The 135,334-nt window shown below is 51.5% G+C and overlaps 16 protein-coding genes and 1 long non-coding RNA gene across 19 annotated transcripts in view; 8 read left to right on the forward strand and 9 right to left on the reverse strand.

Moving 5' to 3' along the window:
- Nucleotides 1–4,399: 4,399 nt before the first annotated feature.
- On the reverse strand, nucleotides 4,400–6,164 carry LOC108864534 (protein starmaker-like). The gene is made up of 2 exons (XM_018640399.1): nucleotides 5,861–6,164; nucleotides 4,400–5,676 (listed from the first exon to the last, which is right to left on the reverse strand). Exons 1-2 carry the CDS (start codon nucleotides 6,162–6,164, stop codon nucleotides 4,400–4,402), a joined length of 1,581 nt encoding a protein of 526 aa, XP_018495915.1.
- A 16,166-nt stretch (nucleotides 6,165–22,330) lies between these two features.
- LOC100900888 (uncharacterized) lies at nucleotides 22,331–23,811 on the forward strand. Its single transcript, XM_003745661.2, has 4 exons — nucleotides 22,331–22,465; nucleotides 22,581–22,787; nucleotides 22,906–23,004; nucleotides 23,162–23,811. The coding sequence occupies exons 1-4, from the start codon at nucleotides 22,331–22,333 to the stop codon at nucleotides 23,246–23,248; spliced, it is 528 nt and encodes a 175-aa protein (XP_003745709.1). The 3' UTR covers nucleotides 23,249–23,811.
- A 3,874-nt stretch (nucleotides 23,812–27,685) lies between these two features.
- On the reverse strand, nucleotides 27,686–30,674 carry LOC100901034 (solute carrier family 25 member 35). Its single transcript, XM_003745662.2, has 5 exons — nucleotides 30,382–30,674; nucleotides 29,798–30,012; nucleotides 29,005–29,229; nucleotides 28,721–28,859; nucleotides 27,686–28,567 (listed from the first exon to the last, which is right to left on the reverse strand). Exons 1-5 carry the CDS (start codon nucleotides 30,539–30,541, stop codon nucleotides 28,323–28,325), a joined length of 984 nt encoding a protein of 327 aa, XP_003745710.1. The 5' UTR covers nucleotides 30,542–30,674; the 3' UTR covers nucleotides 27,686–28,322.
- Nucleotides 30,675–32,537: 1,863 nt separating this feature from the next.
- On the forward strand, nucleotides 32,538–35,031 carry LOC100905784 (2-acylglycerol O-acyltransferase 2). Its single transcript, XM_003745531.1, has 4 exons — nucleotides 32,538–32,644; nucleotides 33,697–33,926; nucleotides 34,026–34,476; nucleotides 34,556–35,031. The coding sequence occupies exons 1-4, from the start codon at nucleotides 32,631–32,633 to the stop codon at nucleotides 34,905–34,907; spliced, it is 1,047 nt and encodes a 348-aa protein (XP_003745579.1). The 5' UTR covers nucleotides 32,538–32,630; the 3' UTR covers nucleotides 34,908–35,031.
- A 2,941-nt stretch (nucleotides 35,032–37,972) lies between these two features.
- Nucleotides 37,973–39,620, reverse strand: LOC100901173 (serine hydrolase-like protein). Its single transcript, XM_018640401.1, has 6 exons — nucleotides 39,523–39,620; nucleotides 39,072–39,213; nucleotides 38,848–38,968; nucleotides 38,518–38,710; nucleotides 38,263–38,401; nucleotides 37,973–38,150 (listed from the first exon to the last, which is right to left on the reverse strand). The coding sequence occupies exons 2-6, from the start codon at nucleotides 39,140–39,142 to the stop codon at nucleotides 37,973–37,975; spliced, it is 702 nt and encodes a 233-aa protein (XP_018495917.1). The 5' UTR covers nucleotides 39,143–39,213; nucleotides 39,523–39,620.
- Nucleotides 39,621–41,897: 2,277 nt separating this feature from the next.
- On the forward strand, nucleotides 41,898–42,650 carry LOC100905932 (uncharacterized). The gene is made up of 2 exons (XR_145570.1): nucleotides 41,898–42,148; nucleotides 42,453–42,650. It is a non-coding gene; the product is annotated as an uncharacterized LOC100905932 (long non-coding RNA).
- A 1,166-nt stretch (nucleotides 42,651–43,816) lies between these two features.
- Nucleotides 43,817–64,245, forward strand: LOC100906079 (uncharacterized). 2 transcript variants are annotated; one of them, XR_001951210.1, is made up of 4 exons: nucleotides 43,817–44,088; nucleotides 58,889–58,996; nucleotides 60,171–60,364; nucleotides 60,901–61,008. XR_001951210.1 is itself a non-coding variant. In XM_003745532.2 (3 exons), exons 1-3 carry the CDS (start codon nucleotides 43,979–43,981, stop codon nucleotides 63,070–63,072), a joined length of 519 nt encoding a protein of 172 aa, XP_003745580.1. In that variant the 5' UTR covers nucleotides 43,817–43,978; the 3' UTR covers nucleotides 63,073–64,245. The 2 variants fall into 2 exon arrangements, 1 of the variants encoding a protein (XP_003745580.1); XM_003745532.2 differs by lacking the exons at nucleotides 60,171–60,364; nucleotides 60,901–61,008 and adding an exon at nucleotides 62,772–64,245.
- A 6,495-nt stretch (nucleotides 64,246–70,740) lies between these two features.
- On the reverse strand, nucleotides 70,741–80,631 carry LOC100901315 (phosphatidate phosphatase LPIN2). The gene is made up of 15 exons (XM_029112110.1): nucleotides 80,141–80,631; nucleotides 77,761–78,002; nucleotides 76,648–76,812; nucleotides 76,316–76,444; nucleotides 76,037–76,175; nucleotides 75,816–75,943; nucleotides 74,701–74,902; nucleotides 74,380–74,589; nucleotides 74,130–74,270; nucleotides 73,916–74,034; nucleotides 72,462–72,553; nucleotides 72,276–72,357; nucleotides 71,955–72,161; nucleotides 71,528–71,772; nucleotides 70,741–71,404 (listed from the first exon to the last, which is right to left on the reverse strand). The coding sequence occupies exons 2-15, from the start codon at nucleotides 77,977–77,979 to the stop codon at nucleotides 70,960–70,962; spliced, it is 2,523 nt and encodes an 840-aa protein (XP_028967943.1). The 5' UTR covers nucleotides 77,980–78,002; nucleotides 80,141–80,631; the 3' UTR covers nucleotides 70,741–70,959.
- Nucleotides 80,632–84,501: 3,870 nt separating this feature from the next.
- LOC100906369 (ER membrane protein complex subunit 6) lies at nucleotides 84,502–85,666 on the reverse strand. The gene is made up of 2 exons (XM_003745534.3): nucleotides 85,144–85,666; nucleotides 84,502–85,038 (listed from the first exon to the last, which is right to left on the reverse strand). Exons 1-2 carry the CDS (start codon nucleotides 85,270–85,272, stop codon nucleotides 84,814–84,816), a joined length of 354 nt encoding a protein of 117 aa, XP_003745582.1. The 5' UTR covers nucleotides 85,273–85,666; the 3' UTR covers nucleotides 84,502–84,813.
- A 779-nt stretch (nucleotides 85,667–86,445) lies between these two features.
- Tapdelta (Translocon-associated protein delta) lies at nucleotides 86,446–87,727 on the forward strand. Its single transcript, XM_003745533.1, has 3 exons — nucleotides 86,446–86,507; nucleotides 86,899–87,161; nucleotides 87,255–87,727. Exons 1-3 carry the CDS (start codon nucleotides 86,505–86,507, stop codon nucleotides 87,499–87,501), a joined length of 513 nt encoding a protein of 170 aa, XP_003745581.1. The 5' UTR covers nucleotides 86,446–86,504; the 3' UTR covers nucleotides 87,502–87,727.
- Nucleotides 87,728–89,411: 1,684 nt separating this feature from the next.
- LOC100901458 (cell adhesion molecule-related/down-regulated by oncogenes-like) lies at nucleotides 89,412–92,090 on the reverse strand. The gene is made up of 2 exons (XM_003745665.1): nucleotides 91,887–92,090; nucleotides 89,412–91,658 (listed from the first exon to the last, which is right to left on the reverse strand). The coding sequence occupies exons 1-2, from the start codon at nucleotides 92,088–92,090 to the stop codon at nucleotides 89,412–89,414; spliced, it is 2,451 nt and encodes an 816-aa protein (XP_003745713.1).
- Nucleotides 92,091–99,022: 6,932 nt separating this feature from the next.
- Mapmodulin (acidic leucine-rich nuclear phosphoprotein 32 mapmodulin) lies at nucleotides 99,023–106,864 on the forward strand. 2 transcript variants are annotated; one of them, XM_003745535.2, is made up of 6 exons: nucleotides 99,023–99,483; nucleotides 99,667–99,781; nucleotides 99,948–100,108; nucleotides 100,307–100,445; nucleotides 103,294–103,424; nucleotides 105,505–106,864. In XM_003745535.2, exons 1-6 carry the CDS (start codon nucleotides 99,436–99,438, stop codon nucleotides 105,640–105,642), a joined length of 732 nt encoding a protein of 243 aa, XP_003745583.1. In that variant the 5' UTR covers nucleotides 99,023–99,435; the 3' UTR covers nucleotides 105,643–106,864. The 2 variants fall into 2 exon arrangements, with proteins under 2 accessions (XP_003745583.1, XP_018495943.1); XM_018640427.1 differs by having other exon boundaries at nucleotides 103,294–103,400.
- A 1,269-nt stretch (nucleotides 106,865–108,133) lies between these two features.
- On the reverse strand, nucleotides 108,134–112,361 carry LOC100906660 (protein Jade-3). Its single transcript, XM_029112111.1, has 11 exons — nucleotides 112,245–112,361; nucleotides 112,004–112,120; nucleotides 111,812–111,903; nucleotides 111,456–111,563; nucleotides 111,282–111,369; nucleotides 111,064–111,174; nucleotides 110,039–110,953; nucleotides 109,599–109,951; nucleotides 108,738–109,452; nucleotides 108,470–108,627; nucleotides 108,134–108,364 (listed from the first exon to the last, which is right to left on the reverse strand). Exons 1-11 carry the CDS (start codon nucleotides 112,359–112,361, stop codon nucleotides 108,328–108,330), a joined length of 2,811 nt encoding a protein of 936 aa, XP_028967944.1. The 3' UTR covers nucleotides 108,134–108,327.
- A 9,648-nt stretch (nucleotides 112,362–122,009) lies between these two features.
- ergic53 (lectin, mannose binding protein ergic53) lies at nucleotides 122,010–125,176 on the forward strand. Its single transcript, XM_003745538.2, has 3 exons — nucleotides 122,010–123,285; nucleotides 123,660–123,748; nucleotides 123,881–125,176. Exons 1-3 carry the CDS (start codon nucleotides 122,136–122,138, stop codon nucleotides 124,148–124,150), a joined length of 1,509 nt encoding a protein of 502 aa, XP_003745586.1. The 5' UTR covers nucleotides 122,010–122,135; the 3' UTR covers nucleotides 124,151–125,176.
- A 1,826-nt stretch (nucleotides 125,177–127,002) lies between these two features.
- On the reverse strand, nucleotides 127,003–129,666 carry LOC100907036 (proteasome activator complex subunit 3). The gene is made up of 8 exons (XM_003745539.2): nucleotides 129,248–129,666; nucleotides 128,724–128,810; nucleotides 128,529–128,612; nucleotides 128,336–128,392; nucleotides 128,144–128,230; nucleotides 127,970–128,056; nucleotides 127,741–127,842; nucleotides 127,003–127,633 (listed from the first exon to the last, which is right to left on the reverse strand). Exons 1-8 carry the CDS (start codon nucleotides 129,311–129,313, stop codon nucleotides 127,445–127,447), a joined length of 759 nt encoding a protein of 252 aa, XP_003745587.1. The 5' UTR covers nucleotides 129,314–129,666; the 3' UTR covers nucleotides 127,003–127,444.
- Nucleotides 129,667–130,590: 924 nt separating this feature from the next.
- Nucleotides 130,591–132,080, forward strand: LOC100901739 (glycogen synthase kinase-3 beta-like). Its single transcript, XM_029112112.1, has 6 exons — nucleotides 130,591–130,713; nucleotides 130,793–130,945; nucleotides 131,033–131,223; nucleotides 131,329–131,505; nucleotides 131,664–131,772; nucleotides 131,901–132,080. Exons 1-6 carry the CDS (start codon nucleotides 130,591–130,593, stop codon nucleotides 132,078–132,080), a joined length of 933 nt encoding a protein of 310 aa, XP_028967945.1.
- Nucleotides 132,081–133,264: 1,184 nt separating this feature from the next.
- Nucleotides 133,265–135,334, reverse strand: part of LOC100907181 (choline-phosphate cytidylyltransferase B) — a 5,835-nt gene continuing 3,765 nt past the window's right edge. The window contains exons 6-7 of the mRNA XM_003745540.1: nucleotides 135,272–135,334; nucleotides 133,265–133,926 (exon numbers count right to left, since the gene is read on the reverse strand). The exon at nucleotides 135,272–135,334 is cut by the window's right edge and continues 105 nt beyond it. Of these exons, the coding sequence (XP_003745588.1) occupies nucleotides 133,657–133,926; nucleotides 135,272–135,334 (333 nt within the window). The 3' untranslated portion in view covers nucleotides 133,265–133,656. The remainder of the gene's footprint in view (nucleotides 133,927–135,271) is intronic.

Here is a 135,334-nt window from a genome sequence, read left to right on the forward strand (position 1 = left end):
CAAACCTTCGATCGTGGCGTTCTCGTTGCGCTGAGCGACTCATTTGCAATCCCCCGGAAAGCATTCGCGGTCGTCCCGAAATACCTCATCATTGGGAACGCACTCGGAGCATCTCTTTTCGAGAGACATATGGCGGTGTTGATGATTCCGTACGAAGCTCTCATCCACCCGAATCCAGACACCTAAAACCTTCCACGAAAATCGGACGCGACCCCCGACGACTTCGCTCCGCTCGCTCGTCCATCTTCGGTGTCACACTGATTTGCTGTTTGATACGACTTGATTGATTAGAGAAAGCACAAACATTCCAGGGAGTTGGGATGAACGAATAGAGGAAAGTCTTGCAAGTACCCAGTGAGAGCAATGCCTCCCGCAAAAATCACAGTTGCTCCGCTGCATCGTATTCTAGAGTCTACGATTCGGGGGATGCACCACTCGATCCCACGATCCGGTTTAATGATGTTCCGGTGTCTCCGTTGCGTAATACATACAGAGCAAGCACGAGAGTGGTCTGATAGCCTGTCGGAATACGGTGCTACGGCCCGTGCTGGTTCAGATCCCGATCATTACTATCAATTGATGGGGTGATTCAGAGGAGCAACCGACGGGAGCTCCCAGAACGGGCAGTCCTGAAACTGACGGAGTCCGAGACATCGCCAGACCCGCCTCGAATAGCGTTCCGGCTAACCGCTTCCGCGACAGGTCTTTGTTCTGTCTTGATACACAGAATATTCCGATTTTCTCCTTCGTCCTCACACTTGACTGCAAAGAGCTGTATCTTCAGGAGAGCTATTCCATTCAATATTAGAACGGTTATTCCTCTACCTGGGGAGAACTGGTGATAATTATCTCAGGCACCGGGAAAGGCACCAGCGACTCAGTCGGTTACGACTCCAGAATCCAGAGACATCATCCAGCTCCTCACAGTTGTAGAGTTAACAGTGAATCTCGAGACTTTCGTCCAGTCAATCTGAAAAAACTTGGCCTCTGGAACGAATGGTTGGGACACCCCACGGATTTCGGGGATGGAGCCAGAAAGTTTTTTCGTAGGTGACACCGGGACTTCCCATTTCGCTAGTGGGACATCCCTCCGCATCTCCGATATTTTAGGGGAAATCGAGGAGAACGTTTCTCGAAGAAGTCCCGTGAGCGAAATACTTGGCAAGAATGTCTCCCACTGAAAACTCTCCGGCCTCATTCTCGAAATCCTCAAGGTTCCAAGTCATTCGCGTGGATCGGTTCTCGAGGACAAGTTATCGCCCTAAGCGAAAGGGATCGTAGTTCGAGCCGAATATCTCCAATAAACGTGTCTAAGACACCTCGTCGGCTCGCAAGATGTCCCCGCCAATGAATGTCCGCTTTCTGTTTTCCTGTCAAGCATTAGCAACATCTTTGGCTCGGATCTCCGGAAGAAAAAGGCAGGAAGTCGAACAAAAATCGCGCGATGCTCAGATACGTTGATGTTCTGATTTGCTTTCTGGTGGACTCAAGATTCGACCTGCGGGCTGTTGACGAGCGGTGAGATTCGGCTCGCACCCATTCCCTCCGCTATGGCGTTAGTAATATGGCGATTTGTTGATGTATTCGTGAATCTCCAATAATTGCAGGGTGCGGCGATTCTTCGAGCGAAATTGCGGCACTCCGAACCAACCTCCACCCGGCGCGTGACAGACTTGAGGTCGTATGCCGGGATTCAAAGCGGAATCGCTAATTTCAACGGGGTTTTCGGACTAGCCTCAGTTCCCGTGCCTCCGGAAAACTCCTCGATGCAGTATCTCCTGCTGATCTTGCTAATCATGGAGCGGAGTGATTATTGCTCGCTCGTCACCGATATTCCAAAACTACTGGCGCAACTCAGGCTCCTGTACGAGACCGCACATCCGTCTAGCCGTATAATCGACGAGGGTCACTCGACCGAAACGCTAATCTTTGGAGGTGGAGGACGCGGCTCTAGAAAATATCACATTCTACGATATGACCTCGATCGAGGGAGCCGGCCACCTCGGCGTGAGACTGTAAGCGTGCGTCTTCGGAGCTGCGTTTTAGAGTCACGGTGCACCGATAAGGCTCAGTTCGTTCCCTCTGGGTTCGTACCCCTGACTCCCTCATCCCCCCTTTCAGGTACCGTTGGTTGGAGTTGATTCAAGCCCCTTGTCCGAAAGAGCGACCAAACGACCTATTGTCAGGGCTTTTTCGGTAACCACAACTCGATAGGAATGCACTATGAGCAGCTGCAAGGGATCTTGGATGTTCTGGAAATTATTCTGTTGTCAACGAATCGGGGAATTTATTATTATTATTGGACCGCGCCTCAGCGAGGAGGCTCCATGAAGTTTGTAGAAGACTCGGCTCAAGAGGGGGCTGAACCCTCCATGATGAAATGTATGCCCTCCATGAAGCCTCTGGCGTGCATGAAATTATCGGAACAGTAGTACGGAAGGAGGAGCAGCTTGTGGATTTTGGCGTTCAAGTCTTTAATGCCCGGCACACAAGGTACGAAAACGTACAGTGTGATGTACCTGGAAATTACAAGACAATTCATGAGCGCTTCTGGGAACTGTCCAGAGACAAAGAGCTTCCGGATATGCTCCTCGCCGTTTTGTGAGATAGAGCACGTTTACAAAGATCGGAGCCATGTTGGGTCATTCGTCATTGGTCCCATAGAAATCGTTGTCTCTTCCTGCGAGTAATTCATTAGGGTGCACAATGCCTCTGCGCCTCTCGAGACGACCCTTTGTTGATTCGCGGAATCGTCGTAGATTCAATCGAACGATTTCATTCAGACAGCCTAGTCACCCACTTGGTGAAACGTTGCGTGGACGAGTCTGAACGCTCTGTCTTCCGCATAAAAATATTGAGGATGACAGATGGAACGAGCGCTCTTTCGGAACTCTTTCGTAAGTTCTCTGTGGTCTGGGAAGAGCCGTATTGACTCGAAAATGAGTCGTTCCCGCAAGAACTAGTTCGGATCAACTCCACGTCAGTCACATGCTCGAGACCAGATTCCGCTATCGTGATCGAGTTCCGAATTATCGATTCAATGTAGTCTCCGGCGGATCTATTGAGGCGGAGCGAGCGCGAGAGATTTCGCCGAGGGAGTGAGCTAGCGATAAGGTCGGAATCGGAATTGGAATTCCGAAACGGGTGAGAGCTCCCGTCGGCCTCCGAACTCCTCGGAGATCTTGAAAACTTGAGTGTCTTTAAGCGGGTACTCACACAACGGCTGCGCCACCGGCTACCCAAGTTGCCATGAACACGAGGAGCACTGCCCACATGGCCATCCACAGAGCGTTTAGGGACCCTTTCGCGCCCATTTTCGACTCTGTGAGAGCGAACTGTCACCTCCGGGATTCGCTTTCGATTTTCGCTGACGCCAAACGCGCTCAACAAACGGTCGTCAAGTCTCTCGCGGGCGCAGAGTCTCTCAGTGACGAATGGCTTCGCGGTTACTGTAAGCGAGAAGATCGTATCGATAGGCGGGAGACACCTCCGGAGTGCGCTCAGAATTGACTCCTAGCAAACGCCAAACTGTTATTCGGTCTCGTAACGATAGCATCCGTGCGAGCTTGCCGCCCTCTAAGGAAAATGTTTGGAGAAAGGGTCCTCGTACTTATTTACAATGGCTCGCTGCTGGCACCACAAATAGAAGAAAAGCGCTCGAATCGTTGTCTTCGGACGAATACCGACTCTCCCCGGTCGTCGCTGGAAACAGACTTAAGAGATCGCAGCCGCTGCGCCGTTGATCAGCCCGGTCCGACAGCGAGCTGATTCTAGAAGAAGAGCGACGATGACTATGGATTCCCTGAGGCGCGAAAATGCGAAATTGAGTGCTCCACCCAGCTGCGTATTTCAGGAAGAACCTGGGGGAGTCTCGAAGAATTTTTTGATATTTCCCTGGAGTTTCCAGCTGTCCACCGATTCTTGTGGAGACTATTCCCTCAATCGAGACGATACAGATGACTCATTCCAGGGTTTACGTTCGTCGCTATCGAGAATTTTTTCCCTCTACTCAAGGACATTCCATGACAATTTTCGAGAATCGGTGGAGAGGAGCAAAATTATGTCCGCATCAGCATGGGCTCTCCAGCGTTTGACCGAACCGCCCGACGGCGCCAAAAATCGAATTATCCCACCTGTCAAGGATTGCAATCTCGATAACTGGACTAGAGAACATATTGCTCTTCCCGGTGAAATTTTGAGTCGGCATACCGTGAGTGATACGACTGGCGGGCGTACCCGTCTGGTTTTAGAACTCTCGAAACTGCCCGTTTATACAGACTGCCCCTAGACTAAAATATTCGCGCGGTTTGACGCACGACCCGAGTCAACGGATAAGGCCCCTTGAGATCGAGCACGCTTTTCTAATCTCCTTAAACTTTTATTGGGGAAAATCTATTACTCAGGGTGCACTAAGAGGCGCTTTATCCACAGCTGCATGTGCCCGTCCGTGCGGGAAATCTCGTTTCTGGCGGGAGTGGATGGAACTTTTTCGAGGGGCATTGACTCGACGTTGCTGGCGATTGAGAACTTGACGCTTCTGGCGAGCTACTTTTGCATGCTCCAAATGTGCGGGCTCGAGACGTTTCTCACGGCCGAATCCGTGGCGATCTTGGCGAGAATTCACTTGAGCCTTGTTGCGGATTTGTGGATACTTAGGTTGAGTTACCGTCTCTGCATTGCGCTGCTTCCGCAAGAGTGGATAAGGCAGGTGACCAGACATCGAGGCAGATCGTCTCTTGGCGCTCGATCGCTTTACCCTGCGACCATTGACTGACGCGACAAGGCCTTCTCCATCGTCGTCAGCGTGGAAGCTTGCTTCGCCGAAGTCGCCTACACGAGGATCTGTTGCATCGTAGTTTCCGTCTTGCTCTGCGTCGAAGTCCGATTGGTCCTCAGACTCGAAGTCTTCAATAAATGCGGTTTCGGACTCGGCATCGTTCCCGTCGTCGTAATCGGCGTCCTCGCTGTCGAAGTCCGCGTCGTCATGAGGTCCGTCGTGATCTCCGTATTCCACTTCGGAATCGTATTCTGCGCGTTCGCCGTCGTAGGTTCCGTCTTCCGCCTCGACGGCATTCCTTCCGTCATCGTATCCGCTCTGATCGTCGTCGTATCCGCTGTCTTCGTCATCGTAGTATTCATGCTCTGCATCGTAATCTTCGGGCTCGTCGTCGTATCCGTCAGCCCCCTCATCGTACTCATCTCGTTGCTCATCGTACTCACCCTGCTCGTCTTCGTACTCGCCGTGCCCTCCATCGTATTCACCACGCTCATCGCCAATCGCTGCGCCGTCGAAGTCGGCGTCATTCTCGCGATCATGATCATAGTTGGCGTGTTCCGCATGGTGATCGTGGCTGGCGTGTCGATCATGATCTTCGAACCCGGCGTGATCGTCGCTGCGGTATTCATAGTTTGCTTGTTCCTCGACGCTGTGACCCGCATGTTTCAAGTCGTTGAGTGCATAATGCGCGAAATCGGCATGTCGCTCGTGATGATCGTAATTATCTTGATCGGAGGTATCGTAATCCGATCGATCATTGGAATCCTCGGCGTAACCCGATCGTTCCTCCTTGGACTTGTGCTTATGGGTTCGTCGTGCTTTCTTGCCGTTCCTTACCCCCCCGGCTCGGCTCCCGGCTCCGATCTCCGCATCGGTATCTCCTGCACGACCCACTGCGCCTGGAAGTTCAGAAGCGAGACGTATGTCGAGACAGTCTGTTTGAGTCTTGCTGGCATCGATCGTCGACAAATAGATAGGAAGTACTAGGTAGCTCCTACATGAAAGCGTAATAACAGCGCTACAGCGTCGTATGAGGTGATCTTCCGAATGAATAATCGCAGTAGACTACTGTCGGAGACTCACCTTCAGTGTCGCCTCTGTCCTTGAACTTGGCCTCGAACATGCCGGATTTCGATGCTTCCACATCTTTGGCAGCTTGGGGACGAAGTCTAGTGTCCCGAGGGTGTCTCACGACGAGTGAAGATTGTTCCTGTTCGGAGTTCACAGGATCCCCCAGAGGAGATCCCACTTTATGGGTCTCGGCCGGGCTGCTCGAAAAATGCCCCTTCGACTTCGATGATTCCAGGTCGTTGTTCACAGACAACGCTGGCGTAACGGCGATTGCCAACAACAGCAGGAGACAGTATTTTTGTCCTATGGTCGTCATGACCGTCCGACCGTGCTCTACACCGTCCACTTGCCCGAGCGAGCACTCCTTCGGAACTGGATGTCTCGGTCTCTGAACAATGAAGTGCAAAAATAATTGACACTCTGCTTCCGTATGAGAAGGGATAGCTTCTCTCAGATTATTTGCTTGGGGCTTCCCGCAGAGAGGAGGATGGATACATTTCCAGTACGGATTTGGGTCCAGACACTTCCTGTGAAGAGAAAGAATCGTATTCCTGCAGGATTGCGGAGAGAGAGGACGCCTGAATAATCGCGCTCCCCCTCACACGTTGTCGGTGGCGTTGCGTTGACGAAGTCTGGCGGCTGCGCTTCGCTAATGCAGGACGAAAACGATATGCGCGAAGCGGATCGTGACAGCGACATTAGGGCAAGCTTGCGTCCCGGAAGGAAGGTAAAACCCGACGGGGCAAACTCTGGTATAGACGACCCTGGTGGTGACTCTGCTTTCTCCTCCTTCGAGGGGAACTGCGTGGAGTCAGTCGAGTCGAATCTGGGTCGCCAGGATGTCTACTTGGCAGCGACGTCCTGCATGTCCTGATGGGGGGAAACCTCGGCGACTCCCGATTCAGCGACCATTCTAGGAGGAAGAGTCCCGCCGGTTTGCTTGGGATTTCAAGACGATTATTCCCCGATCTTCACCCGATGGGAGATTCGTGATCTGTGAATGAATACGAGATTTCGGAAATTCCGTCTTTCATTTATTGGAATAAATAAGGTGTCAACCTGATAATCAATCATAATCTCGCTTGCTTCGAACGGGTCGGGACCTTCGGACCTCCAATCGAGCGGTCTCTTTTCTGAAGAAGGCTAACCCGTTGTGTGAGTACTCGAAGCCCAGAACTCGGTCTGCGTAGACCTCAACGTAAGTCTACCTAAAGGCATCTGGGACCGCGAACAGCCTTGTCCCTTCCCTAACATGATGATCTTGGTTTGTCTAGATTTCCAAGGGCGCAGGCTCGAACTTACATTCCTCAATTTCTAAAGCTGACGATTACATCTTAGAGAATGTTCGGAAAACGCTCTCAAGGTTAACGGAGGCTGATTCCGAATACCCCAAGCGCCCTTCGATAAATCATTCAATCTTGCGATTTCGAGTATCTCGTTGGAAATACAGTGACATTCGTTTTATTAGATTCTTTATATCGTCATCGACCACACCGATAATCACTGTACTCAATAATCATCATCATTTCCACCATTCTCTAATGCTATAGATTTCAATATCTGACACTTGATTTGGTTTTTGGTTTGTCTACGTATGTGCGATAATATCATAAAGAGAGGGAATAATTCGATAGGTATCCTGCCATTTAGCAAACGGGTTGCCTCTCATTGGATTACGGCGAAAGATCCGATTCGTGCACGAAGTTTCGTTTCTCGTTCGTAGGTTTCCGTGTTCGCAAGCACTCAGCAGGTTGCCAGCGAATGCACGTTCAAGTCGTCGGTCGAGCAAGCGACGAGTGAGCCGTTGGCTCGCCCAGTCGGTCGCCTGCTCGGAAGTTGTTGATGCGGAGTCTCGGATGGATTTATGGATGGATGGATGGATGAATTAATGAATGATACCATGAAAGAACACATCTGGTCAAACATCGATGTTGAAACAACATATCCTGACGGAGGTGTCATCGTCGTCCTCCGGGTCAACTGGACCTCGCATATCATGGAAGGATAGAGATTCGCGGCGCTTCACAGGAGCAGTAAGCTCATCACTGGACAATTATTGGACCATTCTCTCCGATAGTATTTCCGACGAGCGTACGCAGAGGTATTCGCATGCGCGAGCGCGTCAACAGAGAAAGGTCATTGATTTGGGATGTTCGGTTGTTCTCGATATTTCAGGCGACATCTTGGCTGGTCCGGTCTACCCCAGAGACGTCCCTCCTCTGACGGCAGCGTTGAAAGCTGTCGCGTTCGGAGGGTGTCCAGGGTAGCCGAGTTTTCAGTGGCGAATTATTAGGGGCGAACTACGACATATATATTCATATATACGCTTCGATATATAGATATATAAATATTCATCCATTCGTAATGATAAGTGTGTGCGAGGTTCCTATGGCACACACATTTACACCCAATTTGTTCTCTTCTCATCGGTTTCTCCTTCCTATTCGTCTCTTCCGTTTCTAGAACGAGGGACGCTGTGCACAGAAAATACCACGTAGATCACGGAGGGTTTTCTAAAAACACATTCACTCAGACGTTCTTGGGCTTCGCTTCTCTTGCTTTCTCAGTCTCACGAAGTTCACTTTGGATGCAGTTTTTCTACCGGAAAATCTGGATCGTAGAGGTTTACGAGGACGAGGAGAAGGGTAGGCATGGGATGAGGCTGGCTTTAATGGTTCTGATCAAACAGTTTCTGTTTCCAATCAGACAGGCAATAAGTCTCTTCAGTCGGTTTGGCTTCACGGCTGCGATGCACTCTGAGTTTGTAGAGCTGGGGCATTCGTGGCAAACGTCGCAAATCCATCGTCTCACGCTGACATCGAACTAGCCTGGGTTGGCGTCCACCCGTTGAGAATTCACGGAGATGTTCGCACCCACGTAGACCTACAATCATGATGACGGAAATGCGCGTTCGGAAATCCTCGAAAATCCCCCGTGTCCTCGACGAATCGTCGATGAGACGTTAGTCGCGAAGGTGCAGATCTTGGAGTATTTAATGTAGATCTGAGATCACCGGTCAGTTTCTCAGGGTTCAACCATTGGTCTGGTGGCATTCCACCGTTGTAATTTCTCATTTTCGGCAGGCATATTCGTCTCAGTAACTTTCTTCCGTTAGAACAGTCACACCAGCTTTATGGCACGTCTTATGAGTCGTATCAGAAATCTTCTGGGGTCTATCAACAATACAGCCGTTCGTCATTCAATGAAATGTCGTATCAGCCCGGACTCTTGTATAATATTGCATATCTCACATGGTCCTGATTTCCCTGGTTCGCAAGGGGGCTGACACGGCCGCGGAGATCTGTCTTCACTCGGTCGCCTCAAGCGTTTCGGGCTGTTCTTCGTCGTTCGCGACGGAAGAATCACAGCGAACGAATGATGGCACTTGGATTCGAACCTCGAGACGAGGTGTTAAGGTACGAGTTCATTCCTACTATTCCTCAACGAGAGGACATTATCCGCCAAGAAGCAAGCTTTAGCTTATTTCAAGAGGCTGTTTGTTTGATGGGATTGAAGGAGAGCCTGACGCGCTACCGCTTGAATAAGGTTGTTCTCCTGGACGCTGGTGTTCTGACTGCTGCTTTGGCCGCCGTTCCCCTGCGGTGTTCCGGGTGGCGGAGATTGATTCTTGTCCCTCCGAGGAGTCGCGGGATTGGGACTGCACTGATCCTGGCCCTGGGGTTGTCCGGGACCCTGTGGACTGGGGTTCCCGGGAGAGCCCCCCGAGGCCTCTGGGACTCGACCGCCCTGTTGTAGATGTTGACTGGCCTAGAACCGGAAGTTTCGATGTTAAAAAAAACGCTCGTTTGGAAACTGGAGGCGAAAAATGCGAAATATATCAATCAGTGAGCAATCACGTGCGTCTCTCCCCCTCTCTCCCTTTCAGCGTATGAAAGGAAGGAGAGCGCGCGTGGTGTTTACCTGATGGGCCTGTTGAGTGACTTGCTGCAGAGCGGCTGCATTCAAGAATGTTGGAAGCTGAGATCGAAATATGGGGTTCATGATGATTTGTTGGAGGTCCTGATCCATAGTTGCCGGTGTTCCCGTAGAAATAGCCGGGAAAGGCGGTGGCGCTGCAAGAGGGTTGGTGGTCACCGGAGCCGCTTGTTGCGGAGCCGTGGGCGCTGTTGACACTGACTGCATATGGCCCTGCATGTGTTGTAGGGAGCTGTGCGCTAGATGTTGGTGGTGATTCAGCGGGTTGTTGTTGTTGTTGTTGCTGCTGTTGTTGTTGTTGCTGCCCATTAGCTGTTGGCCCGTTTGTGCCTGTGTTGCTGACGGCTGACCCGCTTGCGTTCCCGCCATGCCCGCTCCCTGAAGCGCCACCGCCCCCGATGCCGCTGACCCCGACTGGCGTCCCCTCGACGAAGGGGGGTCTGCAATCAGAGCAAAGTTAGATTGTAAATCAATCGGGAACAGTGCCCGATAGAAGAGCGGGGACTCTTCGAGATAGGCATATGATCTGAGTTCCGATAGAAAATATATGTAACGAGTGCTAAGTTTCGACAACCCGAGACAAAACATGTCACTCCGAATTTTCTCGGAAAACTCTTTCAGAGTCAAGTATTGAACTCTCTCTCTCTTGGTACTCTCTCTCTCGCTCGTATCCTACTCTCGCACACGATCTGGGGTATACAATGCGGTGATGCAGATCAGAAAAGTCGGGAGGGACGGAAAACGAAAAATTGTCTGCCCAAGTTCCGATTGCTGTGAATCGGTCTGAGCGAGGTCTCCCTGGAACTGGCCTGCAGGAAGAACCCTCTGGACAACTTAGGGAGAACTGATCCTCGGAACCAAAATGAGCCTCGGCTCCTCTTTCGAATCAAGACCTAGACACTCATACGAGTTTGACCCGATGTGTCTTATTGGTACAGCACGTCCTTCCTACGGAAATGTTTCTATTCGCTATGATCTATGAACACATTCACACACGCTTGCATTCGTCCGTCTTCAAGTTCATCTGTGAGCGATTCACGAAAACTCTGTTGTGTCTCTGGTTCTATTGTCGATTTCTCTCTCTACCGTATCGGAACGAAGCGTACAGGAAGCTGTGAGCTCCTGAAGCCTGGAGTAGAGCAGCGGCGGCCGCGGCAGCGTAGGTGCATTTATGTTTCTGAAGCCACTTGAGGGCCGAGAACGCCTGGCCGCACTTGAGGCAGCTGTACTGTAGGTTGCGTTCGGCAGCGACTCCGGCGTCGCCCGTTAGAAACGCATTAGAGCTGCTTTGATGCGTTGGCTGCGGATGGGAAGGCTTTCGGGGCTTGCGGGTGGTTTCCCGTTGAGCGGGCTGTGCTACTCCCGCCAACGCCGAGCCCGCACCCATGTGCACCGTCAGCATATGATCAGCCAATTTCTCTTTTTTGTGGAAACCCATCCCGCAGTTGGGATCCGCGTAACAGACGAACGGCTTCTCCCCTAGAACAGACAGATAGACACAGAGGTGGATATCGAACGAATCCAAGAGCTCTCTTTTCTTCTCTCGAAACTCTCTCCCTTCCGATCATCCTAAACATTCGTTTCCAACGTCACACAGCAGCAGAGGCAGCAGATCCCATCGACACCGTCATGGTCTCCATCACGATACTCCGTAGCAGTATCAACAGCGGCGGTGGATGTCACGGGCAGGGATGGGGTACGGGGATGCTGATGGGTTCCTTCCTTTCACGCAAACACTCACGCAGACATTGTATCATTATACTACTAAGACTCGTTGCTCTACGACAAGACACGGGACCAGATGAAATCGGGAAGGTGTGTCATAGAAGCTGAAGTCGGAGTGGATAAAAAAATAAATGAACCAATCTATGTATGATAAGGAGCGCACTTAGAAGCTGCCAGCAAGCAAGCACAAATCTACTAGAAACAAAAATGATACCCTACTTCTCACTCATCACAACGCCGTTCGATAGCTGCTGGTCGTCTCGGCGAATGATACGAGACTGCGAGCGAATCGATCGAGGATTTCACGAGAGGAAGGGATCAGGCGTAGACGAGCAAGTGCACGGCCGCATTTCCGAAATCTCATCAAAGACGTCGATCAGAATAATGTAGGCCGCCATCAATCGATGAACTTCTGAGATGGATATTTTCTCAGGATTCATGGGAGAACCATCTCCTTTAGATTCCAGGAGAGGATTCCTCCCTCGAGGTGATCGCGAGAGCCCGCGATGCGCGCCACGGCTTCACCCAAGGATAATTACCCATGAGATCAAGCATGGAATATCTTTGGAATCGAAGCACGTAAAGTACGTAGTGTTCCAGAGGATCCCTCCTTGCGGATATGCTTGGGGTCCCGTATGGTGAGGGACTGTTATCGACGAGAGATAAACAATAGGACTAAAGCGACGGCTTCCGTCTCCGCTGAGCGATGTGTCTCGCCAGTCGATGGTCTCGATGGTCGATCATACAAGGCGATCGATTCGAACTCAGTCGATCATATACGGGTTTAGGTAGAGAAGCTTTTTGTCTCAAGCGACGCGACCGGCGAAACCAAATGAGCCGCGCGGGTGATGCAATCCGACCTCAAACATGTTCTCGGACATACACCGGGTAGATCTCATCAGTCTCATCAGCATAATAGAGGTAGATCATTTGCTCTGGCGGACTTCCTATTGATTGATGCTCCGAGGAGTTTTTCACCGTGTTAGGATTTTAAAGTTCAGGAATAAGAGTTGTATAGTAGGGAACCGCCAAGGGTAAAAATGCTCTCCGGAAGACACTTCGAGACGCTCAAAAATCTCCGGTACGCAACGTGGAACGTGAGCGAGCGAGCCTAATATGAACGAGAGCGGGATAGCTCTGATGCTCGAGACTCACGAAAGATATTTCTCATTCGAGATGGAGGAACGGTGGATGAGGAATCAAAAGTCTTGCTACGATCGCCCTCTACTTCGATCCCAGCTACAGTCAAAGCGTGTTACTAACATTCACGGTTCACGTCATTCCGCTCGAGGGGACCAGGAGGGCTCAACATAGGTTTCGGATAGACACCAGAGAGCAGCTCGAAGAGAGAAAGTCGCGAAAGAAGTCACTACGTGAAGACTGATCGATTTGAGGATTGATGGATTCAGAAGGACATGTTTTCGTTCGAGGTTCGTTTCGAGTTTCTGCTGGAATGGTCGACGTACCAGTGTGCGTGCGCATGTGGCCGTTGAGCTTATCCTTTCGGTAGAAGCCCTTCTGGCAGACCGGGCAGATGAACGGTGTTTCGCCTGTGTGGATCATATGATGTCTAGCGAGATGTGCTCTCTCGGTGAATCCGCGACCGCAGATCTCGCAGTGGCAAGTCACAGGGTTGATGGTCGCTCGCCGTCCGCCTCGACCTGCCCCCCGTTTGCCTGCTGACCACTGTTGCCACCATTGTTGCCCGGTTGTTGAACCGACTGGTTCATCAGTGCAAGCGCCATGCCCACTTGTTCGCCGTTCGACGCCTTCGGTGCCTCGCCCGGAGGCCAGCCTGGAGCGGGGCAGAGAAGGGACACACGTTACTTGCGGGGAACCTACACTATTTCGGACTGTTTATGAAAACGTCTGACGTTCGCTGGTCGGCGGGATGAATCTCAAGCTGGGATAGCTGGCTGACGACTGACTGACCGCACGCGCATCTGACCACGCGCTTCCGACGTGCAGAACAAGCTAATTTTGCCGCACAAGGCATACCATCTCCCTCAAGTGACCTCATCGAAGCAGGGGCTCTAATCATTGGACTCGAAGCATCGCACGATGTTGAATCGAATCCGAACGGTGGGAGCGCCGCCGGGCTTCCTCCGCGTAATTCTACCGAGGAGTCGTAAATTCATTTCGATGAGCATCGAAAATCTCCGCCCCTCCCTCACTTGACCCATCCCCGTAATCGAGAGGTTCGAGGGGATTCCAGCTAAGCGGCGTAGGGCTGAGCGAGGCCGACATCGGCTTCCAGGAAAAGCTGGTCAAGATGGGGAAACACTCGCAGCAGAATCAGGCAACCCATGGAACTCGCGAACGAAGCTCAGAGAACACGCTACAGGCATCAGGAGTCAAGGAGCCGTGGTCTTCGATGGGGAAGGAACAACGTCCAGGGTGGAAAAGAGCTAAAAAAAGACCTCGGTCGCCCGTTCGTAAGCTCCGAGCTCAAAAAAGCGCTATTGGGAATGGGATAGCTACAGAGCGCCGGCATCCGATCCGCGTCAACAGTTCTCTAATGGAGCCTCTGATTCATGAACACATAAGCACCTCCGAGGAAATCCCAGAAGAGCACGAAGGCCAGTCACGAATGGCGAGCAGACCCGGAGCTTGTGTGGCAATGCGGGATCGAGGCGAATCGGGGGGACAAGTCGTCCTTCAACTAAGGATAGGCGAGCGACCGAGCCCGGTGACTAGTTTCTCCGCGTACACTTCATCGGTCCTATTCCCTACCGACAATTCGACGGCCGGAGGACTCGAAGTCACAACAGAGCGAGTTCCAGATGCTTGCTCGAAACCGCGTCATAATTGAAGAAGAGAAAAACGGGATACTCTAACGGCAGCAGAGAGACGCTTTTCTACGAAGTTTCTCTGAGCTTCCCGGGGAAGGCACTCTCGATCCTCAAAACATATCGCTCTCGACATTTGCTCGCGCTTGATCGGAAGTCAGTTCACCAGCTCGACAAATACGAAATCTTGAAGCGGTTTCCGGCAACGTTCCCCCCGGCTCGAAACTAGGGGCTCGGCTCCTTGTGATTCGAGACAGATATCTGGGTCCTACGGAGCAGGGGCCAGCTCCGACATCGACACCCCTCTTGGGTGGATCATCCCGAGCGGCAGCCTCTCGAGATGATTCGCCCGGGATTGAGAGCAGGAGCAGCTGACCGGGGCCGGAGGAAAATTCTCAAGTAGCCAGAAAATACGGACAGGCCATCGCAAGAATCGTGCAGTGCATGAGAGCATGGGGGAATAGAGCCAGGTCTCTCATCAGTCGGGGATAGAAAGTCTTGCTGGATATCATGCGAGGAAATCAATTATCGGGAGAACCAAGAGAATAAAAATCAGCGACAGTGGATATTTCTCTCCAGTGAACTGCATCCAGAATACGCATTCGGGAATCCGACTCCTAGGAGGAGGTTCTCCCGTGGGAATTCAAGCCAGTCCGCAGGACGGAGGACAGGGGAGCAGCCAGCAGGCGGACCATGAACGACCGTCATCCGTTTACGCAAACAGTTTCCATATATCGATCGATTTCATCGCACGGATAATGAGCTCAATTTCATTCACCTTTCGATCGCTTGGACTCACCAGTATGTGTGCGCCTGTGTCTAGTGAGTTTATCCTTCCTGTAGAAGCCTCTGCCGCAGAATTCGCAGGAGAAAGGCCGTTCTCCCGTGTGAATCATCGTATGTCGAGTGAGGTGGTTCTTCTGTGAGAATCCTCGCCCACAGACATCACAATGAAATGGCCGATCTCCACTATGCGTTCGCATATGATCCAGAAGTTTACAGCGATAGCTGAAACCTGCAGGGGGATAACACACGTCAAAGACCATGCTTCGTTCCTGGGAAATTATGAAGCTGGTGTTCCTTTTTGAAAATTCGATCCGGTTCCTCCAACATACCCGATCCGCAGATGCTGCACGAGCAATTCTTATCAGTTTGATGTGCTGAACGCATGTGGGCTTTCATACGGTCCTGAGTCGCGAACAACTTTCCGCACACATCGCACGGAATGTTACGTCCTTCAACCTGTCCAGAAATCTGCAGCACCTGAGTATCGCCATATTTCTCGGGAGGTCCAACCAGCCAAGAGCCGTGACGAATTGCCGCGGCGCGGCAGAAGACAATCAGAGATTCTCCGAAGTCGAAAGAGGGAACTCAGGGAGTAACTTACCTGCCCCGGCTTCTGAGTGTGCGTGGTAAGGTGAGCCTGGAGCTCGATCGCTGACGCGAAAGGAATCCTGCATGATGGACATGGCCACGACTTTTCGCCGTTGTTGCCCGCGTTTTGCGTAGCTGTGAACGAGAATGGAAGTCGATCTACTTAATTCGACTGCTTGCTCATTGGACGCTCCTCCCCGACTGTTGATTTCCCTCGAGCTCTCGTCCTCGGATAGAGGTCGCGCGGGCGATCCCGATCCGATAGGCGAGAGCTAGCGTAGCGAAATCAACGGCCGTCTTGTATCAGCAAACTAATATGACTCTCACCCAATGCTACGGCTAGATTGTGTTCACTGCTTCCATTATTCGAGTTTGCGTTAGAGTTGTTCTGGTTCGCGTAATTAAGTAGTTGAAGGCCCGCTACTGGAGGCGGTTGGCCACCGTGGGCCGCAGCAGCTGCCTGACCCAACGAGACGAGCTGTTGAGCCGCAGCCACCTGTAATGCGGGGTTAGTTAATTCCCGATATTCCGACCCTCCCATCCGCGATTCCCGCGTCTCGAGTGCTCTCAGGTCAGAATTCGCTCGGAATTCTTTGAGTTTCCGTATCGAGCCGATAGTCACCTGGTAGAGATGCTGAGGATCCATGATGACAGAGGACGATGATGTGGGTGTTGAAAACGTTCCTAGATTCGACGAGACGTTCACGGAGGTTCCTTGGGGGAGACCCAAGCACGAATTCGACAGGGTCTGGATGTTTGGGACGTGTGCCACGCTTGACGAAGCGTTAATCGGATGAATACTGAGGCCGGCCGAAGACGGTATGTTCAGGCCTGGTATTATATTCAAACCTACGTTTGAGAACGATACTTCTTGATCTTCCGGATTCGAGTAGCCAACTTCCTGAATGGGAGCGTACGCGTCAAGGATGGCTAGCGGAAGATGGGGTCCGCAGTCGTTTCTGACTGAGCTAGCTCCCGTAATCATACGTATTACAATCTGTCAGGATCTGTGGACGCCTGGCCCCGACTGCATGCGAGTCGGAGGAAGGGGAACCTTCCACCCCCCTCGCCTGACCTTCGGGCTCTCACCTGTTTCAAGGAATAAACCTTCAAATCCTGCGGTCCATTGACATTAATGCCGATTGCTTGCTTGAATTGCGAGGTCTGCTGAGATTGCAGGTATTGCGAAGCGAGGCTCGTCTCTCGAATCACCGAAGTCTGGAAACAAATTGGAACGGTCACCACATGGAACCAATGTACACATGCATCCCCAGATGCCGGGGATGGAAAGGATATTCAGAAAGCTCCACACGGCTCGGGCTCACCTTTCCGAAAGAAGGCAGCCTTTGCTGATGCTGTTCGTTGTAGAGTTGTTGTTCATGAAGCAAAACGCTTTGCTGTTCGGGATGAGTCGGATGGATATCGGAGGTAATCTCTTCAGCATCGGAGTCATTTGGCTCTAAATTCGAGTCTACCGAATAAACGGATGCTGAAAAAAGCCCAGAGCCGGCCAAAGGTCTCGAGTTCTCTTTGCCTGCGTCTGCACTAAGATCCTGGCCGACTCCGTTGCCGTTTCGTATCAGCTGCAGCAGCTGCTGAGAGGATAATCTAGGCGTCAGCTGCCCTTGATTTCGTGGGGTCAATGATACGGGACTGTCAGTCAAGTCTGAGGGCGCTCTCGAAGCGCCGTTGTTTTGACCTGCGTGGCGAAACGAAGGCATGCTTTAACGATGGCTAAAAGGGTTGAGGGGTGAGATATGGATGCATTGACATGAATGGGTAAAGAACGGGAACAGAACTCGATCGGAACTTCCGTGCAGAACAGAAAATAAAACTGATGGGTAAACACGCGGGGCAGACCATGGATTCCACCGAGGTCGACTCGAGAAGGATCATTCATAGAATGAACTCGCGAACTTCTTCCGCTCGAACGCAAAAGTGATTCAAGGCCAACGGAGGAGAACATCAGTTAGTTCCGGAAATTTCTCCGGAATGCATACGCTGGAGATCAAGCTCTATGCATGAAAACGATCGGAACTCAAAAAATGCCGACAAGCTCTCCAAAAGAATTCATCTCAGGAATGATGGATTGACTTACGACTTCAAGGAGCTATGATTCTTAGATCGCTGCATGAACGGAATTTGAATGAAGTTAGTGATGTCATCGATTACGAACTCTTTTCAGCCTCTTCTCCCTGAATTTCTTAGACGATTGCTCGCAGCCCTCTACGATCGAGATCATGATGGGGAACTTCGACTTCACAGTGCTAATAAATCGTTCCCGACATTGTTTCGGGAGTTCAACAGCTATCAAAGGTTTCCCACCGCACTCATTCCAGGGCCCCCGAAATCTCACACCGGTGTCGGCTATTCAAGAAATTGTAAGTGTTCAAGTTCATGTGTTCGGCCAGGTCGATCCAGCACCTCCGCCGGAAATTCGACGTCCGAATAGACGATCCGCGCTGTATCTCGACCGATGTCCTCAAGGGCGGCTCTCTTCCAATAAGAGTCCGATTGTTTACCATGGCGAGAGCCTCGTACGAGGCATTCTCTCGAGCTCAGGATAGAGTGAGTCACGCTCTCCTGAGTTCGTCATTCCCCAGTGGCAGCAGCAGCCGCCGCAGCGGAGGCTGATGGCGGTGGAGGCAACGGCAGCGGCGGCGCAAGAGCATCGCTATGCCGCCATCAGGTATACGAGCGCTCATCGAATTGAGATGAATCTTTAGGCTCAGAACAAGCTGTCCCAAGGTTTTTGAGTGCATTCATCATTCGCAAATTGAGCTCGGGACGATTGAGTGGAAACCTTGAGAATTCAGGACGACCATCATCTTGAGAGCTCTGCAGAGAAGCCAGAAGAGCAGATTTTCTGAGCGCGGGCTGTGGCGCCGCCGCTTCGTTCCGAATCGGAGCGTACGGATTCTTCTTCTCTGGCTTAAGAGAAGACACTCCACCCAGACGAGAACCACCTGAGTCTGCCTGAGACCACGAGAAAGAGACCGCGTTTCGGACGAAGCGAAAAGAGAACATTCACGGTTCCCTACAGCAGAATTCCGCGGCTCGATACCGAACATGACTGAATCTATGAATTCATCTTATGATGAAAATGACATCATGCAGATGATCGGCTCTCATCTGCAGCATGGTCATAAGCTCATAGGCCCGGGATCGCGGAGGCTCCATATGAGCCGCTTGCGGTCATATCAGAGACTCTGGCAGAAAAATATCGGTGAGCAGAAAAAGATCACAACAGAGAAGTTTTCGAACGCGGAGCGGACGCCTGGCCGACTTTGGTGGCTAGTCACGTTGCTCGTTCCACAATTTTCACCGATTTTCGGCGAAAATTCACGGTCTCGGGAAAGTGTTAGGCTTAGGGGGTCAACCCCTGCCCAGGCTACGCTTCGAGGTAGGGGACTCCCCTGCTTGCCCAAGTATGGCTCCCCGGAATGTTCCTCGGTGCTAGAAGTGCGCTAAACAGGGGGTTTTCGACTAGATAAACACTCACTTGAGGCAATCGTCGACGTTAAAACGTTGTTCGACGTGCAGACCATTGCTTCTTGCGTCGAGACCATCGTGGCCCTCGTCCTCAGCCGAGCCACGCTCCAAGAGTCCACCGATCCCCCGGCCAAGCCCGAACCACCCCTGGCTTGCGATGGCGGAAGGACTGGAGGCGAGGGCGACTTATCCGGTGAGCGGCGAGCCATCGCCGACTTGAGCGATTGTCACGGGCTCATCTCAAAGATGAAGTTTCCGCAATTCCGGAGGCTGTTCTCGACCGAAATTCCACGCGGATCGAACGGTCGATCCCGGAGCGCTCCACTGTGGGAGGCTGACCGCGGCAGAACGTGACCGTGATATTTGTTTTCGAATTCTTAGGAGCGCGCGAACGAGTAACACGCCGCGTGGCGAGTTGTTCTAGCATGGGGTTCCGAGGGGTTTAGGGGGAAGCGAAGGGGTCGCCAATTAAGTGGAGGACGAGGGTGGGTTGAGGGGTGAGGGGAACGCCAACCAGCAGCCAGCCGAGGGGAAGGGGTGCCGCAGCCCAGCAGGCAACTCTGACCGGAGACGATCCCCTCCTCGGGTAGCGCCAGCAGCGGCGACGGCAGCGGGAGCATAGGCAGCGGCGGCTTTAGAGAAACACTGCTGCTATTGAAATACTGCTGGTGCCACACACCCGGAGCGGGCGGGGGACGGGATGAGTAAGCCCTGAGCCACTCATCCCCTCCACCCTCCCTCTTACCGGGGACGGGCAGGAGAACCCCGATAAACCCTAAAAATCCCCCTGTGCCAGCCAAAGCAATCCGCCGATGGAACCCCCGTCTGTCGGGGATTGGTAAGCAGGCGGGCAGTGTAAGGCATACTAGCCGGGCTAGGGTTTTACAGCAAGGGGGAGCGAGGGCGGCCGGCTGGTTCCATCAGTCGTTTCCTCCCTCCCTCGCTCCCTACTGCCTGTCGGGTTTCCTCTACCCCGGGCCGACGACTCGGGAGAAACGAAGGGCACGAGAAGACACAGCGAAACGCCGAGGGGAGGAATTTTTCTCCAAGTCCCCGCTCACTTCCCTAGAGTGGATCCAATACACGCATCGAGGGGAGTCGCCCGATGTATGAGGGAGTCTCAGGGGAGGGGCGCCGACAACATGAATTACTACGGCTGAAAAGCGTCGGATCTGCCTCGGCTCAGCAGCGGGGTTTACGCCATAGGGCAGGTTGGAGCTTCGGGTGCTTGAAGCTCCGGTGCTGCAAGCCACGGGGGTAACCCCGTGAACTGAGGAGTGGCTCGGGTGAAAAGGGGTCCGATAGGCTTCTGTGAGATCGCCCGGGGTTCTTTCAAGTTTGAGGGGTGTGGCAGGATAGCGAAAGGAACGACCGGGGGCGCTAGGGGCGCTTAAATTGGGGAGGTAGGGGTGGGGGTTCTCGATGATTCGGTGAAAGGATACAATTCTCTGACCGGAATGCATTTTGATGGCGTAGGGGCTCCCGACAGAACCCCGAAATTTCGCTGGGTCTTGCTCGAGGAAGAAGCTCGCATCCAGTTGCTGACCAACTTTCTCTTCTCTGATTCATTGGAGTAGCGCTCAGCTATTTCTCCTCAGATTCACGAAAATTTCCCTCCAGAGGTGAAGGGAGAAAGGGCGCGGCGACGGTCGCATGAGCTACAAGAAATGACGCACGGCTCCGCTCGGCGCTATACGACAGACTCGCGCCGTTTGACGAGGTAGGTTAAGATGTTGTTTCCAAAAATTACTAGAGAAGGCAGACTTCGTCTCCGGATCAACTTCTCAATCTTCGGAGAGAGAAGAGAATGGGAAGTCGAATAGCAGGAGGAAGACTTTCCATCGACTCGACAGCTCTCAGAGGGTGCTCGGATACTTGAGAGCGGATTGAATGATACAGGAAAAGGGTCGGCCGGCGAGCAGTCGATTGATCGATGCTTCAAAGGTCAGCTCCTCAAAAGCCCGGATAGCCCTGATCCGACGATCCGTGGGGCTAGTTCTGGAAATTCTTCACAAGAAGGATCGAGAATCACGACTGAGAGCCGGAGAGCCCGCCTGAAAGGACTCCTTGACGAACCCCCGCTCGGATTGTTTCCCCGTGGAGGATTCGGTCCTCACATCGCCTGAGCTCAGATTCGTCCTCGCTGATCTTCCAGATTCGCGAAATCCACAGGACGATTTTCTCACTGATAGTTCTCGCCATCCCGTTCTCACCCGAGTCAAAATCAGTCACTACAACGGAAGGGGAAGGGGACCTAGAAAAGGAATTATACCGGAAATAGCCCGGGATGGGCGTTGTAAGGAATTTTAGCTGAGCAGCAGCACTGGGTTCGTGTTGAGAGCAGTATTCCCGAGCGTAAAGCATTGCATCGACTTGGCTCCGTCGTGAGAGAGTTCTCTGAACGGGTCTGCGCCTAATTAGGAACGAGCGAGAATCATATCGCAAAATCCTTCGCGTTGTCGTCCGAATGTAATTTCCGAACATCCAGCGCTGGTACCCAATCGGTCTGGATTAGTTGCTAATTGTTGCCCATCGGGGCCGCGCCTTGCTCAGGGACTGCACTGTAAGGGCTCCGTCATTCGCGAGGTCCACCGTTTTATGAGAATTCTCATGCCGCCGACTGGAACCCAGGAAGGATACCTGCAGGCCCTTAAATGGAAAAGGTCGGAATCATGCGAAGGAAGGAATGAATGTATGGTGCCAGCCACGTGAAACCGACGATCCTCTCTCAACACTGCCTTCCCTCTCCCGAGCCGATGTTGTCGAGAGCAGAAGCTCTCACATGAGCGAGCAGAGAGCTGACTACTGACTATTTGTGTTCGAAAACAGCTGTTGGTGAACTTCTCTCTTACTCTGTCGGAACAAACGAGTATCTCTAAGATGACTTGTGCGGAAAGACCCCTTCGCTGCCGAGCTTGCCTGATCAGAGAGTTCGCCGGATGAGACATTTCGCACGTAAGCCGGCGTCCGGATTTCCACGCCCCGAAAGCAGAGCTCTGAACCGAATTTCCTGTCATGAGTCATTCTTCCCCGAAGAGAGGAATTCTCATTAGTTCGTCGAAACAAGATCTCATCCAGTGAAATTCTGGAGGTCGGCTTCGAAAATCGCAGTCTGGTGTATTGGCACTTCGTTCCGTTACAGTTCCTGATCGAAAAGCCGCTGATGATGGCGTCGCCGTCAAACTCGAACGGTATTAGGTTCGTCCCCGAGAACCAAGCGAAAGAGCCCCAATCTTTCAAGTTCAGATTCTCCTACGACTACATCCAATCGAAATGGGGTATATATACGATTGTACAAATGGTGAGTCCTCTTCTTACTTACAGAGGTTCGAACTCTCGTGCAGAATCGACAATCGAGTCGTAATGGGTAGACGTAGACAGCTGGCATTCATCCGTTCATTACTACCTTCTTACAGTTGAGCAGCTTCATCACTTTTGTGGTGGCGGCATCCTCCAGAACGCACAAATACGAAGTAACGGATCTCGTGATTTACGTGGCACCGAAGGCTACCTTTCTTTTTGCTCTCATGAACTCTTTCTGCTTCTTCTACGTGGACTTCCTCATGATTCTCGCAGCGACACTCTCGGAATTCGACGCTTCGTCCGTGCAGCAATCGTCATTTGTGAGTGTCTCGATTATCCACCGGATCTCTAAACCCCTGCGAGAGAATCGCCTGCTTCTGTTCCGACTCGTGAATACCTGTTGAATTATCGTTCTTCAATATATAATATCGTTCACAGTACATGCTCGCGACGTTCTCGACTGCCGTCTTCAATATGAGTGCTTCGATCGCCATATTCACTACTTACCCGGAGACTGTTCTCAATTTGGTCATAGCGGTAAGCCTTTTTGAGGAATTTTCGAATCGTTTACCATACTGGTTGCTGGTCGTGATGGAGCCTTGGTTCGGGTGATGGAAAAAGGATAATCATCTCAATCCAGACTGCCTATGTTTCCGATGGAGGGGTAATAATTCCGGGTCTCCCGATATTCCAGAGTGCGGCACTCACAACTGGCTTGATTTACGCAATCCGGTGTCTAATGATCTCGCTGAAGCTCATCCGCCTCCATCGGATCGGCTGATCTCGCTCCGCGCAGGGACATGGAGCATCTGAAAACATATGAGTCTCTCGGATGATTCGGGAACACGAGATTCCTTCTTGATGAATTCCGAAGATTGCGCATGATCATGCATTGAAGCGAGCGATCCGCCGAAAAACGATGCGATTCTGGAATCGGAGACAGTTTTCGTAGAAGAATACCCTCTCGACATCTCACGCCCCGTCCTGTCGCGAACAGAATCAGCTCCTCTCAATTGAGGCAGAAAATGTGAACTGCCGAAAAGCAAGACGAGTGGTATCCAAAAACCGCCATCCTTCGAAGAATCCTCCGCACGTTCTTCCGCCGACCCGGGTTTCTCCAACAGAATGGACCAGGGGAGACCTTCGAAGCATGAGTGGATGTCTGAGCCCCATCTGACTGATGAGGTACAAGGATGTTGTATTCGATTCGGCGCCTTGGCTCACGGAAGACCGTCGGGATTCACGTCGGAGCGATCACGGTATCAACCCATTGATCGGGGCGGTGATCGAGCAATCGCGTAGAGATTCCTGCCTTGAGCTAGACCGAAATAGAATGAACACTTTTTTGTGAATTGAGAATCTTGGGGTGATTTCTCGCTCAGAGAACCTGCTCGGCGCTTTTTCTGTCGTGCATCCCTTTGCCACCTCACACAGACACCTTCGTGGTCTCTGGCTGGTGAGAGTAGAGTTGCATTAGGAGCAGCACACACAGACTGGACATAGAGTTAGCAACAAACGGAAGAGCTTCCTCTCCACCGACATTCTAGAGGGAGATCTCATCGAGCCTACGCGAAGATAGATGGACGATCATTATTCTGCATCTCGCTTACGCTCCATCGCCGTCGAAAGAGACCAACCCTTAATCAGGGGAGCGAAATTCTGACCGAAGCCCAGAAGACGCATTTGCTGACCGGCCGAGGTGATATCCCTCCGCACCTCAGGCATCCTCGTTTCCTCCCCTCCGATTCCGAGTTCCCATCATCAGTCTTTGAGGCCTCTCTCGGTCCAGTGAGAAGTGAGTCTCATGGAATTCTCGTGTTCGATATGGAAGCTCGGTATGAGCTCTCCCGGAATGGCACTGGATGGCTATCTGCCTACTGCGAAGCCTCGCGGTGACACGAATCAATTTCCTCGAGCTAAGGAATCACCAAGCTTCTCATAACTTTCCCCGCTCAATCCAATCGACGATCTGACGATGAACAGAAGCGAATAATCGATGACCGAGTCATTTTCAGCGCAGCGATAACGAATGCGTGATGCCCGACACGAGCGCTGAAGCGGTCTCCAATCAGCGGTCGTTATGACGAACGCGTCTGAAAACTTCACGAAATTGATCTTGGCTTTCACGGTGAGCTCGGTCTCCGTGGCCGAGCGAACTATGCCCCAAGCGGGTCTGGAGACTGAAGCTGGAACTTTCACCAAATGTAATCCCGGTACTCGGACGGATCTGATGGATCCGGAGCGAATTTCGCATCTCAACTTCAACAGCGCCACCACAGTTTGTCAATCGAGAAAATGTCTCGGTAGCGATATCCTCAACTGTAAAGTTGACGGATGGACGGATGCTGGGAAGCCGCACGTGGCGTGTTACACCGATTTCCTTCCTCGGGGCTACAAGTTCCTCTATACCCAAGTGTACTGCAGGTACGAGCAGGGATGTGTCGTGACAAATTCGTGCAGAGTCGAGTACAAACTGGTGGAATCTTCTGGCAAAAAAATCACGATGATGATGATTTCATTCCGGGAGGGACGGGTGCTTTCGGTGGTATAATGTGGTGGCTGCTCATATGCATATGTTTGTCGAGCTTTCTCGCGAACAAAGGTTTTCCGAACGCGACGATTGGTCCCAGTCATGGATTCACCTACCACCCATACGCAGGATACGGCTATAGCGGCCAGGGCTTCGGTGGCCAAGGTGGCTTCGGACGTGGTTTCGGCGGTATTGGGAGGGGGATCGGTGGTTACGGAGGCGGAGGCCCCGTCCATCTGTGAGAACCCTGGAGATCGATTCGGACTAACAATCAATTTACGCTAAATAATTCTCAATCTCGTCAATACTCGTGATTCATCCCAGGAACGTGCTTGTTCCCGCCCCGATTGCAGAAGCCCGCTGAACAGCAGCATATCGCCCGGCCATACCATATTATGCCGAAAGAGACGAGCATCTTGTCGATGCATCACGTGAGACGTTCGGTCTTCAAGAACTGCAGCAGTAGAAGGAAAGCCTCAGTACTGGCCGATCCCCCGGATGAGCTCTGAGACCCGTCCCCCCCCGTCGAGCGGGACGTCTTGCGCATTGAACGCCTTCACGGAACAAATGAGCCCTCCGAAGAAACGCGACATCCCGGCGCTACCACACCGTTGATTTGAGCTTTATTTCCTACCACAAAATACGTCATTCCGGCGTTCGACTCCAGTCGCTCGTGGACGTTCCGCGTCCGTAAAAGTAGACTACAAAGCGAATGAGTTGAAAAAAATTATACGTAGAAACACAAGACATATAGCGGAGCTCTCGGCCTCTCATCGGTCTCTCAGAGCCAGATTCCACATCCTGTCGATCACGCGAGCCATGTTCCCGGGGCTCATTCGTCCGAAGTGTTTTAGGAAGATCTCCTCTATCTCCCCATCTTCCGAGGTATCTCCGACGGCACGTTCCGAGAGTACACCTAGATAAAGCGTTGGAATCTCCAGGGTCGATGACATAAATGAAGGGCATCGAAGAACCATAATTCAATTGAGTCGGATCACTGATGTCTGTCACCGGCATTTGGGCCTGAATACTCACGATTTCGACGATCCTTCGCCTCGCGTTTTGTTCGACTGGTTTCCTCATGAGTCGGTCTCCCCTCAGACAATCCGAAAACCTGATGAATGACACTACCATGAGAATGCGATGACCGGCCGCCAGCCGGGAGAATCGATCTCAGTCTTGAACGACGCATCCAACAAAATGCACGATACTGATCAGCAGACCCATCTGTCTTGGATCGTGCAGGATACCGACCGGACTGACCTCGAAGCGCAAACGACTTCCGAATTCAGTGAAGATGTGAGCACTGCTGGGGTCGATTTGTTCCGAGTCATCTTTCGCAGCGTCCAATCTCAGACCAGGGAAGAGTCGAGAGGTTTTACCTCCTGTCTGTTCCTCGGCGATATCCCCCGTGTGTTCATCCGATTGGCACAAAGACTTAGGAAAAATCGCAAACAAAGCACTGACAGTGAACCAGATCACCAGGCTCCTCTGGAATTCGACGAGGGTGGCTCAGAATCGATCGAAACTTCCATTCGTTTCTCCTGATTCTGCCTATGGAAGAAGAATGCGGGAAGAAGGACCTACTTGACTACGTGCGGGGAACATTTCGATTGCTAGGATCCAGCTCATCCAATTTCGCGATCGTCCAAACCTCGGATAACTCCGACCCCGGTTCTTCGAGCCCCAAAAGTAATCATGGAACGCCGAAGAAGGAGGGAAAATATCATATGGGACGTGGAGTTTCCTAAACGTGGAAGGAACGAAAATATGCCGCCTCGCTTGTGGTGGTACTGGAGGGCTCCGCGGGAGCAGGAAAGTCACCCATCTTCCATTCACGAAGCCAGAACAGCTCCACTCTCGCTTCATAAAGTCTCAAGTCATAAGTTCTGCCATATCGATTCCAGAAGCGATTTTGTCAATGGCTACGGCCCAGATATCGTCGGCATGGCGAAACTGATCTCAGATCCCCTCCGATTTCCTCCGATGCTCAGCCCTCCGGGAAACGAGCGGCAAGATTCAGTTTGTCTTCAGAGCAATTAGCTTCCCTATTAAAGATGAAGGGAATGGGGAGTCGAGTGTATTCGCTCTTCCGATTTCAGCTCAAGACAGGAGGCTGGCTCTGAAATTCTGTCCAATATTCCAGAACGAAACGAGTCCCGATCTCATGGGCGATTTCCATATAGTATCTACCCGGCTTTCCGAATTGAGCTTCCGAGGGAGTCCCGCGTTCAGCGGGCTGGACAGGGTCTTCCCGAGCTTGAGCCCAGGGGAGGGAGCTCATCGTACTTTGTTTCGAAAAGTTAGAGTTCACGGGAGGCCGTGAGGTTACGCTCGCGAGGAACGCCGGAGAGACTCGCTCAGCTCCTTGGTGGCTTTCGACTCATCCTCCGGTGCGAGGATGCCGCGATGCAGCATGTTTTCAGCTGCATCAGTCTAATGGTTCCCTGCTCCTGCGGATCAAGGCGGAGAAGAATCTCGAACGGACGCTAAATCGAGTGCATATTCTCAAGGTGAGTGAAAGCGAGGAGAAACTATTCAGGTATCTTTTTTTATTGATAAGAAGACTCCGCCATCATCCAGGCATTTCATCGACGGGCTCATGCTGATAAGTAGTGTTCGCAGCAAAGGGTCGCTTTCTTTGGGTGCGCCGTCCTCCCGAAAAAGACAATGCCTGGGATTCCGATAAGGATAGGAGCAAGCCCGGAATATCCGTACGACCGACGGTCAACAGAAACAGTTTGAGAACAATCTAGGTCATCTTGCTGACCCCACATGAGTCTATGAGGAGGGTTGGAAGTTGCAGTTGAGCAATGATGCCTCATGTGGGCAGCACTCTTCCTGATAAATCGAGTGAATTGAACGACGAGAGAACGCCTCTCCGGGCACCTTTGGTGGGCGGAAGGTTCTCAATTCTCGAGTCACCGGCTGATTCGAGAACATTGATTGAAGCATTATTATAATGTACATATACATATAGGTTTGCCGATGAATGAACTGATGGAGCTGACGGAGAAAGTCAGACAGTTTTCAGACGAGTCATCGTCATCGAGGGTCGGCCATCCATGGCAGCCAAAAAACACTTCCCCACAAGTGGTATGCTCTATACAATGAGCTCTTCTGAGCAGATCACAGTCACACAAGAGTTTTTCCTATGAAAACCACTAGAAGCTACCGCTCTCGTTTTCGAACGTAGAGGAGGAACTGAACCTTCGTTCGGCTTTTAAAAAACCTTTGGCTACAAAACGCTATCTACCTAAGACACTGTGCGTGGTCGTGAGCTCGACGTTCGGAAGATAAGAGATTATCACTGCCGTTGCTCCTGTCAAGCGGTCAGTTCCGCAGATTGTCCGGGCAGGGCGATGATTTTCGTTGCCGAGGTCGGAGGAGCACCTCGCTCGCTTAAGCGCTCCTCGTTGATGTCCTTCAGCGCCTGCCAGAGCATCAGCGTTATGACAGTGTGGGGTGCGCAGCGTGAGATCGCGGCTGAAACCCCTTTGTAGAAACCGAGCAGTCCTTCCGAGCGGAAGATTTTCCCGAAACAGTCCAGGACTCCATCGTAGTACATCCCTGCAAGCGAACCGGATACGCTTCACACAGGATCTCGACGAGGGAGACTCAAGCTCTTATCTCTCTGGAATATCTCTGTGATCGGATAGCGAATTCCGCGCTGCATTAGTTGGCGCTCACGGAATTGACACGGAGCTCTAAATAGTGTCCTACCTTTTTTCGTACTCCGATCGATGCCTTGGTTATAGAGACGAGTGCATACTACGTCGAAAGGGGTCATGATGACGCAGAGCATGCTCCCGCTGACGAGCGAGGCCAAGAATGTCGCCATCATCGAGTACTCTTGAAGCGCCTGGAAGCGAAACACGAAATGATTCTCTGGCGAGCGATCTGATCTGCGTACGCCCAGGTTCCCGGAAATCATAGAATTGAGGTCTGCGTGACTTTCTCGCGGCAAGCGAACGAATGCGAGCCGGGCGGGCATCAACAGGTCATACCGGAAAGCGTTCTAGAAGTAGGCTGCGAGCTTTGCTGAAGGTGCTGAGCTGTACCGAGCTTCCGGCGCTCACTCTCAGCGTGGCAGCGCTGGCGCCCCGCCAGAGACCTCGGAGACCGCCGTTACTCCAAGCTGTTGCCACAGCGTCAGACATGGACACGTGACGATGTTGGAAGCCGACTGCTATGGCTTGGATCCGTGTCGAAGATTGCAATTGAGTCTTGATCTGAAATCATTTTTCTCATGAAACGATAGGATCGAACATCCGTCTGGGCTCATGGTCGAGCTCCGTCTTTTGTCCAGAGCAGCAACAACTCAGCGGAGTTGTTTACGCTTATCGGCGAACGGCTATCTACTGCTGCCGCTATCGTGGCGATTGTCGGTCTCGACGTGATCTAAGGAATCTAAGCGATAAGATCGCGAGATAATCTCGACGCGTTGACGAGGCGGATTTGGATCGCACGGGAGCGGGATTCAGCCGGCAACACAGCTGTCACACCGCGGTCAACTCGACCGGTGTCCCCGATCGAGACCGGAGGAGTTCTACTCTCTGATGTCCAGATGAGAGGATATCGACTCGCTCAGGGGGAGTTGCCGACGGAGGATTAGCCCCCATCGAGACTGGGCCGATATGGCCGATCGAATGGATTGACCGATTAAGCGGGTCCGAATAACATGGACAGTATATGACCGGGACCATTGAAACGGGTTGACCGAATATTTGGATGGCCGATTGAGCCGGCTCCACTGTATGAGGAGTCATCTACGGGCTGATTCCATCCGGATATACTAACCATGTACAGTGGACTCGCTAAGAATGCGCCAACGCTCCCTGCAGCAGCTCCGGCCAGAACGCTCCGCGGAAAATTCACCGAGCCGTCTTCATTCTTCGTCAGGTGTGAGTTCTCCATGAGTTGGAACGCCCCGAGTCGGAAGCCATTCTGACAGAACTGATAGCACATGGCGGGTGCCAGCCCGCTTTGAATTGCACGTACACCATCTCTGCTTCCTGGAAGGGTACATGCTCTAAGTTTTCTCGATCCAGAGGAACAGAAAATCCGATTCATGGCGGAGCGTCTAGACACCTAGACAGGGACAGATTCATGTACCAGCACTTTGGGGCTGAAGTTTGAACCGACAAGAGCTTTCTGTCGCTCGCGCTTTTCCCATCGACACCGTATCTAGGAACCTCAATGAAGTCGCAGCAGTTCGGAGCCGATCCGGAGATTCGCGGCACACAATGTCTCTTTCTTTGGAACCGGGGGTGGCAGTCCGGGGGTCAAGAATTCGGGGAGCACATCCAATTTTGCCTGACGAGATATCGAGTACTGCCATGGTCCGCGAAGCCGCTCTCCGAATCCTGGGCTTTCGAACTCACCGATCGTAAAGAGCGCATGGAAAACATTACGGTAGTGCACCGGATAACATCCTCGGGCTTGAAGTTCTCCTTGAAGCTGTATACGAGTTTTGGCCACTTCGAGCGGATTCGTAACCAGAACTGCTCCGCAGGACGACAGCCCACCGATCAAGAACTCCATCGATTCCAAGTCAGGAGATTCCGGAACACCGAAATTTCGAATTTCTTTGTGGCGCCCACACGGCGGAGCAACTCTCTGCAACTATGCAGATGCCCTCTTGTCCGCTTGATTCTCACATATATGTAGTAGAACCCTCGATGGGTAGGTTGGTCCTTGCCAGCGTTCGATTCACCGGTCGCGCTTTCCCTTCCTCTTGGCGAGGAAAAGCCCGCCAAAGTTCGAAGCACCATGCGAGAGCTGGAGTACATTCCCGTTGAATTCCTGCTTCCCCTCTCACTATGCAGCTCTCGCCGTCAGAGAACCTTTCTCTAGATCACTCAGGTCGAATGAAGACTCGATTTTTCTTATGCTCCATCATCTGGGCGCCGTCATAAAGTCCGAGAGGACATGGAATGTCTCCGATACGGTGGGCTCCGCTTCACGATCGATGTTCTTGATTTCAGTCCCCGGGCGAGATGATCCCCGTCGTACAACGGCGACAGGTCTCGCGGTCGAAATCGGGGAGCCGATGGAACCGCAGATGAAGAATCACGAGCTCAGCACGCTAAACCCTTCCGCCGCCAGACGCCGTTCCATTGCGGGCTCCTCGCGGAAAAAACTGGCTGCGGCCAACAGCTACGCACCAGACCCGACAGCCGAAGCAGAGTCACGGTCGCTGGGAACAGATACACTCCGCACTGTTCGCATCAACCATCGCCAGCGAGCATAAAGCATAAAGTGTCTGGATTAGGGGTGGAGGAAGCAACATCGCTCTCGTCGTATTTCCGATAACTCATTCGGCAACGAGATCATTCATTCAGCAAAATGTTTGATTCCCCGATTCAGATCATCGAGGGATCCGAGAGGCAAAAGCGGACGCGGACTGCAGTATTGCAGTCCTTGATGGCCCTTACGCTCCCATCAGTGAACCAGTGTTCTCAAGCTGGATCCGCGTTCGCGTCCTGGTGTCCGACGAAGATTTTCCCGCGGCGGGAGGGGATCCCGAGCGAGAGTGCTCGAGTTCGGAAACGAGCTCAGGAGTTCGGATTTCTCGGCTAGGCCTTTTATTCGGCTCACCTCATGCCGATGGACCCCGCTGCGTGAGCGTTTGAGGTCATCTTCCGCGGCGTCAAAAGCGCGTCATACCGTCTCACGCCGACGTTCAAGGCACTTGTTACATTGAAACGAGTTGCTGCTCGGGGACAGGTGCTTGATTACGGCGGTAAGGAGGAAAATAATCATGTGTCTCTGAAATCATCGGTCGTCGTAGGCAAACGACGTTGGTTCTGAAAGCCCCTATGTCCGATTCTGAGAGCTCAGCTTGAGTACTTCTGTTTGACAATCGAACTGCAGGACTCGTGCTGATCGCACCAGGTCCTCTCCGTCCCTCTTTCAAGATACTGTCGTGCGAAGCTCTATTTCTGAGCTGATCAATTATTATTGTATTATTGGATCGAGAGACGAGCAAAACTCCCCACCCCGTTCAGATCCCCGTTGGATCCCGTCAGACGCGTCCGCAGAGGGGCTATAGCCCCCTTCCAGATTGAGAGTTTGTATTACTAAGGTATAGGAGCGGGTCGCCACGTTGGAAATCAGCCCTATGCGAGGACCCGATCTAGCCCCTCCCCCCCCCCCACGAAGAAACCTGTGGACGCCACTGGATCCCGTGGATCCTCGCATTCCCGGCGAGTTTCTCAGTCGGCCTCGGTCGGACAAATTTCCTGAGTCTCTTCGGTGGCGAAACTCATGTTTTTTTTGTGGCGATCATCGTCCCCTACATGAAATCCGCAACGGCACAACATTCTCCTCGAATGAGTTTCGAATGCTCAAGTTGCGGATGATGGTTCTATCCCTAGCATTAGGAAAAATCTCAGCTCGCCCTTAGGCAGCTTTGAAAACTCGATCATGTAATAGGAAACATGTGATAACGGCTCGATTCACGGAGTCCGAGCGGTCATCCACCGATCTCTCGATTTTTGAGTTAGGAAAGAAACAGGTGTGCGTTCGCGTCAGTCGCGAGCGGCAATTCGAACAAGTCTCTCACGCCGTGTGTCGGCAGTCTCGGCCGCCTTCTGGTTCCTCGAAAGCCGGTGAAGTCGAAAGAATCGCCATGGATAAATCCTTGTGAGTTTATTTAATTTTTTCCTAACCGGCTGCCGCGCTCTAGTCCACGAATGACCCCGGATGCCTCGTTCCGGGAAACCAGTCCCGGGACAGGAACGTTTTCTCGAATCATGCTTGCCCGGGGAACTAGTTCTCGGTTGTATTTGGGCATTGCCGGTAACGAATGCTCTTGCGTGATCGGTGACCCACTGGAAAAAGTCCTCTCAATCTCCCCCAAGCGTCGCCATTGGGATCCCAAGTGATCGCGTTGGATTTTCGACCGAGTGACACCTGGACCACGGACGACAAAATCACACGCTAACTAGGCGCTGTCGATTAAAGTCGGAAGGCTTGCCTCGCCCCACCGGATCATCATCATTCAGGACCGATGAAGAAAATTTATTCGGTGCGCAGGAAATGCGACAGAATCCGGCGGAAGAACAGACCAGGAAAGCGTCGGCACTCGAGACCAATGGCAAAAAATGATCCTGTGTATTTCCTTACCCCGAGCGGTCTCAGCAGGGCCATGAGAGGGGACACCTCTGGGATGAGAAGGCGTTTGCCGTTCACTTTATCATCCCGATTCCGGTAGAGATTGTCTTTCGCTCGAGAGGTCTCCACTCATTCAGCGGCTCCGATGTGTTTTACCTATTTTGAGCACGAGCCATTGTCCCGGATTTTTGCGTTTGAGCAAGCTGCTTTGAGCACAATGTGCTTTCGCGCTCGTCCGGAGTCCCCTCTAAATTTTCTTGAGAACCTTGCGTGAATAGTCCCCAGAAGAGTATTCGGAATCGTTATCGATCAGTGAGAGGTTGAAGCTACTGATTCTACTTATTCCGGTTCCGCGAAAAGTTTCCTGTGGTAAGTTGATCACTGATCCGATTCCTCGGGAATTTCGCACCCACCTCGCGTAAAACATGGTTAGGTTAGGTAGGCATCGAAATTTCCCCGCCGGGACCGGCGTTTTCGAGAAGGCCGGGGGCCGCACTCGAGAAAACACTAAAAACTCGTCGCGCTTTAAGAGACAGCTCGTGAGCGTCGGAAGAATGCGAATGAGCTCGACGTTCTTTCAGCGTGGACATGGTTTCGTCACTGGGGATTGAATTGGCCCCTCTGAAGCTGCCATTGGAACGAAGACTGCAGACCTTGGCCGCAATCTACTTCTCGTTTTCGTTCTTCGGCTTCGGCCTTCTGTCGATCTCACTATGCGTGTACATCTTGTTCTACGCGAGCGTCGTGCCTCGAGTACTACTGTTCGTATACCTGGTGTGGTACATATGGGACATGAACTCCTGCATAAGAGGTGAGTTCTTCATTGATTTCGAAACACAGGATGTCGGGGACCGTACGACCGATACGAGCTCTTGTCCCATTTATTCTCATCGAATTGTCCGTTCATCAGGCGGTCGCCGAAGTAATTGGGTAAGGTCGTGGACGATCTGGCGTTGGTTCCGAGATTTCTTCCCCATCCATCTGGTCAAAACCGCAGACTTGGATCCCGAACAAAACTACATTTTCGGATACCATCCTCATGGCATCACCTCTGCTGGAGCCTTCAGCAATTTCGCCACGGAAGCGACGGGTTTCTCTGAGAAGTTCCCCGGAATCGTTCCTCATTTGCTCACATTGGAGGGCCAGTTCTTCTTCCCGCTCCATCGAGAATTGGTTCTGGCTTGCGGCCTCAGCTCGGTGTCGAGGGAATCGATCATCAACCTCTTGAACTACAAGGGCAAAGGGAACGCGGCCATCATCGTGATCGGAGGAGCACAAGAAGCCTTGGACGCGGTTCCTGAAACGTATCGCTTAAATCTGAACTCTCGCCGAGGCTTTGTTCGCATGGCGATTCAGAATGGGTGAGTGGATTCCATGCACGAGACGTTTGGGCCCCGGGAATTCTCATCCAGAATCTCTTGACGGTTTCCTTGATTCCAGCGCTCAACTCGTCCCGGTGTTCTCGTTTGGTGAGAACGACATCTTCTACCAAAGCCCCAGCGACTCTGAGTCGACCGTGCGCAAGATCCAAGTAGCCTTAACTAGAATGCTGGGATTTTCACCTCCAATTTTCCACGGACGCGGCGTTTTCCAGTACACGTGGGGCTTCATACCGTTCCGGAAACCGATATATACGGTGATCGGTGCTCCGATCCATGTGAAGAAGAACGCCGACCCATCGATCGAGGAAATCCAGGACTTACACAAAAAGTACATCCAAGCACTACGAAGTCTCTTCGAGACTCACAAGAAATCTTTCGGAGCGGAGAACATCGACCTAGAGATTCATTAGACTCGGAATCTAATGATCCGGGATGCGCTTCCATCGAGGACTCAATCCTTGATGGCGGAACTGAGGAGCATGTCCGAAGAAATTTTTTAACCTTTATGTAAATAAATAACTTGACGGTGAAATTCTTCGCCCTGTGTTCCATCTTGGGCGGGGAAGCGACTCGAAGGGGGGGGGGGTGATTGACGCAAGTCCCAGATCCAGTCCGGGGTCTTCGTTCTATATAATATATCAGAGTTTTGTCTCGTCGCTGAGAGGGGGAATGATCCTCTCCATAGCGATGTGGGTGGCCCGGGCGTCGACATTCTACGCGAGTCGCTAATAGCCATAATTGTCGTTTGCAGTCATGAACATACGGACGGAGGCCATGACACGATATGTGGGCTGCTCTCGACCATGATCCATGTTCCGCTCGCAGACGTGTCCAGCTTGACAGAAGCATTTCCAGTATTGTCGAGCGATCGGGTGGTTTGATACGAAGCGCGAACGAGATTTTTAGCAACGCTGTCACCGTTTTCCCGACGCTGAGCTTCACCCCCGGATGGTTGGACTCCTAAACGAGGGAGCGCTCGAGCGGGCGAAGCCCTGCCCGCTGGACTCTCCATGAATAAGGGCTCGATGGTCGAGCCGTCGCCTCTGAGATCCGCAACTTCCGGGCACGATCAGCCCGAAACATCCCGGAACCTGTCTTCATTGATAATAATAATCCATCCGGGAGACCGCGGACTCGAAGCTCGGACTCTACTTGAGCGAGGCAGTGCGTCGCGCCGACGGACGTCAGCCCAATCATTGCACATCGTCGTTGTGGACGTCGTGACATAAGAGCATAATCCAGAGCTTCGTAGTGAGATCAAGTACCATTCAGCAAACGGAAATATGCCGTCCACGTCATCGGGAGCATTAAGTCTATGGGAACCCTACAGTCGCCTTGAAACGCCGTCCCTTCGAAAGGTCCGGCCGGCCGATCGGGAATTGCCGCCCCTCGAAAAGTGCCTCCCTGGGCAGAGCATACCACTGCCCCTTTCCCAGTCTGCACGCTTCTGGTTTCGGCATGAATTATTTTGAGAAAGCGTCGTTCCGGGCTTGATGACGCTGACCCCGCAGATCCAAGGCAAGCTCCTTAGCTCAGGATTTGCGATCAGGAACACTTTCTACGGCGTAAGGACCAATTTACCTCGCACCGCCGAGGCTATGGCCGCCCGAGGCGACTGCGACCGGAATATTCATTTGAGGTTTCTTCTCGGCCGAGGCATCTTTGTACCTTCCATGATCAAGAATCGCGAATCGAGGGGCGAAGAAGCAGATTTATTCTCGGGCAGTACTCGAGCTCGTCCCACGCCGGCGAGCCACACTCTAAAGTTTCCTTTCGGCCGATATTAGCCCCAGAGATTCAGTTATTCAGTGTTGCTCCAGTGAACGTCCCACTCTTTAATCGAACACGCGAAGGGACCCATCGGCGTGTGGCATTCAGCTCTTCTCTTGTATGCCTTTCGGAACTCACTCGATCGAACATGCTTCATAGAAACCTGCATCTCGGGGCTGGTCAAAAAAACCTTATACCTTCCGAGTAATCTCCCCCGTCGGACACTAGTCGAGGAACTGCCCTCCCGAACTTCCAAGACTTACGTCGCTTCCCAGTTTAACAAGCCTCGAACGAGCCGTCTCGTGATGACTTGGAGAAAAACCAAGTCCGACTACTGTCATTATTATAATCACGAGAATAAGCGTCACCCGTCTTCAAGAAAATCCTCATAGCCTCTGGATACTCAGGGAACATGGGGTCTTGACGCATATGACAAGGCTGCGAGCTCACTCTTCGGCTCAGAATCACGAACTTTGATCCAGGGGTGTACTTCTCCGAACACAATCAGTGATTCCACATTCAGGTTCTGTACAGTAAACTCCACTCGGTGGGATCCTCCACTCAATGGGATCGCTTCCGGAGAGTCCCGATCAATGGGGTTCCATTGATTCCGGCTCCGGATAGCCGGGTCCTCCGCTCATTTGGGCCGGAATGGCCCGGCAGCTCCCTCCGTCCTCCTTTTCCGGTCGAGAACGATCATTCCTCCGACAGCATTCTACAGGGCAGACATCTCGCAAATTTCAATAATTCCAGCACTCATGGGAGGCTCAGGAGGAGCCTACCGATGAGATTCCATTGAGGGAACATGAGTGAGTCATCATGGGAATATTTTCGGGGTTCAGATTCGATTTTCCCGAGGGATGCGGAATCACCTGATCCACCTGGCATTTGAGTCTCAGAGTCAATTTATTGCTAATTCAATGCTGAGGAGTCTGTTTCCGGAACAAAAATCCCCAAGCCAATCATGGATCGAGTAAAAAATCGGCTAGTTTGTCAGAAACCTTCCCGGGCTCGTTCATATGAACGTGGTGTGTCGCATTTGGCACGGCGGCGATTTCGAAAGAAGCCAGATGGGTCGGGGCGTGATCAGCGAGGATCTCGTAGGTTTCCTGTGTGGATGACAAACAATATCGAGAAGAATTTCCCTTTCGTGATACTACTATGGGATGCTTCGGATCTGATCCGACGCAATTCGGCTTCTAGAACTCTCTCGAATATTGATGATCTCCCACCTCAAAATGCTTCACGCCGCGATCTGGCTTCAGGAATAGCATGCGAGATTTTCGTTCGAAGCGCTCGAGGTAAAGAGGCAATTTCAAGGGTCCTGACATTTCGGGGAAAAATGCCCGCGAGTTCGGGTCCCGATTCAAGACGAACCTGGAAGAAATACCGGGTATTCGGGGTCTGAGAACGATTCTCCCCGGCGAAGGAAGGTGGCGACTCGGCTCTGGAATCCGTCGAGATGCGAGATCGGTAGCTTATCACTCGTTCACCTACTTTCCGCCTGAAGTCGGTGTGGACCCTCGCGCCAACAGAAGCAGAGCATTCTCTTCGTTGGTCGACCCCTCGGGAGAATCAGGATAGACCAAGGATGCGAAACGTCGGGCCTCCGAGAAGAATGAAATCAGTTCAAACTCGATTCGCCTCTTTTTTCTCGTAGCTTGAAAATAATAGTTCCGTGTGCTATAAGCTGCTCGGCTGCGCATCATACCGCTTGGAAATATTCTTCCATCGTGTATTCTTTCGGTTTGGGGAGACCCATTTCGAGATACTCAGAGGCAAACTTCTCGAATAAGGAATGGGAGCTCTCGATCGTCATTTCGAATGAGTAGGTGGGATGCCAGTAGGGGAAAGTGGCGTCCAACGCAGCCAGTTTCCGGACCCTGTAACGAAGAAACGATTGACGAAACCTTTCCTCGGTGTGACTAAACGCTCGACAGATTTTCTCATTGGAATGGTAAATCACGGGCTGTTTTCCCTGAGACAAGAGTTCACCTTTCCGGATGGAGAAACGCCGTATAGAATCCCATGCCACCACCCATGGAATGTCCTAGTAACGAGAACTCGTTCCATTCTAGGAACTTCGCTGTCGTCAATATGTCAATGGCGTACGTGTGCTGAGAGTATATTGAGCCTGGATGAATTATCGACATAGAGTGTGAAGAATCAAGGGGCAAGTGTCAAAAACAGCTCGACTCCATGCGTCCTATCGCAACGGATTCCGGTGAGAAAGCCGTACAAAACCTTTACCGGGTGGTAAATGTGAAGACAGTCCATGACCAGAAAAATCGAGGGAGGTCACGCATACGCCTTCCTTGAGGAATCGATGAAGACCGTTCTTTGCATCGAGCATCAGGGGGTCGAAAGAATTTGCGTTATCTTGCCAGCCATGGACGGCTATTATCCGACGACTTGGATGAGACTTCTCTGGATCACCCCAAACCTTGAAGTTTGGACGCTCGTCACCATGAGATCAGCTTCTTCAATTATTATTATATCAACATTTTATATTTATATCTATAATTCAGAAATGTAATTTTCGGTGCAGAAAGTCATGATTCCGCGCATGGATCAACTCACTTTCGCGGCAAGATTCCCGTGGCAGACAGGTATCCGTATCTCTCTCGATTCGACGTGAATCGCCATACGATTCACGGTGTTTGACATTTGTCTCGAGGAGCGGCGACTTGAAAGGATCCATCTATGCGAAGAGAGTCACGTATGAATGATCTGGTGCGGTGTATCGGACAGGCGAATTCTCCACCTGATCGCTGCGGGTTCGATTTGTAACTCATCGGACTAACCTCGACGCATTCATCAATCTCTCGATAGAACCACTCAGGCCCGAAACATTTCGGAGCCGGAGAAGTTCCATACCTCTAGGAGGGAGTCAGAGATAAGGCAGCGCGTGGTCGTCTCGATGGGCGTCCAGGGTCGGACGGGTTTCTTGAAATTGAACGGAGTTAGTGTCTCTTTATCGCGTGAGGCGCGCGGACGGGATGTGACGAGCGGCCCGGAGCTATGGTGAACTGCCGATTCCAGTGCCGGCACCAGCATCGAGCTCAAAATGGTCACAGTCGTTCCGGGCAAAGAAAGTCAAATCGATTCAGCGAGTCCACAGTCAATAGTTGCGTTCAGGTCATCTCCGAAACCTGGATTCATGAATGATCCGATCCGGATCGCAGCCTCGCCGCTCTCCCGTGACACATTATTCCGCCAGGGAACCTGTTGGAGAGCTCCCTCATCAAAACTTACTTCATGAGCTATGCTTGATGGGTGCTATATTCGTTTCATCGGCCCTCTGAGGGAGTCTCCTGTCTATGAGATGAGCGCACGAAACCTGATGAAGCAGTGTCGTGAGAAAATGGGAGAGAGGAAGCTAAGAGAGGAGGACGCCTCATTCGAAAGCAGCGCGCCATTCCGCGCATGTTTCATTCCTAGAACATCGCCTTGAAATTTCCTCAGTGATGTACGAGAGGCCTTCAACCCCTGGGTCCCGGATTCCGAAAGCAGTCTCGGATCTCTTCTCACCGAGAGGCTGCAATTTCCCGAATGTCCCGTGAATAAAGCCGATCATGCATTCCTGAAAAGATAGCTAAGAAATCGCATCTCTTCATAATACTGTCTCAATGTCTGAAAGGCTGAAGGTCAAGGGCCTGGGAAAATCACCGCCGCAGACTGGGTGAAAATGCCGGACGAGCTCGGAAAAGCGATCGTCTACCCTTGATGCACCTAGATCCCTTTTTATGCTCCCGGAGATCGGCCTGCACCGTCACAAACGATCAGGGAGCGGCGACGAGTACAGAAACAATAGCGTCCTCGCCATGCGCTTCATCAAACAAATGTTTTCGTTCTTGTGAAAAATTTACCCAGACACCCACAAGTCAGCCTCTATTTTCGACTCATTGTTTTCCTCGTCTTGTTCCAAACTCGGCCTACACCCATTCGTGGACTGGTGTTAACCCTCCATCATCAGTTTTGCATGCTTGAAACCGTGAGGTCACATGAGGTTCGGTGAAAGGTGGAAGCGACTGGAGTACCTACATGAAGGATGAGTAATCATGAGCCTATCCCTGACGGACGCATGGATCAAAGGCTTGATCGGGACGGGGGTGACTCCGAGCGTCTTGCGAGGAAAGAGCATCGGCATCGTTCTCGGCACGACACCGAATATTCCTCGACATACCTGATTTCCGAGCCTCAATCCGAATTCGGCGAGAGGTCTCCACGGACCTTGCTCGCCCGCTGGTAGCGTCCGACTCAGGTTCGGGACGAGGTGTCAACGCCGCCACGTGACCTAAGTTAGGTCCCTGCTTAGGTAGACGGTGAACGAGATAAACGGCACCACAGGCATTGAACAGTCAAAAATTGCGATTCGTTGATTACAGGCCACCTGGATTCTTGTTTGCGCCCCGAAGGAGTTGTGGTTGAACTCCGATCGTCAATTACCCCGATGAATCGTACAGAAAATATTTGAGCTCAGTACACGGAGTTCGGGCTCTTCGCGATAATCAGAGACAGCGCTGATTGATTCCAACCATGATTGCGATATGTGGCCCTTCCCGCTGCATAAAGTCATGGAGCGGTCGGGCCAGCCTCTTCCAGTCGAGAAGGCTCGGCTCCCGATGGAGACATCAAAGAACAAATATCGGCCAAGAAAATTCTCTCACAGTCCATAACATACAAACTCAATACGAATGGCCTGCACGGATACCAAGCGAAGGGACTCCTCCCATCTTATTGCACAAGGGTTTCATAAGAGCCGAAGCACTTGACTCGAATCGAGCAAGAGTTGGTCCGGAAGCGAGGCATCATCAGCATCGGGCGTCAGTCGAAAGTTCAGAAAACAAGTATTTCGAACAAATTTGAGTAGACTGTGGTCCGATAGGGTGAGGTGTAAGGCAAGGCGGCGAAAGAGATCCAGTCTAGACAAGGAACATGTCTTCGACCGGATTTCGAGACAGATTTCGCGGGAGGGATTCAATCTATTGTGATCGGCTTCTCCCTTGAGAGATGCGTCCCGTGATCCCAAACCTATGGGATCGATCACCAAACTTCTTTCAATCTCCAATGTCTCATTAGATCAGAGAGGGCTCCCGCTTCGAACGAACCCAACTCCAGGTGTGGCATTATGAAGAGGAAAGCGCCAGGCACCCGGCAGCGGTCATCGCGCGCATTTTGCAGCGGAAATCCGACTCGAGCGCCAGGGGCAGGACCGGGGGCGCGTAAGCCGTTTCTCCTGGAGCAAGGGTCGCAAGTGACGCGCCCGGCGATCCCATTCCGATGTGTCGCCAGTGGACGTCAGAGTCGATCACGACAACAGTCGAGAAATCACTCCTCGGACACCAAGCTGCTCCGGCGACGATGTCAGGGATAAGGATTAAGGGAGTCTGCAGCGAAAGGTCGCACCCGCGTGTCCATTTGTCTGCCTGTCGATCCCGGTGAGCTCATCGGCAGCGAGAAGTTACCGTCCGCGGCCTCCACAGATTAGTTCGATCCAAGGTGCGTATCGAACGGAATATTGATGAAATTGATAAACATATCAAGACACGCCGGACACGAAATCGATTTGCGCTCGGGCAGAAGTCACGGACTTTTCATACTGTCAATGACTACTTAAGCAGCTTGACGAATCCGGGAGGAGTGGATAGATCCTGACCGAGAGACGGAGCATCGAAGACGCAGTCCCGTTCGCCACTCAGCACCGCAGACACCATGAAGACGAGTTCTGTACTTTTGGCGATTTTTCTGCCGATCCTCTTGATCTCGCAGAGTGTCGCCTATTATCTTGGTCACATGTGCGTGCCCGTCGACCCGATGTATTGCGCGGCGAGCGGTGGTCGCCTCGTTTGGGAAGGACCCTGCCAGACATGCCTGTACAGTAAGTGTGAGCCTCGAGCTCGGATTACTTGAAATTCGGTCCGGGTACATGCAGTGAAATCGCGAGCTCATCTTTCGTGCCAACTACCATGGAGTGACGAGAGAACGGCATAAACCATATTGCGTTCGGAAGACGAACAGGGAACTATGTCTGGAATTTCGGACTCTGTGATCTTTGACTTCGCTCGGAAGTTTGGAATCGAGAGCCACGAAGCGGGAAAAATCACCGAATGGTTGAAGGCTTCCCTCCGAGCCCCTATCGCTCGCCTGCAAAGATGTTCATGTCGACTATTCGGAAATTCCAGATTCGGATTGCCCGCCGCTGGCTTGCCGTCCCGAATGCTACGAAGACTTGAATGTTCCATGGGCTCCGTTGGGTGCGTGCCCACATTGCGTATGCTGAAAGAGAAGGATTTGAACATGGATGAGGAGAAAACCGATCGGACATCAGCGAGCCCCACTTGTGAATCGAGGCGTATAAATAGAAATAAACTTTGTAAGCAGTACGAAATTTTGGACGCCTGGAAGAGACTGTCTGATGAAACTGATCGCCCCCGCCCCTCAATTCCGGATCCCCATGAGGACGAAAGACCGGTACGGGATTCCTGGCGTTCCTTCTCGATTTGGATTCTTCCACGGGAATATCGGAGCATCGGATTCCCTGTACGCTTGCATTTGTGTCGGCTCAAAGATATCTTATACACGTAGAATACGCCGCTATTGGAATCGGCCATCGATTTTTGATGTTGTGTTTTCCGCCGAACAGACCACCCTCTTTCCCCCCTAGTCGGTAACTACGAATTCGAAGTTTGTCGCGTTGCGCGGGAGAGGAACAGAAGTAATAAATCCTCAAACGCGGTGCAGAAGTTGAAACAGGACGCCGCGAGGAATCGCTCAGCGTCGTCGTCGCGGAGTAACTATCTATCTGATGCTGTTCGGCGGGACTCCACTCACAGTTTTAAGAGCGATTCTTGATTCGAGGACCTCTGGAGACTTTATGATCGAGATCCTGCCGATAACGTGCCTCACTCAAGGCTTATCGACGCGTCCGCTAACGTCATTGTATTCAAATGGAAGCAATTTACGTGGGCGCGACACTTCTTTCAGTAGGAGTCCAAACACTCTCATGCGGCCAAAAGTCATCGACGCATATCTGACGTGGGAACGAGAATTCAGAATGTGCCCGAAAGCCATTCGGGGAAGACCCGACTTCCCTCACCGCGTGGGCTTCAGGAAACATTCGAGAGGGGCCATTCCTCAGGACACGATAACAGCGGATGTCCCCGGGAAAGATTCATGGGAGCCTCTCAACGGGGAAAAATTATTCGACACATGCAGAACCTCATATTCCGGAATGAGGGGTAAAACTGGAGGGAATACATATTTTCCGAAATCTTTCTCCTCCTTGAGAGGATCCTGTGACGCGCAAAGAGAGGTCTCACCGCGGCAGGCGCCTCACGGTCGTCGGGAAATAGGCGGCGCCGGCGTGGTCGCAACGGGCGTCAGAGGATCTTGACCACTAATCGGTGAGTTGAGCTGGAATTGAAATTCATCAGGAATTCTGGTTACGATACGCTGTCTTTCAGGGGAACAACGGCCGCCTTCAGAAGGCGGATCCTCTGGTGTGGCGAGGGTTGCTCGGTGACGTCATTCAGGACTATATAGGAGTGAGAACGTCCTCGTGGCCGTATAGCTTCAGGATCACGTTCGTGAATCTCGCAAACGGTCGCTCGAGACAATCGCAAGCTAGGAGCGCACGTCCGCAACAAGTCTCTACGTTGTGTCAGCAACCGACGCGACGCATCAAGGTCTCCCGTTCCACTTTGCCGAAATGGCCGGTGTCAAGCGAAGGGCCGGGATTCCTCTGTCCTGGAGCCTCGTCCTTGCGATGGCAGCAGCCTCGATCGTCGCCATCGCAGAAGCTCAGCCCGTGCAAGAGAGGTGAGTTCATCAGCATCGGCTTGTGTCCTTGTAGTAAGCGAGCGAGAGAGTATCCATCCCAACACACCTTTGTTTCGAAGTTTTTCCGTGATGCGATCATTGCCGTGCGAGATCCCCAGCTCCAACAGGTGGGGACGTTTGGCGAGGGGCGGACGCGGTGAATTGCGCTTAATATCGTTCGATCGAGATCATTGGAGCAATCTGCATAGACTCCGAGTGACATCCGCGATATACCGAGTGATTCATCCTGGTGCGCGATCCTTCATGAGGCTTTCTGAATTTTTGAAGCAATTCATCGATCGGGGGTCATCGCTCCGACTGGGGAGCGATCTCTTCGTGCGATATAAAATTCCAGGTGTCGGATATGTCTATCCATATCTCAAGGATACATGATCTAGGTTTCCCGTATACCCAGGCGAACTTATTGATTACTATCAGAGTCTGCGTCTCGAACTCCGCTCTCATGACTGCGGCTGCAAGAACGCTCAAGTGGTTGCCCTGCAAGATACCTGTGCGGTGCAGAACTTGCTAGAACAGCCCGGGATGGGAACCTGCTTAGAAAAACGTTTTCGGGGGTCTGCCTGGAGCACGCGGTAGGATCACGTACTCAGGAACACCTGAATCACTGCTCATAAACGTTCCCGGAGCGGTCGGGATACACCTGACGTCCGAGAAGCAACTCACGGGATCGTGTGTTCTTTTCTCCGGCATGCGGTGCGAGCGAGGAGAAGGAAAATACGGTATGAATAAAAACAATGCTCCAGGAAGCACTCACGGTCGACATTGTGTTCCGTGAGATCCAGTCGTTGAGTACGCCTTCATGACTGAGAACGCTTCTCGATTCGGATAGCTCGCGTCTTATGCAAGCGTAACACAGGAAAAAAAACGGGCGGCGGAAAGGCAGAGCACAAAACCGAGAAACAAAGAGAAAGACAAAAGGAAACGTGGTCAGGGTTCGTTGTGTATCAATAGCAGCAGGATTGGAACGGCTCTGGGTCTCTGAACCAGCGACCGACCCATCGGCTCCCATCGAGACCGCTGCCCTTCGATGGAGAAGAAAATACTTCTGTTCTGCGGCTGCTGACTCTCCCGATGTGGTGGAAAACTAGAAATTCCGCGCTTCAATTGAAGCGGTCGGGTAGGAGAATTCCTCAGACCGAAACTGTCGCGGACTTCCTCTGAACAAAGCGCGACCTTATATTTAGATCGAGATAGATATTTTGCCAAGCCCTGGAATTCATCGGCGCTCGTCTCGGAGCGAGGAGAAGGATAGTGCCTTTCGCCACCGCCTATTTGAACGGGACGCTTACGACTATCGACAGCTAGAGTTCCTCGCTTCCCATATGTCGCGCAGCCTTTTCAACGGTCTCTCCATCGTTCGAGACGTTGCCACTTATTGAGAAGACAGACGTCATGAATATTTCTCTGTGAATCGACGAGGAATTTCTCGCTGAACCGATAATTTGGGCTTGGGTGCCATGGGTGAGGAGATTCCGACGATTCCCGATCGCCTCAATCGAGCCTCGATGTTCCTCATGACCTTGATGATAGAAGACGAAAATCTCGCGAGGGTGCTTCAAGTGCCTAGGACTCATGAACAAGGACGTCACCGGAAGCCTCCGAAAGTTTTGACGCCGAGGGTCCGAATCCGGTGCTTGCTGCAGCGCCCCACATCTTGAACATGTTGGGACTGCCGTCAGGATAAGTGAGGGCAGAAACAAAATATTTATAGAGTTTTTTGAGCCGCGTTTTACGACGCGAGCATCTAGTGCTTTATTTTTCCTACATAAACTGAGGTGACACAGCCTTTGTGGGAATCGCTTAAGCTTACTGTGTCCCCGTCAGTATGCTAATGAACCACGCGGCATTACCATCACCACGGGAAGATGAACTCCCTCCGGAGTACCTGTTCATGTGTGAGCAGATACACGAACGAATTGGTCACCGGAAGCGGAATTGAAAGATTATTATGGATAGGGGAGTCTGGCGAAGAGAAAGCTTGGCGCCGATGAATTTCGAGTCGAGACGCTCGTCCGCTATAAGTGCCGTTGACTTTTCCCACGGATGGAGTTCGGCGATTATAAGCGGCGATCATCTCTTGCGTCACCATCTGCTGATGTCATCATAGCGATTTCGAAAACGAAGCAATTGGCAGCGGCAGGACATTGTTCTCCGATCGATACTGTCGCGCCTCGAGCATCTCACATGTATCTCTCACGTTACTATGTCACGGCCCAGACACCTAAAGAGCTCGTCCCTATTATCTAATTTCTTATGGAAGCTCAGGCTTTGTGTTTGCGGGAACTCCCGAAATCCTCTGCGGTCGGCATTGGAGCTGCTCCCGAGTGTTTTCTGAGATGCGGGACGGATCATCGATATGCTTACTCTGCGAAACTCAGGGGATGAGTGCCTAATTGAGGACTGCCGCTTCCAACCAGGGACAATTAAGAGACAAGAAGAATTTCACTTTCCTTCCTATGGATGGATCCCTGGTCCCGGGGAAAATCGTGCCGTCTCGATTCTCATCGAGTTCGATGCATCAAATGGTTTGTGTTCGTTGAGCCGCCGCGCGAGCTATGCGCACCAAAAAGCCGAAGATCAGACCGTAAGTTTCGAAGGCCGTTATCGGAGGACCGCGAGAGTGCATATTAAACGCAGCTGTAAAGATACAATGCCTGAGTTTGAGCTCGGGAGCTCTGTACACTGGCAAAAGGCCGGACTCTTGTTCTGTGCTCTAGATAACACAAATATAATAGTCTCGTCTTTAGCCGAGAGTGTTGTGAGGGAGGGGTTGCTGGGACTCCACGGCGTGTTCCGTGGTACAGGGACTCGGAGCGCAGTCGGTGCCGAAAGTCTGCGTCGCGTAACAGCGTGGCGTGCATGATCGATAGAACTCGAGGCACACTGGAATAGCCGATCTCTTTGAAAAGTGAGCATGATCGGAGGGGGATCAGCAATCGATATTTTCTCTTTGAAAGAGAGCTCCAGGCTGGCTGTGAATCTCAACCGAGCCTTCAAAAAACGGACGTCAGGTCTCATTCTTCGTGGAGATTGATATTCAAGAGTCGTATCGAAAGTGTTTAGATGCGATAGATCACCCCGGAATGGGCCTGGCCATAACATGACACTGCTCCGAATAGGGGGTCACGTGAGGGTTCTTCGGATGGGGGGTTACTGTCATGACGATGGGAATTTATTGATTCCCGACCATGCGCTCGGGACAAGTTGGATGGGTTCTCCAGGAGAGGCTCCGACCGCGGTCCTGCCGACGTTCGATGAGAGTTGTCTCAACTTGATTGGAATCTGATTGTGAGCTATAATCCCGGATTACCCGTTCTCTATCTGACCCGACGAACGCTAGAGCAATCGCGGGTTCTGAGCCAGTGGAAGCGTATTTCATCTCAAGCGTGGGAATTCTCCCACTCGAAATTTTCATTCCAAATCAAACCAGCACGGCTTACTCACTCCAGCAAGGTCGAGAAGGAGCTCATTTCCCTCCTTCGGATCGATGCTCGGGGACGCCGGCTGCCGGATGGATGACTGGACGGAGAGATCCTAACAAATTATGTCGCTCGGATCGTTTTCCTGGAAGAACCTACTTACTCAAATTGGGAAATTCGGAACGTCGAGGACTCCGCCCTAGCCTGTATCCGAACTCGAGGGATTACCGGAAGCTTCCACTCGCTCTAAGATAAAGAGTTTCGAACTCAGAATGGGTGCATGCGCTGCAAAAAGTACGCAGAGATGTCGCAGATGAGAAGATCAACAATCGGCGCAGTGGAACACGTATAATTCCTGTAGAACGAGGCGTTTTGCACGGAGAGCCGATTCCTTCTAGCTTTGTTCTGGGGGAGAAGTCGTTCTCGGTGTTATCGGTTTATTTGGCCTAATGACTTTCCGCAATCCGGCACGGGACGATGAACGTTTGTCTGAGCGTTTTTCTTCTCACAAGCGACCTAGAAAGACCGAGCAAACAGGATAGCTGAGAAGTTTTCCCCAGCCGCCGACATTATATAAAGAGCCGCGGTCTTGAGCACTAAAAGTTCCGGCGAGCGACATGAATAAGAGACAACTTCATTCTGCGTGACGGCATCTGCGCCGCTTCGCCAGTGCACAATGAAGTCTGGTTTCGCGTCTCATGCATTGATCAAGTTGGGGACCTACGGCTTGCACGGAGAGACAACAGAGAAACCGTCGAAGCCCGTCATCTTCCGACGTCGACGTTAGGCGAGAGCGTTCTCGATGTATCAAGCGAGGGGTATTTTTCCGAGCAAGGAATTATGAGCAAACAGAAAACACGCCGAGAAGTTCAACGTGAACGTGAGCATGATGGCTGCGCGAAATGAGGACTTGGGACGAGGAGGCGATACATTTGAGTTGCTGTAGCGCTCAGGGAGCCCTCGAAGTCGAGGGACGGTCGTTCCCCTGTTTTCCACTCGCGTTCCGATCCGCCGACCGAATCTCGGAAGCCGACGCTCATGAGCCGGAGGCAGCGCCATCTCTCTAGCGGGAGGAATTACCGGCAAGCGTTTTCCCCGAGCTTGTGGGCTTTTCTGAAGAAAGGATGGAGATCTCGTCCGCTGTCTATTATCATATGAAGAGCTCGTTTCTTTCTAATGTCTTCGCATTCTTCTCTCTCGCGCGCGCGATGCTCCCTGTAGAAACGTGTCTCTGTGCATATATGTAGTTACCCCCTCGAGCAAGATCATCTTGTTCCCGAGAGTCCGCTCGAGAGCGTCTCGCGACAATAAGGAGTTTCGCAGGCGTGGCTAAAGCCCTTGTTAAAGAAGTTGCATGCGGTTCGAGCACTCGGATGATGAAATGGACGCCAAGAGCAAACTGCCGGCTTTGTCATAGAGAGTGGCATTTAATGGGGCGTGCAAGCCTCTCTGCTGCCCGCTCGCCACGCCGACGTCGCCGATGCCTATAGCAACTCCAGCATCTTACAGTCCGGCAGCTACATAGACTTTATCGTTCCATCCATCGATCTATTCACTTTATTCCGGATCCTCCTCTTCCGCTCGGGATGCTCTCCCGAGACAAAACAGCGCTTGCAGTAATTGCTCCTCGCCCGCTGCGTCGGCATCTTGTCGGCCGCCCATCGGTAACTGCATCAATGTCTGTCCATCAATGCTCACTCCTCTCCTGTGTTTCCGATTCATGAGGTCTCTCTTTCTGAGGCGCCCTGGAAACGTCCTCTGAGGGGTAACAGGCAATTTTTGGAAAGTATCCGAATCCTCTGGGGGCACTTGTCCAAATGCAACAGCAGCGAGGAACGAAGTGGCTCCAACTCGCTCGCTCTCGTCGTTTCGTTCCTCGACGGAGTCTGCATCTTCACCGATAGAACGGATAGCGGGCTCCTATTTCCGAATTTCCGGGGTTTTTCCCAGAGCTTGACCGGAGTCCTATACGTCTCCACACTGCCTTGTGGGGAGAGACTCGTTGATCCGGCGAGGAGATCGATAGAAGAGCCCGGGATATCACACTGCTTTTCCCAGCTACATATCCCAGAGATATGCGCCCCCCCCCTGCTGCATAGTGTTCCAAAGGGCGATCCAGGAGGGGCTCCTGGATGCGCGAAAGACATCGGGAATGCACCACGTCCATCGGGGAAGCGTTCCATTGCGTCTCGGGATCGAAGACCTCCGTCAGAGTGTGGATGAAGCAGCTTCTACCGACGACCATCGCGCTCGACATACTCCTCTCTATGCCGCCCTCCACCTGAGATAAAATCATTTTCGCGAAACGCGGATGGATTGTGGATCCAATATGCGACCGTCGTGAGTGACGGAAAACGACTCCCTCGTCAGCGAGAGATGGAGAAAAGAGCTTGACAGGTGCCCGACAGCGCAAACAGATTGGGGAAAGTGTTTGAACACCTGCAAACACAGACATCAAAGGTGTGCTAGTAACGGCCGCGGGGCCACGATTCGACTCCTCGACTACGATGTCGGCGTCGTGGAAGCTCGCGGGATACTTGAACGTTTGGCAGAAGTCGAAAGGTGAAGGGTACCGAGACGACTCATCTTCCTAAAGGATCTCTGCGATCTCTCAAGTTTTCGTGGCGCGCTCCTACGTCGATCCGCTGAGCCACAACACCGTTGCCTTCGGTCAAGGGCGGTTGCCGACTTCTGAGTTCTCGAGAGTCCGGAGTCGGCCGAGAGAGCGAATTCATTTACGAACAGAGCTGTTGAAGTCAACCAGCACGAAGGTGGGAACAGGAGAGCCTCGGAAAGCCCCAGTGACCTGTTAGCACCGAATGTAATTTGTGCTTAATTGCGGGGACGAACGGCTGCTCGTTACGATGCGCGTGACGAGTGAGTTGAGCAGCCTGCTCGGAACTTCGAGCCGCAAGAATCGCGAGCTGGGCTTCCGAATTCGAGTTCCGGGTGCCAGAGGGTGTCAAAGTGCGCCCCGGAGTTACTATTGAACCCGGCTCATGACGTCGGTCTCGACAGCACTTGCTGCATTTGTAGCCGATCTGGAGCACAACGATGAACGCAGGGTTAACAGGTGTGGCTTGTATCCCACTAATTAACTCGAGCTCGGGCTCTCATTAAACACAGGTGTCAAAAAGTACACGAGCTTTTTCATCATTGGTATGCTAAATAATTCTCTCTTGCCCGTCCTAAATTTGTTGCTCATTTAAATTTTGTAGTAGTAGCCGCCACAAAATGCAGCTCATGACGACACTCCCGAGCAAACCGCACTCCCCAACGAGATTCCAGGCGAGCCAAGCAGGCAAAAGGGTCAGGTACGATCTCTGCAAAGCTCTTTGAATGCTTATCGATTCCAACCCGGTCTTCTCTTCCATCTCGAGATGCTCGGGAATAAATCTCGAAAAGATCCTCCCGAATGAGCGCAATTATTCACGGGAGCACGTTCGTACGGATCGCAGCGAATTTGAGTGGAATATCAACCCTTGACCGATATTCAGAGAGCCCGGATGCATCCCGTCCTGATGGGTCTAGCTCGGAGAATAATGCATATGTCTATGAATATGCGTCTCTTCCTCCACTGCATTAGCATTATCGTAGACATTTCTCTTATGACGGTCCCGTGTCGGCCATCGATCGTCGAAAAGTTTCCACGACTCTCTCAAGGCTTTCGCAAGCACAGGTGATTATTCGGGTGGCGTCCGAATGCGCTCTCGACGGAAGAACGACGCCAAGAGCCCTCTCTGATTGTTCCAATTCAGTGGCGGGGATCGAGTGATGTCGCTCTGCACGGTTTTCGCCGGCTCGTTCTCAACGGGTACATCGTAGACCTGAAACTCCTTAGTTTATGCCTCCTGCGGACAGCTCCCCCGCCAGATCCGAACTTTGGAGTGAATGGCGACAGCGATTTCCTCTTCTGCACAAGTTCTGCGGCGGGGCCGCATAAATTCCGCGAGTGGATCCGAGCGCTCCTTGCTGAGAGCTCGGACCCCGAGGTTGCGGGCTTGGTCTGAAAAATCCAGATTCGTGAACTAGATCAGCGAGATTCCACCTCATGTGTAGCGTACTCTAGCTCCGTTCGACACGGAATGTGGGAATTTTTTTTTCGAGTGTAGTCCCTTCCTCCCGGAGATCGAGCGACTTGCTCGCCAGTCTCAGTCACCTGGCTCGGTCACGGTTCCGAGAGTTTAAGATGCCGGTGCATGCACCTACTCCGGCGTATACGATGCTGTCGATGCACGTTCCCGCCGCATATCTTCATGTACGTACCGCATCCTCGTTGCATTCTAACAGAGTTGTGGTGTTTCCGCACTGACTGCCCGGCCATTTGTCCCTTCTGGGGACACGCGGCTGAAATTCTTTCCCCAAGTACGGAGCTCGGTGGGAGGGACTGACCTAGGGGACCCGCCGCATGACCCCCTGACCCCAGGCGGATTCCCGAGCGCCAGGGAGATGGAGCGAGTCGTCATTGGTGGTCCATGGTGCCAGAGCTCACATGGTCACTTTCCGACGCGAAGGGGACCGGCCGTTTTTCTTGTCTCACAAGGCCGTACTCGAATAATGTTTGCCCGGTGCACAACTCCCCGGCCGTATACCTACAAGCAGGCAGCTCAGTCTACGTGGAATATATATGGCTCGTTGCAGCCATCGGATCAGGCTCTGATAGTCGGATAGAAAAAACCTTATCGCAACAGACGTCGGCGTACCCTGTGGCGCGGCGGTGGCGGCGTGGCGTTAGGCATTCCACGCGGCCAAGGCGGCTTTTGTAACAGAGATTACTCAGACTGACCGACTTCGCAGGATGTCTGACGTATCCTGAGTAGCGAGGTCGACATTCCTCATTGGGATTGGAGTTATTGCTCAACACACAAAAATGCAGCCTCACCGAAAACAATGATGATTTTGGGAGTTCCGCTCTGGCGTTACAGCCCACGGGGCACTGCATGGACTCGCTTCGTGTCGGGCTCCCAGGAGATTCAGCTAACCCAGGAAATTGCTTAACGTAGTTCAGGACCATCGATGTCACCCTCTCGGTACCACCGGAGGAGCGAAAGCTATGTGTGTCAGGGTTTTCCGAAGCGAGGTCAAGGAATTTCGCATGCGTCTACCGCTGAGCAAACACAAAAGAAATGAATATATGATTCACTCTGAAGATCGAAATGATTGCGATCAGAGGGTGCGAACGGCCAGCGCTCACCGAACTCCGATGACCTCTTGCCCTTGGTCCTGATGAACGAGCCCTCACCGATCCAGCGGTTTCGCTTGCGTCGGGATAGCGATTCATTTTTTAGATCGCGGCGTCGACCACAATTCGCCCTCTTTCTCATGATTCGGATGTATTGTGAGAAAAGTTCGAAACACGAATGACTCGGCGCCCGGTAACTTATTGAGGTTCGCGCGAGCCTCGTCTGGCACGTCGCCAACGCTTCCGCGACGTACGCAGAGTGTCAACGGCCTCCGAAATGAACGGGATTCATTCAGTTCTGTGCGAGTCAGTCAGTCAGTCAGTCGGTCATATTCGCACGCTGCCGCCCTCACGAGCGGGTATTCATTGTTGCCGTTGCAATTGTTGTATTTCATTTCGTGGTGAAAATTCACTTCGAGCAACTCCACGGAATTGCTTGCGGTGCGAGGAGCGTAATGCGCAGAATGAAAGTTCACGACGTGCGAGCCGCTGATAGCGACGTGCCGTGTTTCTAATCGACCCTTCGATGAGTTTTCATTGGAGTTCTACGAGCCGGCGGGTTCACCGGAATCTAACGAGGTCGCTCGCTCTGAGGCCGCATTTGTATTGATAGGTGCTTTTATTTTTGCGTGTTCTTGTGTGCGAGAGGGCTCTCGTGTCGACTATGAAGAGATGAAGCTCGGAATGACCTCGAGGAATATCTCGCTCACACGTATGGCGTGCGTCCGCTCGATAAATGGATTCGTCTGCTTAGCGCTCGCTCGTTTTGCTCGTTCCTGATTAACGTTGCGCGATGAGTTACGCGGAAGTTCCAACAGTTCCAGTTACTCGGTAGTCGGGATTGAGCCTGTCCTCTGCCGTTTTTCTTATCGGATCGTAAGGATCAATCTTCAGACGATTAAGCGTTGAAAGAGTCTTTGCCCATAGAGACAGGCTCTTCACCGGAAGAGGAACTGCGGCTAGAACCCTTCGGTGTCATAGTGGGCACAAATTACGAGCCTGGCCGCAGACAGAGCGTGTTTGATACCATGGATGGCTTTGTCGTGTGCAACAACAGAAACTAAGTTCTGCATTGAGTTTGAAAAGACTGAGGGCGCCGCTCTGTTTCCTCGTTCGTTTTCTCTGCCGATTGTTTTCCGAAGTTCTCCATGGGAACGCTCCCACTCTCATTCCTGTTCTGCCAATGTGCTAATTCAGATGCTCACGTTTTCATCTATCAGGCGTGTTCGGGAGGAGTATTCCGCATGAGGGTAGCGGGAACGATGGGGTCCGGGGATCGAAACGCCCCTCCCTCCTGAATGCAAGAACTCCAGCTGGTTTGATCGGCTCCACTGTATGGTTCGAATTTGTTTTCGGATGCCTTGTTTATTCAAGTCATTGAAGAAATGAGTTCCACCGCCGAACAAGCTCTCCGCGGAGAGCAGGCGTATCCTCTATGCACAACAGCGACAGAATTGGAAGAAAAATGCGTCATCGAGCTTCAGGACATTTTCCGGAGCGAGCAAGGCCATCGAGACACAAAACTTGTTCTGAGTCGACAAGTTTATTTGAAAAGCTAGAGCGGGAGCGAGAAATTTTCGCGTCAGAACTCGATTGAGCCATGGATAACAAGCCACTCAAGTTCCGAGTAGCTCAGTGAATGACCGATCGTATATATCCTACACGTCTCGGGGTGATTTTCGAGACCTCTGATTATTGTCCCATTGGATCCCTTCTCGATACTGTTTTCATAAGTCAATCGTGATGGATCACGATTGCTGAGGATATACGTGTACGAGCCCGCGTTGGCGCCGGCGGCTCAGCGGTCTGACCTTGAGCAGCGATGGCCTCCGTTCGTGGTGCATCGCCGACGGTGACAAGCAACAGGCTAGAACACAATTTGTTTTAGTGGAATACTCACATGTTTCATTACCCTGATTGGTCGCTACTCGTCGCGTCGCCTCTGGCGAGAATGGGCCTTAACTTTTCACCGACGAACCTTTAGGTCAAGTCCCGATTATCAACGTCGCGCCTTCACCGGTCATCAAGATCGGAAATGAGGGCCGACTCTTGCTATCATCGTCGAAGTATTGACATTTGATGAAATAATTCCAACAAGAAATATTGCGCCAGGCTTCAGAATAGAGAGAGGATCTGAGGGCTCTTCTACGGGAAAATGAGTGGAATTGGAACTCATGAAACGATACGCGGTCGATTCCACTGCTCATTATAATTATCAATATTGGTATTATCCAAATCATAATTATCCGGCAATCATCTGGCTGATCGGGTGCACGGGACGATGGCATCTTTCATGGATGGGGTGCGCCGAAGAACAAGCTTGGGACGCGATGAACGTCAATGACTCGAGCTCCATGGACTTCCACGGTGCTCGTGCAAGGGAGACTCCGCGGCTTGTTGTTGTAGCTGATTACATACGCTGCGAGCTGACCTTGGATGATCGAATTTACAACTGGGAGGTGCGAGCATCGACAAGATTGGAACACGATGTTGAGTCATCTTGCATAGAGCCGTTACGCATACGTAGTGGACATCTCAACTAAAAACTGTTTCGTAAGACTGCGGTTCCCCTCAAAACTTCGAGCCGCAAAATCGAAGCCCTTGTCCGGCTCACGCGAGGATTTCCGGCCTTAGATGCCCCGATTCTCAGCCTGATGTTCTCTGGTTCCTGCCGCAGATCGATCGCAGACCGACTCCCGGTCCTGCGACAAGAGATCTCGATAATGATGGCAGATTCCTTTATGAGCACCCATCGACCGCCTCACCAAACCTCAGCCCGAGCGGATGGCGTGTTTCATGATTGATGGAAATGTGGAAGTCGAGGACGAATCGCACGCAGCTCAGCCAAACAAATACTACGACAAACTCCCATGAGGAACTTGATAGCGACTCCCGATTAGTGGAGGACTCGAAAGGCGGGCCTACTGTATCACTTTACAGAGATAAAGACAAGCAGCGAATTCTCCCTGTCCTGATATTTCGCTACCATTACCGAGATTAGATTCTCAGTCTTCATCTAGAGCGGGCGGAACGTCGAGATTCACACGCAGGACTAGTTCGGAGAGAGATTCGCTCGCTAGGGAGCGGTGCAACGCAACGCGGCGCATCTGCTGATTCGGAGTTGCCTCAACATGCATGGGGATCACGTCATCTGACTGAGAGGGGCTGGGACCTCACCGGAAGACGATTGTCGATTACTCCCTAGTTCATTTCTGAATAACCAAATCCTCGTCGATCTCAGAGCACGGAATCTGAGTGACCAGATGTATAAATATTTATCTTTACAAAAATGGGCTCGCAGCCCAGCCAGGGGGGGGGGAGAGAGCCGCACGTCGCCCGAACATGATTGTCCAAAACTGTCGGGGACACAGGCCCGCTCTCTGGGGACCGTTAGCGCGTCAGACATGAGCGCCACGAGTCGATGACCTCGCTCGAGACTTCATCGCTCTGACGCGTTCCCACGTTGTATCAATCAGAGCCACCGGAGGCTGTCAGAGGCCTCGTGATAAGATTGTTGCTCTTCGGCCAGAAGACTCGAGTGAGGCCCGCCCCAAGATAAGCGAAGATACGACAGCACCGCTTTCGGCCCGGTGTTTTCCCCGTCACTTGAACATGCAAGACGGTTGGCTCCTAACTGAGCGGTCACGGTACACGAGATACGAGGACCGATGACATGAGCACAACTCGAGGGACGCTCTCTTAAGACTCCAAAGTCGAGAGAGAGCGTCGGAAGCTCAGTCAACTAATGAGGAGGAGGATTTCCCGACGAGCACCAAGTGCTACAAGCTATCGATCTCCGCAGCGTCGACAAGATCTCTAAATTCCTGGAATTCCGATTATAGCTCCGAGTTGGGGTCCAGGTCGAAGATCTCGAAGAACAGCTTTCGGTGGATATTGGATTGCTAAAAAGGATTAGAAGTCACGAATACCTTCAGAGGTTGGAGGAAATATTGATCAGAATCTCAGCTCGAAGGCACGAACCTGATAGGAGAACCTCATAGTACAGCATGAACACTACCTCTGCGAGGAGCTGAGTCCCTGCTCGGAAATCTTGAATATTTAGAGCATGAGGGCCGGCCTCTATCTACCTACGGCAGTTTCCGACGTGAAAGTTATGATACTCGAGAGTCGACGCGGCTCGCGCAGCCGCGCGTTGTCTTCATCAAGGCATCCGCGCTAAGTGCGCAAATGGCGGTCGGCGAGAAGTCTAACTCGCATTACGCCGCTCGGAATAGCTCCGAAGCTGAACGTTATCAGAATCTGCTGCCGAGAAACGATCGTTGGCATTGAAATAGGAGACGTACATGAAGACGAATTAGCTCCTCACAGGAGATGGTCGAGAGATGGAGGACAACCTGTATCGGCTGAAAACTCGGCTTGATGCATCCTTGACGCTTTTCGCGACGTGTCGAAAGAGCCGTGAAAGATCGATCGTCCGTTGAGAGACCAGACATCGATTCAGACACAGAGAGAACTTTCCCAAAGTCCAAATCTTCGCTCGGGGAGCTCAGAGTGCACAACAAAATGACTTTCGAAACATCTTCTCGAGAGATTCGTTCGGAGCTGACAAGTGCTGAGAGAACATCCTATCTGATTACGCAAGTTGTTCCGGGGAAGAGCTTTTCTTTTGTATAACTCATATCCGGGTGTCGCTTCCCGATACTAGGTATTCCCCGAGACTGAAGCGAGCGCAACCCATAGAGAATATGCGAATTATGTCGGTCAGTATTATTCCCCAAGTCCACGCATTCGTCCCAGCATGACAGAGCGTTCAGCGTGAATGCAATCTTACCGTGAAGCTGTCACTACGTCACAACACTATGGTGTTAATAAACCTGCCCACTCACCCGGCGGAAACGGTCCATCCCGACAAACAATGCTACTGGTGGAGCGAGGAAAGGCCTTTCTTCGACGAGCAAAGCCCCGTGGGCAGAGCGAGCTCCTCATCTTGCTTTACTTAGAACGTACGCTCGCGCTGAACGCCCGTTGAGCGTCAGAATTACATAAATGAGTCCGTAGTTCTCGAGGCATTGAACGATTCGAGCAATCGTATGCCTCTCATCCCCCTTCTCGGTACTCCAGCGAGCCAAGGACTACGTCAGCCCCATTAGACGGTGATTCGCAATCGTTGCCATGTAATTGAGGGCGGTCAATCGTCTTGTCGATTAATTCTTCCGAGTGCGGAGTGTAACCCGATCAGGGCGGAGTAGAATGTAAGCATTAGCTCGAGTTGCTAACGGTCAAGAAAGCCCGCCACCAAGAAACGTGATCTCACCCTGACAGTCAACTTATCCTCCCATCGCCATCGGAGACCTCAGACCTACGAACCCATGCTTCGACTTGAGCTCGATTGAATACAATCGGAGTATCCGGGACACCCTCTGCCCATTGCTCCTCCTTATCTGTCTGTCGCGAGTTACAATGATGAATATCCCCCATTTCCATGCATCAGAGAAAAATCCAGCAGTGAATTTAATATACGTGTTTGTGACTCGACGGTGCGGAGGATATAGTGGTCCCGGGCAAAACTAACGGCGGTGAATCCTGGAATCGCAGGACAGAGCTCACCACTCGTGGTCCCTGACAATAACTGCCGAAGGTCGACAAAGGTTTAGACGATGACCTTGAAAGATGATGACCAACATGTCGTAAAAAGAAGCTTTCGCGTCTGTGGAGCATTCGCGGAAACAGTCTGGGAGCCCTGGTCGTCGGCCTGGTCCAGGTCTGCATTTATTCGCGCGAAAGTCTGTTTCGCGGAGAGTCGAAGCTCGGTGGGCATTCTCCTGGATAAGTTCGTGGCCTGGCGAGATTCAGGAATTTATATTACGAACTAATTTGTGCGAGTTCGAAGAGAATGCCAACGCGTTTTCTGGCGCTGAGACCGCGCCCGATTGCTGCCGGCAAAGAGTATGACGCGGCCTCCTCCGAGACGGCTCTGAAGCGAGTGAGGTCCTGCGACCTGGCAATCGTAAACGAAACTTTGATTCTCGGTCATTGCCGTCCGGGAGCGTGCTTCTTCAGCTTGTTGAGCGTAACGTTGATACGGATGAGGCTACTGAATGATGCATCACCTGTATCGAGGACGCATAAAAAACGCGCTGTAGAACGTACTTCACTTCGCGACGAAATGCGCAGACTCCTTTGATACCAAATCTCACGGGGAATTTTTTCATTACAGCTCTTCTGCTCGAATGAAATACTTCCTCAACCTCAAACGCCAAGGCAAGCAGGTTGAGCATCTCATACGAGAGTTGAACACCCTCACCGAAGAACTCAAAGCCAAGGAGTAAGTTGATTCACTGATGCATAATAGAAGGCCTGTGGAGCGGCGCTCTCGAGTCGGGACGGACAGTGGCCGAGATCCGTGGACGGAAAAGAGTACAAACATCCGTCAACGACTACCTGCCTGCCAGATGTTCTCTCAGATGAGGTAGATGAGACGATGATTCTCTCAGAGCGCTCAAGAGCAAGGGAATCTCATGCAGAGACTTCCTTCTGAAATTCCATGGAAACACCCGGACCTGGGATGGAAATCTGATAAACTCTTTGAAATTCTCGGGGGATTCCGCTCGACAGCTCGCAGAAGATTCAGCAGGAGAAACGTTGCGCCGAGGATAGCTAAGTCCGAGCAGCAGCCGAGCCTATCTCTCCTTGGTTCCGATGTTGAACATTTTCCGCGGACTCGGGTTTCGGGAGCGCGGGCTCCGAGGAAGCGACCAGACTCACGGACTTGACAAATGCTTCGAAATCCGAGCTATGGCGTGACGTAGTAAACTCTCATTCTGATGTTTCTAACGGTGCTCTTGTAAAAGGGACCACCGCGCCGGGAGAAGAAGCTTTACACAGCCGGAGCCTGCTGCCCTGCTTGTCCGCCATGCTGCGCAGTCCCTTGTTGGCGGTGTAAATATGAGAAAGCAATCTGATGCGGAATTTCATGGAGCTTCCTCAGTCAAAAGCGACGTGTCTCTCACGACTGATGCGAAGCATCCTCGGAATGAGCAATAATCAAAGTTTCCTCTTTACGCATTATTATATCTGTAGGGACATCCTGGATATTCTGAAGCCCGATATCCCTCAGACAGCTCGAGGAATAGAAGTCCTCCGCTTCAATAGACAAATTGATCTCGAAATCCAGTCTCTTATTAGTTCAGCCGACGAGAGGAACAAGGCAGTCGAACTCGTCGCGTCTCGTCTCGTCACGGAGTTTATAATCATGTTAAATGAAGCCAATGCCCCGGAAGTTTCAAACTGGGCTTATAAGCAAGCCTTCCGGGGAGCTCGTCTCGATTCCCAGGCTGGAGGCGTTCGGGTCACTGTTCGAAGAGATCGACATCAAGGCCTGTGCGAAGAATTTTCTGTCATTGGGGACGAGCATGGAATTCGCGCGCGGAACCGAGTTACATATGTTTGTCTGTGTGGCCCAGAGGGAATCACGCATTTTACTCGACGTTGGATTACAGCCCTGACGCAATGAGATTCCAAATATGTCCCCCGCTGCGACTACCAGGACAGGCCGACTGCATATTCCTGAGCGAACCAGTCGTGAGCTACAAAGATCTCGAGGAGCTTGGACGCCGATGAGCGAGGACGCTGTAAGCCACGGGCGCAGCGGACAGGATACCCCGAATCATCAAGTGACGTTGGCGCTCCCGAAGTCAGTGATTATCCGCAGGTGGAATTCCCACAGCGATGGGATTGGTGAAGGTGCGCCTTGTTCTCTCCCGAGTCGAGTCCAACCCGCTTGCGATGTTTGGCTGCCGGCGAGTTTGCGAAACCTCGTCGAGATTCCAGGGATTTGTGAGTCGATGGCCACTCCGGAAGAGCAGAACGACGTTCCTGGCATCCCGGGGTGCCTGCGTCATCACGATCTGTCCTCGCTTCTGCTACCCGTATTTTCGGCTGCCTCACGGATCTCTGCGACCTCGTCTTATCTCCCAATATGTCAGTGAAACACCGCGTTTCCTGGACATCCACAACGTATGCACTTATTTCCTCGTGTTGCTCACTCGGGTGAAAACTTCTGGATGCTTTCCTTTTGGTGGTGGGAAAAATATTCAACATCCGGAAAATCCCTCACAGTGAACGCCTGCGATTACTTCTGGGTCGGAGAGTGCATGGGGCGTTTGTCAACGTTATGCACGAGAACGGATGGATCTTCGGGGGATATTGAATCAACTACTGCTATTCCAGGTGGAAAAGTCCTTTCCGAAATATGATGCGACCGCGTGGTTCTGCATTCAGATGAAACTCTGAGAGAGTGCCCAAAGTCCTCGAAGACCAGAAGAAGGCTCGTAGGATAAAGAAAGAGAGAAACGTGTCGTTGCATTCGTCCCCTGACGATGTATGATGCGGCGACCGTAGGTATATCCTGAGAAGGGTTCGTTCCGATATCAAGCGAAATGACCACGCATGCAGCAGTTCACTGTGCGCTTGGCAGCGCTCCAGGCGCACCAATACCGTCCAGCGGAGCGAAAGTTTCCAAAAATAAATTATTCATCGGCTGAATCCCATTCGAGTATGTACTTCAGTTAACAAATCGTATGATAGCCGACTCTGGTTCGGTCCTTGAGGTACGGAAACGGCCTTAACACGCAAGGCCGGCGCCTCCAGACGTGATATTCGCCTTTATCGTTTCCTAATCCGAAGCGATGCCGTTGCCCCTCACCCCGTTTAGTACGAGCGGCGTAATTCAGACGCTCGAATTATTCCGTCTTCGCGAAGGATTGCTGACTTCTGGGACAATCTGAGCCGAACGCTATCTTTCCACGACTCGTGTTCTAATGAGGGTATTTTAAGCATCGATAAAAGGTTATGTCTTTCGCTCGACTACGTTTCACTGCTTGGAGAAGCTCGGACTCTCGGAGCGAGATCAGATGGTCGTTGGCTCGAACGGAGTCGGGCTGCGACGTCTTCCGGGACAGCTGGTTCCAAAAGCGAATTCCCGAGGACTACACCACAATCTCTAAGCTCCGCTTCCTTCCGTAACAACTTTGCATACGGGAAGACCCTGCTAAGGCGACTATGGCGCTAGTAGGGAGCTTCTAGTTTGAGGCATGGTCCGCGGTCGATCAAGGCTCTAACGCTCCAAGCTGGGAGTCTGATGATTCGTGGACGATCGAGAGAAATCTAGATCCCGATGCAGCGTTGTGCCAACCAACGGAGGTGAATTTCAATTCCGATTATCGAAGAATTGCTTTCTCTCGTTTTCGATCGCTGTGTGATATCACAGGATTACACAAATTCGCTCTCCATGATGCTGCACAACAGCACCTCCGTAATCGATCTGAATAGTTCGGCTGGGCAGTAATCAATCGCTCTGGGGAGCGGCTCGCATATTCCCGGAATTCCTCGGCCGTTGTTCAAGACACCGGCTTGGGCGAACTTCGATCAGAATGGGACGAGTGATTTGGCTTCCGGCGACTTAAGCAGCATGTCGATTCCGAGGTTATCAGAGATGTCACAGCACAGGAACGGGCTGTCGAGCCAGCTTCCATCGATGTCGAGCGAGTTTCCATTCAGCGGACTGAGCTCCGGTATCTACGAAGCTTCCGGAGTTCGGGCAACGGCTAGAGTTCCAATTTTCTCCTGAAGGACTTCTAAGGAAATGGAATGATTTCCCCTCGAGAAGCACCGCAAATCGCGGAAGAGGGCGGGAGACTGAAACTTCCGTAAAGGTAAAACTCTCCGAGCAAAGCTTCCATGTGGCACGTGAATACCCTTCGGAATGCTCCCGGTGAAGGTTCGTCTTTGTGCTGGTGGGAATTGTGGCCTGTGGTTGCAATGGTGGTGGTTAAGGTGGTGGCGGTGATTAAGGTGGTGGTTGAGAAGCTCGTTGTGGAAACGGTGGTTTCGAGGTCTTTACGCATCATATATGGAAACATAATCCGACTTTCGAACCTCGTTGGAAACGACGGATACATGTTGCATCGTCTCGTGAAGATGCGAGCCCCGGAAGGCTCCGTCCCAGGGGGACGCCTTTAGCAAGGTTGAGCATGGCCGGTCTGGATCAGACAACTCTTGGAATTAAATAAGACTCAATCCTCTTGTTTTCTCCTTCTCAGGGCGGACATTCGCGCGAAGCTGCCTCCCGAGTTCATAGATCCCATGGCACCCTTGGAAAAGCGGGCACGCTCCCCCGAATGCTACATAGCCGCGGGACTCTCGAGGAGTTGCGACTACAAAGATCTGATCGCAGCTGTGGAAGAGCGCGACTTTTGGAATTCGGTCAACTCGCCCGGAAAGAGGAGAAGACGTGGCGTGGAAACTCCAAACAAATCCTCGATCTCAAGTCGCCTCGACGAAGTCCGAAGCACGGACGCCAAAATTTCCAAGATGGATCCCGCAAGCACCAGCCATCAATAAACCAACTCGCTCCAATCACAACGCGCTATAAACGGCAGAATACTCATCGAAATTCACAGCGACGAAAAGATGTATTTGCTTAGCTGGACACTTCCGAGTGTCTCCTAGGAGCTTACGTTCGTACTGTCGAAGGTCGAAGGCAACTATTCCCAAGACAAAAATGATACTGTGGTCGTTGAGTTTCAAGAAACTACATACAACTATTACTGCGTCTACAAATTCTATTTCTCTCGTCGTGATGAATAAGAGTTTGCGTCGGTGGCATCGAAGTAGATATCTGCGAGTAGGACAACCCCAATCGTGAACGGCAACGTTCGATTTCTCCTCCCGGTTACGCGAACTCCAATAAAAGAAAAAAGAACAGAATCAGTCCAGCGGGAGCTCTCATGCGAGACTAAGTCAGTCAAGGGTGTGATCTACGCTAATCTTCGGGTGGAAGAGAAGATATCTTCACCCCACATCTCAGCAGCGGAGATGGGCCCGAAGTCTGAGTGGCTATCAATAATGCGTAGGAGCCATCGATGACCGTGTAGGATCCAAAACGAACGGATAACGTTTTCGGTAGCTGAAAACCCTTCGTAGCTCAGTCAGTCGAGACTAGGAATCGCAGAAGTGAGTCCGAGATGACACCATCTCCAATCGCATCTTCAGGAAATCCCCAACCTAGCGGAATGAAACCGGAGCAGCGAAGGAACGAGCTATCTGCAGATCATTTGTACTCTCATTGATTGAAGAACAGCCTGGATCCAAATGTCTCACCATAGTGATAGAAGCCTCGCAGCGAAATCCCGCCCGGGTACTCAGCATGGCGGAGGTTGTGTCAAGCAATGCTGCTCGTTGAATGACGAAGGGTAGTACACCTTAGCGAGCATCGTAAGGCAGCACCATGTTCACGAGCGTCGTAACTTTATTTGAATGTTTCCATGAGTTTCCCTGCTAGTTCCAATCATATCGAACCATCTCTGGGTAGGAAGAGGTTCCATGTCGGCAGAGACAGCTTCCTCATTTGTTTTATAGACGCTGAAATATCGATTAGGATAAGGACGAAGTCGAATCTCTCCAATTCGGAACAATCTGAGAAGGATGCAAAAAGAAATGATGGGACACAAGCGGTAGCAGATGCGATAAGACTCGCGGCAGGAGGACATGATGAATAAAAAAACGCTGAAAAAAGCGAAACCATCTTCTGAATTGATCAATCGTGGTTCTGGGAATAATCGTCTCCCCATCTTAGCTTGTACTAGTCTAACCCTCTCATCCGCGCATGGAGTGAGGACTGGGGACGAAACTCAACTCGCAAGAATCCAATAAGTTACTCTGGGCCACTGCAATCCTGGATGGTTTTCATTCGTTGACAACGTCCCCGGAGCCTTCAAAACCGAAACACAGTGAGAGAAAACCGGTTCACAATATGGAATTTTCGCGCCCCCGCTCAATAAGGAGCTTCGAGGGGCCATGCATACTTATTTCACGAGACGTCTTTCCGAGGAACATTTCGGATCCCTCCCTCCAATCTCGCTTGAGGGCCGGAATTTTTGGTCGGGTAGTCTCCCGAACTCGGAAAACTCGATTCCGATGCGTGATTTCGATTTCTGACAAGAATCGAGGATACAGCAGCTTTTAAGCGGTCTCGCAAGCTCTGTTCAGAAAAGCTGCGGTCTCGACTCATGCAGCATAAATTCATGCGATTCGGGCTCTTCTGATCTGCGCGGAGGCAACTGCTTCGAAGGGGAATCGTCATCGATTGAACGAGTCTCCGAGAGCCACCGAGGGAAAAATCTGCCGGGGGTCGAGCAGTCGTGGACTGGTGCTACGATTCGATACGCGATCGTTGTTGATAGCTATCGAGCTCCGGGAGGGTTGTCAGTGGCAGAATTTTCGACAAGCTCATTATTGTCAAGTCCATCGAGGAAGCTTCGAGGACCCTAGAGCCGCGGCGCATCTCAAAGGGTCTCCGTAATCATTCTCTGGACGTATCAGGAGATTCCGAGGCGAGTGATCTCGCTTGCCGATCCATGAGAACGAAAGTCTCCCGAGGCACATTTTCGAAGACAAGAAGCGAACAAAGCTGGTCGGGTGCTCGTTCCCTGCGAGAAGATTTTCCGATGGAAATATTAGTGGGTCTCAGCATTCGCTGGTAGTCTCACATGAGCATACTCAGTGGGACAAGCAGAATGAGGGAAATTCTAGGAACCGGCTCGAGGCTCATTATCTAGCTCCGATGTGGTGAACGATCCACGAGGGATAGACCTGATAGGTTTCCCTACCGCTGCTGACTTATCCCTATCCCTTGGCTGCCGAATGATTCAATTGAACATGGATGCCGCGGTGCCTCCGTAGCAACGAAGGCCAAGGGGTCCTACTGGAGATAGCGACGCAGTACATATTCGTGTACGAGACGAAAATGAGGAGACCTATTGCACTCCAGCGATTACACGATGATTTCTCTCCCGTTTCTCTCAAGGGAGAATCACCCGAGTCGACGAAACTTAGGCATTTCCATGGGCGAAATGTCGGGGGAGCATCACAGAGGACCTGGAAGGAACCCGAGTCGTACGCACAAGGTCGCTGAAGTCAAAAGGGGAATAAAGTATTCCCGCAAGTATGAATGCTAATGGACGATCCGAGAGATTTCATTTTTATTCATAGGCCCTTCGCCTTAAGCCGAGCGAGCCTTAAGTGGAGAGAGGTCGCTCTCTTCCCTCCCGGAGTCTTTTGAAGCCTACGGATGGACAAACCCTTCAGGCAGGTTGTAAATTCTCACAAATCATGACGGCTCGGTGTTTGTTCTTCCAGAGCGCGGATCTCACGAGGAAGAGAAGTATTCCCTTACGCTTCGTTAGACGATGCAAACAAACCTCAGTCATGCCTGAGCTTTCACCGTGCGCAGAGTTCACTCCCGGAGCGAATTCGACCTGGGAGCGATTTATTCCGGCGTTTAATTTGGTTTTCCTTCTCTATGTTCTCCCGTTCGCTCCTCGACCGTGGTCTGATAATTTTCTAGCGATGACCACGGAAAATGCTCGAAGTCCCAGGCTCGAAAGTCGGCGCATCGCTCTCGACGTTTTCGAATGCCGAGAACAGCGTGTCGGCCCGAGCCGAGAAAACGAAGATGAATAGGGCTCCCGATAATCAACATCCTGCTGAAAAATCAACTCTGAGCCCGGGTCATCGACTCTGCTCCCGCTGATGGAGGTCCCCTTGCCTAAGCAGTTCCCTCGGAGAGCTGGTATCCCGAATCTCGCGAGGGAGACAGAGCGGACTCTAACGAGCTGACCGATGATCCCCGCAGTTATTGAGAATTTCAGCTGTTTCCGATGTGAATTCCGATGATTGAGACGTGGGTGAGACGTTGGCGATGGGTTCAATACGGTTACAGGGGCGGGGAAGGGAGGGGGCGCAAAGAGCCGCGACTAGGCGGAGCAGATCACGTCTACGAAGCAAGGGATGTGACGATCGATCGCTCCCGCGACTCCACACGGACACCGAGCCACATGCAGTCAGTTCCGGAATCCTCCGAAATCGAAATGGCACGCTCGCCCGTTCATATGGGTTCGGTTTTTATATGCGTCGGAACGCGACTTCGTTCCGCCTTCCCTGTGCTCGTCGTCGTTTCCGAATCGTATTCTGTCTCGACTATTGGCTCAGCAACAAATTGAAGATCACGAGTTTCGCACCGCATTCCTCCCGAGCGTCAAACCCCGTGCGTTTCTCCTGACGTTCTGACTGGCCGTGCTCCCTCGCTGAGTTAGCATCGCCCCACGCCATCCTCCTCTTCTCCTGAAGCATAACGAGGCTTTTGTAACAAGATTCGCCTCGGAGTGTGGACTCGATTGCGGGAACACGTTGCGAAGTCTCCGTCTCGTCTTATTCTCTCTTTTGTATAGAGGATTACGCTAACATCTAGCTACCTGCATCGATACCGATGCCCTTTGTCATGCTTTGATTACCCTCTGGAAAGATTCCGAAAGCAGAACTACAGCGGGTCCTCATTCCGCAATTCCGGGAATTCAGTCAAGTGGCGGCGCGGCGCTGTCGCCATTCATCCAGGTCTCATCGATATTTCTGGCGTCACAGATCACGAGCTCCCTCCCGGGTCACGCTTTTTCGGCAGAATAATCTAAACATCTACCTATCTTTGAATTCATTGGACAAAGTATAAACTTGACATGAAGTCGGAGGACTGATGCGGAGGCTGCCCGCGAGAGGGATCCTGAGATGGCCGAGGGCGGTGACGCTCGCTGTTACGGTCGCAAGAAGTTTAGAATTTCGTCTACACTCCGTCGCGCCCGCGGATCGAACAAGTTTCAGGAATCGTAACAGACCCTCCCAGAGGACGTAGCGGAACCGATGAAGCGTACGTGCGGGGCGTATTGATCAGATTCTTCGCGTAGCGCTCAGACTGAGCTTGTTTAGAGCACTGAAGCTTTCTTAACGCAGCTGAAGCCCGAGAGCGCTCCGCATCGAGCGTCTAAGCTACTAGATAGGGAATGTTCGGAGGAGTCAATTGGAGCGTAACTGCAACATCGCTGCCACCAGGAACGATTTTCGGAGACTCCGACTCACGCGCAGATTCGAATGCTCGAAGAACAATGCTTAGATAGGTGACAGTTCCTGCGTACTCTCCCAATTACCCTCCGTCGATTCCCGAATTCTCGAGCTTCTATCTATTCTTGTGTTGGGAGGAATTCCCCAAGGTTTGAACGCCGATATCTCATTAGGGGGCATCCTGGAATCTTCCGACTCATTAATAGGGGTACTCACGACCGGCATTCGTAGCGATCTGCATTCGTTCACGGGATTATGTCCATCGCTGTGCCCAATCTCAATTCTCAACCCATTGATTCCGAGCGTTCTCTCATCTTCTCGAATCCATGGCATTCGCCTACGCCATTGGACCTAATTTGGATGCCTCTGGGGGAAAGCAGCGGTATCCCTCGTTGACGATAATTATGTCTGAGATCCTATCGATCCTGGAATATGATGCATTTTCGCTAACATTTCCGAAATTCAGAGTAGCAAGCTGGCAATGCGGGATCGGAGGAGACAAGAGGCATCTGGCATGTGAATCGATCCTGTACGACGCTACTAGCAGCCGCCCTCTGTCATGACGAACAATCGCCGGATAGTTGGATTCCATCATAATCATAAATACCACTGTCAGCTGCCCGCAGCGTCAGCAAGGACGGTCCCCGAGAATGAACCATTCCGAGGATCGGAAAACTTCTAGAGACGATAATAATGGAGATTGAGCACCTCTGCGATTCAAATTTGGCGTCTCATAGCGCCGATGGATGGAATGGATACTTCTCGCCCCCCTGATTCGCGTGGTAGCCAAATGGCACAGCATTCCACATGGGAGAGAAAAGATATGTGAGCGCAACACAGCTCAACCCTGAAGAAAAGGGATCATATGTGCATATGAAAAGATCAAATAAATCCAATCCAATCCAAACACCCCGACATGCTTCGTCTGGAGTGCTTATACTGTAGGACGTGCGCAGGGTGCACACACATGGCAGGGGAACGCTAGGCGAATGCATACATGATTCTGCCGACCAAGAGAGAACACATGCATGCCTGCGAATACCCATCTACGATCGTCGCTTCGCTGATACTCACCACCGCCGAGCGCGGAGCTCGTCGCCGTTCTCTCGGAATCGGAAGTCTGGTTGGTACCGAGGACAGAGTTTTCCGTCTGTCGCCGACTGCCGTCATTCTGGTCGTTCATGATTGTTCAAGATGATCAATCTACCTAATTCGAAAACGATCCCGAACGAGTCCTCCTACGTCTTGGAGTCGTAGCGAGTCGACATTCGGGCGAGCTCACGGATGTTAACTCGGAGGGAACAAGACTTATCATTAACGTCAGCAGGGAGAGCCATGGGACACCGGAAGCGTCGCTTTTCGCGGTACGAAGCTCCTCCATGAACTTCCTCGACCGGAATATCAAGGAAACTTCGCCATTCGGTAGTTTCGTTTCACTCGTGTTTGCTCACCGAGCCTTCGTTTCAGTCCAGATGTTTGCTCAGTCGGAGAGGTGTAAGTTCTTGATGACACGATTGACGAGGGATCCCTGCGAGCAATCGAAACTTCACGCCATTCGCGCATCAGGAATGAGTTGGAACTGTCCCATCGTTTCCCGAGCCAGACCATGTTGCTCGTGTTCACTTCGGTGTGGGATAAAGAAGTATCGCGCCGCTTTCCTGCTCAGGCCCCTGTTCCATTCCGACAGGAGGCCGAAAATCACAACAGATCGTTCTCTATCTCGTCCGAGCTGGTCACTGGCTTTTCGAAAGGAGCTCTAGCCCGGTCTTTCTGTACAGAAAGGATAATCAAGTATCGTCTGAACCTTCTCGCGGATTTCGGAACGCGGACGCATCTGATGGTGAGATGAATGCTGTTTAAATGGAGACCCGCCGAAGCGGACACCATGTGACTGACATCCCCTGCATATGTATGCCCGCTAAAAGCTGACATCGCGTTGGAATCGAACCAATAGGAACACGTGCGTACAGAAAGAATGCGGGGAATAACACCATCGAAATGAGATCTGTCGACGGAAGAGAGCACATATTCCTTCGCAGAGGATTTTTGCGGGATCTGGCAAATCATCCCTCCTCTTTTTGACCGCTTGAATCCCGTAAGCGTGGTCCGGGGTCTCGCGCTGCGCTGACGGAAAGCACTCAAGGAAGAGATTTCTAGTTTCGCCGATGACTTCACACGTCGGGAACGAGATCGGGAATCGAGGCGTACGAGAAACTAATGGACTCGTCCGGTGTGCGGAGATTCCGATCTCGCTCCCGTACCTCATTCACATATCCGACAGTCTCCTTCTGGCTCAGAGAACCCCAGCGAGCTGTCGGCATCTCTGCCAGCGTCCCTCGCGTCTCGTCAGCGACCGATATGAGAGTGACCTTTCTGATTTTGAGCATTCGATTCACACCGGCCCGGATTTTCTCCTCCCGTGCTCGACCGGGGACCCGATCGAGAAAACATCCGGCGACTCTCTGGAAAATATCAATCCAATCGGATTTTCCTCGGCGCGCAGCTCAATATCCGGAGTGGCGTGCTCGGAGGATGATTTCTCTCAGGAATCAGATGCGTCTTTATCTGAGGGCGAACACGAGCGAGACCTTCGTCCTCTCCTGAAGTTTTTTCCTCGAGGCGGGACCCGTTCAGCAGAATTCGTTAGACTCAGCGGGGCTCAAGCGGGTTCTGGCGAGATATGAAAGCTCATGTGGGGGGAATCGAGCACAAGCGTTCAAAGTTAATCCGAAAACTCCCGGGATCTCCTTGCGAAGGATCAGTGAGACTACGCAAAGTTTGATGGATCGTTGCTCATTGATAAGATCCTCAAAGCTACTCCATATCAACGTTTGTTTGCGTTCCGTGATGTCTACGAGCAGTAATACGAGCAGTCGGTGGAGCAGCTTCCTCGCGCTGAAGTGGAGCGGGAGCTCTACAGCTCTTTCCCCGTTCGAAGTACACGGAGATCGATTAAACAGACTCTCGTCTTGATAAATTATGTGGTTCCCGACAATTTGGGTAACGACGGGAGCTCCGACAGAGTGCTGAACTCGCGGAAATGACCGGTTGGAACATTAGGAGTTTTATGGTTGTTAGGGGTTCATATTGAAGAAGCGCAGCAACTCGGGAAACAAGTGTTTAGTGTCGAAAATTACAGCGAACGGCTGCTTAGAGTGACGCAGATTTTACTGAGCACGTCAAATGCGACGATCTCATTCCAGAGGATCGGCAACCATGATATTTTCCCTCTCAGCTCCGGCGGAAGAGTTTCCTTCGAATTCTGTCCATGAGAATCGTTCGTTATTTACATTTTCGAAAATCACTATGATGTCCATATGCTGATTCAGATGAATCGGATCAGGCTCCGCCTGCTTGGGGCTTGACTAGGGGTGGGAAGATCTCGTCCGCGATGTCCGATAAGGCTTTGTAGCTCGAGTTCGCTTGGGACTGAGACGAGTCGTCCCCACTTTCCGTGATGTTTGAGCTCTCGCTTCCAAGGGTGACGGCGGCGCTCGTAGCTACCAACTCTCGGGTCAGCTCGCCTTTGGGATTTATTGTGAAAATCCGCTGAGTCTCGATCGAAACGGCTCGGTACGACAGCACGTCGGTCAGGCGATTTCCGAATCCTGCGTAGAAAGGTCTCGAATCCATGGGGAAGAGCGACATTATGTCCTTCAGACAAGATATTTTGAAATCCTGCGGTCGCTTTATGATAACCTCGCGATGGAATGCATTGAGGAGCGACGTGGGATTCAGCAACACCGGACCCTCGGGAAGCGATAGGCTGTCCTGTCGGATGGATCTGGAATCCAGAGACCTCTCGTGTTACAATTTCAAACCCGGCTGTTTCCGATGATGAATGTGGAGGCTTCCCTGCAAAGGCGCCGGAAGCTCGCCGCGATGCGGTTCTGTAGGCTCTACTCACTTCAGATATCCCCGGGTCATCCCCGCCTGGCCGATGGCTCTCGCAGACAAGTATATAAACTTGTAGTTGTTGTTTGCGACTTTATTGAAGAGGGTGGCGACTCCCAAGTGCTCCCAACCTTTGCCAAGCATCGGCATCACGTGACCGAGGATGTCAGAAATGGTTATTGTTCCGTCAATATCCGAAATGACAACTTTGTCCGTCTCGTGCCATAAAAAGATGTGGCAAGTGCATCGGGTGGTTCCCTGACGAATCGATGGGATTAGGCGAATTAGATCGGAGGGGAAATTCGAGGGAAGGAACGAAACTCAACGGTGCATAGATAATCGATCGTTTCAGGCTAGCGTCCCGAGACTCACAATGATAGGAAATAACGAGACGAGACAATCAAACAACTTCACCGATTCCGGTCGATTCGCTCACTCACTTGCAAGGATGTGGTGACACTGAATTCCACGTCATTGCGTCCGGGAACCAATCCCAACTGTTTAAGCTTCTCCGAAGTGAGACGCAGCGTTTTACGGAATGGAGTGCCGCACACTCTCGTCAGGACCTCTTCGTGGGAGCCCACCCACTCCCTGTACTCCTGGCTCTGCTCGGGAGCTGTCTTGACGATGTTTACTGATGGAGTCTCCTTCGGGGTTGAGAAGAAGGATTGGATGACGGAGACTTGAATGTTTGCATGACGTTTCTGCGCTATTATTCCTCTGAAAACGATTGTCTAGCTACATCAATAACTTCCGCTCACAGTTTTTGCCCTGGAAGACGATGTTTCGTCGGCGCTGACCCCTGAGTCCGATAGATGACTGACGCTGCTCCGCCATAACCACCTGCACGGGAGAAGTAGGTGGAGGTTTCGGAATATCGATGCTTCCCGGGGAATAGGGTGTGAAATTTTTCCCAAATTACTGTCGGTGCTGGGACTTCATCTCACCATCCACTCGTGTTCCCAGGAGAAGAAGCTGTGGAACTTGCCGGACTGTTTCGATTCTTCATGTGTCTTTCCCGAACAGCGGAAATCACGGTCTGGAGACAAATATTAAGCAGTTAAACAAGTTGTCGGTACCTCGAGAACTATTTCATCCCGACAAACCAATCATTTCCGCTCCACTTGTCTCTAAACTCCCCGAAGTAGAAAGCGGAGTCCTAGTTGGCGGCTCAGAGACCGACTCTTAACTCTTCGATTTTTTTCCGACGTTCCCCGTTTTTTCGGCTACGAAAATTCCCGGCGGCGGAATCCGGACGATTTGGAGAATTTCCTGTGAGTTTTCGACCCATGTTTCTGAACGTTACTATCATCCTCTTAGTCGGACGATCCCAAGAACAAGTACTTCCAGCCGTTTTCCCTCGGGGATCCCAAAACCATCCGTGCCCTGACTTGAACTCTCAGAGAATGCGACTGCGTCCGTCGTACCCAGCCGATTTATATTCTGGTTGATTAGGGAATCCGGTGCATTTCCTTCCCAGTGTCTCCTCTGTCTCTCTTCCACTCCAGTGATCACGGATTCCGACTCCTGATCACATGCAGAACCTTGGTATTCCGGATGCTCACAGCGGTCGTCCGGAAGGAGCAAAATTTCCGAGTGAGCTTCGCAGAACAACCTTGCTTTATCGAATTAGGCAGTGTAGCCTCCCGTGCTTGAATACATTGTCATACGTCAAAAGCTCTCAACGCTCTTCAAGGACGGAAGTGTCCTCCTCGTGTGTCGTTAGATGAGGCCTAATGAAATTTCCGACGCGGCTCGGAGTGACGTTCGAAATCGAGAGAGACAACGATAATTCGAGTTTTCCGAATGAATTCTTCCTCAGCTACAGAGGAAGACTGAGATTCCTATCTCAGTCGAGGAATATGTTCCTCTTTCGGGAATTCGTACACACATTGCTTCTCTCCGAGGAATTCTTGCGTGCATTGTTCCTCTTCTGGGATTCGCTGTATGTAAAATCCAAGCTTCCGAGTCTGGATTCTCATATTGAAAGATTATCTGTTGTTATCGTCTCATCTCAATAAAGGTAATGATCCTTCGAAGAATCGCTTGCCCCGAATCGGTGTCAGTCATGAGTCTTTGTAGAAAGAAATCTCGGGGTCCCCTTAGTTTTTCCAGAGTGTATTAGCTCTTAGATCAGCATCCCTCATGGATAACTTTGGCGTCATCTCCTTTACGACGCATTCCTATGAGACGTCGATTATATCAATTTCTCCATTATATCAACCACTTTCCACATTCATTAGTTGATATGATCGAGGTTTGACTGTATATATTGTTTCGCTCTCGAGAATTCGCGAAGCTCTCGCTATACGATTGCCGATTGATTTTGGAATCGGCAGGTCGAGCCCTGTGGGGAAGGAGCGGGAATTTTCCACCTTCAGTCACGGCCTTGCTTACTCACCGATGGAAGGGTGCGCTTGAAGACCAGCAAGGAGGCCACTAGAGGAGCCGCCGCTTTCCAACTATATAAATCGCCCCCGATACGAACAACGAGTGACGGATTGTCCACAATGGATGGATCTGGAAAGCGAGCGAATCGAGATGCTCTATTCTCGTAGCCTCTACAGCGTAGAAGATTCGAACGGGATGGATATTAAAGGTTGTTGCGGACCCACCTGCGCACAGCGCGTCGAAAGTTACTCGGCAGTGCTCGAATGCCTCAAGGCCCGGGTCGTCCCCGTTCTCTGCCGAGCTTAGGCCCCCGCATAACGAAAGAGCGAGATCATCCGGCAAATCGCGAGATCTCCTTCGGGGAACTTATGGAATGAAATTCGAAATTGTCACTCGCCGTCGACGAGCTCGATATCTCACTCCAGATGCCCGTTTGGAGAAACAGCGATAGCGCCGGTATGGGAGCGCACTCACTTTCTGACGTTGATCGAGGTCTTCCAAAGTATTTCTCTGATATCTTCGGATCTTTCTGAGCGGCAGGTAGAAGTTCATCCAGGAAAACTTCGCCTGAAATCTTCTTCTCGACGCTTTTGCTCTCGGGCGAATGCTTCGGAGGTTGTCCACTCGTCGGAGAGCTTCCTTTGGTTTTCGACTGAGCAGGCGGGGAACTTTGGCGGTTCCCGACTGGAAATGAAGAAGAGAGATCTAGATTGTACGAGCTCCAAAAGACCTGGTCTGCTACGATGATCGTCCGATGCAGTACAAAAATGGAACACAAGCCCACCTTGTGCCTACCTGATTTCCGACTGGGACGTCGATTGGGAGTTGAAAGCTTATTTCCCACGAGAGGGAATTCACCGTCCATCATCGGGAGTCTGCCCCATCCCCAGTTGGCATCATCGAAATCGCTGCGGTCCAGCTCGGTGTCGGACTTCGCCGCCGAAACTCTCCCGACCTCGCTGAGCTCATGGTCCGAGAGTTCAGCTTCGGAACAGATCTGATGGAAGAGAAAGTCTGATCTGAGAACTTCGTCTTCAGACGATTGCGTCCAGAGGTAGACGGCTGATTTCAACGGTGAATTTGGCTGAGGAATGACATCACGCAGGAAAACTCCTCCGCAGTCTGCGCCTCTGAAGACGCTAGACGCTCATATGAATGTAAAGCTATGCTAGAATGACTGCGATTCTAGGCGGCTCCAATGAGCTCAGTGTTAAGCAGCCGACGGTGATTGGGAAGCTTGGGGGCATCCATTACTCCGATCTGTTCGAGTGAAACATTCAAATCGAGCCGCCATGGGAGTGAGTATCGCTCTCATTCGACAGCTTCCGATATTGATTCCCCCTATGCTTACCGCAATGCTACCCGCATCATGAGACTAGAACGATTTCCGGGAGCAATGGGCGGCTAAATCGGCTGAAACCGTGATTGTGAGCTAATTATTCAACGTAGCACACGTTCGATATTTATCAAAAGTAGGGGAACGCGGTAAGGTCGGAGCGCGTGTGAGCTAGTACGCCTTATCACGCGCGGTGCGAGCTACGCACAAGGCACGCGCGTGACCCTCAGGGAATGAGCCGGAGAAGTGATACATCCAACATATCCGGTCGAAAGTCGGAACTCAAAGTTCGTTCATGTCTAGATTGAGGATCTCTGGGCTGGATCTTTGCTCACACTGAGAACGTTTCGAGCGAGCGTGACATTCTTCGCTGTACAGACCCTTGCGAGTGATTGTTTTCACAGTTTCTGAATAGATAAGAACTAATCCGAGTGGAGTGGCACAAACAATCAGTTGAGGTTCATTATTAACGCTGCGGTTCGCCGACAATACGCGGAGGGGAAACCACAACTGAAGCCAGAAGTGCGACGGAACAAGCCTGCTCAGAACTCTTTGACGGGTTTCCAGCGCTTACCTGGAGCGAGAGCCGAGGGATAACGTCTTCGGTGATCTGGAACTTGAGCTGTTTCTCCATGGACTTCAGGCTGAGGAGTCCCGACCTGCGCTGTCGATGTGCGTTGCCGCGACTAGTTGAATCGTTCTCTGAAATGGGGGAATAGACGGAAAATTGCAATCGGATAGGCAACAGGCCCTACGCTCGTTTCTCTAACGGAAATGTGCCGAATCTTTGCTCACCGTTCGAGTCGAATTCGAAATTGAACATTTCTTCGTCCGTCGAAGAATCATCTTGACTACACTGCAGGGTATCGCTACGAGTTTTCGTGAATTTTTTCCGTCGCTGTACTGCTCGGCTAGGGCTCTTGCCCAGATCCGACTGGATAGCGACGGGAAAAATGTTAGACCCATCCTTTCGAATTAAAAGTTTATTCCGGTCCGTGTTCCCGAAAGTCGAGATATATAACAGAGCTCAGTGCCGTTAGGGGATGTTTTGTTACGGTACAACTTCCAGCAAACCTTTCTCGGCGATTCGGTGTCTTCTTCGTGGCAAATGAGATGGTTTGCGATCTCGTCGCGTCTCTCCTGGACCGATTTACAGTACACAGATTTCTTCCGTCCGACGACCCGTTTACTCGGGGGGCTGACCTGCGAAACGCGGAAAACTGCTGATCTCCATTTTTGTCGGTCCGCGTTGCACCCGAGGAAGAGCTCGCGATATGCTCTGAGGAATCGCGATCTCGAAACCTCCTTCCCAGAGCACAGTGTAGCAATGCCGACTATCTTCTGCGAATCGCCTGTCTATGGGAACGCTCGAATCGAGTCACGCTGCCGTACACCTCGAAAATTACCTCGGTCACTTTTTTCGGGGCGCCATCAAGCTGCTCGCTCTGCTGCGCTTGGAAAGCAGCGAATTCGATCTCTGGCACTTCTTCTACGAAAAAAGCCTCGCCCGAGTCGCCCAATAGCATCTGTACACCGTCAACGGCTTCGCCATTCACGCTGATTTCGACCTCCTGCAAAAGGAAACTCGTCGATAAGGGAATCCGGCAATACGTTGCCTAGCGCGATAGGAAACGGATGTCTCGCATCTTTTTTCTCTCGATCCTTTAACATTCTGGACCGTCGACGGATTTCAGGACGCATGCCATTGGCCTAATATGGATGGAGCCAGCAAGACTATCCACGCATCGTGAATCCACAATCATTGACCTACTAGAGCTCTCGGAACAAAAGTGAGATCCCATCTATAGAAGTCGTTATGAGAGAGTCGGTGACGACGTGCACTGCGTTGACCGCTTCCTTGATGACCCTCATAGAGAATTCAAAACGATTCCCTTCAATAAACCTCAGTCAACCCGAGCACGATCCGCCGTCGATGTGGGCGGAGCGATAAGAGGGATCAAGTCGGGATGAGTGAATTTCGCTCCTCGTCCTCACCGCTCCCCAGTCCCCCGGAAACGGTCTCGACTCTCTGGGAGGTTCGAATTCTTCGACTCTCTAGGAGGTTCGAGGCCCGAGGTAGAGATTGATATTTCTCTCAGGAAATGGATACTAGGAATTCGATAGAATATTTCCAATGCCGAGATCATATTGTTCCTGGGACGGTTGCTGTTTCTTGAAAGAAACTGAAAGTAGTCGGATTTGTCGTGTCCAATTTTCCTGCTCGACTGATCGAGAAGCCCCGTGCGACAATTTTTTTCCAGCTCAGGCCCGGAGACTCCCGGAGGTGGGCAGCGGATCGCTCCACTCGGCTGGAGGGTTCGAGGTCGAGTCAGAGCGGAAATATTTCACCATCTCTTAAGCTCCCATATCTTTCACTATGCAAGCAAACAACCACGTGACGACAGCGGTCATGACGTTTACATCATAGCCACGTCGGCTTGGACAGGTGTTATGTTATTCATTGTTGGGGCTCATCCATGTACAGCCAAAGCCTAACGAAGTCAGAGCGCGGAACTCACCTTCTCTTTGCTTGATAATACGCTGCCTTTGCCGAAACGGACGTGGAAAGGCGAACAGTGCAGAGATCCGTCTTGATGCTCGACGACAATCACGTCAATAGCTCCCGTCAGTGTTGCTCCATTCAAGTTGCTGTACGCCGAGTAGATGCCGGAGAGCATTCGAGACAAGAAATTTGAACGCGGAGACTCGACTCCGACTTCCGACGACGGGGACGACATTTCGATTCACGATTTTGTCGAGTCTGAAATGGAAGCCATGTCTCTAACTTCTCGAAATCTGGATTGATCGAGCTGGGACGAGCGGATGGAATACGCATGGCATGCGCGAAAGGGCTTGCGTCGATGTCAATAATTGCCATCGTGTCAACAGCTTGCGACGCAGAGATCCCGCAGATTCAGCACGGTCAGCCATGCTCGAGCGGGGATCCGGGGTGACCTTCGATACGGGCGATTCACCATCGACCGATCCGAACCGAAGATCGTTCTTCCGATGCGAATTATCATGGGGAAGACTTGACTCAATTTCGGAGGCACATCCTTAGACTGCGCGAATAGAAGAAACCTACATTTTCGAAAGCCAAATCAAAATAATGAATATCGCGTTTTTCGCTGGTGTGGGGTGGAGCCCTCGACTCAATGACAATCCTTGATTTCCCCTGATTCACGTGAAGCAGCCCACAGGCGAAGAATCGAGATATTTCATTCTGGTAGTCCGAGCTGTTATTTTTAGACACTCGGGTTTCTCGAAACGGAGATAAACACGTTATCGCATCTTATCGTCATCTCGACGAGATTAGAAGCGGCTGCGTGAGGAGACCGAGAAAATATTCCATTCCGCCACGGCAGCAGTCGGACCCGGCATCGAGCGCGGGGTGAATCCGAGTCGACGCTCGTAGGTAATTCGGTGGTTCCGACATCGGCTGTGATTAGAGCTTTCACCAAAGTCGATCGAGGATCGATTGATGAGCATGCATCCGATCCATAGCGACGGGTAGCTCTTCAGATCTCGGGGTCTACTCACTCAGCGTTTCCACTCACAAGCCGGGCAGTTCATGAATAAGCGCCATTTCAGAAGGGCTACCTCGAGGAATGAGTTCTTCGATGCTGATGACCCAACGACCGGGTGAGGCGTTAGAGCCCCGTGCCCCAGTGCGTCGAGTCGACCCATACTTCTCCTTCGCAATTTCCGAGCGATTACTTCAAGAAATTATTTATCGTCGCATCTAAGCCGTACAGGAAGCCGACTCTACGTCTATCGGAATCATAGACGCACTTGACTTTGCCCGGGGTCTGCTCTTTTGCCCATCGCTCTTTCCGCAACAAGAATTAATGAATAGTATCACATCTGGACGATTCCGCCGGCGATCATCCATTCTCATACTCGGAGCTCATATGCGGAAGCTGCTATCATCGAATCGACGAGAGTTAAAGAACATTTCTGCGGTCTCCCATCATCAGAATTAGAAACCGTGTTGAAATCTCCAGCCAGATAGAGCTCCAGATCATCATGGAACATCAAGATAGCCATTGAGTTCCCTATATGGATTCGTTCTGGGGAATTTCCTAATGAGAGGGCAATATGAATGAATGAATGAATGACACCTTTATTGTTAACAAACAAAAAGGGGGGTGTTTTTAGCTAGCCGGTCTGTGCGTTGGTTTGGCATGTAGCTTCCTCGCTATACGCCAAGCAAATTGGTGATTTATACGTTCGGTTCGAGCAATGGCTTTGGCTACGATAGTGAGTTCACTCCGGAGAGGGTTCGGTGATATCTTCCGGGAGATCCGTTCAGATTCAAAAACTTCGCGGAAAACAAAAAAACACACATCCGAGCAGACCCGGCGAGGGAGAAACGAACACTTGAGCGCTCCGATCACAGAATACGACGCACATGCTCTGGCAGTTTTCTGCCAACGAGGCGACTACCAGACACCGCTTCTGGCAGAAATTACGCCATCGATAGGATACGCACAGAGAATCAGGAGCCGGCTCGAAAGTTTGCCTATCTCGCTCTGATGATGATTGAAGCCTGATTGGTAAGCCTTCGCCTGATTCAAGCATGCTCCATTAGACGTTGACACGGAGTAAGTCGAACAATCCTTGCGAGACTGTCATAGAGTAGAAAACTACGAAATACGCATTTCCCTCTCCAAAAAAGAAAAAAAAACGTCGAGATACAGGGAGTTCCAAATTGACCGCAGATCGGATATCGTTTGTCAGATCAGACTCAGCGAGTCCTGAGTCTGGGAGTGTTCTGACACGGCGTGTCATCGCCTAGAGTCTTCGGTCTCTCCTCTGCCTCACTCGACCGCGCTGAACTCAGCTATCAACGCCTCATCCTCAGGTACAGGCTCATTCAAAGAAAGAGAGAACACTTACTTCCTTTCCGAATCCGATTGAATATTCTCAATCGAGCGTCGGCTTGCAACCGAGGTCCAAGATCCAAGAGATCATGAACTGTTGTCCTTTGGTGGCTCTGTCTGAGCCGGAGGTATCCCTCCCACGGTTCCGAATTGGAGCCGATTCAAGTCCCGGCTTACAGAGGTCCTTCTATGTCTCACGCCATTCACTGACATCCACCACTAGCACTCCGACCCATAGGTCTCAACAGTCTCCGGCGACACGGTGGCGTTGCTCCGCTCCAGACGCGATTCCGAAAGCATGTGTAGAAACACGCACTAGAGGTAGACCACTACGGAGTACGCTCGAGCCTCGTCTGTTAGAAAGCTCGGCTTGTTTCGAGCGAGAGTAGGTGAGTCGCACAATACGAGAGCCTGACGGCTGGTGTTGAGACTCGAACTGTTTCGCTATGAAGCGCTTCGCCACAACGTGCTCTTGTCGAGGCTAGCTGTTTGGCAGCGGTGCGTGCTACCACTGGGATAATGTCTCGTGTTTTCAACCGCGCTGAACAGAGAAGGGTATCCCTCAAGGTCGAGTGACGTTGTCAAATGCCTCTTTCCGTGGCGCCATCGGGGCCCACAAGTGGCCCCGCAGCTTGGTTTGTCAAAATAAGATCTCAGATCCAGCGGGACTCCTCGATTCGATGTCCGCTCTATCTCGTTGCGGACGGTGGCGCTTAACGCGAGAGGCAGAAAAATAAGATTCCGTGAGTCAGCAGGATGGCCCGATCCTGAGCGGGGAAATGAACGACAGCGCTGTTCACGAATTCTGCCTCGCACTCTCGTGGCATTACATTGAGATTGAGCTTGGAGCAGCGATCAGTCCATGTCGTCCCGAATGCCAGAGTACCGATTCGCCGACATTTGAATTGGAAGCTCCCGAATTCCAGGATTTTTCGACCACTGTTGGGCTACACCGAATACGGGCTCTGACATTGATTAGATCTGATGATTCGTTGCTAATTCATTTCTATGCGGGAAAACTTCCGTTGAGGAATCAGAATTTGTCCGGGGTCCTAACAGTCGCCATCTCGAGATTCGCTCGCCTGAGTTGCTTCGAAGATAGACGGGTGACGGACGCGCAACAGGCTGACCATAACGCAGGAACGAACGCGAGCTGAGGCGGCGCCGGCGTGACAATGCTAATATATCCTACATGCGAAAAGTATGTATTCAAACCCTCCGGAATAAGATCGCGTTGAATATCGATGTATCTACGATTGGATGATTAGCCACCAAGAGCTTTACTGAGGCAATCGAGCGACAGTAAGTCTGCTAGGCTCCACCTATCAGCAAGCATCGAGGATTGTGGGAAATTCGAATCTGCTATCATCGCTCCATCGGTATCACGAGCCGTTCGGATATGTGCCGATTGGAAAACAGTCATCGTGATGTATCTAATCAATCTCTGGATGTGGAGCGCTGCAGCTTACGACATGTTCGCCGACGCGAGCCGCGAGATTCCGCAAAGTTGCATATAGATCGGCGGACGTTCGAGATACAGGGGATGACACACGAAACGCTTCAGAAAGAGCAAACCTCATCGGAATGATACGTACATGGTATTGGCGAGACTCTGATAGATGTTTTGGAAGGTGAGCTGCCCTATGGTCGAAGGCCTTAAGAAATCGGTCAGAATCGCACGCATCCCGACGTGCATATGGTCCGGACCGATCGCTGAAATCAGAAGGTTCAAGCCTTGTCGGATCCTTTGTCCGCACTTCCTGACAGACAAGGATCGGATTCAAATCCAAATCCCAACCTGAAGTCAGCTCGTATATATCGCTTGAGAGGCGCTGCGCTCCTTCATACTGCTTAAGAGGCGGCGGGAGAACTTTCCCTTGATTAGGCGGAGCGAGGCATTCAAGAAGACAATGATTTCTTTCCCCTCTATCTTCGTCGCTTACTCATTCAACCCACGCAGGTACGGCTGCATGCGTCAATCTATGATCCGTCTCCCTCCTCGGCGTTCGGCAGTGACTTTGACATGGGGGAGGAATATTTCCAGAAAGGAGTCGCATTGTTCAAAGTAGCGGAGGTGTTGACGGTGAAGTGTATTCCTACGCTCGTCTCTCTTCGATTTGAATCGCACCCCTAGACGTTCCGTTCCAAATTTTCGGCCTGGAGGCCCTTTATATTTCTCTGAGAGATCTTGGTGCAATCTAGAGCTCCCCGCAATGTAAGCGCCAGAAACGCTGGGGTATAGAAATATGTGCCACCAGCCTGGGGAGCTCGGCCTGCGGCCGCGCTACAATCACGGCGTCAGTTACACGACGATGCTAACTCCGAGTCTCAGTCAGAATGAATATCTCATGACGGAAATATTGAGCGATTGCTCAAATTAGTCGAAATATCCTCGCAGCCGATGGATCGGGCCTGACTCCGATAGCGCTCAATCGGTAGACAGACTCGACAGTAGAGAGGAGTCAAATCTCAGGTCCCCCTCCCATTTTCGGAAAGTCGGATCGACCGTATTTCGGATTTTCGGATCTATCGGGATCGGGAATGTATGGATGGGACTTCGTCGTCGAGAGCGCGTTATCTGTGACCCCAGGAACGTTTGGGGATGCCAGGCGAGCCGCCGCGACGGGCGAAGTGATACAACTGGAAGGCAGCGCGAGAGGGGAGGCAGATCCCTGCGGGTGGGTCATTTCGGCGAATGCGGGATGAGATGCTCATCCTGAGCACGCCGCCCTGACTCCACGTCAAGTACCGATGCTCTGAGGAGAATTTCTAGAGTCTCTGAAGACTTTTGCGATCACGGACAGTCGCGCTTCATTAGTAGGGGGATACCACCTCAACAGTCGGCTGTCTCCGGATGAACAAGCAACCGAGTGTATCGTAGACTCGTGAGATGCCTTCCTAGCTCTGGAAAACCTTCATTTCGTTTTCTTGGGTGCCGGCATCCTCCTAGTGGACCGATTCTGGCTCTCGAATAATTGTCATTCTCTCTGCATGGAACGAGCGTTTCCCGAGTTCCCAGGCTCGCCTCCGGGCAAATGTTGAATTGACGATTATCCATCAATCTGGTCTGTCTGCCGGAAGTATCGCAGGGTATTTCCATCGAGGCCGAGACCTTGCAGGAGCAACGTGCGCCACCGCCAGATCGAGAATGCAGAAATCAACGTTTGCTCGTCAGAAAAGTGACTTAATCTATCCATGACATCCAACACCGGCTGGCCCCGGAGCAGGGGCTATCTAACGGAACGGACATAACCGCTTGATTCGTTTCCCTGCCGAGTCAGCAAGTTCATACGAATCTCGATGACACCTTCGGATTCCTGATCAACAACTGTCCCGGCACCTTCCACACGACGATGCGCATTTCCGTGTCACGGTAGGGCTCCCGGGAGTAGACAAGGAAGTTATCGCGAGTTATGACTCAATTACGCTTTCTGAGCGGGACACCCCTTCCCGACCAGGGAGTCGTGCCGGGACGCTCCCTAGGTATGAGATCGAGCAATCGAGAACGCCAGGGGGGCGCGTCCCCCACGACTCAAGGGTGGCATGTGCAGCCTCCCTACATTTTGAAAATAGGACCACTGTTCCCTACAACTAATCGGCTGGATAGTCTGCTGGGCATTCAGCTCGAGCGAGACGAGTAAATCGGAAGAAGTGAATCATACGACTATTCCGAATGGATAATCGCTCAGACTGTAGCGCAGCGCTCCGTGACTGACCGAGGGACCACTATTATTGGGAGGGTATTGGTCCAGAAAGTCACATTCTTCTCGACGGGCATCCCACTAAAGGAACGCACTCTCGGGAGAGTAGACCCGGCACCCTACCGTGCATGCGTTCTGTACTCTCAAGGAAGATGATCGATTATCTCTTTACTGAGGTTAATTCCTTGATATTTACAATCAGATAATCGGACGAATGGTTCATCTGATCAGATAACCTCTAATGCTCTCAGGAAGAGAGAGCGACTGAAGACTCCCATGATGAGTCTATTAGGAAATCAAAGGACGAGGTTGATGCCGCAATGGACAATACATTAGGGCCTGACAGAAACAAGTCACTCATTCAGTGCCTCCGGAGTGTACGAAGACAAGTTAGTCACCAAACTGGGCACAAACCGGCAGAGGACTTCTCAGATGGACCAGAATTTCGACGCGTAGAGTCGGAGTGAACGAGCGGGGATGACCGAGCATCTCTTTCTAACATGTCGCGGAAATCATTGGGAACCGTTCTCGACAAACTCTTCCGAAAAGGAAAAACATTGAGCAGAGCGAACGTGAATGCCCCGGAAAGACGAAGATCGACTTTATCACAATCTCAGGACGGGAACCCCCAAGGGGGAGAAGACTCTATCCGCGTGAAAGAAAGCTCCTCTCTTTCTATAGAAAACATCTTTATTGACCATGGAATTGAGGATCCCTTGCTCCTGAGGGTTCAGACATGAAGTCTTTCTCACAACTTACCACAGAACGCTTGACCTAAACTCGTGGAACACTGGCTCAAATCATAGTTGGAATGAATCGATCACAAGTTTTTTTTTCGCAGAACCTTTCGAATTAAGAACAGCAACAATGGTCGAGGTTTCACTATCAGTCAGACGCGATCTCCGTCGATGTCTGCGTGAAAGCTCTAGAATCGGGGACCCGCGGAAGTCTTTCGGATGCAATAATCAAAGAGGAGTTTTTCACCGCATCAATAAACGTGGACCATTCCGTAGCTGAAGGTCCAGAATAGAATATAGGTGAAGAGACCTTCAAGCAGGCTGTGGGTAAGAAAAGTTCTCCTGCTTTTCAGATATTTCGGCCACGTTTTGTAGTTCCGGAAGACCAACATACACCACAAAATCAGAGCTGTGAAGAAATAGAAGGCGAAGCCGCAGAATGACGTCAGACCGAGGATTCCTGCCGATACCCCGCTCTGGAAGACAATTTTTGCTTGATTAACGCTCAGTCGGAGATGCTCCATGATCCCAGAGAATTCGGTCCTCGGGCCCAGGGCACGCAGGTAAAAGTGTGTACTCACGAGTGCCGACACAGCTGTCCGAGTGAAGCTCAACACAGACGTATTGTGGCGCAGAGCAGTCTCATTGAGTGCAATGTATTCCGCTTCCCGAGGTTTCCGCATTGACTCTTGCGACACGTTGCGAATCATCTGTAGACTTAGAACGTCGAATAGCTGTCTGGAACCTAGCGATATCCCGCGTCAACACTTGTTATGGAAGGCGTCTTCGTTTTCTTCCTCCCTTCAAGAGTCAGCTGAGAATCGCTGTCGGTGTAGCGGTTGACGCCGGATTCTCTTGAGTTCGCGCTTGACTTCGAGATTCTTTCCAGAGTAAAAAGTCTACTCCGGTCTCTTCGCGCACCGATAGCGGCATTTCCAATGCCACCGAGGCGGCTCGATTCGAACGGGAAACGAGCGATGAGTTTGAGCGAAAAAGGCGATCCTTTCGCTTCCCGCCGGGTTGACGGACGAGTGACTGGCGGTGAGCATCGATAGAAAATTTCTCTACTTCATCGCGTCGGACGGGGAAAGCGAGCATTGGAAGCATATGAAAATGACGAGCTTCCTCGGGAAGACTGTCAAGCCCGGTGTCCATAGGCTCTTCTACTCTGGGTCGACCTCGCTCAGGAGCATGCGATCCCCTCGCGAGGAGGAAGGGAGTTACGCGGCGACATGGCGAACATCGGCCCTCGTCCGAAGATGAGAAGCGACCGAGTTAATGCCAGCGTTCATCGACGAAGATAATAAGACTTTAGGATAATAATTGTATTTTGTAATTTGTATTATCGGTCGAAGTGCGAATCTGAGGAGAACGTCATGCGATGGCCTGCCGCCGCTTCTTTATGATGATGATAAAGAGGTTTTCGAGATTCGTTTATTGCGTCAGATCGCCCTCCGGTGCTCGATATCTTCCGGACATAGAACGCGGGGCCTCTCGGGGTTACGCTCTCTTCCCCGAAGATACACCTCTTCCTGGATGGCCAAAGAGAGCGCGATCCTTCCTGTTCGCAAGTCACATTCGGGTTCGAAGTTTGGCGCCGGGGTCTTCGCCTGAGTATCCACAAATAACTGATTAGATCTATTAGACTCTCCGCCTCGAGCCGCATATTTTTCGAATGTTCCGCACTCCTGAGAGACCCCCAAGAGTCGAAAAAGAGTCCGGAATCATGTAATTAGGAAGATGTCCTCGTTTTTGGAAATCCTCAACTCCGAACTCGGAGCGAGCTCAATTCGGAGTTCGGAGAGGGTTCCTCTTTCCCTCAAACAGCAGCCCCCGAGTGTTTGCATCGAGAGCCGGCGTCTGGGACCGAGAATTTCAATCGCGCGAAGTTCCCTTCGATTTCACGCGTTCGATTTGTCCAACTTCCCTTCTGCGACGAAAGATGGTATGCGAAGCCTAAGTCACGACTGTCGAGAGACGAAACTTTCCGACGCAGCTCCCAACCTCGAACGGAAGGAAGCGACTCGATTTCTAATTTCAAAAACTTCCATCGTACCTCCTTCCAATTTTTTAAAATTCATGATTTCGGGAGGGAGTTGGGTGCCGATCCAGGCATTTCCCTCGTTTCGTTCCCGAAATGGGGTTTTTGAGAAACCACCGGCCTGTCTGACTTTGTTCGTGACAGTTATGGAGTGGAGAACGGGTTCCGTCAGCTGATTTCAGCGGAACGATCGTAGCCAGAATCTGTGGGACTTAACTTGCTGCCGGCACCTAATTCAGGACCGGAGCTTCTGTCCCGGGTCCGCTGTCTCAAACTTTGCTCGTCTTCTTTCTAGTTGTGGCAACGAGCTAGTATTCTGTGTGCGATCGTGATTCTCGCATCGGAGGCTGTGATAGCCTCCGCTCCGTGCTCCAATCCTCGAGCCAGCATCGCCAGTACCTACGCCACTCAAGGAGCGACCTTGTTCACTGAGCGCGTCTACACGGTCAAGTTCTCCCTGATCTGTCCTGATGGTCAGGGGTACACACATCCCGTCTTCTTCCGAGTGAATGACGGCCCCTACTTCGGAGCTGTAGCTGTCGTGGACGTCAATAACAAGTGAGTCTCCCGATAGGATTTTCTAGCTCACGGAATCGGCTCCGGTTTTCCTTCACGAACAGATATTCAAAAATGTTTCTCGGTTTCTTTCAGTCTCCAGATCAGCTGGAAAACTAGCACCTACTCCACGCTGAACAAGTTCTCTATAGTCTTATATGACGAGCAGAGCTATGGATTGGCGCGGAAGTTCCCCGACGCTTCGGTTAAACCCTTTACTGGGTTCGACGTCGAGCATCCGGGACCCTTGTTCGAGCCCTGGATCCCGTGCGAAGCGATCGCCATCGGTGTGGCTTTCCTCCTGATGTGTCATGCCATTTCTAGCAGAGCGAAAATCGCTTAGTACACCCTTGTAACGGCGTGAAGTATTAGGTATAAGGATAAGGATTCAAAGGGGAGAGCTCCGAGAGGCCTTCCAGTGAGATTCGAGCTTCAGTCAAGATTACTGAAGCGATTTTATTTAGGTGTGTAAGGAAAAAGTCTTATCCATGCGGTGATTGACTTCCTAAGCATCCCCGGTCACGACTCCGAATCATTCCTATGCGGTTGATTTTCTTCTTCGACATTTGGAATATTTCTCACCCACTTCGGGAGCCAGTTAAGAGCTCAAGAATTCTCTCTGAATTTCCCATCCGTCGCGGGAGCTTGACGAGTGCGGAACCTATCGACTCGGTGCATTCCATCGAGAGGGAATGAATCGAGGCTTGAGTACAAGCATTTGCTGCACGGTCAGTTCCACCAAATGCGGGTTCAGAGAATCAATCACAGTCCCACCAAATGCGGATTCAGAGAATCCATGACAGTCCCACCAAATGCGGCTTCAGAGAATCAGTGATTAATCCTCCATCGACAAGGTCAATTTCGCTGAGGACACGATGGATCAGGCAGCTGAGTTTCATAAGAAACTCTGAACAAGTGCTCAGAGAGTCGGAGCGCTACACTTTTTTTCATTGTATAGGATGAATGAGGAAGCTCCGTCGAAGATTCGCGGTCGATAGTTCACCTAGAAGATATTATGTGAGATTTCGCCCATCGATGGCGGAAATTCTAGTCCATATTTTTGCCCTTGATTATTTGTTCCATGCGGCTGCTCGCATAGTAAGTCAGATCCTCCACCCTCCAATGGAATGATATTCATATATTCTGACTTCCGAAGTTTCTCGAACGACAATGAAATCTTTCAATAAAATCGGAAAGCTCTTGCTGAAGATGCGATGGGTCGTGGCGGAAAATATAGTGTTTATTCCCAGTCTCTTATCAGCCTCTCAAGAATAGATATAGATGAAAGCGTGAATATATTATTGATGAAGTCGAGAAATATAGGGTGTAACAATAGAAGAATACAATGCCTTAGGTTTTGGAATCTCATTCTCGTGTAGCTCCTGGTATCGAGTTATCGGCAATCAAATGAATTGATGCGAGAAGTGAGATTTTGGAGATTAGAGATCATATATTCATTGTCGCATTCTCTCCAACTGAAGGACATTCCTTCCCGCTTTCAGCTGCGAGAAGTTGACCGTCTATCAGAGAGGGAGATTTTTCGGTGTTTTCCTTTCCACCTGAACTCCCGTCCTCTCCAAGAGCCGAGCATATCAGAGACATGCCGGTTAATTGGAGACGGCCTCTTTCGATGACAGCACCTTCGAATCGCAGAAAATGCGGTGTACAAGGAAGTCGTTGCTTTTTGGCACAAGCTCCATCGGAAGTAGCAATCACGAGTATGAATTCAATTCGACAAATTTGTAGCTCAAGCTCGTTACGATGGTCTATTTTCTCAACACATTCTTTAAATACAATTAGGTGCGGGGAACCCTCGTCATAAAGAGCTTCTCGGGACTCGGGGAATCGCCCGACATAACGACACTTCGCCCGGATCGCTCGAGCGTATTGTGGGAATCGATCGTCGCGATCTCTGTCTGGATAAGCATCGTCCCGAAGTCCCAGCTCCGCGTGGATGATTCCATTATGAGCGGATTGATAAACGTGGGATCAGACAGGAGCGTAGCTGAGTATCCGGCACCTAATGACCGAGTGCCTTATGAGGGGAGTTTCCTGCTAATAATTTCTGTGTCTCATCGACGTTCCTTGAGAATTCACAACCTATGAAACTCACTGATTGGGAGTTTTGGAGGAAATAAATAGGGGAAGATTTAAATAGGAATAAATTATAACGTATAGATACAATACGAGTGAGTGGTTTTTCTTCGAAGTCCGCAGCGTCAGCGGGGATAATCTGAATTGGTCGCATTATCACTACACGCTGTGGACGCGGCTTGACTGAGTATCGAAGTTGACGATGTGCCCGTTCGTAGCGTACAGCTGAGTCAGGATTCGGAGTGCGTACTCTTTCTCCGAACGAGGAACTTCTTCGTGTGACACGCTTTTCATCGACTCCGAGCCCGAGTCCTCGCTGTCATCGGTCGTCAGATCATCGTCGTCGAAGCGTTTGCTATTAGGAGAGTTGCTCGCCAGGTCGACCGTCGATATAGAAGGCGTAAAGTTTAGGTTGGCGTCGTTGACGTAAGCCGCAGCTTCCCTCCGCAAGCGCTTGTCGACCTTAGACGGCCTCCCGGAGGAATTCCGTCCGTATTGTATTGCGCAAACCAGACATACGAGGCTAATGATACCGAGCGTGGCACCGATGACCGCGATTGCAATTAAATGATGTTTCTGGAAAGCTGTGCGTTGAGGCATTTCTTTGCCTAGATTTCCGTTGTCGTTTCTGTGGAGCTTATCCTGCTCGTCGTCATGAGGAACTAGTTTCACGGAGGGTGGTGAGCGCGTCGGAGCGTCCCTCGTGCGGGCCACTCTCGCAGTGGAGAAGTTTCCAACACCGAACTGATTGAAAGCCGCCATTTTCACCTCGTAGTGCTGACCGGCTTTCAGATGCTCGATCGTGAAGGATCTGGATGCGTTTCTCGGCTGCCGATGGATCGTCCACTCCCCTGCGCTGTCGATTCGACGGAACTTCAGAATGAAACCGTCGACTATATCACCGGACTGCGTCTCGAGTTTCCACTGGACGGTCAGCGACGTGGGTGAGTCCGAAGACACGCTCACGATCGGCGTGAGCTGAGGCGTTTCATTACGCTTGGGTTCGGGCATCTCGACGAGTGCTACCCATCGACTGGCTTTGCTTATGCGGTGATCGTCATTCTCGTAGACGGCGATCAGCCGGAAGCGGTACTGCAGTGGCTGCTGTAGACCGTCGACTTGGTAGGCCGTCTGCCAAGGATTCACTTCGACATCCAACGTTTCCCATCCGCCCCCTCTGACCATGTACTGAACCTTGAAGAAGGACACCGATAGTTCCGCGGGATCGACGAGCCAAGTGATCAGCACGGCGCTCGAGGAAATCTGTTGGATGTCCGGTTTCGAAGGGGACGGCAATCTGATCTTGTCCTCTGTACGCGACTGCGACGGCGAATTTTCCCGGTCCCGACCGAAGTCCTGAGCAGAGAGTCCTGCCTCGTCCTGACTGGCGGCGGAAATCACCTGAACCTGATACTGAATCGAAGCCGAGCCCAAGCTGTTCGTGGCGAAGCACTGATAGGCTCCTTCGTGGAATTGCTTGGTGATCTTCCGAATGAAAACCTCGCGTTCCGAGACGAAAATGCTTCTGCCCGAATGGGAGCGCAATCGCTCCGCGTTCAAGACCCACGTGATGTTCGGCTGCGGTTCACCTCGACTCAGCTCGCACTCGAGGTTCAGGGATTGGCCATTTTCGACGACATAGGTGATCTTTTCCGGCTGCTTGAGACGCGGCGGTTCGAGAACGACCAGCGTGCTCCGTGCCCTGACCGTGACGTAGTTTGAAACCAAGCACTCATAGACGCCCGCGTGTTTCGGCGTCACGGAAAGCAGGGTCAGAGTATTCTCCCCCTCGATCCGACCCTCGGGCAGATACGAAGGATCCATGCGTTTCCATTGGATCTGAGGCTTGGGTATACCGTCTCCCAAACACTCCATGGTGACATTGCTACCGATTATGGCTTCCGTTCGGGGAGGGGGTCCGTGGACGAGGCTGGCGTTTCTTCTCTGTGACTGCTCGCCGTCCTGCGAGCGCACATGGAGATGCACCTTGAATGGGGCCTCCCTACGCTCACCTGTCAGCGGGTTTTCGGCAAAGCACTGATACTCGCCACTATCCTTAGGTTGAGCGTTCCGTACGAAAACGTTGCCTGATCGCATAACTTGGAATCGGTGACCTAGCTTGAGAACGATCCGTTTACGTTTCTTCAGTATGTGCACATTGGGTACGGCGGGAGGCTCGCTCCTCGGCAGAGGACCGCATGGTATGATAGCCGTCGATCCCTGGGATACCTCTATCCGGCGATCGCTTGTGTTCAGACTGTTGAATTCGTCGATCGCGATAGGGATGGCTTCGACTGTTTTCGACATCAACTTCAGAGGCGATTTCTTCATACCGATCACACAGCGATACTTCGAACGTTTGGTCTCGAGAACTTCGAGCGAATGCATCCGGCCACAGGTCGAGATCTGCAAGAGACCCAGCCCAAATGAGCAAAAAAGATCCTGTCTACAAGGTCAGGTCAGCCCGACACTCTTCCCTAAGCATACGCTGTTGTTTCTGCGAATTTTCTATCTCTTTCCGGTCTGATCCCTTGAGCTGATCCTCGAGCGATGATCCCTTGATCTCCGAGGGAAACTTCGCGACGCAGGGAGGCTTCACAGAGCGCCTCCGCTTAGCGATTAGATTTAACCCACCTTGACAACGTTGCTTGAATTGGCTGATAATTCCTGATCATCCCTGAACCACTGCACGGTGGCAAAGCCCTGCGACGGCTCACACATGAAGATAGCGTGTCCATCTTCAATGATCTCCGATTCGGGCTCACGTATGAATGAGAACTCCGCGCCACGACAGAGAGGCGCGACCGCAACGAGAAGAATGAAGCCGAAAGGCACCATGGTTCCGTCGACGAGCAGCGGAATTCCTGCTCATGACCGCCAGCTGGAAATAATCCATGGGATAAAATTCAGTGGAGGAGATCGGGCCTAGAAAGCAGTCTCTTCTGGGAAAAAATACGCATCACTGATCTGGGAGTCGGTGTTTCTCCTGTAGGAATTCTTTCGATTGCGATTCACAGGGGATACACATATATTTGTCTCCGGGGATGGGCTTGTCGCAGGTGTAACAGGTTCCTGGAAAATCTTCATAGCATCATTCGTGCGAGCTGAAGCCGATTTCGAGTGCCTTCTCGTCTGATTCACGGCACGACGACGCTCCATGATGACGAAATGATAAATGTTCAGCTCTTGCCGACGAGCCGCCTCGACTCCGAGCAGGTGTGGTGTATCCAGCGGAAACGTTGATACGGAATGAGCCATTCCGAATCCCAGCAGCTATCTGAGATCTATTGGCTTCGTGCCGCTCGTCGACCGCTCTATCCCGATCCAAATTCGCGCATTATTATCGACGAGCACGTGCTCCACATGTGTTCCCCGAGTCGTAGTTTCTTAGTCAAGCCCGTGCATGTAAATCTCCGATACATTTCTTTGAAGACGACGCGTGGCTTCGGCTCGTGATTCCGGCTTTGAGACTGGTGGCCGCCTCTTGTGTCGCTCGACATTTTCCCCGATCGACAGCCGTCGGATACAATAGTCCTCCCTCACAAGACGAGCTCAATTAGCATCGCCCGACGACCGTTCATTTGCCTAATGCTACAATCAGAGCCGATGCGCGGTTGCCGCATGAGTGCTCTTCTACGGCGATAGGCTCCGTTGTCTACGGCTTCACAGAAAACAATGTCGTCATCGTAAACATACGCTTTCACTTCTGTGCGTGGACACTTTCCAGAAGAAACGGGACAGCCGATTCGTCGCGCGCGCAAATATCTCTCCGTGTCACCGACGAGAGAACCGCTTTCGGTTCTCCCGTGCCGTGCCGAAATTTATTCGGATTGATCTCGGATCCATTGCGCCGCTGCCAGTCGGGGCGCCCCGGTGTCCGGAACATCACGGTATGAAAAATTAGCTACCGAATGGTCTCTTTGGTAAACATACCTCATCTGTGTGCCAACCGCTTGCCATGTGATGACATCGTAGTGTCCGGTGCACGGAACGAACCAGTGCGAGTCGTTGTAGTCACGTATCGGATCGGAAACGTCGAAACCGACTCACTGGTGAGAGTAACAGGTGCCTGGTTCAGCGGAAACTGTGCCGATTGGGTGCTTCAGAAGACTGGGATTCGATAGCCCAATCAAGCTCGCGGCCATAATTGAATGATGATCAAGGAATGCCCCTCATGGCTCTCCGCTGAAGACGGGGCTCGGTGCTTCTGTTTTCGGATCGGAGCTCTTCGTCTAAGGCTCGACTAGAGAAGAACCAGCGCCAGCTCCAGCAAAAGACGGGCGGCCGAAGCAGACAACCTAAACAGGGCCTCTTTGACGACGACGACGACGACGCCGGACTTCTGAGACGCGAATCGCCGCTACGAAAGACCGCAGTAGCGTGGCATCATCATCTTCGTTGATTCGTTCTTTCGTCCGCTCCTCTTCGTAGGCAACACCGACGGCAGCGGCGACGGCGGCGCGGCGGCGGCGACGACGGAACGATAGTCAGTCCAAAGAGTAAAGAGGCACACCGGTTCTTTCGGAGTCGGCGACAGCTCCGACGCAGCCGCATCAGCGCCGAGGAAAGGGAGTTTTCCAGACTTGCTTTTCCCTCAAGGGAGTTCAACACATCGGCTGGCAGGCGCGGTCAGTCCCCGCTAATGGCTCCGTACGGAGATGCTGGGGTCGATTCAAGGGAACGAGAATGTTCCGAATCTCGTGAGCGCCGCCGTAGCACCGGTGCCCTCAAGCTCCATCGTTCACCTCCGTACGATTTCGCGGAAGGATAGGCATTCCCTGGGAATACTCACTCCAGTCGAGCTTCATGATCGAATCAAACTCGATGACGAACTTCCTACGAGGACTTTTCGCCAGCCACTTGAATGCCGGAGGATTACGCAGATTACCCTACCTGGCTGCGGAATGGATCAGGCGAGCCCTCTGTCTTCCTGGATCGTGGAAGGCGTGGGCGGAACGGCTGCTTGGTGATGTCGGTAGCGCGGCACACCAACCCAGACAACCTATTTGAGCTAGGGACCAAAACGTGTGAGAACGGCTTCGAGGCAGCGCGAGAATGGGTAGAAAGATAGGGCTCCTCCGAAGATAGAACACCGATTTACGCGGAGCATTCTCCCGAGCTCTGAGAACTTCTACCTCCCTTTTGCACGAGATAAGGAGGACTCTTGCTCGATATTCTTGTATTCTCCGACCAGCCGCGGCCTCAGCGGAGATTCCCCGACCTCTGTATACGCACTTCGTACTGTCGGTGACTTGTCCGTCTGATTTTCGACTCACGCTCTATAATGTTGAGGAATAATACGTATATGCATAGCTTTGCAATAGATACTGTCGGGGCAGATTATCGCCATTATCTGCTCTCTGATACCCATCCGGTGCATCGGGATGAACCGCTGCCGAAATTGCTGACCAGCATAGTCTACGTTCTATTCCGTCATTGCCCGAGAAGCTCCAACCCAAACCCCAAGACATATGGGGGTCAAATGGAGACCACACCACACATCATCACGAAATGAGATTCTGATCACTGCGAGACGGATGAGTTTGCCAGGTTATGGGGTCTACTGAGGAAGGGGGTCAGGGCTCGAGTGAAAATACGAGGGAACACTCAAGAGGCGGGAACTGAGACTCGGGAGATACGTCGGGTGAGGAAACTCGCCCAGGGACGCTCGTTTGCACAATTGAAGTGTGTAAACATGAGCGAGGCTCGCTGAAAACCATATTCACTGTATCGGATGATCTCATAATTCTAAACCGAACAGTGAGACCCGCCGACAGAAGGCAAACTCCGCGCTGCCGAAGCGATATCACGGAGCACTCAGAAAATTCGTGATGTATACAAAGATACTTTTTCGGAAGGTCGGGGGCCAGTATTTGAGGAATGTCTCAGGAGTTCTAGGCTCCGAATAGGAGAAAAGTCTTGTGGAATATGATTCGAGGGTCACTCTGCCGTGAATCGGAAGAAGCCCATGACGATACCCACCGCAGCTTCAGAGGCACGCTTGACAAGCCAGCTTGGGCATCGACAAAGGGCGACGTTCAAAGACTCTCTCGGAGCCCTCGCTGTATCCGAAGTGGGAGCCGAAAATGTCGATGGCGGGATGGAGTAGCCTGAGGCAAGCAATGGAGGTGAGGACGACCTGGTGCCAGCAAGTCCCGAGGAAAACGAGCCGACGAATGCCACGATTCCGGTGGGCATCCTCCAATGCCGACTTCTTGAGAATACTGCTCCATTCAAATGGGGAATGCACCGATGCTGCAGTACCTTGACGATGTCCATAGCGTTGAAGAGCCACACTCCATTGGCTTCTCCATCCGGCTCGATGTTAAATGCAGAGCGGGTGAGTGCCGGGGATCGATCTCCGTTGCAGAACGTTAACCTCGAGAAGTTCCTGCTCCTCCTCAGAGAGCCCTCATGCTCGCCCAGTCCATGGAGTTCTGCGTTGCGTTGGGTTCTTTACCGGGATTCGGTAGGCAGCGGCCTGAGTTCTACTCCGACGTTCACCCCGAATAAGGGGAACAATGGAAGCCCTCCTTGAAGTAGACCGTTGCAGGGATCGAGCCCACGCTGCCTCCCGCCCGATACCACGTCAATGCAGCTAGCGCAAGTCGTCATCTGACGTGCCGACCGCTCTAAGCACTCGGCTATCCATCGATAACCATCTCTCACTTCCTTGAGCACAAAGCTCGAGATTCTCCAGAGAAGAAGCTAGAGCACGATCTCCCAAACGGTGGTCCATGGACCAGCCGTGGTCCATGATCAAATTTTCGGTGGTCCACGGATTTTTGAGTGGTCAAATTGGCTGAGGTTGAAGCTGAATGATATGGAAATTGATCTTGATGAAATCATTCCGAACAACGGAACGAGAGCTCACGGTTGAGTCTTGTGTTTCTTGGCCTGGGTTGAAATTAAATTAAGTATCCCTTCACTCAGATAGCTTCTCAACCTTCCTCAGTCGGGTTCTCCTTCATGGTCGTCCACGACGGGGTTTTGTCCCGCAATCCAAGGGGAACCAGTTATTGGAAACCTCTGACTTGAAGGTTTCTCTCACCACCAGGTTGGCCAAACCAGTAGCGATACATTCGACACGTGCGGATCTTCTCTACGAACGATCTTCCATCGACGAAGGGACATCTCAGTGGATTGAGCTGCGCGGCGAGAGTTTGTCGCCCGGATCCCGTTCCGGAGACGCGGTGCCGATGCCGTCGGATTTCAAGACCAGGTTCCCGAACAGCGCCTTTGAAAGTATTCCGTCACCAATGGCTCCAATGACAAATCCCTCAGCCTCAGCTCAAACTTAGCGAGATGAGGAAGCCTCCCTGTCAGCTCGCCATGCGGTGGTGAATATGTTTTCGAGAGCGGTGCTATGATCCAAGGTGCCATTCGGAATCCCCTGACTGAGTGACCTCTATCGCCGGTAGGGTTCTAGCTCTCAATCGTCTGCAGCGAGATCGTCAGCTACGTCTGCATCGGAGTGATTTAACAGAACTGAGAATCATCCTTTCTGTCGCTATTCATCAATTCATTTCTTTGCTGTCTCTTTACGGTCGTGATGATGAGCAATGGTGAATTGTGAATTTTCTCTCGGAACAAAGAATCATGAAAATCCTCATTCTACTGGTGGTAGTACAATATACTCTATTCACTATCCGACAGTTTCCAGCGAAGGCGGGGTGTCAGATACTGAGTTCTGAGAAAGTTATTGGGGTTGAGAACGTCCTTGCGCGAAGTAGCTTCCCTTTGAAGTTTCGGGGAAAGTTCCCGGTTTCCAGCGAATCCGAACTTGCGTAAATTAAATCTCAACATCTGTGCTCATGAAATCATGCGGATCCTGGGATCAGAAGGCCGTGGAGAGCCGGGTGGTTCTTCAAGTCGATCAGGTCTCGAGTCGTGGTCAGGTGCTCCTAGGTTAGTGACGCCAGTTTCCGGAAGAATTCTGACGTGAGGCGGGATCCTTCTCCATGCCCTCGGCATTCGTTCACAGTTCTACATAGAGACCCCCGTCGATCCCGATTCTGGGAAACGGTACAAAAGTTCCGCTACGAATCACACTCTGAGAGATCTGAGATCTTAATTCTTCGGGAAGGGGGCAGGTGGTCGGAGAACCGGGGAAATCCAGGAGTTTTGTAGGGATTTTGGGAGCGGCTGGGCATGCCATGGATGGGTTGTCTTCCTTTGGTACTGATACTCCGAGAAACTCAAATGGACTACTAAGATCGAACGGCGTCTCCGAGAGTTCCATATTAACAGAGGAATACTGGGCTTTGGGAGCAATGGCGAATTCCACGAAGAGTCGGCTCCCACTCTGTCGACTTTCTGAACGTACTCCTACCCTCTTGCAACTATAAAACCTGCCGTGATAGATGTTGCTCTCTGCGCGAGCCGGAACCGCTCTCTCTAATTGAGGGTTTCCCGTTGGAATGTCTTTCGCATGCGATTGTTCCAAAAGAACCTCTTCCTTGGTGACCGGAGCACCGGAGGGTTTATCCTTCCTCGACCGAACAAGGCGACGAAATGGAATAATGTCAGAATGAGCTCATCCAGGGAGCCCCTATCGCGGGTAGATATCTCAGCTTCGGAGTTCATCGATCGAGTTGTATATAAGGTGGTGAGGAAAGCCAAATGCTCACCCTGACCGAGCAGGGCGAGAGCGTCGACCCGGTGCTCGAAGCTTGGTTGAGGGAGCAAAGCTCCAAGTACCCTGAAGATAATTCCACGATCGACATAGGTGTGATTTGTGATCCATGATTGTGATACATGAGACTGGCCATTGGTACAAGGCGACCAACGGCCTTCGGATGAGAGCTGTCAAGTATCAAGACTCACTACGAGGCGGGAGGCAGGAGTGCCTGACGATCTTGCGCACCCACTTGGCTGAAGAAATGAACTATAAGAAGAATCGGTATCGATCTCGATGAGTGGAGCCTCCAGCATGACAACACCGTCCCTTTGCAGAAGACCGGATTCATTGTAGGGTATTCGCACTGAAATACTCGGAGTATGCCACACCAGATGCAAAGACTGACTTCAGTCAGGAGGACATGCCCTCCTTCCGTGAAAGCATGATGTTGGAGACCGTGAAATCATGTACTGGCCCGAGTTCTCCCATTAGATAACAGCATATCTCCAATGACAAGACACGAAAGCTAGACGCGGGGGGGTACTCGCCCGCCGGGGTGGTGGTTAGCCCTGAGGGTTGACGCGGGGATGAGATCCCTCGGTCAAGGCAGGCAGGAAGTCATCTCAGAAGATGAGAGCACTAATGACTCATGACTAACGATAATATCCCCATCCCCATCAAATCGATATATTCAACAATGATAAGTTACCATTGATAAGCAAACAGAGAATGGAAAACCGTCATTCATTACTCGAGCTTTTTCTTTGGGAGGAGTAGAATTCTTCTGGGTTGGATCGAATTCTGGAGCGAGTTCAGGACAGGTTATCGGCGGTAAGACATTCAAACTAACGTGAGAAGAGCCCACGGTAGGGTGTCGACAGCCTCGTCATGGATACCGATGGGACTCAAGAAGCCTGGACATCTCCGTCTCTGAAGCAGGTCTCACTTCGATCTCCTTACGCCGAGGTCGCTTTTCTCGATTCATAAGACACGGCTCATTCGCGGCCTCTCCGATCGCCCGCCCCCTTTACTCGCTCCGGGATGCGTCCATTCGCTCATTGGAATGTACACAGAGGGGGACGACGGACGGCAGGTTTGTTGTTGCCTACCTGCGATCCTGGTGCGGCCGCAGCAGCCAGCAGCAGTAGATCTTCTCGTTTGCCGCCGCCGCCACCGTAGCAGAAGCGGCATTCGTTGTGTTGTCATCGTCGTGGTGGTGGTGGTAGTCGTCGTCGTTGTCGTCTTGTGGCCTTCTTGAACAACGAGCGGTTCAAAACAACACAGTGTTGTTTCGCTGCTGCTCAAACCGCTAGTGGAAGTGTTTTCTGACGACACGGAGCTCTGGCAGCAAGCATATCACTCGCTGTGTTGAGAGTTAGAGGTTCGACGTATCCCGGTGCTGCATCGGTATTGAAAGTCGCGCCTACGGACCACAAACTTGTGTTTCGTATCTCGCGAGCTATTGGCGGACAGAAAATAGCGACAGGCTACCGCTAGGGTCGGTGTTCCGAAAAAAACGTGAGGCAAAACACTGCTCAGTGCAAACACGCACGCGCCGACGACATGGAGAAACGGATCGAGCTTGAAAAACGTGGACGCAAGCCCGAGAAGGTACGTATTCGGCGGGCATGCGTTCACGCACAACGCCAGCACGTAGGCACCGAACAGGCCTAGCGACATGAGTTGGGCATTCGTGTTCCTCGGGAAATATCCATGATCAGAGGCTCGCTGCGGGTCGGCTCGCGCCGGACGCCGTTCCTTCCGCCATACGAATATTTTCTTGTGTTGATCTAGGTGGTCGATTTGAATCTGGACAACGCACGGTCTACCAGCATCGTTGGACTGACAAGCGACCTTGTAAACTTACGCACTCTCAGCCTGAACAGCGTCGGTCTCACCTCATTGAAAGGTAAGCGGTTGACACCCGCATCCTGCAACATGATCGCCGATTGTACAACAGGTGTCGAGAAACGACGGTTACAGTTGAGGGTGATGATGACGATGATCGGTGGCCGCTCGTAGAATTCGCTCATTCTGGAAGTGGAGCTGAGTCGACTCATCGACGTCTCTTCCAGGTTTCCCCAAGCTACCAAAGCTCGAAAGACTAGAACTCTCCGACAATCGTATCTCCGGGGGACTGCAAGCGTTCCACGGATCGCCGCTACTGACGCATCTTAATTTATCCAACAACCGGATCGAGGATTTGGAAACAGTTAAACCTTTGGCTGAACTCAAAGTAAGCTGCTGTCCTCTACTCAGTCAGACCTACATATGCAAGCATGAACCGCCGGATTTATCGATGAAAACCCGCCGGCCCACGAGCTCGTTGGGAACGCTCAGCGGCCGGAGGATCCTTTTTCTCGCGGGTCGGTCATCTCCTTAGACCAAGGAAATGTATTTGAATCTAGAGCTGAGGAAAAATTTGATTCCACAGCAGCTTCGCATCTTGGATCTGTTCAACTGCGGAGTGACGAGTGTTGAGGGTTATCGAGAGAAAATGTTCGCCATGTTGCCTAATCTGAAGTACTTGGACGGCTACGATATGCACGAGAATGAAGCTTCGTCGGACGAGGGTGAGTACGAGTTCTCAGAACCGATTCCCATCGCAGCATAGCTACCGAGGTCTGGAGACAGGTTCCTTGGCACAATCCGCGCATCGCGAGGCGATTGCATGCGCTCCAGTGGACTCCTCACGGTCTTCCGGGGAAACGTACAAACTACGGACCCATAGAGACGAAGGCTTCCCTTGGACGCTCGTCAAGGACTGCCCAATCTTCCCTCAGGGTCGTGGATCAGCGACTGCCATGCTCCCCGATCCTCTTGACTCCTACCGATCAGCCGTGCGTCGCATAAAATCAAACCCCTCCTCCAGAACTCCATTTTAATCATTCGAATCGAATACGATAGGATGGAAGGCTGAATCGAGGGTCCCGCTCGCTGAGATTCGACTTCGCGGCTAGCAGACTCCTGAGCGAGAATCAGAGCGTCTGAGCGGGCCGTACGCCCTCTCGGACGACACAGCCGTCAGGCTTATCAGTCTTCAACGATCGTTGAGGAGCGAAACTATGAGGAAACGTTCGGACATCGACGGCGTTGTGCTGAGGTTCGCGCTCCCAAGGACACTCGGTATCGGGATTCCAACCGGTGCACTCGATTCGGTCCTGGCCGGAAGAACTCTCGGAGTTTTCTCGCCGTGGAAATCGGGCGGGCTGTCTGTCCGGAGGCTTGCCCCGTCATTCGCATTTCGCCGCGTGTCCAGAGTTCCGCGGTTGTTCGAGTCCGGTCGTGTTGGGGGAGCCCCTCAGGAGGGCGACGACGCTGCCACTATCCGAGCCTCCCTATGTGAAATAATGCTGCACGGTTTTTGGCGGCAAAACGGTATTTGCGCGAACCCCCCTACCGAAGTCGCTGAGCTCGATTCGGATGCTTTCCGCTCTTCGACAGGCTGTAGCTCCTCCTCAGACTATGTTGTCGGGGATAGAACACGAATCGGTACGAACGTTGGTACTGTCGATTTAGGCCGCGGCAAAACGACGGTTGTGGCAGCGAGTCAGGTCTCCTTGCCTACGGAGCGCGCGCATCCAAGCCTCTCCGGCGAACCAGCTACGGTTAGCATGTTCCAGACAGGCGGAGAGTCAGTCGATCGACGGCGAAAGGCGTCTCTATGTACACGCTGCCTGCTCACTGCTGCTGCTGCTACTGGTTGCTGTGATGATGGCTATACTCCGCCTCCTGTGACTGTCCTTCCCCAAAGTAAGCCGGCCGGTGGCGGCGGGCAGATAGGCAAGCAATCCGCCAGGCTTCCTTTCTTTCGCTACAGCAAACGCCGCCGCGGCAGCGACGACCACAGCAGCGACAACAACACCAACAACGGCCTCTCTCTTGCTGTCCTAGTGTTGGCGGCGGCGGCAAGCAGACACACACAGTGTTCGAAGTAGCTCGCTCGCTCGCTCATTTGCTCACCCGCTCACTCGAGCGCTCCCTGTCTCTCTCTCGGTTTTCGCTCGCCCATTCGGTCGCTGTTCGTTCGTTTGTCCGCTCGCTCGCTCCCAAAGCTCTCTTGGCTTCCCAAAGCTTCGGTAGCAGCAGGCGCGTCCGGTTCCCCCAGGCTTCACTTCGTTTGTTCGTTCGTTCGTTCAGGCAAAACAACTGAAAATGCGTCGGATTATCCGCGAGGACGGCACCCTTCTCGGTAGGTGGCTCACGAAGAAACGTGTTGTTGACGTTTATCCTCCCTACCAGTGGTAGTTCCCGGACGATCGTGTGTGCGTGCTTTCGCTCGTAGAGTGAGCTTGCCCGGCGGCGAGATGCCGGCAAGCCGCGGCTCGATTCCGCTCTCGAGTTCCGTGCGGGCTTCGCCGCCCGTCTTTCTGGACGTGTGATTTTTCTATCTGATCGTCGACCGGCGAGTTTCCTCATTGTGTCTACGTGAGATTAATTTATTTTCGCCCCGTTCGCTTTCCCGCCCGCTCGAGAGCTTCCAGCCCGGCGGCGCAGTGCTGGAGCCGGAGTTGAGTATGGGAGCGCTCGTCGAGTACCGTGCTCATGACTTGCGGAATCCTCCGCGGTGGAGCGGCTCCCCGCCTTGCGAGTTTCCCGCTAGAACACCTGAAAAAAACATAGAACCCAAAAGACACATGGCGGCGAAGCCGCCGACGAACCGGCGGCTGCATTGGCGGTATAACATGTCGTCTGTGTGTTGATGCCGACTGGCTGCTGCGGCCGCTGCTTCTGCACAGGCTTGTGCTGGTTGTTGCCGGCGGCGGCCGCGGCGGCGGCTACCCAACAACAGCCAAGGCAGGCATGCGGACGAACAGGCGTGCGGACGACTGGTGGGTTCGGTAGGCGCTCGCTCGCTCACTCGTCGACCACGGACAGAGCTCTCAACGGGTGGATCTCAACGACCGTTGGCGCCAAGCCATGCCGGCGTGGCTTCAGCGATTGCGTAGGGCCGGCTGATTCGGCGTAAAATTACGTGCATCCAATATCTCGAACAAATCGAAACCGAATAGAACTGCATTCAATGGAGGGGGCTCCGGGGTTCCGGCTCCGATGATGAAGGCCAACGAGGACATGATATACGCTGCCTGCCGCCCCGACGATTTGTTTCTGGCGAATTTCGGGGATTCAATCCAGAGGGATATAGATCCACGCTGAAAGCTGACGTCGTGCTAGTTTGATGCATCAGGGCGGATAACTCCGTAGAGTGCTCTGCTGAGGAAGATGATTTCATTTCCGGACGGAATCCGTCAGACCTCCTTGTGGTAGAGCGGCACAGACGCGCAAGGGCGGCTTCCGTACGGTTATTGCTCAAATTTTCCCGCATTGGTCTATGGCAGCTGCTACAATTAAATTTGGGATGTCCTGCATGGAAGGATGGAAATTCTGTTGGTATACGAGCTCTTATCTTCTTTGTTGCAGGTGAGGAAGATGATGATGATGATGAGGCCGATGAGGAAGAAGAAGTCGGGGACGAAGATGAAGAGGATGAACCCGAAGGCGCGGACGAAGAGGACGAGGAGGAAGATGTAGGTCTCGAATATCTTGAAAAGGTAAACGTTATCACCCTCACGAGGAGCGAAGGATGGATTGTTGAATCGATTCAGGATTTGGTTGATCGATTCATGGGAGGATTGATTGATCGTAAGGTTGATTGATACGATTTAATTGGCTCAGTTTGTCTTCCACTTCCATACAGCTCGAGCGCTTTCGTTTCCACCGCAAGCGTTTGAGAGGCATTCGAACGGTATGAATTCGTTTGTCTTTGCGATAAGCTCTGAAAATCTCTGTGTGGACGTCACTGTGTCTCAATCTTGTTGGAATGGGGAATAGCGCCTTTGCTTAGTTTGGTATGCGCGGCATCTTCAGGCAGGCTCGATGGATCTATGAATTGATCGAGATCGCTTTCGAGTAGCTTCAAGAGATGTCAGGTCGGGAGCTGTCAGTTCATCTGCTTCGCCGGGTCAATTATTTCAATGCAAGAGTTCGCAAGGGGAGCGCTGTCTTGGCTGACGATTCCTCGAGAAGCCAAGTGAATTTGTCTGATGTAAATGCGACCGGAAAAGACAGCGCGTCTCTCAGAACACGGTATTTTCTTCAAGCAAGGGGGAATATCAGATATCTTTCGGACCAGTTGGTTTACAGTCGACTGGAATCATTATCCTCGGAGTCGTCCGAAATCCATTTGGAGCCAGATTCTAGCGTCGTTCCTGTCCATCGACGGCCTTAGAACGTTGACCGCTCCACAAGATGCCTTCCTCGACGCGGATTCTCTTATCGAGGTCTCAACCTGCTCTTCTCCGATGTGCCGATTGTAGGCCTTTGAACGATTCGCATTGCGCGAGTTCGGCGGTAGAGTCATAGCCAGAATGTTGAAGCCCGCAGTGATCTTCATTAGCCCTCGTCCACTGTTTTGCGGAAGAGAGCACAATGATCCGTATGCGCAGTCGCTCGACCACCTTGTTCGCTTGACGGCCTGATGTTGGTGCCGGTATGTGGCACTTGTTGTTGTTCCCGCCGCTCGCTGTGGGCTGCAGTCCCGCGGATTCGGCGGAATCACTCTCTCGCTCATTTTCGTGGTCCGCCATTTTGTAGCGTCCCTGGGAAAGCGGACCCGCCATAATCGACCAATAACTCTCTTTCTCTCGCTTCTTCATCTCTTTCTCTTTCATCCTTCTCTCTCTCGATTTCTCGCCGACCGAGGAGCGCTTAGACTGCTGCTGGAGTCGTCGGACGAATGAACGAACTCACCACTGCGTGGATTGAGGGGTTGTCTCCTCCGCCGCAGCCGGTATATTGTCGAATCGACTGGCGGAACCTCGGCTGTAAAGAACATTCCGAAGAGAGAGGACGAGAGTGGATGCCGGGGGATGGAGATGCGGAGCGACCGGCGAGTTGTCTCCCGAGAGTTTGCAGTAGAACCATGACAATGATAGAACCGTTTGCATCGGAGGCGGCATGTCCCTCTTACTGCATCACTTCAGTGCTTGCTGGTAGAGCGGTCGCCGCTACTGACTCTACTCTCGCTCCGCTGCGACTAGACCCGAGCCTGACGAACCCCCATTTCGAGGCGGTACAAGGCGAAGTTTTCTTCCGTTGTTGCTCAGCCAGGGTGATGCACAACGTCGTGATCCTCGCAGTCGGCCAAGCAAACCCTCTCCAGCGGGATTCTCAGCCTTCTATGGGGCTGAGCTATCTTCCCCGATCTCGAACTTTGCCGAGTCTGGTGTAGAGCGAAGAGTTTTCGCTCAATTCGGTCCCTCTACGACGACATCCACACTCTTGATAATAGAAGGGAATCATTACTTTCGTTGCCGAGTGTTGATCCGAAGCGATCACATCAAGCTTGCTGAAATCGAGCGATCACTGTCCGCGAAAATCGATGGGTCGAGCAGAAGCTTCCGAAGCAAGTTCAGCATACCTGTAGATAGCGTATGACCTGCCGTTCATCTGAGCATGTCGAGCTTCACGTTACGACGGCGTTAATCAATCAATCAAATATTATCCTATCGATCAATCAACCAATCCAATCATCGACCTCGAGCTCGTCCTTCCCTCTTCGATCCTTCCTCGAGCTTACGCTGGCTTCCACCCTAGATCTCTTTCTGAATCGGAGATTTGTTCTATTTACAGGAAGATATCGATGAGGACGATGAAGCCGACTACGAACCCGGAGACAAAGAAGGTTCTTCGGCAGCGGCTGGTGACGATGATGACGATGAGGAGGGAAGTTCCGATCAACCTGCGAAAAAGAAGAAGAAATCTGAATAGACATCATCCAATTAGTGTGACTGACCATTTCCGCTACTACAACATCAACAAAAACCCAGCCTACCACATCATCATTGATTCTGAAGTCACAACAATTATTTCTCATCGAGGGCATTGAAATTCGAAACACCTATCAGGAAAAACCTCGATGACCTTCCACAAACGCCTCAAATGTACCCCGCGGCGGATGCTTCGAGGGAAAGCGCCATTCGAGGGAAGTTTCCGTCATCTTGTGAAGATTAACAGACAACGACCGAATGACTGACTGAGTGATGGACGCCGAGTCCAATCATTCTGGATCATCATCTTCATCATCTTTATTATAAATATTATTATTATTATTATCACTATTGTCTACATCCACAACAACAACAACCAACAACAACAACATCAACAACAACAAGGCATATCTTGCTGGTATGTCGGAAAACGAGGCATTTTTTCTTCATCGATGCATCTAGAACGTAAATTAGAGTGAAGGAAGAACAGCGAGAGCTGAAGAGAAGAGACCACGACTCGTCCAAGGACGAGTTTCGCAAGCAAACCCAAAAATATTCCACATCGAGATCATAGCATTCGGCCATACCTCCGAGGGCTTTCCGTATGTATCCAACCATGCATATGTGAGGAGCTGTAAGAAGAAAACTAGAAACCGATCGAGATAAACGGCGATTACAAAACTACTTAGTCAATTGAAAACCCATCATTTCTCAACGAGCATCCACAGTAGTGATCTACCTGGCCCCGTCAGTGTTCTCGTATCAAAGGCATCGGCTCTCGCAGGATGAGCCGCGGTAGCACTGAAATGGTTGCATCAATGTCAGCGAGAAGAGATCGATCTCAGAAGATGGAGCGCAAAAGGAGCGGTTTGAGAAAGCTTGCCTGGACAAGGCGAAGTCCCGCGTTGTACAGAGGATCAACATCTTTCTTCGGCGACGGATGAGCAGGATTCCACTGGCCTACGAGGACCGCGATCGCAACGGGGAGATGAAGCCTCGTTGGCCTTCTTCTGCGGGGGATCGTGTGCGAACTGTGTAAATTGTGTATCGAGTCTGTTTTCATTTCATGGGAGACCCCCGTAAGCAGGATATCTACAGCTCAATCCGAATACGTCTCACAGCAACTCACTAGTTTTTGTCAGGCTCAGACTTCAACTTGCAGCTTCCACTTCTGCTGCTACTGCTCTATTACATGATATTATGGTGAATTGAATGAAAGGTTTTCGATTGCGAACAAGATGTGTGTGAACTGATTGAGTCGATACGGTAGAGTCTTATTTCGAGATAACCCTATTTTCGTAGTATTATCATTATCCTGGTTCGAATGATGCGTGATGCACCGGGCTCTCGAAGTCTCGATCTTCGGGTCGGCGTTCGATCAATGCGGGACAAACTGGGACCACACTCTTTGGGATTCATTTCCGTCGGGCGTCCTTCAAATCCTTTCGCTCCTCGTCGCATGCCAATGTCCTGCACTTCTTCAAGTCAGTTCCTCGAAGCTCCGCTTCTTCCGCAGAGAGCGGGGGCTATGGGGAGTTTTCTACAGGCAATTGTTTGACTGAATCGCGCAGCCGACAAGCATTATCGCCCCGTACCTCAGTCGAGCACGAGGCTTTGTGCTCGGTCAGTTATCGTGACGTCAGTATCTCTGGGGAGCTTCGGATGATGGTTCCGTTGGGTCTCGCAACCTCGGGGAGATTGTCAACCGGCCAAAGGCTGTCCCAACATCAGCCCTTGGTCGGTCGTGGAAGCTGACTTCTCGTGGGAGCTGAGATTCTAAGATTTGTGACGATTTATCGGTACGGCTCTCAACGTCGGGTTCTGGCAATCGATTCTCTATTGGTTCCGACGTTGAGGATCGCTTGTTTTCCCCGCCGAAGGAACCAGGCATCCGGATCTCGTTGGATGGAAGCTGCTTGAGAAACCATCGAATGTCTGAAGGAACGGGAAGGGGAGGCAGCAGCATCTGGATGCCATCCGGGAAATATTTCCAATCGACTTGCAACCTTCGAAAATCGACATCTATCGGACTCATCGATGTATTGATTGATTGAGATGATTGACTGGAAGCTGATTGGTGAAGTTTCATGACATTACACTATCAATGCCAGCGAGAGAGGAACATCTGCCGCAGATGTACAAATTTTAGGTCATTCATTGTACATAAGACATTCAGTGCGGAAGGCTTAGAGACCGCGGCAGTTTAGGGTTCGCTTCAGTGCAGGAGATTATGGAAGATCGATCGAGCACAAGGAAATAAAGAGAAACATACGAAAATTCGAATCAACATTCCTCCTTTTCGCTAATGAAGAACATTAGAGTAGAGAGCTGGGGAACCCCTCACTGCAGCAAATACCATGGAAGATATCCCTGGCGCCATCACCGAATCGGAGCTGAGATCGAAAACGTCAGGAATTATTGCTCTCATCACCCATGCGGTATGAGTACAGTATTCGTTCTTTGAGAACTGTGGATTGGTGAATTTATTTTACATGATGCGAATGATTCGATATGAACTCTGGCTGGAATCGATGGTTTCGAGATCCAGTTAATATACTCTCCAACAATAGATATCAATTTGACTCTTGATTGACCACCCGTATGTATGTACTATTGGGATCGATCCCGTAGACCACCTCGTTGGAACTTCACTGAGGCATCATCTCGAACAAGTGAAATGACGGTGTCATTGGCGGTTCGCTTTCCCACTCCTTAGATTGCGCCTGTGGAGGGAGTCAAGAGTTATTTCCATGGGATGGCATGAGTCCCCCCTCGCCAATCAACTCCATCGCTCACAGCCGCCCTCAATTCGTTGGCTGAAGCCTCACTTTGAGAAAGGTTCCAAGTCCCTCTCGCTGAGCTTCTTCAAGCGAACGGAGCACTCGATGAAAACTGGACTACTGGTTTGCGCTGAATTCTGGGCCGTTCTCTGTTCTGCAGCACGCGGTGCAGACAAGGACTTTTTCCTCGTTTCCCCGTCGGGGTTCTGAAAGAGACAGGCGCGGACCCATATTATTCCCAGATCCTATTGATGAGACGATTAAGGAGCTCCGTCTTGAATCGGATAGATAGCGATTCCAACAATCATTAGCTCACCACTCTGGACGGAAGCTTCGATCTCTTTTCGGGAGATATGGAAATTTCCCGGTGTCGGAGTACTCGTATCTCGCTCGTTTCACTTGGTGAGGGTTGGGAGCAGATCGTAGGACGGGGAGGTCGCTTCTGCCTCGTTGACTCAATCGATGGGAGATTGACCCTTTTCGATCTCATCGCTTCCCTGGATTCTTCTTTGACCTGTTTCATTTGACTAATCGAGCTTAGTTGATCGGTCGACTCGACCCGAGGCGTGAGGTTCGCTTTACGTGTATGCCCTGGAGAGATTTTCATTTTTCTCGCCGTCTGCAGCCCTGCTCCAAGAGGGGGCTCTTTTGTCGCAGAGGTCAAACGTCTATGGCGGGATCGACGAGTCCTCTTCCTGTTCGCCATGCTTTCGACGAGCTCTTCACCGGTGAGAATCTCCAGCGAAGTATCTGAATCGTAATCCGTCGAAGTCACAATTTGATTCTGAGGACTCTGCGGACTAGCCGCCGACCGCGACCCCTGTGTCCGCATCGTTTTCCGGATCATCTTCAAACTCGACGATTGTTGCGAGGCGAAATCACTTTGAAGGGCGGGGATCATCGAGCGTTTGAATGGGCCACCCCGTCTGCGTCCTATGCGAAGAAATTTGTGCGACGACGATGAGGAGGACGACAGAGGCGACGAGAGCGTCGTCAGCGGCGGCGAGCTTGTCAATATTTCCGTCGAGTCGCTGTAAATTCACACGTTCAACTGAGTTGCCATCCAACTCCTCCCGAGAGATTCGATTGGTCTACCGACATGACATGATGATTGTCTGATTTTCAAGAATCCGACCCGATTCTCATGAATCGTTCGCTGCTCAACGCGTCAACCAACCTGCGTCTCCGAGTCCCCGCTGCTCTGGGTCTGCTCTTCGTTAAAGGACCCTCCCCCAGGGGCCGATTCTCATCGACTTCGAAGACTAATTTCCGTCGCTTCACGTGTCGGTCCTGTTCTTTACTGGCACATGCGTCCGATGTGAACGGAGAGCTCTTCTGTTTGTTCGGTGTCCGTTTTTTCGGCGAGGTCAGCTCGGTCTTGTTCAGTCGATCGTCTTCATCATCTTTGGCGACGGCTCTTAGGAGAGAAGCGCTGACGGAGTAGGCTGGGTAGCCGTAGATCTTCTCGAACGAATGCAATCGATCGTAGATATCGTCGAGACGATTCGCCGTTCGTATCACGCGGAGAGACTGGAAAGACAATGCGAATTATGTTCTCTTCGCTCTCTCCCGAGGACCACATGATATAGGAATATCCGAGCACTCGGATCCACCCACCTCTGGATGTTCTTCGGCATTCCTTAGCTGACACATCGTAACATCCTCTCTCGCACGTATCCAACTTTTCTTCGTTTTCTCACGTCGTTGTAGTAGATAACTGAGATTGCGAGCTCGTTCGAGATCCTGCCGAACGTGGACGAGAGTCCGGATCCGGGAGGAGAGCTCGTCATCGATATAGACGGGGGGCTTCAAGCTCTCTTCGTGTTTCGGTGGTAGGAGAGGTTTCCCATTGGCGGCTAGCCGCTTGAGTTTCCAGTAGTTGAAGATTTGATCCGCTCCCAGCGGGTCCACGACCGACCGGAGATGTGCCGCCGTCTCGTGCGGATTCACGAAGTCGTAGAAGCGCTGCGAAGCGTTCTCAATACTGCCCGCCTGGAGATCTTTGCCGTCGAGTTTACCCGGACTTTTGTGCGTTTTCTTCCCGTGCTTCCGGCAATAGCTCTTGAGTTCCAGCGCATCCTGAGCGGAACCCTCGTGGAGATCCATGCTCATGGTCAGAGCCGCTTTCTGAGCGCAAGTCACGTGATAGGCGATGTCGCATCCTTTGACGCAGCATTGGATACAAACTCCGATGAAGTCTTTTCTGCAGATGGTGCATTTCAGTTTCCTGCGCCACGCGGGCAGCCGGTGCAGATTTTGGAGCGGCTGCATGAGCTCAGGGTCCCCAATGGTTACTTCGGGGACCCATAGAGCGCATGCGACGTGTGCCCAGAGGTCAAGATCAGCATCTGGTTTCAGGGCTCCACCGAGAGTGGGACAGAGAGCGCATTCTGGCTTGATATTATAGCCCCGAGCGCAGGGCACGCATAGCCAACTACCGGCCGGGACGGACACGATACCATAGCAGGCCTGATGGACGCAGAGGTCGCACTGGTCGCAGAACACCATCTCGTTGCCTTCTTCGGACTCCGGCTAAAATCGAAGCGACAATCAGCTGCGCGTTGCCTCATATCACTACCGCTAATACTACTTGGAATAGGTATCGCAGTTCTTGGCGAAGCTTCCGCGATTCCCAAACTCACTGAAAGGCACACGTCGCATTGAGTGTCCTCGTCGTACTCAATGCCGAACTGACTGGATTGGAGATTGTTGTGACAGCGGGTCTCGAGATCGTCCACAACTCTTTCCAATACCTACGAAGAACGAATCCAGTCAAGCAAATGAGAAGGAGGTCCCTTCCGTCTGAAGCCCGCTCGAATCTCCTCTGATAGAACGCAAGAATATAATTTCGGCTCTTTACCTCTTCCGACAGCTCCTTCAAGCCACAAGCTGCTCTCTGCCTGTTCATCAGCTGAAGCCATGCGAAATCCAGGGGATCGATATTGTACCTGAATTCAAAAAGATATTCCCTCAATCGACCGGAACTGAGTTTCCGCTGCGCCGCAACATCTCGTCTTTGTCTCTTGGCTCTAACCTCGGCTTGCTTTCAAGTTTCCGCTGTAACCCCTCCGGATCACAAAACTCGTGCGTAAGCTCGCTGAACATCTCTTCTCGTCGGGTGACGTTGATGAGTTTCTTGGGCCTGAGCACACGAAGTATCTTAATTAGGTAATTTTCCTCCTATCCGTAGTCCCAAGCTCGCCAACGAGTAGCCCTCGAGTGCTACCGGGGATTCGCCGGCGATCCATAGCATCAGGGTATACGGGAAGCCGAACACGCTTCGCGGCGATCGCCTTGGATTTTCTTCTAGTTTCGCGAGGTTTCCCCCGATCAATTGGTCGAGAGCTCTGTCGTTCACATTGAGGGGAACCATCGGAATTGAGGACTCACATGGTGAAAGGTCCCAGTATTGCGTCCATCGCCGTAGTGATTTTTCGCTGCTTGACCATGATGAGCGGAGCGGCTTCGGGGTTCACAGGAATCTGTAACATCCCCTTCGTGAAACTGTATTCTGCAACAAGGGCGTTCGTGTGACAGGTGTCTCGGCGATTCGAGACGGAGAGCCCCTGCTAATTCTCTCACCTGAACTCCTTTATCGTAATCCGACCTCCATGGTTCCACTATTGCCCAGAAAGTGTCGGGATCCAGGTGCTCTGTATCAGGCACTTTCATCGCCGTGATGAGATCTTTTCGGAACAGCTGGAGAGTACGGAGGATTTCGTCGATATCGTTCCAATCTCAATCCGTGGAAAGAGGCCATCCATGAATTTCGATCACCTCCGCCAGATAACCTTATGTGAGCATGATCACTGCCCAAACTCACCTCTGCCGGCTTATCCCGCATGATTTTTTCCCTGATGAGGGGCGGGAGCGAAGACAGGTCGCCCTCGCGGGGCCCGAACCCGCCCGCAGAGGATCTCCGCGATGTGGTGTCCCTCATTGCGGGAGAATCGATCCGATATCTAGGGAGTCATCTGTGGAGACCATTCGTTAGTATGAATTCGGTTCTCCTTGATTCAGATCTTTCGGAGGCGGGAAAACTCCGGGAAGCACGGCACCGATTCGGGGCTCGTTCTTGTCCCTAAGCTGTCACGGTGGTATTTTCAGCAATGGGGGGCAATGGTTTCCTATCGGGGCAAATGCATCCTGTATCCGTCGCGCGGAATTCCGTAATGTATGTCACTACTTCGAGGCCCCACTCTCTTGGAAGAGAGGGAAGCCTACTCTTTGTTCCTGAGCTGTCCGATTCGAACGAATATGGGCTGACCTCACAGATTTCAGCACCCTGTTTCGATCGGAAAGATCTTTTATTCAGATCGATCGGAAAGCAACACGTCAACACCAACTCCGACAGCTGTCAGATGATGCCCGATCATATGTTCCAGGTGTTGAACTGGTCATATTCCATTGGTCTCCACTGCGGAGTAGAGCAGTTTCGCTGGTGACAAATTGGCGCCAAATTGGAAGCAACCTTTCCGGATCCCCGAGAGCTCATTATCGACGCGCAACGCTCCCTGGAGCGTAATGGAGATTCCCCGCATGCGAAATTCCGCAGCTCTCTCGTACTCACCGTCCCGCGAATTCACAACTCTTCATCAAACATCGTTTTATTGCGACTTCTGAAGCGTCCGCTAGGATTCCTCACCACAATAACAATGGCATCTTGTGTTGTGGCACCCAACAAGCTGCTGAGGATAAAGATCATCAACATCATCATCTCCGATCTCGGAGAGGAATCCATTTCCGTGAATGTCTCCCCTGCTTTCTTTTGTTCGATTTCTTTGCAGACTCTCCCTGCATATGATTGTGCGCCGAGCCGGGTATGGATGGAACTCTCCATGAGCGAGCGACGAAATCATCCGGAAGCTCCCTCCGAGATCGAGATATGGGGCGGCAGGCGGCACGTCTACTGCTGACATGATTTCTGCTTAGACAGCTTTCACTTCTGGATGACGACAGGGTACTCCTACAATCCCCTGGCACAGGCGGATGATCAGGCTCGGGAAACCTTTAGGAGGTACAGAAAATGAGCGGAGAATTTCCAGGCGGAGGAGACACGAAATAACATCCGCATGTTGAGGGGAGAACGGACGAAACCGAAGATGACCGATCCGATACATCACCTTTTGCGTCATCCCGTCTGGTCGAACAGTTCTCTTTCTTGGGTTATAGCTCCGAGCGGCTGGCTTCATCATTTTGTGACTGTCAAAGATCTCTGGTGTTGCTCGGACTGCTGTCTCCGAATATGCGAGTCCCACGCTCATTCGATTCTGTTCCTAGAATCACTGATTGGTAAGTACTTCGGGACCCCGAGGGCTCCTTCGAGAAACGCTGGTCAAAGCCTAAACGTTTTCGCCGTATAGATTCAATCACTCGAACTGATGCACATATCGACCAGCAGGCAAATCGAGTGCTACTGACTGATACTGATTGGATTCATGATGGGGTTCTTCGAGTCCGTTTGGTCTCTTCATCGCCCATGACGAGGCAAAGTAGGTACTTCTTCAAGACCTCTTCGAATGAAAGAAGCATCAGATCCCTTCCTCCATACTTACAATCAGGACCTTCCCGCATGAATAGAGAGCTGTTTAAGTAGGTAATGGAAGATCTTGAATCGCACACGGTGCAGCTGTATGTCTTCACTCACCTCTCTGTGAGCCGTTTTTTTATTTGTACGATACTATTACCATTCATAGACGCATTAACATTCCAACGCGTGGTGAGGCGGGATATCTACGTCTCCAGAGTATCTGCATTGGCTGATTTCTCGTGCGTCTTCACCTCTCTAGTCTGTCTCCATGCACACCTGAGAAAGGTATCCTTGGGCTCTCATCCTACACATGGCGCTCCTGTCAATGCGTGCCGCATCCTTTCATTTCTTGGTCTAGGAGGCCGGGCCGTCGGTGTAGTTCTGTGGGACAAAGTGTCCGAGCCTCACTCGATCGCAGTTGTAAACTTGAGAGATTCGGCAAGGGTTGTTCCTTCGCTGCCATTTCCAGTACCAGCTTGTTAGAAGAATTTTCCGCCATTCCCGTTGCGGCCTTCAGGAATGTCGGTCCATGGATTGGTTGTCCATTGAGCCTTGAGCGGATGACCGAGTTTCCAATGTTCCATGCGAGCTCATCATCATCATTCCTTTCATGATGGAAATTGATTTGATTCCCGGGACAGAACCATTCGTACCACGGTCTCTTACCGCATTCGAGGGACGATCCCTATGTAGAGGGACAATGGCGACGGTCTGTTCACACATTCGATGGTGACGGGGGTGCTCTTTGCAAAGTGCGTCCTTCTCAAGATGGTATGCGACGTTAACCTGATTCGAGCATAAAAGAGGTAGACTCCGTCTTCGATCATGATATGACGCAAACGGAACATTCTGTGATGAGCAATCTGAGAACGCACCTTGACATCATCCTAGAGCATCCTAGGTAAGATAGCACCATAATTCTAGCTCGTGCGTCTCTTCGAAAACGAGGAGCCCTCACCCGTATAGAGGTTCGTGCAGGATTTTGTGTGTACCATGGAGCACACTGAGTAGCCCCCCCTTCCTACCTCGCCGACTGAGGAGATTGCTCTATGGACCAGGAAACACACGCCCATATATCGATTGCAAAAGGTGTTATCGGGAAGGGAGGGCCTCGACGCTCGACACTCCTCTATTTGATCAATATTTATGGGTATTGTTACGAAATCGACTTGAGGAAGAGGACATCGCCAAGCGTGGAACTCTATTACGGAGAGGTGCTCCCGATGTCGAAAGACGCGGCTATAGCGGACCCAATGACGGTCTCTCGTCAGATGTCGGAGATTGATTCCAGGCCCGGTCCTATCTTTCCGAATGCTTTCAGAATCAGTCATAACGAATCGATTCTTGCGAGTAGGATATCCGGGAGCGAGAGCCTACTGGACTATTCGCGTAATTTCTCGCTCTTAGGCGCGTCGTTAGAAGAGTTAGAGCGCTGCTCCTCACGCGCCAGTCCGCTCCAGAATGCATCTTTAGATAACCGAAGTTCGGATATGGCGCACCGTTTAGGCCGGCTTCATTGTAATTAATCTTCAGAATCTTCGGGTACGTCGATATAATATGGTAGTCTAGAGTGCGACAAAAGCCTTTGCGCGATTCTCGGCTAGATCGCTTTCGTGACCTGAGTGGGAATTCGCTACGGGAATTCGCCCTAATCTCGATTGAACCGGCCGTGTCTCGGGTTCCAGTTTCATTTTGTGCACGAACCCTCCAACCAGCCCTAATTTCTCAGAGGAGACATAATTGAATTGTTTTTTCAGTTCTTGCTCGTCTACGAAATTGATTTCGCACGTACGGCTTCTACATGAATCGATGGTGACCCCCAACGCAGCTAACGCGTCCCGTCTCAGGACAGTTTTCCCTCGCGGGGTTATTAAAATTCCGAAATTCACCTTCCTCCCTCCGAACTCAAGCTCACAACCTATTTTACCCAACACTGGGATTTCCTGTCCTGAATAGTCTCTGATTACTATATGCACTGGTTCCAGCCGTTTTCCCTCTATTGGCAGACACTACAGATTTGCAATGGTTACTTCCGCTCCGGTCTCTATCAGAAAATCTATTGTTCTCCCATCAACTCGGATCGTTCTCTCCAGCCTGCCAGAATCATGAGTCATTGAGTAGACGACTTGAGGATTTTTATTCCTGGATTCAGTCGAGGAATTTCCTTCGATTTCCCTGCGGGCTCTCGCAGAGTGACCCATGCCCTGACATTTGAAATACTTGACGTTCCTCGCTGGACAGTCGGACAGTCGTTCGATGTAGGCGAATGGTTGAATTTCAGACAACGAGGTGATTTCTGTGTGGCCCCTGTTCGTACCGCGAAGACCTGACAACCCGATGGGTTGAAGATTTTCGATTCTCGTGCTGTTCGTTCCATTGTCGATGCCAAAGCGACGGTAAATAAATTGTGAGAAATCCGAACAACCAGTGTACTACCGACCTCCCTACTGGTGGTGGAGACGCGGGTTCGTGAACCATCGTTAGCTAATTGGGTCAAGAGTCGAGACGCATCCGTCCACATCCCACATCGCCAATCCGCAAGTGCGTGCAGATCATGCCGATTCATCACACCCCGCAAAAGACCACGAAGTCCGGTCAGTCATACGGTGAGACCAACGAGGGAAACAGTCGATCTTCCTCAACGAGCATCGCAGGACAGTCGCAAGAACCAGCATCCACACCGACGATGCCAGAATCAACCACCTTTACCAAATTCAGTCCCCAAGCCCAACCCCGAGAGTACAGCAGCCCCTCCACCCGCTCATAGAACCGGTGAGTCGTACGCAAACCACTCGGAGGCAGTGCTGAAATTATGCAGTATCATCGATCCAGAAATGCCCCTCGACGATCTCTTCCGCCGGGTGCTGCAATTTTCCCCGGCCGACCAGGGAATAGCGCTCACCAGCAAATCCCCTGAATCAACCGCCGAGCTACGAGAACACATGAACCTCCTCGACTCCACAACGAAGTCCCCGGGCCGCCTTCAATCAGCACAGTCTACCTATCGATGTCGACCTCTCGCTCGCCCAACCCGCATCAATCACGGACATTTTACGGCGATTCCCGAACCTTTACCTGAGAAAAACGAGCCACCGTGCCTAACACAAAATCTAACAGTCTCGCACCACATAAACACCTGGAACAACCCGCCGGTACGGGGTAGATACACTGAACGCTACGCCCCAGTTAGGAGAGAGATCATGGCTAGAGAAGTCAAAACTATGGTTGATTAGAGAATCGTACGGCCCTCTTCTATAGCCCTCGGAATAGCCCGGTTGTACTTGTGAAAGAGAAAGACGGTGGGATTCTATTCTTCGTGGATTAGATAGAGCTCAACAAAATCACGAAGCGAGATCCCTACCTTGAGCGTCTGATCGATGATGCAATGCTCTTCTTGCTGCATTTTCTCCGCACACTCTTCAACTGTGTGGGGCTTCTCATGGTGCTGCAGACGTGATTCGATAAGCTGATCCCCCGCTCCCATGATCTCTCAGAATTTCACTCGACAAATTGCTTCGTTCTCGCATAAAAAATCGCTCATCATTGATCATATCACTAATCATGAATATTACAGAGCTCCCAGAGTTCCAACCACGTCAAGCAACGGGCAGCATGATAAAAATTCAATGATCTATCGCCGCCTGTAATAATCCTGAATGCTTCTTGAGTTTGTAACCTTGATGCTTTCAGTCGCTGACCGCCTCGGACTTCTCCGGGTGGAGGAGGATGAGGGGGCCGGACAGGCGAGAGGGGAGTCTAGTGAGACCGGAGGAGGACTTCGAATCAGGATCGCTTCCGAGGGTCGACTACACGACCATTCATACATAGTCCGGCCTCCGAACCCGTTTCTCACGGACCGCAACTACAGTGCGGGTAGACCTGATACCTGATAGAAAAGTCCAGTATTCCCCTCCATATCATACATATATATGCTTCCCCTTCCTCTTGAAACGGCGCTAGTGGCGCGGGATCATTCCCCTGCTGAATCTCCATAAAAGGCTGCTAGGTGTAGGAATAAAGAATCTTTGCTATCAACCTTCGTTGTTCCGTCACACTCTCCACCGTGGAGCGAGATTCAGCGTCTGATCGATGATGCAATGCTCATCTTGCTGCATTTTCCCCGCATACTCTTCACCTGTGTGGGGCTTTCCATAGTGCTGCAGACGTGATTCGATAAGCTGATCCCCCGCTCCCATGATCTCTCAGAATTTCACTCGGCAAATTGCTCAGTTCTCGCATGAAAAATCGCTCATCATTAATCATATACATCCCCTCCCTATCGATCTGATATAGTTCCATGGAGAGGAATATATCATTACAGTAAATCATATCAGTACAGTATATATATCGTGGTATTTCGCGTTCTCGACGGTGAGACCATGTCTCTGATCCGATAGAAAAGCTTTATATCGTGAGAAGGAGCGCTCAACGTCCACGCTCACCATGGGCGCATATCTATAACATGAGATCTCTGTCGGCGAAAGATGAGAAATCACGGCGTCTGTATTCCTGCCTTGTAGTGCGTCCCTCAGTTTGATCAGTTCCTCATAGCCGGGGTTCTTCTCCTTCACTTTTTCGAACTTCTCCTGGATGAACTCGGCGACGAGACCTTCAGCTGATTCTCGCCTCAAGTTCTTCAAAGCATCTGATTGTCGCGCTCAGAGATTTTTTTGGAGTTCTCAAGCCTCGTGATCGCACCGGGTACACTCGCGAAATTCGAGGCTGCGAATGCCAGCCGGCTTCCAACAAGTCTCTCGACTTCCGAATGGCAGCGGCCTCGCTGCTATCCAGATTTGCCACCACACTTCTGACGGTATCGAAGTTCGTTGCGTAATACAAAGCGGCGCACAACCATGTCCCCCATCGCGTCACTATCGGCTCGGGCGGCAGTGCAGAATTCGGCGCTTTGGCTCGAAAAGCTCGGATACGTGACGGAGCCTTGAGGAAGACTTTCTTAACATTCGCGATCGGAGAATCGACTTCGGGAAACAGAATCCGGATTTCCTCGCAAGCTCTATGAATTCCGTGGACTATACAGGTCAAATGGATCATTTTCGGAAAAAAACTCTTAGTCCGACACTAGCCTTCTTCATATACGGAGCTGCATCGGAGACAAAGAGGCTCAGAGAGTTTAAAAGAGCTTGGGCGACTGTCGCATGGTTCGTTTGCTCGACAATTTCTGATCCGATGAGAAATGCTTCCGAAGGTTCCCGGGATTCAGACAGCCGATTATCGTGTGGACAATGTAGTGCCCTTTTGCATCAGTTGTCTCTACCACTGACACCCCAATTCGGTTGTCACCAACCACTCAGCGAATTCGTTTGAGCGTCGCGTCACACAGCTTCTTGAGGTAGTTTTTGCGCAGCGTTGTGTGATCGGAAATTTTGCAGTACTTTTGAAGAGAACTCCGAGAGGAGAGATTCTGCAGCTTGAAGAGGGGAATGTTCGCTTCGACCAACATCTGACATACTTCCATATTGAAATGGCTTTCCTTCTCCGACAGGAAGTTCTTCAGGAGACACAGATTTTGATCTCCGTTTGAGGGTCTTCTAATGCGGTCTTGATGCATCGCAGAACTAAGTTGCTGCTGCACAAAATATTTATTTTCTGTGTTCACCTCTTTCTCACACACCCTGCAGGTGAGCACGATTCCATCGGTCATGAAAAATTCCGCTCCGAACTCTTTCACATAGAGTTCATTCTTCCTTCTCGAACACAACTTCTGTTCCGGCATCGCGCAGAGCTTCATCTTAAGAGAAACGCCGTGAACAATTCGAAAGAAGAATTTTCGGTCGGCGACTCCGTGTGCATTCGGAGGCCAATGGTCACCAAAGGTCACCGGAAATATTCTTAGCCAATCAAGATTCCATCTCAAATCGGATCGAAGGCCTGACAGATGGACGATGGAAAAATTCGGCACCGCAATCGTCCCGTAGGTGCCGATGGCCCTTCAGTTACGCCGCCGGCAGAGGAAATCTCTGAGGGGAGGGTAGTAGTGGATGAGATTCTGCTCTCACGAGAGGATAGAAGAGACGATAGCGACAAAGATGAAATTCCACACCAGTGTGATGATCGGGACCCTGGAGGCAGCATGGACTGCGAGAACGCCCCGATCAAGCATCAAGCATCGAAAGACTCACGGGACAGGAACGCAAAAAGACTCGACGAAGCCCCACCATCGCCCATTCGACATCGCGGGGGAAGCGATCATTGGTTTTGGAACCTTTGATGGAAGGTCGAGCGTCGACAAGATCCTGGACCCAATCGCGACCGATGGCTGATTCTGGCGAGACTCGCGGAGATTCTGATACCCTTCAAATCCCCGGAAGCGTCGGAGCACTGCCCAAATTGCAAAAATGAGCATCATCGGGCTCATCGAGAATGAGAGAGCAGTATGTTTCACCATATGAGGTCTCTTCTCGGGAAGTCTGATCAGATTCGAGACGACCTCGATCGAAACCTATTTTTGAGAACGCTCCCAGAGTTCCTCCGCTATACCCTCCGGTCGCTGACCGTACAGCATAGTAGACGCGCTGTCGGAGAAACTGAATCTTTCGAAAAAAGAATCTCCCTCCTGCACTCATCTGCCGGGAGAAGAAGTCGGGCCTCCTCCTGGAGTTTCGCCGCGACCCGAGCGATTTTTCGGGGCCTATGATCTGGGCCGATATCCTGCCTCTCGCGCGCGTTCCCGGTACTCCCCAACGAGATTCAAGCTGGATCATATCCATTGGTGTGTCTCGAGAAATCGACGAAAGATCATTTACCCCCGAGGAAGAATTTCGTATATATATAATTTCGTATATATGTGTAATATCCAGAACCCGGGAGCAGGGGAGAAATCATTGGGTCTTGTCTTCATTTTCCTTCCCGGTCCTATCGTCCCAGCGAATGTTATGCAAATTCGGACAAGCGACTGAGTGAGAGGTAAGTTCCAAGCAATATTGACTTGGGTTCCCCTGTCCCCTCTCGAAAGCCTCGGGTTCCCCGCCACCGGATTTCGGGCAGGAACAGAGGAGCTTGGGGAAAGAATGCGCCATGGATGATTCTTGTTGTGTTCACTAAGCGAGACAAGCCGACGCGTGAGCCGCATTCTATTCCTTGCTCATCATTTCATCATGTGAGACGAGAATCGTATGCTGCTGGACATCCCATATATCTTCTTTTTCAAGGCCTTGTTCAAGGATTGGGGCGGGGGGATTCCAAACTCGCGACTCACCCATCACTTTGAGTTTGGTGCCCTGCTCTGGCCAAAGAGAGTCAGTCTGGATCGGATCCCGACGATATGTGCTAAGCGTCATGCCAAAGTTTCCTCGATCACGCAATCTCGGGGAAAATATGCGAGTTCTGATCTCCCAATCGACCGCCCATCTGTCTAAATCCCGATGGGACTGCGACTAAGGAGGTAACAAGCAAGGGCGGAGGAGAGTCGGCTCGGTCACGACATACATGCACAATGCATAGGATGCACGATGGATGTAGGGGAATTCAATCGCCTTCACTTGTCGCAGGACACGCCTGTCACGCTCCCGAACCATCGCAATCTACATCTGAGTATTCCAGTATCCAATTCATCGCAATCTCTCCTCCGCTGTCGGTAGCGATCCTGCGTGATCTGAGACGACGCAACGCACGACTCACTAGCTCGACCACGGCACTAGAGTCCGGAGTCAGAGTTGATCCCCTGCCTTCGCGGAGATTCCAACTTCCGTCCAGATGCCTCCTCTCTTCTCCGCCCACCACTGATCTTTCTTGATCCCCTTTTTATCGACTTCAACACAAGCCGATCGTTCCGCGCCGAATCAAGAAATTCGGTGTTTCTGAAAAACTTCCTGCGTCGTGTCGGATCGCCCCCGCTCGATCCCCGCGGTAGGCATGGAATACCTCCCATGTATCTGGGCGCCCCGATGTATCCGAACTTCGAAAATACGCTTCCCGTCGTATTCCGGGCATTACAGCGATATGCAAGGGACCTGATTCGTTTTTGAATTTTGGCGCGCTGATGTTCACCATACGGCTTGTAGTGAACGGGCTCTCCGCCGGGATTCGTGGCAGTCCCGCGATATTCTCAGCGGCGGTGCCGCTTGTACCACGACACATTGTCCGGAAGACGTTGTCGTCGCGAGCAAATCGTTGCGTTGAGTGTTCTCCTGCTGACAACCTGTGAACGGCAAACCGAGATACGTGATGGCGTTTGCAGCGGTGGTGCTCGGGCACAGCTTATTACTGGCACTTGTTACAACAGGTGGAGATGCAACAGAAATCGCTCACAGGAAGTTCGAGTACAAATACTCGTTCAAAGGTCCCTATTTGTCGCAGAAAGATGGTTCAGTGCCCTTCTGGGAGTACTCAGGCAGTACTATCGCATCTGAAGAAATGGTCCGTATCACGCCGTCTCTCCGCAGCAAAAAAGGTTCCATCTGGGCGAAGAACCCCACGAACTTCAATTGGTGGGAGATCGAGCTCGTCTTCCGCGTGAACGGTCGTGGCAGACTCGGCGCCGACGGGCTTGCTCTCTGGTTCACTCAGCAGAAAATGCCCGAAGGAAACACGTTCGGCTCGTCGGACCGGTGGAGCGGTCTCGGCTTGTTCTTCGATTCGTTCGACAACGACAATCGCAACAATAACCCCTACATTATGGCAATGCTCAACGACGGCAGCAAGACATACGATCACGAAACCGACGGAATTTCACAGCAACTTGCGGGATGTCAGCGAGACTTCCGCAACAAACCCTTCCCGGTCAAAGCGAAGATCGAGTATTTCCAGAACGTACTCTCGGTCTTCTTCCACTCGGGAAACACCAACACCGACGACGACTATGAGCTCTGCTTACGCGCTGAAAACGTATTTTTGCCCGCGAACGGATATTTCGGAGTTTCGGCGGCTACCGGGGGGCTTGCCGACGACCACGACGTGCTCAAGTTCCTCACGACGTCGCTCTACGGTACTGGTCAAGTTCCCCAGCAGCAAGCCATGATCGCCGATTTGGAGAAGGAGAAGTTCACCAAGGAGTACGAATCTTACAAAGCTAAGCTCGAGCAGCAGAAAGAGGAGTACCGGAAACTGCACCCCGAACAGCAAGCACAAATCGATCAGCACGGAGATCCCGAGCAAGCTTACGAAACTCAGCAGAACCAGGAGCTCAGACAGATCTTCGAGGGACAAAGTCACATGTACGAGGGTCTCAAGGCTGTGCACAGAAAACTCGATGAACTCCTGGGTCGACAGGAAAGGACCTTAAGCATGGTTGGGATGATCCAGCAGGCTGGCGGGATCCCGCAACCGGCTCACGGAGCAGCGCCGGGAGGTTTCCAGCCCCCGAGCGTTGTCGGAGGTAGGTCTAGAACCTGAGGGAATTCCCCGGATGAAGGCTACGGAAACCAAACTCAGTATCCGTCCGCTCGTGCTGTTCATTTCCTTCGCTATACATAATCCATGTTTGAGCATATTACGTGTAGCCGGACCTCCGATCAGAACTTCTACGATATTTGCTCCTGCGGGCAGAATGTATCGGGAACGGTCAAGCAAGATGTTACACGCAGAGCTCGCATCTGTGACCAAGCGATTTTAGGTCGGAAACACATGATACGTGGCCTCGTCGGACGGGCTTCCGGGAGTGACGACAGCCAGCGGATTAGGAGCGGAGTTGCCTGATTTTCCGGGTTCGATTGCGCATGATATCAAACTGAGAGCCTTGTGAATTTCCAGGCATACAGAGACACGAAATCGACTCGATCCTGAGTTCGCAGAGGGAACTCGTCTCGACGCTCCAAATTGTCCGTCAAACAGTAGCAGAGGTGAGCTCCTTTCTTATATCTCGGCAATACACTCATAAGAAAATACTCACGTGCCCCCCCCCCTTCCCTCGCCCTGATTGGGAGAGAATCAATTAAGGGGACCGTCATTATCGGAGCACTTCCTCTTTGCAGCTGAGCCAGAGACCCGGTCAAGCGGGAGGCGCTCAAATAGACCCTCGGATGGTCACGGAGATGCGCGATACCATCAACGTCGTCAAGCGCGATGTAGCCTCCGTTGCAGCGTCCGCCTTGAACCAGGGTGGGGGTACCGGTGGATGTCCGCAAGTGGCGTGTGTAGGCACCGGAACCTTCATCAGCTTTACTTGTGTACAACTAGTCCTCATAATCGGTTACATGGTCTACCGCAACAGTAAGGCCGATGCCGCGAAAAAATTCTATTAGGGAGTCGTTGTTGCCAACGTGTGACGAACAACACTTCAAAACCTCACCACAAAAACCTTATCACGGGGGACTCGGATGGTTCTGAGGCACGCATCGGGAACCTCTCGGAGCCTCCCTGATGCGAGGGAATAGTCATTATCGAACCGGTATATTGGAGATTTTTCGAGCCGAATCGGTGACCGAAAAGAACAGTTTTGGTGTCGACTGCAAGAGATCGGCGGCGAGAATATATTTGACTTCGGGGTTTTGCAATCAATCTGCGACTACGACAATGTACGATTTCGGAGATATTCAGATCTGATCGGATACTGGTCCCATTGGTCAGTTAGATGGGCGTTGAACGCACACTCCATTCCAACGATCTTCTACGACCGGGTCGGCTTGAGACGATGAAGCTCACGGGTACCATCCCTCATTGACTCTGATGCATCTGTACCAATCAAATGGAGCTGGTCCGGACGCACGACAAACTTAGTCGCAGTACTTAGGCATACCGATAGATCGAGTGGTCGGTGAAATGTTCTCGCTCCCTCGGGGGACCTTCTCCGAGTCCGGAGCACGAACCGACAGCTTCCTGTCGGCTCGGCCGTCCCCTATTTCGGAGACCATGATCTGAAGAAAAGGCATTTCAGAGACCGGCCGAAGCGGTCGTTGAGGTACGCAATCCTATTATTATGTTTTTACCTGCCGTCGGGAAGGTTTCAATGCACGAGTGAATTTCGAGAGGGAGGAATAGTGAAATTAGAGTGTGGAATGCGAAAAGTTCAGACAGGATAGCGGACCGATCCGATGGTTTGAGAAATTTCGGCGTCGCCAACTTTCTATCCGTCGCATGTGATTCGAATTCGCAGCTCAATTCGTCCAGAGAAGGTGAATTTGTCATTTCGAAGAGACGAAGACTTATATACGACGACCATGATGATGAGATCGATTCCATTTACATGTGTGTGTGCAGGAGGAACTCAGATAGAGCGAGAATATTTATCAAGTTTTACTATTTTTTTCTCAAATAAATAAGGGAGAATTCGTCAACCGAATTTCATGAGGCATTGATGTTTCTTAGTTCGGATGGTGGCGGGGCTCGACAACTAACAAGGGGAGTGCCGAACATGTAACACGCCGATCGGGCTGAAACTTTGGTCATAGAATCCCCACCCCGAGAGAAGTTCAACCCTAGGATATTATCTGCGTATGGCCACTTGGAGGGTGTTTAAATTTTTTTCGAAAATCCGCCCTTAAGCATTGACTCTATGAGAATAATGGAAAATACTATGAACAATCGACGAATATTGGACCTGCCCGAGATATCCGAAGACATAATATGTTTTTGGATCGCCGGATTCAAATTTGGCGCATCTTCATGAGGGGTATCGACTCCCAATTCCTTCGAAACAGCCAAAAAATTAGAGCCAAATTTCTACATAAAGGAATGGAGCAATTTATTCTGACGAATTCAGTGTACGTGGTAGTCCACGAAGAAGCACTTCACACATAGATTCTGCTTGCAATGTATGCATATTATGAACGGAATTCCGCGACATGAATCACCGGAACAAACTTCAGTGACCGAGAACAACATCTCGGCGATACTCAGGAAGGGTATCTTCGGCACATCGAAGCCGGACTTGTACCAGCCGTACAACCACATACTTCGGAAATCAGGGTGCTGAAAATGATTCTAGATGAGTGATTGGAGTCGAAGGACATCATCGCGGCGGTCGATGCGGCATCCGATCAAGCCACATGCTCGAGTCATTCGCTTCGCGAAATTCTTCTACATTTGGAAGCAGTAAACGTCCAGCGGCTGAATCAGCGGTGTTGACCCCGGCGGTAGTGTCTTAAGGCAGATTTCTTCGTCGTCCAGTTGGAACAAGCTCTGATCTCGCTGTCCGCCCCAGGAATCGAGATAAAGCACACATCGATCCACTTGGGTGCGATCCAGAACTTCCTTTAGAATTTCCTGACACCAGATCTTCATCAGTCCCTTGTTCAACTTCCCAACTTCCCAAACTTGGTGCAAGTTACAAACAGATTTTTGTATTCCGTTCATAAAATGCATACATTGCAAGCAGAATCTATGTATGAAGTTCTTTTTCGTAGACTACCACGTATGCTGAATTCGTCAGAATAAATTGCTCCATTCCGTTCATGTAGAAACTTGGCTCTAATTATTTGGCTGTTTCGAAGGAATTGGGAGTCGATACCACTCATGAAGATGCGCCAAATTTGAATCCGGCGATCCAAAAACATATTATGTCTTCGGATATCTCGGGCAGGTCCAATATTCGTCCATTGTTCATAGTATTTTCCATTATTCTCATAGAGTCAATGCTTTAGGGCGGATTTTCGAAAAAATTTAAACACCCTCCAAGTGGCCATACGCAGATAATATCCTAGGGTTAAACTTCTCTCGGGGTGGGGATTCTATGACCAAAGTTTCAGCCCGATCGGCGTGTTACATGTTCGGCACTCCCCTTGTAAGATCGGTGCTCAGTACTAATCGGGGCTCCTGACCGACCTATATCCTCATCCATCAGGCTCGTCAACTAGATTCAGAACCTCTCCCACAATGTCTCGATACCCTCGACGGGCGTCTGTAAATTAGAGCGTGCCTACTCGTTTCCCGATCCTACCTGAGCCCTTCAGAAAACTAGGCAGGAAAGACGGTTCCCCGCTCAAAATGAATACAGTGGGTAGTATCGGATAAACTGAGTCCGGACCGTTGAGGACCTAGAGCTGATGAAAAATCATGGACTGAAGCTGCAATCGCTTCCCTTCCGATCGCCGAGCTGATGGCGGGCGTATTCGTCAGGAGGAGCCGTCACGTGCCAATCAATCAATTCTCGGCAGTATAAATTCCAAGATACATATCTATATTGACTTTATTCTTCTCTCTTCCTGCATGTTTGCTCGCCTTGAAAGGGAAAATTAGCGGCCCTGAAGTCCGGAATTCTCCAGCTCTCATGAATCCCCTTACCCCAACGTCAGGAACGAAGGAGATCGAGATGCCCGGGCGTAGGGGGAGGGATCGCCCGTGGAGAGCCGGTGTTCGTCGGGATCTGAAGAGAGTCAGGTATCTCCGACGAGATTCCCCTTCCTTTTTCTTTCCGCCGTTCAGGCATTCCCAAAGCTCGATGACACAGTATAACATTGCTTGAGAGGGATCATTGACATGGGAAAGGTCTTAAAATATTCTCGACGTCCAAGAATGAAATCTAATATGAGTTTTCCGTGTGCCGTTTCGGAAGCGGAAAGGAATGACTGATTGTCCCCGAGACAAACTCTCGGGCCGCCTCAGTAAAGGCTCTCCGCGTTGGAGTTTCGAGGTCTTTGGATCTTTTCCATGTTTTTCGTCAAAATATCATGGAGAAGGGAATAGTCATTTCGAAGCTGTCGCACGAACATCGTCACGGTATGATACTGTTTCTGGTCCAACTCGACGACGGTTCTGCGGAAATCTTCCACGTGGGGGTATTTGGCCACCTATAAGGAAACGTACTTTTCTGAGCGGAGCGATTCAGCAGAGGCATGTTTAATTCAGCATCCGGAGTCGGGGAGAGACGATGACCGCAGAAAGAGGAGTTGCCTACTTTAGAGACGGATTTCGCGCGCAAGATGTAGTACCGGGTCACTTGGTCGAGGTAAGAAGCGGAATCCTTCTGAACTGCGGTCACTTGTTCAAGGCACTCTTCCTGGAAAATAAATTTTAACACGATGACTCTTGTCCAATAATCTGAGTTGATGCTGATCCAACCTAGGCAGTCGAATGCTTCGGGATAGCGCCGTCTCTGATGCTCCCTTGTAGAGGAGAAAATATACCTGGATTCCAACGCCGAAATTATTCCCGTCTTCGACTTTGGGGATCAGTAGCTGGATCCACATCTTGAGAAGATTACAGTCATCGACCTAGAATATGAGGGTTTCCGTGAGCGTCTTCCAGTCCGTGGGAGGATAAGGCAGATAGAAATCATAATACATGCTCACGCCTCATACCTGCTGAACTATGAGAGGCTTGACGACCTCATGTAAACGTTCGAGTGTCTTGTTCATCTGGATTACCCCGTCAGGGAGCATGAGAAGCTGAAAATTCAGTGAGCCATGAGATCGACTTTCTCGGAATTTACTCGAAAGGTTCGCCCCTTTCGACGAATAGAATCTGATTTGGACGATTCAAGCTCGACTGACCGTGGTGCCGTTGACTCTGCCCGTCGCCAAAAATTGAGAATCTCCGGCTTCTTTTTCCTGCAGAAAATATTTTACTCGCTCAGCAGGGGAAGGGTATTTCGAGGGGTCCTGGGACAATTGATATCGGAGCCTGACTTTTTGCTGTCGGAAAAGACGGTGTCGTCCCTAGCTTTATGTGCTGGACACGGCTCACCTCATTCGTTCCCGGTGGTGAAGGTACATTCACGGGCGAGGCGTACTGGTCGTAGGTCAGTTTGAAGTCTGGACTGCCGAGAACCTGGAAGGCATTCATGGGAGCTCGTAAGAAGAACACGCGGGCTCGACGCATGGATCAATATTTGCAAGGCGAGCGTCCGCGGGAATTCGACAAGAAGGAGAGAGAGTTTACCTCGTTCAGCTCGAAGATTCGTCGGGGAATGGTTTTGGCTATCATGTTTCCCGCATCTTCCCTCAGTGACTTTTTCATTTCGACGAGCTGGAATGATAATCATCGAGCTCAGCAGTGGAGTCGAACCCGAGTCCCATGACATTCACTTGGTCCCTCCCGGACCCGTTTTCTGGTGAAATATCCAATTAGAATCCAGATCTCATGCTTCCGAGAATCAGTGGTCGGAGGAATCGCTTTCCCTCCCACTTATTATTCTTCCAATCGATCAGATTAAGAGATCATCGAGACACGCCGGAAGGACGGATTTCTGTGGCGGATCTCTGCTCAGCCCCAGAAGGTCAGGATTCGCAATCAATCCAGTCTCCCATAGATGAGGGTATCGATTTTTTTCCACGGTACTCCGACTTCATTCCCTGAGCGTCCGATCAATTCAACCGCAATGAAACCTCGACACATGTTGTCTTTATAGGAGATGTCACCGACTGGGACCTCTGCCGTAGCTTTGGAAGATTGAAATCGGATACCTTTGCCGTAGCCTCTGTCGGAGAAACTTCGGGTATCGATGCGAAATCGGCATTACTTGCAGACATAATGATGGGAAATTTCGATTATGAAGTTGGGGATCTCCGTTCTCAGCGTCCAGCGAAGAGTCGTCCGCTGCTCCAAAATCGAGACAACGATCGTTGTCGAATGTCGACCGTCGAATTGATGACACTTCGAGCTCGGACAGATCCTCGGAGTTTGCGATCCCCACTTCACCGTCTCTAGAGGAACCCTCGTTGTGTCTGTTGTTGTTCTTCCGCTCCGCCGCGCGTGTTCTGTGAGATGCACTCGGATGAAGAGTCGGTGCCGAGGAGGAATTCCTAATTTCTCTAGCGAAGATAAGAACGAGTTCTGATGGCTCCCAGCTTCGCAGCTGATTCGTGAGGCTGCGCGACGCCCACGATTCAGGATCAATCCGGTTTGATTCGATCTCAACGATTGTCATCAACTTCCGGGTGCAGCATAACAAAAACAAACTCCCCAGCCTGCTGCTGGTGGTGGGCCCCTGGGGGCGGTAGTCGCAAGTGGAACACCATGCAGAGAAGTCAAGTCGCGCGGATTTTTCTCTCGCATTCGCTCTCCTCTTCTTCCCAATCCTCTCCTCCCCACCACTCTCTTCCTCGTTCATGAACAGGCCCACCACGGCAATTATCCTTCCACGATTCCATCACATGCTCCATTCGAATCGCTGAACACCGTAAGCAGGCTATGAGAACCTCTCGCGGCTCCCTGCAGAGATACAGACCCTGCGAGAGAATTGCCGTCGTGTCCCTACGCGGTTCGATAGCAATCGGACTCGAATCCGATAGTCCGTCCGGAGCCACGAGACCGTCGAGGAAACCGAGTCGCTTCAGCTGGAGATAACGAATTTGATATGGGAACAAATTGTGAAGTGTGTCGTACTTCATAGAACCTTTCGATATGTTTTTTCCCAAGGGGCCATCGCGCTGTGATAACAAAGCGAGAGAGCTCGACACTCGATGGGTCAAAGAGATCGTTCAGGCTCATCCGGGAAGCAGAAGGGTTCGACTGGAGTACCGCAAAGAAGCCGTGAGTGATGCTATCCCCTATGCGGATCGAGCTCACGTCGAAGCGTCGCAGAACGCTTTCAGAATTCTCTCTGTTTTGGGACGCAGTCGGGGAATCCATCGCTGTCCCTCACCGTGACTGTGGTTCAAGCTTTCTTGAGTGATAGGAGGATGATGCGAAATCCGAAATCGCCCCGGACTACCTTGCAAGGGGAAAATATTCGCTGAATCGCGGCTGTACGAAAATCGCGGCGACGATCGCTAAACTCAGGTTTTTAAGCGGAGATATTTTCCAGATGATGGGTCGAGGTACGTTTGGGGCCGTTTATCGAATTAGAACTAGGGACAATCTGGAATTGGCTCTGAAGAGTCAAGAGCTTGATGACAGTTTCATATCACGAGAGTTGGATATTTTCAAGGTCGGTTCCATCGGAGTTCTCGATCCCATGAAGCCGCCGGGTACGCTTTCCTGACTCATGAGAACTTTTTTTGGACCAGCTTCTCGATCATCCGAATGTGGTGAAACTGAGATTCTACAGTCAGAGCGGTGATAGACTGGATCTCTTCATGGAATACATTCAGGACACTCTACATCGCGTCATAGCGATTTTCCGCAAACGGAGCAAGTCAATACCACCTGTATTGATCAAGGTAATCAGCAGCTCCGGGACAAGAATGTCTCATATGCGCCCAGTCTGACCATAGATCATCTTCAGGAGCGCGGGAATCCGTTTCCAGGTTGTTTTCCACCAGGTGTTGCGAGGTTTGAAGTATTTACATCGGCGCGGTATCGCGCATCGAGATCTCAAGCCGGGGAATCTGCTTGTTGACCTAGAACTCGGCATCACGAAGCTCTGCGACTTCGGGTCTGCGAAGATATTAAAGAAGGACGAGACGCATATTGCGTACATATGCTCCAGACATTACAGGTCTTGCGGAGACACTTGTTTCTAAGTTTAGAGTGATAGCTCCGATGCGTGTCTCTAGTCTGGGAAGAGCAAGATGAGCTTCTTAGGATAAGCTGATTCCTTCAGGGCTCCGGAGCTTGTTATGGGAAGTCACAACTACACTACCAAAGTCGACAATTGGGCAGCCGGTCTGATTCTCGCAGAAATGTACGCACAGCTACCCGTTTTCAGCGGTGAATCCAATCTGGACCAACTGACCGAGATGATCCGCATTCTCGGCACTCCGACGGACGGAGAGATAAGGTTTGGGGAGTTTAGTCATTCCGCGATTGAATTCAGGCGTCTTCGCAAGTAGATTCGCAGAAGGGAACGAATCTTCTGATTGCAATGTGACTTGGGACCGCGAGCAGGAGTTTTGTGTTTGACTGTATTCTCAAAGAGAAAACCGCGAAACTTCGCAGGGCCCTGCTCCCCGGATTCCCGTCGGAACTACCGTTGAAAAAAGCGAGACCGTGGTCGGAGGTGCTGCAGAATAGGGCCGAGGATGATGCCGTGTCTCTCGTTTCGATGGTCAGCCCCAATGCCCCTCCACACAACCAAATTTTTCCGTAACGCTCATCATTCATCAGCGCGGCAGGCTCCTTGGTATCGACATACAACTAGTCTTGTCTTCGTCCCTAAATACCACCCTCTCCTAGCTCGTCCGGTACAATCCATCTGAAAGATTGGACGCTTGGGAAGCATTGTCGCATGACTTTTTCAAACAAATCCGGGATCGAAACTGTCGACTGCCGACTGGGAAACCGCTGCCAAAGCTTGACGATTTCACCGACGAAGAGTTGAACGACTTCCCAGATTTGAAGAAACTCTTCCGCTGATCATCATCGGAGAATTCAACGATTCTGCAAACACTCCGATATTTCATCGGGCATCACAATCGCACGGAATTCCTTTAAACGGCGAAGTGAAATCATTCAGACGGGCCGTTTCCCTCAAACCGGGAAAAACGGCCCCGATGTTCTTCGCCTTTGTTGTAGCGCTCGATGTCCTTAACTTATCATACCAACAAAGCATCATTCAAATACCAACGATCTCCGACTTCTTTGAGAATTCCGGTTTTCGGCGAAGATTCACGCTTAGAAACTTGTCTTCGAGAACCTACGCCTGCCATTCAGTTTGGAACCCGTATTATCTCGAGGATGAAGCTGAGGAGTTTTCCGTTGGTGTCACCGAGGCTATCAATTGCGCTCATGTGAAACCCCATCCAATAAATCTCCAATCGATAATCGGTGATCAGATCCGAATTGATTCTGGCCTGTACGCCTTGGCGCGAAAATATGACCCACCGACCTGCTGCCCTCGCTGCTCCCTTCGGATTGCCGATAGATGGATTTCCTTTCAGCGGCAGGACACGGCACTTCGGGAATGGCCTCGCGAACGGACAAGTTTTTCGCGGATGCGGTCCGATCTCTCAATTTTGAGTATCAGTCGTCATTGGAGCCCTGAACCGTAGAGAAATCGTTCGGGATGATCTCTCATCCCTTTCTGATGCTGAACCGCAAGTAGCACCATACAACTCCCATGATGCAAAACGGGAGTAATTGGAGAACGATTAGCAGAAAATGCCCAAGTGACATCGGACTGATCTCGAGGGAGGAGCAGTTCCGTTCAAAGGACTCACATTTCTCGAAACCCACTCTGGCATAAGACTTCACTGAAACGATTATTTGGGGCTGCGCTACTGATCGTTAGGAAGCAGTCATCCGCTGATAGAATCTGTGCGTCCTCGAAAATGATGCAAAATGGGAGGAACGACTCTAGCGTACCTCGCTTTTGATAGATTTCTGCCGTCCAGAAGTGCTCCACCATCGGTAGGGTCTCGAGCCCCGACGTCATGTGAAACTATGCCTACTTCGTCGATACCAACGGAGCCGGCGGTCGCATCCCGCTACTGACGCAGTCTTTAGTTTCATGAAATGTACTTAGTTTCCAGTTTTATTCCTCAATTCTATTTTTAATCCCCCTGGGGGGAAGATCCTAAAGACTACAAGCCATTATAATGTAAAGTTTTTGCATCAGTTTATTTCGTTTCAGTCTTTAACAATATTCACTGGAAAACAGGAAATCCTCAACTGAATCCCCAGAGCTGTCGCATCCGGTCTGGTCGAAAATTCTCACTAGACTCTCACCAAATGCTCGACGTGTATTATAAGAGAAAAACTAACTTCGTTTGAAAGTCTTTCAGTCAGGGTCACCCTCTATTCAACGAGAAAATAAAATCTCGCCTCGTCTCAATACTAAGGCACTCAAAGTGAAGAAATACCCTCCGAGAGCCATGCGTACATGTGTCGAGGGCAATGCGTTGCCTCATTCGTATACCTGTCTTTGTTCGAAACTGGACTCGTCGCTGAAACTGTTCAAACAGCCTTCACTCGGCCCAGAAAACTCCGCGTATCATCGTTTGCGTCTACGATTTCCGTTATTCTTTGATCGATCGCTTTCCCCGGAATCGTAGGCATCGTCGCTCATGGTCGACGACGGTGAATGAAGGTTCCGTCCTCGCTTCGTCGGAGGAGAATCTCGGTCATCGGCATCGTCTCTTGGGCTGAGCTGCGCGTGATGGGTCCCCTCATCGTCGTCGTCGTCATCGTCGGCGGCGACAGGTGAGTCCGGTGGTGACAGCGCACTCCGGATGCGGCCTTTGCTCTCGTTCCAAAGCAGGTTCTGCAGAATCCAAAGAATCATGAACGAAAAACGCAGACGAGACAGGATAGAGGGATCTAAACGTTGGGGCCGACAAATCAGGATTTAGGTTGAAGTATTCCAGGCTTGGATGGATGGCATGACGGTATGCGACAGTAATTATTGATTGTGGATGGGGGTAACTAGGTCGGGAGATATTTGGGAGCTAGAACATAATGCACCCTGAACACACAGATTCATCCAGATTTGTGGATCATTTCCCGTGAAAGAGCTGAGTCTAGCGCCGTTCGATAGCAATCAGACATCATGATGATTCTAGAGACGAACGGACATCGGTGCTCGACGAGAAATCATTTCAAAACTACCATCGATGCGAATCTACGGGCGGAATCGACCCCTTCCTTGAGACTAATTAAAAGCTAATTCCGAGAAGCTAGAAGGAAACTCGTCGGATTCGAGTTCGGGGAGCCCGAACACGATTCCATGGTGGGCAGCCGACATAATAATAGATTAATTACATCACCGAGTGTTCAATCATCACAGTGTATTCATTGGGGTGGCTATCGCATCATATGCGAAGAAAATGTCGACGTCCTATTAATCTTATATGCAATCGGAGAGTCCGTTCTATCGCTCGCTCGATCCTCGCGCGCTCGCTCGGTCATTTTCCGTTTTCCCTTGATTCCTGATTCGGGTGGGATTTCAACTCTTGAGCGTTTGCTCGTTTCGATTCTACGAGGGTGGGGGGCTTTTTGTGTCTTCTCGGAGCTTGCTTTTTGATGCCAAGGGAGACTGGAAATGTTCTACTTCATCGGCTGAGATTCCGCCGCCGGCAAGTCGAGATTTCGAAGCGGTGTTGCTGGAGCTCCCTCCGTCGTCGGCCTCGAATTCTATCCTGCCGACTTGCGGCATTCGGTCCTCGGCACCGATCGGAGATGAGAGAGCGGAGAGGGAATCGAGCTGTGCTGTCGATGGCGATGAGGAACGGGCTCCGTCTCTGACGTCAGCTTGAGAACCCGAAGCAGGACTGTTCCATCCAACGGCCAGCTGTAGAGCGTCCGCAACGGTAATCGATCCGAGAGTCAAAAATCTAACCAATACTATCCTATGATACATAAAATCGGCAAAAGGTACAGAAAACGAGTACTCATTACCTTAATCTGTTATGGGGACGTGGCAGGCATGAGCACAATGAAAGAAAAGAATTCCGAACAGAAACCAAAAGCGGTCAAAGCCGAAAACGAAAAATTCGGAACAGAGAAATACATCCAGGAAATACGCACACTGCCATTCGGAAGAGGTAATGAGTGACGTTGGGCTCGATAGGTTCGATTATATTCCCCGGAAGAGATTTCTTTCCACTCACCAAGGCTCCGTCCTGACCAAAAAGCTCGAGGAAGCTGTGAATGAAGTCTCGGGACTTTTCTTC

Source organism: Galendromus occidentalis, unplaced genomic scaffold, assembly GCF_000255335.2.
Source record: "Galendromus occidentalis unplaced genomic scaffold, Mocc_1.1 scf7180000077484, whole genome shotgun sequence".
In the NCBI taxonomy this organism is placed as follows: domain Eukaryota; kingdom Metazoa; phylum Arthropoda; class Arachnida; order Mesostigmata; family Phytoseiidae; genus Galendromus; species Galendromus occidentalis.

Excerpts from the sequence above, each read along its gene's own strand:
- LOC108864534 (XM_018640399.1), bottom strand. The coding sequence starts at position 6,164 with ATGACGACCATAGGACAAAAATACTGTCTCCTGCTGTTGTTGGCAATC. Across the intron at positions 5,677-5,860 it reads GGACAGAGGCGACACTGAAG|GCGCAGTGGGTCGTGCAGGA; the intron begins GTGAGTCTCCGA and ends CTGAACTTCCAG.
- LOC100900888 (XM_003745661.2), top strand. The coding sequence starts at position 22,331 with ATGGCGTCGCCGTCAAACTCGAACGGTATTAGGTTCGTCCCCGAGAAC. Across the intron at positions 22,466-22,580 it reads TATATACGATTGTACAAATG|TTGAGCAGCTTCATCACTTT; the intron begins GTGAGTCCTCTT and ends ACCTTCTTACAG. Across the intron at positions 22,788-22,905 it reads CCGTGCAGCAATCGTCATTT|TACATGCTCGCGACGTTCTC; the intron begins GTGAGTGTCTCG and ends TATCGTTCACAG.
- LOC100901034 (XM_003745662.2), bottom strand. The coding sequence starts at position 30,541 with ATGGAGTTCTTGATCGGTGGGCTGTCGTCCTGCGGAGCAGTTCTGGTT. Across the intron at positions 30,013-30,381 it reads CCATGCGCTCTTTACGATCG|GAAGCAGAGATGGTGTACGT; the intron begins GTGAGTTCGAAA and ends GTACCCTTCCAG. Across the intron at positions 28,860-29,004 it reads TACTTCTAGAACGCTTTCCG|GCGCTTCAAGAGTACTCGAT; the intron begins GTATGACCTGTT and ends TTTCGCTTCCAG.
- LOC100905784 (XM_003745531.1), top strand. Across the intron at positions 33,927-34,025 it reads CATGAACTCCTGCATAAGAG|GCGGTCGCCGAAGTAATTGG; the intron begins GTGAGTTCTTCA and ends TCCGTTCATCAG. Across the intron at positions 34,477-34,555 it reads CGCATGGCGATTCAGAATGG|CGCTCAACTCGTCCCGGTGT; the intron begins GTGAGTGGATTC and ends CCTTGATTCCAG.
- LOC100901173 (XM_018640401.1), bottom strand. The coding sequence starts at position 39,142 with ATGGAACTTCTCCGGCTCCGAAATGTTTCGGGCCTGAGTGGTTCTATC. Across the intron at positions 38,402-38,517 it reads GTCTTCACATTTACCACCCG|GCTCAATATACTCTCAGCAC; the intron begins GTAAAGGTTTTG and ends TAATTCATCCAG. Across the intron at positions 38,151-38,262 it reads GCGTTTCTCCATCCGGAAAG|GGTCCGGAAACTGGCTGCGT; the intron begins GTGAACTCTTGT and ends TCTTCGTTACAG.
- LOC100906079 (XM_003745532.2), top strand. The coding sequence starts at position 43,979 with ATGGCCGGTGTCAAGCGAAGGGCCGGGATTCCTCTGTCCTGGAGCCTC. Across the intron at positions 44,089-58,888 it reads GCTCAGCCCGTGCAAGAGAG|CTCTTCTGCTCGAATGAAAT; the intron begins GTGAGTTCATCA and ends TTTTCATTACAG. Across the intron at positions 58,997-62,771 it reads GAAGAACTCAAAGCCAAGGA|GGCGGACATTCGCGCGAAGC; the intron begins GTAAGTTGATTC and ends TCTCCTTCTCAG.
- LOC100901315 (XM_029112110.1), bottom strand. The coding sequence starts at position 77,979 with ATGTCGTCCCCGTCGTCGGAAGTCGGAGTCGAGTCTCCGCGTTCAAAT. Across the intron at positions 76,176-76,315 it reads ACACCGAATCGCCGAGAAAG|TCGGATCTGGGCAAGAGCCC; the intron begins GTTTGCTGGAAG and ends GTCGCTATCCAG. Across the intron at positions 74,271-74,379 it reads ACCTCGATCAACGTCAGAAA|TTCCCCGAAGGAGATCTCGC; the intron begins GTGAGTGCGCTC and ends TCATTCCATAAG.
- LOC100906369 (XM_003745534.3), bottom strand. The coding sequence starts at position 85,272 with ATGATTCGCAACGTGTCGCAAGAGTCAATGCGGAAACCTCGGGAAGCG. Across the intron at positions 85,039-85,143 it reads GGACAGCTGTGTCGGCACTC|AGCGGGGTATCGGCAGGAAT; the intron begins GTGAGTACACAC and ends ATTGTCTTCCAG.
- Tapdelta (XM_003745533.1), top strand. Across the intron at positions 87,162-87,254 it reads GTCGTGGACGTCAATAACAA|TCTCCAGATCAGCTGGAAAA; the intron begins GTGAGTCTCCCG and ends GGTTTCTTTCAG.
- LOC100901458 (XM_003745665.1), bottom strand. The coding sequence starts at position 92,090 with ATGGTGCCTTTCGGCTTCATTCTTCTCGTTGCGGTCGCGCCTCTCTGT. Across the intron at positions 91,659-91,886 it reads ATTCAAGCAACGTTGTCAAG|ATCTCGACCTGTGGCCGGAT; the intron begins GTGGGTTAAATC and ends GGTCTCTTGCAG.
- Mapmodulin (XM_003745535.2), top strand. The coding sequence starts at position 99,436 with ATGGAGAAACGGATCGAGCTTGAAAAACGTGGACGCAAGCCCGAGAAG. Across the intron at positions 99,484-99,666 it reads GTGGACGCAAGCCCGAGAAG|GTGGTCGATTTGAATCTGGA; the intron begins GTACGTATTCGG and ends GTGTTGATCTAG. Across the intron at positions 100,446-103,293 it reads TGAAGCTTCGTCGGACGAGG|GTGAGGAAGATGATGATGAT; the intron begins GTGAGTACGAGT and ends TCTTTGTTGCAG.
- LOC100906660 (XM_029112111.1), bottom strand. The coding sequence starts at position 112,361 with ATGAGGGACACCACATCGCGGAGATCCTCTGCGGGCGGGTTCGGGCCC. Across the intron at positions 111,904-112,003 it reads ATTACGATAAAGGAGTTCAG|ATTCCTGTGAACCCCGAAGC; the intron begins GTGAGAGAATTA and ends GGGATGTTACAG. Across the intron at positions 111,175-111,281 it reads TGAAGGAGCTGTCGGAAGAG|GTATTGGAAAGAGTTGTGGA; the intron begins GTAAAGAGCCGA and ends CGTTCTTCGTAG.
- ergic53 (XM_003745538.2), top strand. The coding sequence starts at position 122,136 with ATGGCGTTTGCAGCGGTGGTGCTCGGGCACAGCTTATTACTGGCACTT. Across the intron at positions 123,286-123,659 it reads GCCCCCGAGCGTTGTCGGAG|GCATACAGAGACACGAAATC; the intron begins GTAGGTCTAGAA and ends GTGAATTTCCAG. Across the intron at positions 123,749-123,880 it reads TCCGTCAAACAGTAGCAGAG|CTGAGCCAGAGACCCGGTCA; the intron begins GTGAGCTCCTTT and ends TCCTCTTTGCAG.
- LOC100907036 (XM_003745539.2), bottom strand. The coding sequence starts at position 129,313 with ATGTCTGCAAGTAATGCCGATTTCGCATCGATACCCGAAGTTTCTCCG. Across the intron at positions 128,393-128,528 it reads CACCACCGGGAACGAATGAG|GAAAAAGAAGCCGGAGATTC; the intron begins GTGAGCCGTGTC and ends TATTTTCTGCAG. Across the intron at positions 128,057-128,143 it reads AGCCTCTCATAGTTCAGCAG|GTCGATGACTGTAATCTTCT; the intron begins GTATGAGGCGTG and ends CTCATATTCTAG.
- LOC100901739 (XM_029112112.1), top strand. The coding sequence starts at position 130,591 with ATGATGGGTCGAGGTACGTTTGGGGCCGTTTATCGAATTAGAACTAGG. Across the intron at positions 130,714-130,792 it reads GAGAGTTGGATATTTTCAAG|CTTCTCGATCATCCGAATGT; the intron begins GTCGGTTCCATC and ends TTTTTGGACCAG. Across the intron at positions 130,946-131,032 it reads TACCACCTGTATTGATCAAG|GTTGTTTTCCACCAGGTGTT; the intron begins GTAATCAGCAGC and ends ATCCGTTTCCAG.